General features: G+C 47.3%; 1 protein-coding gene across 1 annotated transcript; it reads right to left on the bottom strand.

The window, feature by feature from the left end:
• Window positions 1-36,681: 36,681 nt before the first annotated feature.
• LOC139242169 (probable G-protein coupled receptor 139) lies at window positions 36,682-93,571 on the bottom strand (the record flags this gene model as incomplete). Its single annotated transcript, XM_070870262.1, has 3 exons — window positions 36,682-36,756; window positions 87,865-88,736; window positions 93,562-93,571. Coding segments are annotated over 3 exons (957 nt in total), but the record flags the coding sequence as incomplete, so codon positions are not given.
• Window positions 93,572-144,179: the final 50,608 nt, after the last annotated feature.

The raw sequence follows: 144,179 nt of genomic DNA, 5'->3' as shown, positions 1-144,179 counted from the left end.
AGTGAGGTACCAGATACACTAACAGTGAGGTACCAGATACACTAACAGTGAGGTATCAGATACACTAACAGTGAGGTACCAGATACATTAACAGTGAGGTACCAGATACACTAACAGTGAGGTACCAGGGACACTAACAGTGAGGTACCAGATACACTAACAGCGAGGTACCAGATACACTAACAGTGAGGTACCAGATACACTAACAGTGAGGTACCAGATACACTAACAGTGAGGTACCAGATACACTAACAGTGAGGTACCAGATACAGTAACAGTGAGGTACCAGATACACTAACAGTGAGGTACCAGATACGCTAACAGCGAGGTACCAGATACACTAACAGTGAGGTACCAGATACACTAACAGTGAGGTACCAGATACACTAACAGTGAGGTACCAGATACACTAACAGCGAGATACCAGATACACTATCAGTGGGGTACAGATACACTAACAGTGAGGTACCAGATACACTAACAGCGAGGTACCAGATACACTAACAGTGAGGTACCAGATACACTAACAGTGAGGTACCAGATACACTAACAGGGAGGTACCAGATACACTAACAGCGAGGTAGCAGATACACTAACAGCGAGGTACCAGATACACTAACAGTGAGGTTCCAGATACACCAACAGTGAGGTACCAGATACACTAACAGCGAGGTACCAAATACACTAACAGTGAGGTACCAGATACACTAACAGTGAGGGACCAGATACACTAACAGCGTGATACCAGATACACTAACAGTGAGGTACCAGATACACTAACAGCGAGGTACCAGATACACTAACAGTGAGGTACCAGATACACTAACAGTGAGGTACCAGATACACTAACAGTGAGTTACCAGATACACTAACAGTGAGGTACCAGATACACTAACAGCGAGGTACCAGATACACTAACAGTGAGGGACCAGATACACTAACAGTGAGGTACCAGATACACTAACAGTGAGGTACCAGATACACTAACAGCGAGGTACCAGATACACTAACAGTGAGGTACCAGATACACTAACAGTGAGGTACCAGATACACTAACAGTGAGTTACCAGATACACTAACAGTGAGGTACCAGATACACTAACAGCGAGGTACCAGATACACTAACAGGGAGGTACCAGATACACTAACAGTGAGGTACCAGATACACTAACAGTGAGGTACCAGATACACTAACAGTGAGGTACCAGATACACTAACAGTGAGGTACCAGATACACTAACAATGAGGTACCAGATACACTAACAGTGAGGTACCAGATACACTAACAATGAGGTACCAGATACACTAACAGCGAGGTACCAGATACACTAACAGCGAGGTACCAGATACACTAACAGTGAGGTACCAGATGCACTAACAGTGAGGTACCAGATACACTAACAGCGAGGTACCAGATACACTAACAGTGAGGTACCAGATACACTAACAGGGAGGTACCAGATACACTAACAGCGTGATACCAGATACACTAACAGCGTGATACCAGATACACTAACAGTGAGGTACCAGATACACTAACTGTGAGGTACCAGATACACTAACAGTGAGGTACCAGATACACTAACAGTGAGGTACCAGATACACTAACAGAGAGGTACCAGATACACTAACAGTGAGGTACCAGATACACTAACAGTGAGGTACCAGATACACTAACTGAGAGGTACCAGATACACGAACAGTGAGGTACCAAATACACTAACAGTGAGGTACCAGATACACTAACTGTGAGGTACCAGATACACTAACAGTGAGGTACCAGATACTATAACAGCGAGGTACCAGATACAGTAACAGTGAGGTACCAGATACACTAACAGCGAGGTACCAGATACACTAACAGTGAGGTACCAGATACACTAACAGTGAGGTACCAGATACAGTAACAGTGAGGTACAGATACACTAACAGTGAGGTACCAGATACACTAACAGCGAGGTACCAGATACACTAACAGTGAGGTATCAGATACACTAACAGTGAGGTACCAGATACACTAACAGTGAGGTACCAGATACACTAACAGTGAGGTACCAGATACACTAACAGCGTGATACCAGATACACTAACAGTGAGGTACCAGATACACTAACAGCGAGGTACCAGATACACTAACAGCGTGATACCAGATACACTAACAGTGAGGTACCAGATACACTAACAGCGAGGTACCAGATACACTAACAGTGAGGGACCAGATACTCTAACAGCGTGATACCAGATACACTAACAGCGAGGTACCAGATACACTAACAGCGAGGTACCAGATACACTAACAGTGAGGTACCAGATACACTAACAGTGAGGTACCAGATACACTAACAGGGAGGTACCAGATACACTAACAGCGAGGTAGCAGATACACTAACAGCGAGGTACCAGATACACTAACAGTGAGGTTCCAGATACACCAACAGTGAGGTACCAGATACACTAACAGCGTGATACCAGATACACTAACAGTGAGGTACCAGATACACTAACAGCGAGGTACCAGATACACTAACAGTGAGGTACCAGATACACTAACAGTGAGGTACCAGATACACTAACAGTGAGGTACCAGATACACTAACAGTGAGGTATCAGATACACTAACAGTGAGGTACCAGATACATTAACAGTGAGGTACCAGATACACTAACAGTGAGGTACCAGATACAGTAACAGTGAGGTACCAGATACACTAACAGTGAGGTACCAGATACGCTAACAGCGAGGTACCAGATACACTAACAGCGAGGTACCAGATACACTAACAGTGAGGTACCAGATACACTAACAGTGAGATACCAGATACACTAACAGCGAGATACCAGATACACTATCAGTGAGGTACAGATACACTAACAGTGAGGTACCAGATACACTAACAGCGAGGTACCAGATACACTAACAGTGAGGTACCAGATACACTAACAGTGAGGTACCAGATACACTAACAGTGAGGTACCAGATGCACTAACAGTGAGGTACCAGATACACTAACAGCGTGATACCAGATACACTAACAGTGAGGTCCCAGATACACTAACAGCGAGGTACCAGATACACTAACAGCGTGATACCAGATACACTAACAGTGAGGTACCAGATACACTAACAGCGAGGTACCAGATACACTAACAGTGAGGGACCAGATACACTAACAGCGTGATACCAGATACACTAACAGTGAGGTACCAGATACACTAACAGCGAGGTACCAGATACACTAACAGTGAGGTACCAGATACACTAACAGTGAGGTACCAGATACACTAACAGCGAGGTACCAGATACACTAACAGGGAGGTACCAGATACACTAACAGTGAGGTACCAGATACACTAACAGTGAGGTACCAGATACACTAACAGTGAGGTACCAGATACACTAACAGTGAGGTACCAGATACACTAACAATGAGGTACCAGATACACTAACAGTGAGGTACCAGATACACTAACAATGAGGTACCAGATACACTAACAGCGAGGTACCAGATACACTAACAGCGAGGTACCAGATACACTAACAGTGAGGTACCAGATGCACTAACAGTGAGGTACCAGATACACTAACAGCGAGGTACCAGATACACTAACAGTGAGGTACCAGATACACTAACAGGGAGGTACCAGATACACTAACAGCGTGATACCAGATACACTAACAGTGAGGTACCAGATACACTAACTGTGAGGTACCAGATACACTAACAGCGAGGTACCAGATACACTAACAGCGAGGTACCAGATACACTAACAGTGAGGTACCAGATGCACTAACAGTGAGGTACCAGATACACTAACAGCGAGGTACCAGATACACTAACAGTGAGGTACCAGATACACTAACAGGGAGGTACCAGATACACTAACAGCGTGATACCAGATACACTAACAGTGAGGTACCAGATACACTAACTGTGAGGTACCAGATACACTAACAGTGAGGTACCAGATACACTAACAGTGAGGTACCAGATACACTAACAGAGAGGTACCAGATACACTAACAGTGAGGTACCAGATACACTAACAGTGAGGTACCAGATACACTAACAGAGAGGTACCAGATACACTAACAGTGAGGTACCAGATACACTAACAGAGAGGTACCAGATACACTAACAGTGAGGTACCAGATACACTAACAGTGAGGTACCAGATACACTAACTGTGAGGTACCAGATACACTAACAGTGAGGTACCAGATACACTAACAGTGAGGTACCAGATACACTAACAGTGAGGTACCAGATACACTAACAGTGAGGTACCAGATAAACTAACAGCGAGGTACCAGATACACTAACAGTGAGGCACCAGATACACTAACAGGGAGGTACCAGATGCACTAACAGCGTGATACCAGATACACTAACAGTGAGGTACCAGATACACTAACTGTGAGGTACCAGATACACTAACAGTGAGGTACCAGATACACTAACAGAGAGGTACCAGATACACTAACAGCGAGGTACCAGCTACACTAACAGCGAGGTACCAGATACACTAACAGCGAGGTACCAGATACAGTAACAGTGAGGTACCAGATACACTAACAGCGAGGTACCAGATACACTAACAGTGAGGTACCAGATACACTAACAGCGAGGTACCAGATACACTAACAGCGAGGTACCAGATACACTAACAGCAGTGAGGATGTACCAGTATTTTTAAACAACAACATGTACGTAAACAAAATGCAACACTTTGAAAGCCAGAATACCATTAATAACTGATTATCCCCGGTTATAGAGCAAGAATGTTATTACAGTGAAACATGGTTTATATATTTAATAACTGAAAATAGATACTTACTCGGAACACCAAAAGCAGTAATTAGAGGATAGTAAATACGTTGTATTTTCATCAATACTCCTGTTATCTTCTCATCTAGACGCCAACTAGCAACTATGGCTAGAAATTCATCAGTCATGGGAGGCGGTGGTGGGATGCGAGACACAACCATGACTTCCCTTCTGTGACTCTCTTTTGGTATCTGTGCTGGAGGAGACCTGCTGATTGTGTGAGGTGAAACATTGAAGGGCGCTCCTTACATCGAGCAGAGGGAAATCCCCGATGACATCATTAGGCATCCCTGTAACTGACATTAATCACAGACATTGAAAAAACAGACTCATTGAACCATTGTCACCACAATATTTCACTGCAACTTAATCCAGCTCACCGTATTGTACACAGTTTTAAATTAAAAGTGAGATAATGTGCGATTTTTTTTACCCACCCATAAAATACCGAGGACAAAGATAACATAGTTTATATTTCTGTATTGAATTAAAACTGAGAACCAAAGATGAGAAAGTGACAGAAACAAAGGAGGGATAAAAGATGAAAAGACAGATTGCAGCAATTTTGTTCTCTGATGCATTGGATCCCAGGCCAGCAGGGTCAAAACATTCCCAATCAATAAATGTTCCCAAACGGCAGTATCTGAGCGATGATCGCTGTAATGGATCAATGGGACTCACGTACGTGACACAACTCCAGCCTCAATCCAGGAATTCCATTCCAAGCCCTCTAGATTTCAGTCCTTCCACTTCAGTCCAGGAATTCCATTCCAAGCCCTCTAGATTACAGTCCTTCCACTTCAGTCCAGGAATTCCATTCCAAGCCCTCTAGATTACAGTCCTTCCACTTCAGTCCAGGAATTCCATTCCAAGCCCTCTAGATTACAGTCCTTCCACTTCAGTCCAGGAATTCCATTCCTAGCCCTCTAGATTACAGTCCTTCCACTTCAGTCCAGGAATTCCATTCCAAGCCCTCTAGATTACAGTCCTTCCACTTCAGTCCAGGAATTCCATTCCAAGCCCTCTAGATTACAGTCCTTCCACTTCAGTCCAGGAATTCCATTCCTAGCCCTCTAGATTACAGTCCTTCCACTTCAGTCCAGGAATTCCATTCCAAGCCCTCTAGATTACAGTCCTTCCACTTCAGTCCAGGAATTCCATTCCTAGCCCTCTAGATTACAGTCCTTCCACTTCAGTCCAAGAATTCCATTTCAAGCCCTCTAGATTACAGTCCTTCCACTTCAGTCCAGGAATTCCATTCCAAGCCCTCTAGATTACAGTCCTTCCACTTCAGTCCAGGAATTCCATTCCTAGCCCTCTAGATTACAGTCCTTCCACTTCAGTCCAGGAATTCCATTCCTCGGCCCTCTAGATTACAGTCCTTCCACTTCAGTCCAGGAATTCCATTCCAAGCCCTCTAGATTACAGTCCTTCCACTTCAGTCCAGGAATTCCATTCCAAGCCCTCTAGATTACAGTCCTTCCACTTCAGTCTAGGAATTCCATTCCCGGGACGGTCTATATTATCTGACACTCGAATAGGAACAACAGGTTATTTGTAAAGAATGACCTTACCCAGTCAAGCATCTCCTTTATCGAGGGGAGGAATAATAAAAGAAGCAAAGGTTTGATCCCAAGGAACCAAAGGAAATTGCTTAAATATTAACCATTGAGATAAGTACTCTGTAAATATCTCAATACACCATGAAATGCTCTCGAAACATTGAAGTCTTGTATAATCATAATCTTATTCAGAGATCCATCCCTAGCAGTCAACATTGTGGATTCTCCCAACACCATCCCAGTGTTGGTCCACTTCCTCCAGCAGCACAGCCCCAGTGGAGTTGGGGCACATTTGTGTAACAGTCGGAAAGGATTGGCTCTGAGATTCCTAACATTGACTCTCGATCATATGAGTTCTTGTGGAATTAGGTCAAATAGTTAGTACAGGGAAAGCACATGCTGTTTACCAGATATCGCCCGCCCTCAGTTGAGGAACCCTCCATGTTGAACAACACTTGGAAGGAGCATTGAGAGTAGCAACGTCAGTGAATGTACCCTGAGTTAGAGATTTCAATGTCCATCACCAAGAGTGGCTCGGTAGATCCAGCCAGCCGAGTCATGTAGGACAAAGCTGCCAGACTGGGCATGTGGCAAATGGTGAGAGAACCAACACCAGGGAAACAGACCTGAACTCGTCCTCCCCAATCTACCTCTCACAGACATTATTGGTAGCAGTGACCACAACACAGTCAATGTGGGGACAAAGTTCTGTCTTCACACTAACAACACCCTCCATCGTGCTGTGTGGCATTACCACTGTGATCAATGGGATAGAGACATAGAAACATAGAAAATAGTTGCTGGTGCAGGCATTCGGTCCTTCGAGCCTGCACCACCATTCAATAAGATCATGGCTCATCATTCACTCAGTACCCCTTTCCTGCTTTCTCTCCATACCCCTTCATCTCTTTAGCCATAAGGGCCATACCAAACTCCCTCTTGAATATATCTAACAAACTGGCATCAACAACTCTCTGTGGTAGGGAATTCCACAGGTTAACAACTCTCTGAGTGAAGCAGTTTCTCCTCATCTCAGTCCTAAATGGCTTACCCCTTATCCTGAGACTGTGTCCCCTGGTTCTGGACTTCCCCAACATCGGGAACATTCTTCCTGCATCTAACCTGTCTAAACCCGTCAGAATTTTAAACGTTTCCATGAGGTCCCATCTCATTCTTCTGAACTCCAGTGAATACAAGCCCAGTTGATCCAGTCTTTCTTGATAGGTCAGTCCCGCCATCCCGGGAATCAGTCTGGTGAATCTTCGCTGCACTCCCTCAATAGCAAGAATGTCCTTCCTCAAGTTAGGAGACCAAAACTGTACACAATACTCCAGGTGTGGCCTCACCAAGGCCCTGTACAACTGTAGCAATACCTCCCAGCCCCTGTACTCAAATCCCCTCGCTATGAAGGCCAACATGCCATTTGCTTTATTAACCGCCTACTGTACCTGCATGCCAACCTTCAATGACTGATGTACCATGACACCCAGGTCTCGTTGCACCTCCCCTTTTCCTAATCTGTCACCATTCAGATAATAGTCTGTCTCTCGGTTTTTACCACCAAAGTGGATAACCTCACATTTATCCACATTATACGTCATCTGCCATGCATTTGTCCACTCACCAAACCTATCCAAGTCACTCTGCAGCCTCATAGCATCCTCCTCGCAGCTCACACTGCCACCCAACTTAGTGGCATCCGCAAATTTGGAGATACTACATTTAATCACCTCGTCTAAATCATTAATGTACAGTGTAAACAGCTGAGGCCCCAGCACAGAACCTTGCAGTACCCCACTAGTCACTGCCTGCCATTCTGAAAAGTACCCATTTACTCCTACTCTTTGCTTCCTGTCTGACAACCAGTTCTCAATCCACGTCAGCACACTACCCCCAATCCCATGTGCTCTAACTTTGCACATTAATCTCTTGTGTGGGACCTTGTCGAAAGCCTTCTGAAAGTCCAAATACACCAAATCAACTGGTTCTCCCTTGTCCACTCTACTGGAAACATCCTCAAAAAATTCCAGAAGATTTGTCAAGCATGAGTTCCCTTTCACAAATCCATGCTGACTTGGATCCATAATGTCACCTCTTTCCAAACGCGCTGCTATGACATCCTTAATAATTGATTCCATCATTTTACCCACTACCGATGTCAGGCTGACCTGTCGATAATTCCCTGTTTTCTTTCTCCCTCCTTTTTTAAAAAGTGGGGTTACATTGGCTACCCTCCACTCGATAGGAACTGATCCAGAGTCTATGGAATGTTGGAAAATGACTGTCAATGCATCCGCTATTTCTAAGGCCATGTCCTTGAGTACTCTGGGATGCAGTCCATCAGGCCCTGGGGATTTATCGGCCTTCAATCCCATCAATTTCCCCAACCCAATTTCCCGACTAATAAGGATTTCCCTCAGTTCCTCCTTCTGACTAGACCCTCTGACCCCTTTTATATCCGGAAGGTTGTTTGTGTCCTCCTCAGTGAATACTGAACCAAAGTACTTGTTCAATTGGTCCGCCATTTCTTTGTTCCCCGTTATGACTTCCCCTGATTCTGACTGCAGGGGACCTACGGTTGTCTTTACTAACCTTTTTCTCTTTCCATATCTATAGAAACATTTTGCAGTCTGTCTTAATGTTCCCTGCAAGCTTCCTCTTGTACTCTATTTTCCCTGCCCTAATCAAACCCTTTGTCCTCCTCTGCTGAGTTCTACATTTCTCCCAGTCCCCAGGTTCACTGCTGTTTCTGGCCAATTTGTATGCCACTTCCTTGGCTATAATACTATCCCTGATTTCCCTTGATAGCCACGGTTGAGCCACCTTCCCTTTTTTATTTTTATGCCAGACAGGGATGTACAATTGTTGTAATTCATCCATGCAGTCTCTAAATGTCTGCCATTGCCCATCCACTGTCAACCTCTTAAGTATCCTTTGCAAATCTATCCTAGCCAATTCATGCCTCATACCTTCAAAGTTACCCTTCTAATTGTTCTGGACCATGGTCTCTGAATTAACTGTTTCATTCGCCATCCTAATGTAGAATTCCACCATATTATGGTCACTCTTCCCCAAGGGGCCTCGCACAACGAGATTACTAATTAATCCTCTCTCATTACACAACACCCAGTCTAAGATGGCCTCCCCCCTAGTTGGTTCCTCGACATATTGGTCTCGAAAATCATCCCTTCTGCACTCCAGGAAATCCTCCTCCACCGTATTGCTTCCAGTTTGGTTAGCCCAATCTATATGCATATTAAAGTCACTCATGATAACTGCTGCACCTTAATTGCATGCACCCCTAATTTCCTGTTTGATGCCCTCCAAAACATCACTACTACTGTTTGGAGGTCTGTACACAACTCCCACTAACGTTTTTTGCCCTTTGGTGTTCTGCAGCTCTACGCATGTAGATTCCACATCATCTAAGATAATGTCCTTCCTAACTACTGCATTAATCTCCTCTTTAACCAGCAATGCTACCCCACCTCCTTTTCCTTTTATTCTATCCTTCCTGAATGTTGAATACCCATGGATGTTGAGTTCCCAGCCCTGATCAATGGGATAGAGACATAGAAACATAGAAAATAGGTGCAGGTGTCGGCATTCGGCCCTTCGAGCCTGCACAACCATTCAATAAGGTCATGGCTGATCATTCACTCAGTACCCCTTTCCTGCTTTCTCTCCATACCCTTTGATCTCTTTGGCCATAAGGGCCATATCTAACTCCCTCTTGAATATAGCGAATGAACTGGCATCAACAACTCTCTGTGGTAGAGAATTCCACAGGTTAACAACTCTCTGAGTAAAGAAGTTTCTCCTCATCTCGGTCCTAAATGGCCTACCCCTTATCCTTAGACTGTAATTCCTGGTTCTGGACTTCCCCAACATCGGGAACATTCTTCCTGCATCTAACCTGTCCAGTTCCGTCAGAATTTTATATGTTTCTATGAGATCCCCTCTCATCCTTCTAAACTCCAGTGAATACAGGCCCAGTCGATCCAGACTCTCCTCATATGATAGTCCTGCCATCCCGGGAATCAGTCTGGTGAACCTTCGCTGCACTCCGTCAATAGCAAGAATGTCCTTCCTCAGGTTAGGATACCAAAACTGAACACAATATTCCAGGTGAGGCTTTACCAAGACCCTGTACAACTGCAGTAAGACCTCCCTGCACCTATACTCAAATCCCCTAGCTATGAAGGCCAACATGCCATTTGCCTTCTTCACCGCCTGCTGTACCTGCATGCCAACTTTCAATGACTCATGTATCATGACACTCAGGTCTCGTTGCACCTCCCCTTTTCCTAATTTGCTGCCATTCAGATAATATTCTGCCTTCATGTTTTTTGCCAGCAAAGTGGATAACCTCACATTTATCCACATTATACTGCATCTGCCATGCATTTGCCCACTCACCTAACCTGTCCAAGTCACCCTGCAGCCTCTTAGCATCCTCCTCACAGCTCACACCGCCACCCAGCTTAGTGTCATCTGCAAACTTGGAGATATTAAACACAATTCCTTCATCTAAATGATTGATGTAGATTCAGCACAGAAATAGCCGTTTAAAAGTGGGCATCCATGATGCACCATCAGCAGGAGAGGACAATCTGTAAACTCATGGCCCAGAATACCCCTCACACTCCCATTGCTATCAAGCCAGTGACCAACATTGGTGGAAATAGGAATGTAGAAGAGCATGCCAGAAGCAAAACCTGGCGTACCTGTGAAGGAGGTGCCAAACTGGTGAAGCAACAACACAGGACTACATGCATGCTAAAGTGTGGAAGCAACAAGTGTGTTCGTCAGACAAAGCTAAGTGAGACCACATGGAAGATCCAAAGATCAAAGCTCTGCAGTCCTGCCACATCCAGTCGTGAATGGCGGTGACTATTGAATAATTAACGGGAGGTGAAGGCATCATGAACATGTCCATCCTCGATGATAGCGGAGCCCACCATGTGAGGTTAAAGCGGGAGTCCACTGTAAAAAAACATGCTTTTCCTTCAGAATGTCTTGTGCCTGCGCAGTTCTTCTTTAATGATGAGAAATCAGATTCAGTGACTACAACCTGTTTGAAAGCGTGCATGTGGCCTGCATGTTGAAAGTTACATTTCTGGACTCTGACGCTGGGGGAGCGGACCTGCATCTTGCTTTGGAGGATTTTTATTCCAATTAAAATACTTATAGGAATGAGTCCGCTCGGTCCAGCCGCCCAGGCAGAGCAAGGAGTAGAAACACAGAAACATAGAAACATAGAAAATAGGTGCAGGAGAAGGCCATTCGGCCCTTCGAGCCTGCACCACCATTCAATATGATCATGACTGATCATGCAACTTCAGTACCCCATTCCTGCCTTCTCTCCACACCCCATGACCCCTTTAGCCGTAAGGGCCACATCTAACTCCCTTTTGAGTATATCCAATGAACTGGACTCAACAACTTTCTGTGATAGAGAATTCCAGAGGTTCACAATTCCCTGGGTGAAGAGGTTACTCCTCATCTCGGTCCGATATGCCTTATCCCCGATCCTTAGATTGTGAATCCTGGCTCAGGTCTTCCCCAACATCGGGAACATTCTTCCTGCATCTAACCTGTCCAAGTAGAAAGAAATCGAAAGGTGATGTCAGAGCCAAGGGGGTAAGTGATTGGCTGCTGATTGGTGAGTAGTTTTTTCTTTTTCTTTTCTTTATTAGTAAGTAACCTTTAGCATTATTGTTGGCAAATTAAGTTAATCTAGGGGTTAATTCATGGCAGGAGAGCTCGGACACGTGTTATGCTCCTCCTGTACTAGGTGGGAAGTCAGGGACGCTTCCAGTGTCCCTGACGACTACATAAGTGGGAAGTGTATCGGGATGCAGCTCCTGACAGACCACATTGCGGCACTGGAGCTGCGGGTGGATTCATTCTGGAGCATGCGCGATGCTGAGGATGTCGGGAATAGCATGTTTAGTGAGTTGGTCTTACCGCAGGTAAAGGTTACACAGCCAGATAGGGGATGGGTGACCAACAGGAAGAGCAATGGAAGGAAGGTAGTGCGCAACTGAGACTCCAGGATGGTATGTTACCATCAGGTGGAAGGGTCAAGGATGTCTCGGAGCGGGTGCAGGAAATTTTGAAGGGGGAGGGTAAACAGCCAGTTGTCGTGGTCCATACAGGTACCAACGATATAGGTAAAAAGTGGGATGAGGTCCGACAAGACGAATTTAGCGAGCTAAGTGCTAAATTAAAAAGTAGGACCTCAAAATATTAATCTCAGGATTGCTACCAGTGCCACGTGCTAGTCAGAGTAGGAATCGCAGGATAGCTCAGATGAATACGTGACTTGAGGAGTGGTGCAGGATTCAAATTCCTGGGACAATGGAACCGGTTCTGGGGGAGGTGGGACCAGTACAAACCGGATGGTCTGCACATGGGCAGGACTGGAACCAATGTCCTAGGGAGAGTGTTTGCTCGTGCTGTTGGGGAGGAGTTAAACTAATATGGCAGGGGGATGGGAACCTATACCGGGAGACAGAGGGTAGTAGAATGGGGGCAGAAGCAAATGAAAGAAAGAAGAAAAGTAAAAGTGGAGGACAGAGAAACCCAAGGCAAAAAGCAAAAAGAACATAAGAACATAACATAAGAATTAGGAACAGGAGTAGGCCATCTAGCCCCTCGAGCCTGCTCCGCCATTCAACAAGATCATGGCTGATCTGGCCGTGGACTCAGCTCCACTTACCCGCCCACTCCCCGTAACCCTTAATTCCCTTGTTGGTTAAAAATCTATCTATCTGTGATTTGAATACATTCAATGAGCTAGCCTCAACTGCTTCCTTGGGCAGAGAATTCCACAGATTCACAACCCTCTGGGAGAAGAAATTCCTTCTCAACTCAGCTTTAAATTGGCTCCCCCGTATTTTGAGGCTGTGCCCCCTAGTTCTAGTCTCCCCGACCAGTAGAAACAACCTCTCTGCCTCTATCTTGTTTATCCCTTTCATGATTTTAAATGTTTGTATAAGATCACCCCTCATCCTTCTGAACTCCAACGCGTAAAAACCCAGTCTACTCAATCTATCATCATAAGGTAACGCCCTCATCTCCGGAATCAGCCTCGTGAATTGTCTCTGTACCCCCTCCAAAGCAAGTATATCCTTCCTTAAGTAAGGTGAGCAAAACTGCACGCAGTACTCCAGGTGTGGCCTCACCAATACCCTGTACAGTTGCAGCAGGACCTCCCTGCTTTTGTACTCCATCCCTCTCGCAATGCAGGCCAACATTCCATTCGCCTTCCTGATTACCTGCTGCACCTGCAAACTAAATTTTTGGGATTCATGCACAAGGACCCCCAGGTCCCTCTGCACCGCAGCATGTTGTAATTTCTCCACATTCAAATAATATTCCCTTTTAATGTTTTTTTTCCAAGGTGGATGACCTCACACTTTCCGACATTGTATTCCATCTGCCAAACCTTAGCCCATTCGCTTAACCTATCTAAATCTCTTTGCAGCCTCTCTGTGTCCTCTACACAACCTGCTTTCCCACGAATCTTTGTGTCATCTGCAAATTTTGTTACACTACACTCTGTCCCCTCTTCCAGGTCATCTATGTATATTGTAAACAGTTGTGGTCCCAGCACCGATCCCTGTGGCACACCACTAACCACCGATTTCCAACCCGAAAAGGACCCATTTATCCAGAATCTCTGCTTTCTGTTCGCCAGCCAATTCTCGATCCATGCTAATACATTTCCTCTGACCCCACGTACCTTTATCTTCTGCAGTAACCTTTTGTGTGGCACCTTATCGAATGCCTTTTGGAAATCTAAATACACCACATCCATCGGTACACCTCTATCCACCATGCTCGTTATATCCTCAAAGAATTCCAGTAAATTAGTTAAACATGATTTCCCCTTCATGAATCCATGCTGCGTCTGCTTGATTGCACTATTCCTATCTAGATGTCACACTATTTCTTCCTTAATTATAGTTTCAAGCATTTTCCCCACTACAGATGTTAAACTAACCGGCCTATAGTTACCTGCCTTTTGTCTGCCCCCTTTTTTAAACAGAGGCGTTACATTAGCTGCTTTCCAATCCGCTGGTACCTCCCCAGAGTCCAGAGAATTTTGGTAGATTATAACGAATGCATCTGCTATAACTTCCGCCATCTCTTTTAATACCCTGGGATGCATTTCATCAGGACCAGGGGACTTGTCTACCTTGAGTCCCATTAGCCTGTCCAGCACTACCCCCCCTAGTGATAGTGATTGTCTCAAGGTCCTCCCTTCCCACATTCCTGTGACCAGCAATTTTTGGCATGGTTTTTGTGTCTTCCACTGGGAAGACCGAAGCAAAATAATTCTTTAAGGTCTCAGCCATTTCCACATTTCCCATTATTAAATCTCCCTTCTCATCTTCTAAGGGACCAACATTTACTTTAGTCACTCTTTTCCGTTTTATATATCTGTAAAAGATTTTACTGTACGTTTTTATGTTTTGCGCAAATTTACCTTCGTAATCTATCTTTCCTTTCTTTATTGCTTTCTTCGTCATTCTTTGCTGTCGTTTAAAATTTTCCCAATCTTCTATTTTCCCACTAACCTTGGGCACCTTATACGCGTTGGTTTTTAATTTGATACTCTCCTTTAATTCCTTGGTTATCCATGTCTGGTTATCCCTTCTCTTACCGCCATTCTTTTTCACTGGAATATATTTTTGTTGAGCACTATGAAAGAGCTCCTTAAAAGTCCTCCACTGTTCCTCAATTGTGCCACCATTTAGTCTGTGTTTCCAGTCAACTTTAGCCAACTCTGCCCTCATCCCACTGTAGTCCCCTTTGTTTAAGCATAGTACGCTCGTTTGAGACACTACTTCCTCACCCTCAATCTTTATTACAAATTCAACCATACTGTGATCACTCATTCCGAGAGGATCTTTTACTCGGAGATCATTTATTATTCCTGTTTCATTACACAGGACCAGATCTAAGATAGCTTGCTCCCTTGTAGGTTCTGTAACATACTGTTCTAAGAAACAATCCCGTATGCTTTCTATGAATTCCTCCTCCAGGCTACCCCGTGCGATTTGATTTGACCAATCGATATGTAGGTTAAAATCCCCCATGATTACTGCCATTCCTTTTTCACATGCCTCCATTATTCCCTTGATTATTGCCCGCCCCACCATGAAGTTATTAATTGGGGGCCCATAAACTACGCCCACCAGTGACTTTTTCCCCTTACTATCTCTAATCTCCACCCACAATGATTCAACATTTTGTTCATTAGAGCCAATATCGTCTCTCACAACTGCCCTGATATCATCCTTTATTAACAGAGCTACCCCACCTCCTTTCCCTTCTTGTCTATCTTTCCGAATCATCAGATACCCCTGTATGTTTAATTCCCAGTCTTGGCCACCCTGCAACCATGTTTCTGTAATGGCCACCAAATCATATCCATTTGTAATGATTTGTGCCGTCAACTCATTTACTTTATTTCGAATGCTGCGTGCGTTTGGGTCGAGTGTTTTAATACTAGTTTATTAATCCATGATTTTTAGTTTTGACCCCTCCTGCAGCCCCTTTACATTCAGTGGCCCTTTTTGTTTTTTGCCTTGGGTTTCTCTGCCCTCCACTTTTACTCATCTCCTTTCTGTCTTTTGCTTTTGTCTCCTTTTTGTTTCCCTCTGTCTCCCTGCATTGGTTCCCATCCCTCTGCCATATTAGTTTAACTCCTCCCCAACAGCACTAGCAAACACTCCCCCGAGGACATTGGTTCCGGTCCTGCCCAGGTGCAGACCGTCCGGTTTGTACTGGTCCCACCTCCCCCAGAACCGGTTCCAATGCCCCAGGAATTTGAATCCCTCCCTGCTGCACCACTCCTCAAGCCACATATTCATCTGAGCTATCCTGCGATTCCTACTCTGACTAGCACGTGGCACTGGTAGCAATCCTGAGATTACTACTTTTGAGGTCCTACTTTTTAATTTAGCTCCTAGCTCCTTAAATTCGTCTCGTAGGACGTCATCCCTTTTTTTATCTATATCTTTGGTACCAATGTGCACCACGACAACTGGCTGTTCACCCTCCCTTTTCAGAATGTCCTGCACCCGTTCCAAGACATCCTTGACCCTTGCACCAGGGAGGCAACATACCATCCTGGAGTCTCGGTTGCGGCCGCAGAAACGCTCATCTATTCCCCTTACAATTGAATCCCCTATCACTATCGCTCTCCCACTCTTTTTTCTGCCCTCCTGTGCAGCAGAGCCACCCACGGTGCCATGAACTTGGCTGCTGCTGCCCTCCCCTGATGAGTCATCCCCCTCAACAGTACTCAAAGCGGTGTATCTGTTTTGCAGGGGGATGACCGCAGGGGACCCCTACACTCCCTTCCTTGCACTGATCTTCCATTCCCTATCTGGCTGTGGACCCTTCTCCTGCGGTAAGACCAACTCGCTACACGTGCTACTCACGTCATTCTCAGCATCGTGGATGCTCCAGAGTGAATCCACCCTCAGCTTCAACTCCGCAGCTGGAGGCTGATACACTTCCCGCACACGTAGTCGTCAGGGACACCGGAAGTGTCCCTGAGTTCCCACATGGCACAGGAGGAGCATATCACATGTCCGAGCTCTCCTGCCATGACTTAACCCTTAGATACACTTAAATTGGCAACAACAATGCTAAAGTTTACTCACTGATATAGAAGAGAAAAAGAAAAACTACTCACCAATCACCAGCCAATCACTGACCCCCTTGGCTGTGACGTCACCTTTCTGTTTCTTTCGACTTCTTTTTTGCCTTCTCCCTGTAGCTGCACAAGTCTCGCCTTTTATAGTCCTCTCGCTGACCCCCGGACTCTCACTGCTCCGAGCTCCCACCTCCTCGAACTGCCTGACTCCCGCTGGCCTTTATAGTCCTCTCGCTGACCCCGGACTCTCACTGCTCCGAGCTCCCACCTCCTCGAACTGCCTGACTCCCGCTGGTCTTTATAGTCCTCTCGCTGACCCCGGACTCTCACTGCTCCGAGCTCCCACCTCCTCGAACTGCCTGACTCCCGCTGGCCTTTATAGTCCTCTCGCCGACCCCGGACTCGCGCTGCTCCGAGCTCCCGCCTCCTCGAACTGCTCGAACTGCCTGACTCCCGCTGGCCTTTATAGGCCTCTCGCCGAACCCGGACTCACACTGCTCCGAGCTCCCACCTCCTCGAACTGCCTGACTCCCGCTGGCCTTTATAGTCCTCTCGCTGACCCCGGACTCTCACTGCTCCGAGCTCCCGCCTCCTCGAACTGCCTGACTCCCGCTGGCCTTTATAGGCCTCTCGCCGAACCCGGACTCACACTGCTCCGAGCTCCCACCTCCTCGAACTGCCTGACTCCCGCTGGTCTTTATAGTCCTCTCGCCAACCCCCGGACTCTCACTGCTCCGAGCTCCCGCCTCCTCGAACTGCTCGAACTGCCTGACTCCCGCTGGTCTTTATAGTCCTCTCGCCAACCCCCGGACTCTCACTGCTCCGAGCTCCCGCCTCCTCGACTGACATTGGTTCCGGTCCTGCCCATGTGCAGACAGTCCGGTTTGTACTGGTCCCACCTCCCCCAGAACTGGTTCCATTGTCCCAGGAATTTGAATCCCTCCCTCCTGCATCACTCCTCAAGCCACATATTCATCTGAGCTATCCTGCGATTCCTACTCTGACTACATTACATCAAAATCCAAAGGGGTAAAGTGTGTTGAAAAAAACAAGCCTGAAGGCTCTGTGCCTCAATGCGAGGAGTATTCGGAATAAGGTGGACGAATTAACTGCGCAGATAGCAGTTAACGGATACGATGTGGTTGGCATCACAGAGACATGGCTCCAGGGTGACCAAGTCTGGGAACTCAAAATCCAGGGATTTTCAACATTTAGGAAGGATAGACAGAAAGGAAAAAGAGACGGGGTGGCGTTGCTGGTTAAAGAGGAAATTAATGCAATAGTAAGGAGGGACATTAGCCTGGATGATGTGGAATCGGTATGGGTGGAGCTGCAGAATACCAAAGGGCAGAAAATGCGAGTGGGAGTTGTGTACAGACCACCCAATAGTAGTAGTGAGGATGGGGACAAAATCAAACAAGAAATAAGGGATGTGTGCAATAAAGGTACAGCAGTTATCATGGGCGACTTTAATCTACATATTGATTGGGCTAACCTAACTGGTAGCAATGCGGTGCAGGAGGATTTCCTGGAGTGTATTAGGGATAGTTTTCTCGATCAATATGTCGAGGAACCAACTAGAGAGCTGGCCATCCTAGACTGGGTGATGTGTAATGAGAAAGGACTAATTAACAATCTTGTTGTGTGAGGCCCCTTTGGGAAGAGCGACCATAACATGGTAGAATTCTTTATTAAGATGGAAAGTGACACAGTTAATTCAGAGACTAGGGTCCTGAACTTGGGGAAAGGTAACTTCGATGGTATGAGACGTGAATTGGCTAGAATAGACGGGCAAATGATACTTAAAGGGTTGACGGTGGATAGGCAATGGCAAACTTTTAAAGATCACATGGATGAACTTCAACAATTGTACATCCCTGTCTGGAGTAAAAATAAAACGGGGAAGGTGGCTCAACCGTGATTAACAAGGGAAATTAAGGATAGTGTTAGATCCAAGGAAGAGGCATAGAAATTGGCCAGAAAAAGCAGCAAACCTGAGGACTGTAATACAGCAGAGGAGGACAAAGCGTTCAATTAGGAGGGGGAAAATAGAGTATGATTGGAAGCTTGATGGGAACATAAAAACTGACTGCAAAAGCTTCTATAGACATGTGAAGAGAAAAAGTGAAAACAAATGTCGGTCCCTTTCAGTCAGATTCAGGTGAATTTATAATGGGGAACAAAGAAATGGCAGACCAGTTGAAAAAGTACTTTGGTTCTGTCTTCACGAAGGAAGACTGAAATAACATTCCAGAAATACCAGGGGACCGAGGGTCTAGTGAGAAGGAGGAACTGAAGGATATCCTTATTAGTCAGGAAATTGTGTTGGGGAAATTGATGGGATTGAAGGCTGATAAATCCCTGGGGCCTGAGAGTCTGCATCCCAGAGTACTTAAGGAAGTGGCCCTAGAAATAGTAGATGCATTGGTGATCATTTTCCAGCAGTCTATTGACTCTGGATCAGTTCCTATGGACTGGAGGGCAGCTAATGTAACACCACTTTTTAAAAAGGAGAGAGAGAGAAAACGGGTAATTATAGACCGGTTAGGCTGACATCAGTAGTGGGGAAAATGTTGGAATCAATCAATAAGGATGAAATAGCAGCGCATTTGGAAAGCAGTGACAGGATTGGACCAGGTCAGCATGGATTTATGAAAGGGAAATCCTGCTTGACAAATCTTCTGGCATTTGTTGAGGATGTACCTCGTAGAGTGGACAAGGGAGAACCAGTGGGTGTGATGTATTTGCACTTTCAAAAGGCTTTTGACAAAGTCCCACACAAGAGATTGGTGTGCAAAATCAAAGCACATGGTATTGGGGGTAATGTACTGATGTGGATAGAGAACTGGTTGGCAGACAGGAAGCAGAGAGCCGGGATAACTGGGTCCTTTTCAAAATGGCAGGCAGTGACTAGTGGGGTGCCGCAGGGCTCAGAGCTGGGACCCCAGCTCTTTCCAATACATATTGATGATTTAGATGAAGGAATTGAATATAATATCTCCAAGTTTGCAGATGACACTAAGCTGGGTGGCGGTGTGAGCTGTGAGGAGGATGCTAAGAGGCTGCAGAGCGACTTGGATAGGTTAGGTGAGTGGGCAAATGCATGGCAGATGCAGTATAATGTGGATAAATGTGAGGTTATCCACTTTGGGGGAAAAACACGAAGGCAGAATATTATCTGAATGGTGACAGATTAGGAAAAGGGGAGGTGCAACGAGACCTGGGTGTCATGGTTCATCAGGCATTGAAAGTTGGCATGCAGGTACAGCAGGCGGTGAAGGCGGCAAATGGTGTGTTGGCCTTCATAGCGAGAGGATTTGAGTATAGGAGCAGGGAGGTCTTACTGCAGTTGTACAGGGCCTTGGTGAGGCCTCACCTGAAATATCGTGTACAGTTTTGGTCTCCTAATCTGAGGAAGGACATTCTTACTATTCAGGGAGTGCAGCGAAGGTTCACCAGACTGATTCCCGGGATGGCGGGATTGACATATGAGGAGAGACTGCATCAACTGAGCCTTTATACATTGGAGTTTAGAAGGATGAGAGGGGATCTCACAGAAACTTACAAGATTCTGACGGGACTGGACAGGTTAGATACAGGAAGAATGTTCCCGATGTTGGGGAAGTCCAGAACCAGGAGACATAGTCTTAGGATAAGGGATAGGCCATTTCGGACTGAGATGAGGAGAAACTTCTTCACTCAGAGAGTTGTTAACCTGTGGAATTCCCTGCCGCAAAGAGTTGTTGAGGCCGCTTCATTGGATATAGTCAAGAGGTAGTTAGATATGGCCCATATGGCTAAAGGAATCAAGGGGTATGGAGAGAAAGCAGGAATGTGATACTGAGGGAATGATCAGCCATGATCTTATTGAATGGTGGTGCAGGCTCGAAGGACCGAATAGCCTACTCCTGCACCTATTTTCTATGTTTCTATGTTTCTAATCCCGTCAGAATTTTACATGCTTCTATGAGATCCCCTATCCTTCATCTAAATTCCAATGAATATAAGCCTAGTCGATCCAATCTTTCTTCTCATTTCAGTCCTCCAATCCCTGGAATCAGTCTGATGAACCTTCGCTGCACTCCCTCAATAGCAAGAATGTCCTTCCTCAGATTAGGAGACCAAAACTGAACACAATATTCCAGGTGTGGTCGCACCAAGGCCCTGTACAACTGCAGCAAGACCTCCCTGCTCCTACACTCAAATACTCTCGCTATGAAGGCCAACATACCATTTGCTTTCTGAGCTGCCTGCTGTACCTGCATGCCCACTTTCAATGACTGATGTACCATGACACACAGGTCTCGTTGCAGCTTCCCTTTTACCGATCTGTCACCATTCAGATAATCTGCCTTCCTGTTTTTGCCAACAAAGTGGATAACCTCGCACTTATCCACATTATACTGCATCTGCCATGTATTTGCCCACTCACCTAACCTGTCCAAGTCACCCTGCAGCCTTTTAGCGTCCACCTCTCAGCTCACACCGCCACCCAGCTTAGTGTCATCTGCAAACCTGGAGATATTACATTCAATTCCTTTGTCTAAATCATTAATATATATTGTAAATATCTGGGGTCCCAGCACTGAACCTTGTAGTACCCCATTCGTCACTGCCTGCCATTTTGAAAAAGTCCCTGTTTATTCCCACACTTTGCTTCCTGTCTGTCAACCAGTTCTTTATCCACATCAATACATTACACCCAATCCCATGTGCCTTAATTTTGCACACTAATCTCTTCGGGTTCGATACAGAGTAAAGCTCCCTCTACACTGCCCCATCAAACACTCCCAGGGCAGGTACAGCATGCCTTAGATACAGAGTAAAGCTCCTTCTAACCTGTCCCATCAAACATTCCCAGGGCAGGTAAAGCTCGGGGTTAGATACAGAGTAAAGATCCCTCTACACTGTCCATCAAACAGTCCCAGGGCAAGCACAACATGGGTGAGATACAGAGTAAAGCTCCCTCTACAGTGTCCCATCAAACACTCCCAGGGCAGGTACACGGGGTTAGATACAGAGTAAAGCTCCCTCTACACTGTCCCATCAAACACTCCCAGGGCAGGTACAGCATGCCTTAGATACAGAGTAAAGCTCCCTCTAACCTGTCCCATCAAACATTCCCAGGACAGGTACAGCTCAGGGTTAGATACAGAGTAAAGATCCCTCTACACTGTCCCATCAAACAGTCCCAGGGCAAGCACAACATGGGTTAGATACAGAGTAAAGCTCCCTCTACACTGTCCCATCAAACACTCCCAGGGCAGGTACACGGGGTTAGATACAGAATAAAGCTCCCTCTACACTGCCCCATCAAACATTCCCAGGGCAGGTATAGCATGCCTTATATACAGAGTAAAGCTCCCTCTAACCTGTCCCATCAAACATTCCCAGGGCAATGTACAGTGGGTTAGATACAGAGTAAAGCTCCCTCTACACTGTCCCATCAAACCTCCCAGGGCAGATACAGCACGTTCTAGATACAGCATAAAGCTCGGTCTACACTGTCCCAATCACAACTCATAGTCCAGATACAGCACGCATTCGATTACAAAGTAAAGCTTCAAGTGCACTGCCCCATCAAACACTCCCATAGCAGCTACAGAACGTGTTAGATACAAAGTAAAGCTCCTTCTATATTATCCCCTCAAACACTCCCAGGGCAGGCACAGCATGGGTGAGGTACAGAGTAAAGGTCCATCTACACTGCCCCATCAAACACTCTCAGGGCAGGTACAGCACGGGGTTAGATACAGAGTAAAGCTCCCTCTACACTGTCCCATCAAACACTCCCAGGGCAGGTAATGCACGGGGTTAGATGCAGAGTAAAGTTCCCTCTCCACTGCCCCATCAAACACTCCCAGGGCAGGTAATGCACGGGGTTAGATACAGAGTAAAGCTCCCTCTGCACTGTCCCATCAAACACTCCCAGGGCAGGTACAGCACGGGGTCAGATACAGAGTAAAGCTCCTTCTGCACTGTCCCATCAAACACTCCCAGGGCAGGTACAGCACGGGGTTAGATACAGAGTAAAGCTCCCTCTGCACTGTCCCATCAAACATTCCCAGGGCAGGTACAGCTCGGGGTTAGATACAGAGTAAAGATCCCTCTACACTGTCCATCAAACAGTCCCAGGGCAAGCACAACATGGGTTAGATACAGAGTAAAGCTCCCTCTGCACTGTCCCATCAAACATTCCCAGGGCAGGGTACAGTGGGTTAGATACAGAGTAAAGCTCCCTCTACACTGTCCCATCAAACCTCCCAGGGAAAATACAGCACATGCTAGATACAGCATAAAGCTCGGTCTACACTGTCCCAATCACAACTCATAGTCCAGATACAGCACGCATTCGATTACAGAGTAAAGCTTCTAGTACACTGCCCCATCAAACACTCCCATAGCAGCTACACCACGTGTTAGATACAGAGTAAAGCTCCTTCTACATTATCCCATCAAACACTCCCAGGGCAGGCACAGCATGGGTGAGATACAGAGTAAAGCTCTATCTACACTGTCCCATCAAACACTCCCAGGGCAGGTACGGGGGGCTTAGATACAGAGTAAAGCTCCCTCTATACTGTCACATCAAACACTCCCAGGGCAGGTACAGGGGGTTAGATACAGATTAAAGCTCCCTCTACACTGTCCCATCAAACACTCTCATGGCAGGTACAGGGGGTTCGATACAGATTAAAGCTCCCTCTGCACTGTCCCATCAGACACTCCCAGGGCAGGTACAGCACGTGTTTAGATACAGAGTAAAGCTCCCTCTACACTGTCCCATCAAACACTCCCAGGGCAGGTAATGCATGGGGTTAAATGCAGAGTAAATCTCCCTCTACACTGTCCCATCAAACACTCCCAGGGCAGGTAATGCATGGGGTTAAATGCAGAATAAAGCTCCCTCTGCACTGTCCCATCAAACACTCTCAGGGCAGGTACAGCACGGGGTTAGATACAGAGTAAAGCTCCCTCTACACTGTCCCATCAAACACTCCCAGGGCAGGTACAGCACGGGGTTAGATACAGAGTAAAGCTCCCTCTGCACTGTCCCAACAAACACTCCCAGGGCAAGTAAAGCACGGGGTTAGGTGTACATTAACTCTCCATTTACATTGTCCCAATCAACACTTGATGTTCAGAAAAGGGAAGTGTTGTAAACAGAGGATAGTTCCGTGTAAATGGTGACATCCAGCACTCCAATGACAATCAGAGCACAGCTTCGGTACATTTTAAAGCTCCCTCTCCACTGTCCTGAAATACATACCTAGGTCAGGTAAAGTGCTCATTAGAAACAGATCGAAGTTCGCTCTACACTATCCCGTCAAACACTTCCAGGGCAGGTGCAGCATGCGTTAGATGCAAACTTCCTTCTCCACTGTCGCATTAAACAATCCCGAATGACTCTGCATCGAACCGATCCCGTACCTGCCCTGGGTGTTTTGCTTTATTCGTTCTGGGATCTTGGTGTCTATGACAAGTCCAGCATTAATTGCCCCCCATAATTGACATTACATCCCTGCAGTCGGTGTGTTGAAGGTTCACTCACAGTGCTGTAAAGGAGGGAGTTCCAGGATTTAGACCTCGTGACGATGAAAGAACGTCGATATATTTCCAAGTCCGGATGGTGTGTAACTTCGAGGGGAACTTGCAGGTGGTTGTGTTCCCATGCGCCTGCTGCCCTTGTCCATCTAGGTTTTAGAGTTTGGGAGTTTGGGAGGAGCTACTAAAGAAGCATTGGTGAGTTGCCACAGTGCATCTTATAGAGGGTCTACACTGAGCCACGGTGTGACAGTGGTGGAGGGAATGAATGATTCAGGGGTGGATGGGATACAAATCATGCAGGCTGCTTTGTCCTTGATGGTGTCGGGCTACTGGAGTCTTTTTGGAGCTGCATTCCTCCAGGCAATTGGAGCATATTCCATCACACTCCTGATGTGTGTCTTGTAGATGGAGGAAAGGCTTTGGGGATTCGAGAGTTGTGATACACGGCACAGAATAATCCACATCTGATGTGTTCCTGTTGCCACGGTGTTGATGTGGCTCATCCAGTTAAGTTTCTGGTTAATGGTAACCACCAGGATGTCGATGATGGGGATTCACCGATGGAAATGCCGTTGAATATCAATGGGAGCTGGTTAGACTCTCGCTTGTTGGAGCTGGTCATTGCCTGGCACTTGTGTGGCGTGAATATAACTTGCCACTTATCAGCACAAGCCTGAATGTCCTCCAGGTCTTGCTGCATGCGAGCATGGACTGCTTCATTATCTGAGGAGTTGTGAATGGAACTGAACATTGTGCAATTATACCCACTTGTGACATTCTGATGGAGGGAAGATCATTGATGGAGCAGGTGAAGATGGTTGAACCTGGGACATTGCCCTCAGGAACTCCTGCCACCATGTCCTGGGGCTGTGATGATTGACATGCAACCACCACAACCATCTTCCTTTGTTCTAGCTATGACTCCAGCCAATGGAGAGCTTCCCCCCTGATTCCCATTGCCTTCAATTTTACTAGGGCTGCTTGGTGCCACACTCGGTCAAATGCTGCCGTGATTTCAAGGGCAGTCACTCTCAGCTCACCTCTGGAATTCAGCTCTTTAGTTCATGTTGGTCCAAGGCTGTAATGTGGTCTGGAGCCGAGTGGTCCTGGCAGAATCCAAACTAGGCTGCTGTGAGCAAGGCTATTAGTGAGTAAGTGCCACTTGATCGTAGGATTGACGAGACCTTCTATCACTTTGCTGATGATTGAGAGTAGACCGATGGGGCAGTAATTGGCCGGATTGGATTTGCCCTGATTTTTGTGGACAGACTTACCTGGGCAGTTTTCCACATTGCCGGGTAGATGCCAGTGTTGTATCTGTACTGGAACAGCTCGGCTAGAGGCGAGGCTAATTCTGGAGCACATGTCTTCAGCACGATAGCCGGGATGTTGTCAGATCCCGTAGCCTTTGCTGTATCCAGTGCATGCTGCTGTTTCTTGATATCACCAGGAGTGAAGACTGACTTCTGTGATGATGGTTACCTCCGGAGGAGACAGATGTGGAAAACCCACTCTACATTTCTGGCTGAAGATGGTTCTACACCATTCAGCCTTGCCTTTTGCACGTGTGTGCTAGACTTCGCCATCATTGAGGATTGGGATATTCATGGAGCTTCCTCCTCCCGTTAGTTGTTTAATGATCCACGACCATTCACAACTGGATGTGGCAGGACTGTAGATCTTTGATCTGATCCATTAATTGTGGGATCACTTAGCTTTGTTAACAGCATGCTGCTTCTGCTGGTTAGGGTGCTTGTGGTCCTCAGGTGAAGCTTCCCCAGGTTGGCACCACATCTTTGTGTACGCCTGGTGTTACTCCCAGCATGCTCTTCTGCCCTGGTATTGAACCAGGGTTGGTCCGCTGGCCTGATGGTAATGATAGAGTTAGATATATGTTGGTCCATGAGGTTAGAGATTGTGCTGGAATTAAATTGTGCTGCTGGTGATGGCCCACAATGCCTGATGGACAGCCAGGTTTTAGCTGCAAGATCAGTTCCGAATCTATTCAATTTAGCACGGTGATAGATGCACACAACGCGATTGGGTGTCACCTCAGTGTGAAAAACGAATTTGTCTCCACAAAGACTGTGTGCTGATCACTGCTATCAATGCACTCATGGACAGATACATGGCGATAGGTAGATTGGGGAGGCCAGGGTCAAATGGGTATTTTTGTTGTGTTGTTTCTCTCACCACCTGACGCAGGCCCGGTCTGACACTTATACCCTTGAGCACTGGGCCAGCTCGGTCTGTAGTGGTACTGCACAGCCACTCTTGAGATGGACATTGAAGTCCCCCACCCACAGTACATTCTGTGCCCTCGATACTCTCCGTGCTGCTTGCAAGTGGTGTTCAACACGATTCATAGGCTGATGGAGTGTAGGAGAAGATTGTTAGCTGGTGGTGGGTCTGTAGTTACATAGACCTCCCAGTGGGATCACATAGTGTGTCTGTACTTACAGAGATTCAATGTCGGAGTCAAAAGTGATTCTGATCTCAAATATATTCCATAGTGAGAGTCATAGAATGGGTCTGTATTTATAGGGATTCAATATCAGAGTCACACTGTATGTCTGCTCAGGAGAACTACTTACAGCGACTACTCACGGGAGTGACTGAGTGTGTCTGTACTTACAGCGAGTAAACAGGGGGAGTCACAGAGTGGGTCTGTACTTACAGAGACTACACAGGCGGAGTCACAGAGTGGGTCAGTACTTAGAGACTACACAGGAATGACAGAGTGGGTCAGTACTTAAAGAGACTACTCAGCGGGAGTCACACAGTGGGTCAGTACTTACAGGGAGTAAACAGGGAGTTACAGAGTGTGTCTGTACTTACAGGGAGTAAACAGGGGAGACACAGAGCAGGTCTGTACTTACAGCGAGTACAAAGGGGTCACATAAGAACATAACATCAGAATTAGGAACAGGAGTAGGCCATCTAGCCCCTCGAGCCTGCTCCGCCATTCAACAAGATCATGGCTGATCTGGCCGTGGACTCAGCTCCACTTACCCGCCCTCTCTCGGTAACCCTTAATTCCCTTATTGGTTAAAAATCTATCTATCTGTGACTTGAATACATTCAATGAGCTAGCCTCAACTGTTTATTGGGCAGAGAATTCCTTCTCAACTCGGTTTTAAATTGGCTGACCCGTATTTTGAGGCTGTGCCCCCTAGTTCTAGTCTCCCCGGCCAGTGGAAACAACTTTTCTGCCTCTATCTTGTCTATCCCTTTCATTATTTTAAATGTTTCGAAAAGATCACCCCTCATCCTTCTGAACTCCAACGAGTAAAGACCCAGTCTCCTCAATCTATAATCATAAGGTAACCCCCTCATCTCCAGAATCAGCCTCGTGAATCGTCTCTGTACCCCATCCAAAGCCAGTATATCCTTCCTTAAGTAAGCTGACCAAAACTGCATGCAGTACTCCAGGTGCGGCCTCACCAATACCCTGTACAGTTGCAGCAGGACCTCCCTGCTTTTGTACTCCATCCCTCTCGCAATGAAGGCCAACATTCCATTCGCCTTCCTGATTACCTGCTGCACCTGCAAACTAACTTTTTGGGATTCATGCACAAGGACCCCCAGGTCCCTCCGCACCGCAGCATGTTGTAATTTCTCCCCATTCAAATAATATTCCCTTTTACTGTTTTTTTTCTCCAAGGTGGTTGACCTCACAATTTCCGACATTGTATTCCATCTGCCAAACCTTAGCCCATTCGCTTAACCTATCTAAATCTCTTTGCAGCCTCTCTGTGTCCTCTACACAACCCGCTTTCCCACTAATCTTTGTGTCATCTGAAAATGTTGTTACACTACACTCTGTCCCCTCTTCCAGGTCATCTATCTATATTGTAAACAGTTGTGGTCCCAGCACCGATCTCTGTGGCACACCACTAACCACCGATTTCCAACCCGAAAAGGATCCATTTATCCCGACTCTCTGCTTTCTGTTAACCAGCCAATTCTCTATCCATGCTAATACATTTCCTCTGACTCCGCGTACCTTTATCTTCTGCAGTAACCTTTTGTGTGGCACCTTATCGAATGCCTTTTGGAAATCTAAATACACCACATCCATCGGTACACCTCTATCCACCATGCTCGTTATATCCTCAAAGAATTCCAGTAAATTAGTTGAACATGATTTCCCCTTCATGAATCCATGCTGCGTCTGCTTGATTGCACTATTCCTGTCTAGATGTCCCGCTATTTCTTCCTTAATGATAATTTCAAGCATTTTCCCCACTACAGATGTTAAACTAACCGGCCTATAGTTACCTGCCTTTTGTCTGCCCCCTTTTTTAAACAGAAGCGTTACATTAGCTGCTTTCCAATCCGCTGGTACCTCCCCAGAGTCCAGAGAATTTTGGTAGATTATACTGAATGCATCTGCTATAACTTCCGCCATCTCTTTTAATATCCTGGGATGCATTTCATCAGGACCAGGGGACTTGTCTACCTTGAGTCCCATTAGCCTGTCCAGCACTACCCCCCTAGTGATAGTGATTGTCTCAAGGTCCTCCCTTCCCACATTCCTGTGACCAGCAATTTTTGGCATGGTTTTTGTGTCTTCCACTGTGAAGACCGAAGCAAAATAATTGTTTAAGGTCTCAGCCATTTCCACATTTCCCATTATTAAATCCCCCTTCTCATCTTCTAAGGGACCAACATTTACTTCAGTCACTCTTTTCCGTTTTATATATCTGTAAAAGCTTTTACTATCCGTTTTTATGTTTTGCGTAAGTTTACCTTCGTAATCTATCTTTCCTTTCTTTATTGCTTTCTTAGTCATTCTTTGCTGTCGTTTAAAATTTTCCCAATCTTCTATTTTCCCACTAACCTTGGGCACCTTATACGCATTGGTTTTTAATTTGATACTCTCCTTAATTTCCATGGTTATCCACGGCTGGTTATCCCTTCTCTTACCGCCCTTCTTTTTCACTGGAATATATTTTTGTACAGCACTATGAAAGAGCTCCTTAAAAGTCCTCCACTGTTCCTCAATTGTGCCACCGTTTAGTCTGTGTTTCCAGTCTACTTTAGCCAACTCTGCCCTCATCCCACTATAGTCCCCTTTGTTTAAGCATAGTACGCTCGTTTGAGACACTACTTCCTCACCCTCAATCTGTATTACAAATTCAACCATATTGTGATCACTCATTCCAAGAGGATCTTTTACAAGGAGATCGTTTATTATTCCGGTCTCATTATACAGGACCAGATCTAAGATAGCTTGCTCCCTTGTAGGTTCTGTAACATACTGTTCTCAGAAACAATCCCGTATGCATCTTCCCCAAGTGTGGGAGAAAGTAATGGTTACCGGGATGAACCGGATTCATGCCACGGTGGTTGGGACCATACGAGATATTGGTCAGAGGCGAGACGTTTGCATATGTGAATATGAATGGAATAGGATGGTGGTAACATTGGTCCCAGTTGAAAAGCTACATTGACATATAGTGGATGGCCCAGGGGCGTCCCTCCCTTTTACAGGATGGCCTGGCGGATGATGATACTGTTATGGATGATCCAGACAACGGAACATCATGACGAAGACCCAAGTATCCCGAATTCAGATGAATAATTGTGGTGAATGGAATCCCCACATATCGGGGATCTTTCGGTTCGAAGGAGGTCTGGTGGACTTTGGTCTGCCACTAAATGGCATCATCTGAAGATGCAAGGGGGCCCAACCGAAAATGTTAGGAATCTCTGATATCCCACCGAACGGCATGTATATCCTGTAACCTTGCTAGTGTCTCTATATGGACACCCATCAGCGATTGTAACTATTATCGCAACCATTATTATGACCATAAGGACTTTGAGGAATCTTATGCAAAAAGAAATGGAAGAATACTGTGACATAGATTCACACGTTAGAAATCATAAGCCTAATGTCATTACGGTATGCCTCAGGGCAGAATGAACATTTCGACCCAGGTATTACAATTGCATTTATAAAGACGGGTCATGTCCCTCGCCAATAATATGGGTGAGATGGGCAGGCGAGTGGCCACTAACGACAGCACCAAAACCGTTAGAATGTCCCCTACCTACCGCAGGACCCCCAAGCGGGTTGGTCCTGAGAAGGGAGGGAATTCAATTGTATGAAAATGTACACCATGAGATATTACCTGTAATAGTAAACCTGACGGACATAGGGCTACCAGAAAAATGTGACCTTAAGGTACGGGCACTGTACACTCGAATAGTGTTAAAAGAATCCCAGGATGCCTCGGGGGCATCGAGATACTGGAGCCCTCTGAAAGTGGGTCAGACCCACCGACAGAAACGGGGTCTACTCAATGACCTCGTAACAGCAGTCAACAGCCCTAGACATACAAGCTATAAAGACACAGCCAGGAAGTTGCTGCAGAGACAGATAGACGCAGCCAAAGAGGATGTGTGGGTAGACGATGAAGCAGCAGGGAGCTTAGTCAAAAGGATGGAGGGCCATGCTGTCACCATTAACCTCCTGATTGACCAAGAATTCGATGCGGAAAAAGCAGAGGTTCAGCGAGAGCCCTGTCATGCTTACAGTGGATGGATGATGGGCAGGTCAGGGAGAACCTGGAGCAAATACACAGGGGCCAAGTCCCAGACTGGATTAACAGCACCCACCTGGTCCGCCTGGCACAGCACCCAGGGTCACTGGACGCATGCACCATGAAAGGAATGACAAGAGTCTTTCCGGTGACATGCAGATGCACAGATTCACATTCTGCCCTGGTGGGGATGGTCCTAATGAATCCAGTAATGGCGAAGGGGGAGTCTGGACCACATCCCCAGTTTGAGGTAGAAAACTTGGGGCTAATCCGGGGTGAGAACTATATGCGGTACTGCCCAATGGATTAATATGCGATCAAACAGAATGGAACCATGCGAGGGGTCCCCCAGGGTAAGAAGCCTAACGATATGTCCACATCCAGTAGGCCAGGGAAGCGGGGATGGGTGCGGATTTAATCAAACCATTGGGTGTGTCTTAGAAATAAACCCATCAGAATCCGAATACACCCACACAGCCGACCGCGGAAAGGGGGAGCACTGTGTTAACCAAACAACCATCTTATGACAATGGTATTTATCAATGTAATATCACTAATCACAACTTCTGCTTCACCCCGAGACTACCGGTTACAATCAGACGAACACGAATGACGTATATCCATGCTCGAGAAACCATTACCCTGAACCTGACTGATGAAATTAAACAAGATTTGCACCAATATGAAAGTGAACTGGCTGCACCAATATCCCACCTGCCCGAGGACCTGGAAGACATAAATAATCCTCTGCTGGCAAGCACAAAACAATATCACGTGCTCAAACAGGAGCTGCACGAACTGTGCAAGGACATTGCAAAAGACCTTTAACATACCCCCCGGTACGAGAAGGCATGGAACTGGGGACTGAACGTTATTTTGCACATATTGGTGGAAGTACAACTGATTTTGGCACTGTGCTGGTTGATAATGACTTGTGCAGCTTGTAGGAAGTGTAGACATAGGCAGCAAGCTAAAGCAATCACTCGTATGCAGGAGAAAGAACGACTGTTGATGCATGGAGGAATTTAAAGCCCTGTTAAGCAATAACCAAACTTGGCGGCAGATCACTGTAAAATGGGGCGGGAAGTCGAAAGCATTATCTAAGATTAGCTCTGGTGGTCTCATGGGCTGGGGTTAGCCAGGGACCAAAGGGGGAATTGAAGTGGGATTTTTAGAAACCCACCATAGTGCACTAAGTGTTGCAGTCTGGGGAATGTGTTCAGAAAATTGGACAAGCCAGTAAGCAGGTGCAGTCTGGGTAAAGTGTTATTGCCTGGCAACAACTCGCAAGGCCAATCAGAAAGACGTTTATCTGCAAGAAAATGTGGTGGCAAATTTGACAAAGATAGACATTGAATAACAGAAAACATGGCCTGTGCTTCACAGCAAAAGTAACAGAATGTGACTTGTGGATAGGCAAGGTGTTGAACAACAGGAAAAATGGTCTGTGCTTCATCGCGAAAAAGTAAAAAGGCCCCAATGTAATGGTATTGATGACACGTTGCGGTTTTTGGCTTTAAATATTGTACGGTGGTAAGCAAGGGTTGAGACGGCATGGTACGAGTTATGTGAATTTTGCTATATTGCTGTTCTCCCTTGGCCAAGCTATAGGTATTCAAAAATAAACATATTTTTATTCTTTATCAGATTTGTGTGTTGAGCCTTATTTTGGTTCTCTTGTGTATCTGTAAAGCATCCACTCCCATGTTCCGCCACCAGGGGGCTCAACCCCTGAAGTCCCAAAGCATCCCTTGGGAGCACTGTATATAAGCCAGCCCCTAAGACCTGTTCCTCACTCTGGAGTGTCTTATTAAAGACTGAGGTCACTGTTACTTTAACCTCCCTGTGTGTAGCCTCATCTGTGTTAGGAACACAATAACTGGCGACGAGTATACGAATCCAACGCAAAGATGCAGCAAACTGTGGGAATCCTGGAGAAGTTCTCGGAGGGTGAGGACTGGGAGGCCTATGTCGAACGGCTAGACCAGTACTTTGTAGCTAACGAGCTGGACGGAGAAGGAAGCGCTGCAAAAATCAGACAGTCCTCCTCACAGTCTGCGGGGCACCGACCTACAGCCTCATGAAGAATCTTCTGGCTCCGGTGAAACCCACAGATAAGTCGTATGAGGAGCTGTGTACACTGGTTCAGGAGCATCTTAACCCGAGGGAGAGCGTGCTGATGGCGAGGTATCGGTTCTACACGTGCCAGCGATCTGAAGGTCAGGAAGTGGCGAGCTACGTCGCCGAGCTAAGGCGACTTGCAGGACAATGTGAGTTTGATGGTTACCTGGAGCAAATGCTCCGAGACGTTTTTGTACTGGGCATTGGCCACGAGACCATCCTATGAAAACTTTTGACTATAGAGACACCGACCCTCAGTAAGGCCATTGTGATAGCACAGGCGTTTATGTCCACCAGTGATAACACCAAACAAATCTCTCAGCACACAAGTGTTCGCAATGTTCATAAATTAACTGGAACTGTGTTTGCGAGCAGAAATGTACAGGGCAGAACCCACGAGTCTGCAACTGCCAGCAGGCCTCAGGTGACCCAGATGACGGAGAGTCCCCAACAAAGGATGAATGCAAGGCAATTCACACCTTTGACGTTGTGGAGGCTTCCATTCAGCCTATTCATGCCACTTCAAAGGGTATGTTTGCAAGAGCTGTGGAACACTGGGGCACCTCCAACGAGCTTGCAAACGAGCTGCAAGCTCTGCAAAATCTGCTAACCACCACGTGGCAGAGGAAGATCGGTCCATGGTGGATCAAAGCAATTTCAAGCCTCAGAGAGAGGAGGCAGATACTGAAGTACACGGGGTGCACACATTTTTGACAAAATGTCCACCTATAATGCTAAACGTAAAATTGAATGGCTTACCCGTAGCCATGGAACTGGGCACTGGCGCTAGCCAATCCATCATGAGTAAAAAGATGTTTGAGAGACTGTGATGCAACAAGACATTCAGAACAGCCCTGAGCCCCATCCACACAAAACTGAGAACGTACACCAAAGAGCTTATCACTGTCCTGGGCAGCGCCATGGTCAAGGTCACCTACGAGGGCATGGTGTATGAACTGCCACTCTGGATTGTCCCGGGCGATGGCCCCACACTGCTTGGAAGGAGCTGGCTGGGCAAAATCCGTTGGAACTTTGATGACATCTGAGCGCTATCACATGTCGATAAGGCCTCATGTACCCAGGTCTTAACAAATTTCCTTCCCTTTTTGAGCCAGGCATTGGAAACTTTTCTGGGGCGAAAGTGCGGATCTACTTGGTCCCAGAGGCACAACCCATTCACCACAAGGCGCGAGAGCGGTACCTCACATGATGAGGGAGAGAGTGGAAATCGAGCTGGACAGGCTGCAACGCGAGGGCATCATCTCCCCAGTGGAATTCAGCGAGTGGGCCAGCCCGATTGTTCCAGTACTCAAAAGTGATGGCACGGTCTGGATTTGCGGCGGTTATAAAGTAACTATTAATCGTTTCTCGCTACAGGACCAATACCCGCTACCTAAGGCAGATGACGCTGGCAGGAGGCTAGACGTTCACCAAGCTCGACCTGACTTCGGCCTACATGACGCAGGAGCTGGAGGAGTCTTCGAAGGGCCTCACCTGCATCAACACACACAAGGGACTGTCCATCTACAACAGATGCCCATTTGGAATTCGGTTGGCTGCAGGATCTTCCAGAGAAACATGGAGAGCCTACTCAAGTCGGTACCACACATGGTGGTCTTTCAGGACGACATATTGGTCACGGGTCGGGACACCATCGAGCACCTACAAAACCTGGAGGAGGTCCTCCAGCGACTGGATCACGTGGGGCTGCGGCTGAACAGGTCGAAATGCGTCTTCATGGCAACAGAAGACATTCCTTAAAAGTTACCACATTTTTGGTCACCTGCGCTAATTTCTACCCATGTGGCTAGGTACCAAATGTTTAACTCAAACCTCTTGTGCAGCAGGGGCCTTTCTGTATGTTAAATGAGCTATATAATTAAAAGCTATTGTGTTATGCTTATCTAAGGCTCCCTTTACATGTGTCTATACTATTCGCTTCAACCACTGTTTGAGCAACTGCTGCCACAATCTCACCACTCTCTCAGTAAATCATTTTCTGCTGAATTCCGTATTTGATTTCTTGGTGTCTATCTTACATTGATGGCCTCTAGTTTTGCTCTTCGCCACAAGAGGGAAGGCGCTCCCTGCTGCTAGTAAATGTAATGCCCTCTATTAGTTCACCGCTCAGCCTTGTGTGTCACTTGAGACACAGATGCAGCCTGTTCATCTTTTCCTGGTTGGTATAACTTTGCCTTTCTGGTATCATCCATTCTGGCATCTTTATGAAATAGTTTCGGCAGTGAGAAGTTAATCATGGAGACACATGTATAATGGGCGGACCAATGATAGCAGGACTGAGGAAGGAAGGGGGAAACGAGTGGAATCAGGCTAACTCATTCAAAACATTCCCATTAGGTCGACAGGTGTCGTTTAAGGAAAAGTAAAAAAGTTACCATACGTGCCTATTTTTAAATAGACAAAGAATAAGCGGCACATTATTAATCACACTGATCAAACTGAAGTCAAATGTGTCAGCAATTATGAATCATTGGTTCAAGTTGCATGTATTTAGAAAATATATTAGACGATCTAACACAGCAACATCCTTGGAGATCATATAGCTATGTATACTTTTGTACAGATTCAGAAATTCTCAGATGTGTACACCAGGGAGAAAAACAATTCAGGTTTCTCCCATTTAAATATCCGCCATACTTACCGCGAACGTGAACGCGGACACTTTATGATTTCTGATTGGCAACTGTGCAATGAAAAGGTCCGTTATGTTCGGAACTATTGATCTTAAATCGATGCAGATTTTCGCGGTTTGTTAGCTTCATTGAATGGATCCTAGTATTGTCTTGATAAAATCCAACGTGATAATGATACCACAATAGTAAAATCTAGACCGACTCTTGAGCATCAGAGCATCTCCTTCCAGAACCGAAGGCGGATCGACCTGTAAGGTCACATCGCCAACTAATTCAGAGCAAAGTGTCCTGGTTAGAATGCATCACCTGTTTAACTCACACAAAGATCTTTCTGTAAAGCCGTCCAAAAAAACCGGCAAGTTAAAGTTCAGGTTTCCAACTTTCCCGTGTCCTGCCTTTGTTGCACTGAATAAATGTAACACTAATATCGATTTCCATGAATCCTGTTTCACAGTCCCTGCTCCTGCACCCAGCCCTAATTCGAACTCCAATCCAGCCTCGGGCAAGTGAAGAACAGGAAGGCAGCTGAGTTTAATTGCTGCATGGTTTCAATTGCCGTTAATTCATATTTCTCTCCTCGAGCCGCAAGTTTCCACTATGCGACCCAAATCTTCTGAAGTTGCATCTCTGAAATTAAACTATGTTGGGAACAGCTGGTAAATGGGAACTATTCGTCGAGAGCTAACTGACGACATAATGTGGCGAGGAGTAGAGTTTCTAATGAAGTTCCACGCTAATGAGGTCAGATTGTTCCATGTTGAACCATGAGGACGTGCAGCTCATCCAAGCCACATATGTACATCTCCAGCTGTTCCACCTGGGTGGGAAGCAACTCCTAAGCAGAGCATAGAATAGGCAATCCAGTGCTAAAGTTAAATTAGTGCTTAAAGAATCCTGCTATATATGTACTCAAACTGATTATCTGCATAATATATTGTGCCCTTGTGTGCATGCGGGCGGTGGGACCAGGCTTTCCTGTGCAATTCACTGATCACCTTAGGCATATGCGAACTAGCAGCTGGTCCACGCATGTGCAGTAACCCACAATTGCCGCTGCAGTTCAGCGTGGGCCAAATTGTTCAGCTCCGGAGGAGAATAGCCTGCATGGGATCCGTGCTGGCCAGCGGTGGGGGAGGGGAGAAGAGAATACCGAAGGGAGAGAGATAATCCTAGCGAGAGGGGACGAGAGATAAGTCGGGAGAGGGAGCGATCAGCTCTGGGACCCCAAATATGTATAATATATATATTAATGACTTGGAAGAAGGGACTGAATGTAACGTAGCCAAGTTTGCTGATGATATAAAGATGGGAGGAAAAGCAATGTGTGAGGAGGACACAAAAAATCTGCAAAAGGACAGAGACAGGCTAAGTGAGTGGGCAAACATTTTGCAGATGGAGTACAATGTTGGAAAGTGTGAGGTCATGCACTTTGGCAGAAAAATTCAAAGAGCAAGTTATTATTTAAATGGAGAAAAATTGCAAAGTGCCGCAGTACAGCGGGACCTGGGGGTACTAGTACATGAAACACAAAAGGTCAGTATGCAGGTACAGCAAGTGATCAGGAAGGCCAATGGTATCTTGGCCTTTATTGCAAAGGGGATGGAGTATAAAAGCAGGGAAGTCTTGCTACAGTTATACAGGGTATGGGGGGGGCCACACCTGGAGTACTGCGTGCAGTTTTGGTTTCTATATTTATGTAAGGGTATACTTGCTTTGGAGGCACTTCAGAGAAGGTTCACAAGGTTGATTTCGGAGATGAGGGGGTTGTATTATGAGGAAAGGTTGAGTAGGTTGGGCCTCTACTCATTGGAATTCAGAAGAATGAGAGGTGATCTTATTGAAATGTATAAGATTATGAGGGGGCTTGACAAGGTGGATGCAGAGAGGATGTTTCCACTGATAGAGGAGACTAGAACTCGAGGGGTCATATGGCCTACTCCTGCTCCTATTTCATTATCTTAGAATAAGGGGCCGACCATATAAAACTGTGATGAGGAGAAACGTCTTCTCTCAGAGGATTGTGGATCTTTGGAACTCACTGCCTCAGAGAGCGGTGGAGGTTGGGACATTGAATACATTTAAGACAGAAATAGACTGTTTCTTACACGATAAGGGAGAAGGGGTTATGGGGAGCGGGTGGGAAGTGGAGCTGAGTCCATGATCGGATCAGCCATGATTGTCTTGAATGGCGGAGCAGGCTCGAGGGGCCATATGGCCTACTCCTGCTCCTATTTCTTATTATCTGTGACCATCGACATGATTAACCTAAGCTGCTAAACTCTAAAGCAGCTGAAGAGAAGAAACACTCAGTGGTGAAATTCGACTGCGGCAGAATGCAGAACAATCGGTTACACATTTTCCGCCAGTCTATAGGTGTCGTCACGTATTCAGTTCAATCGAAGTATATGTAAAATATGAATGCATCCAACTATTCAAATTACCTGCACAGGAACAAATATAATTTATTTGAAGATCCTAATGGTCTGAGGATAAATGGAAACATGATGTCAGATGAAAGGAAAATGTCTAACATTTAAATTATTCATTGTTGTGAGAGCCACTGAGTTCTCCTGTTCTGTCAAAAACAATCATTTTAAAAATTAGTGATAAGCCATTTAGGATGGAAATCAGGAAGTTTCTTTTCACATAATGGGATGTTGCCTTAAACCTTCACACCATCCAGCACCAGTGCACTGTGGCTGCAGTGCATATCATCGCGAAGAAGCACGACAGCATTTCGCCAAGACTCACAAACCCGCGACCTCTACCACCGAGATAGACAGTGGCAGCAGGCACATGGGAACATGAGCAGCTCCACGTTCCCCTCCAAAATACACACCACCCTGACTTGGAAATATATTGGCCGTTTCTTCATCGGCACTGAATCAAAACCTGGAGCTCCCTCCCTAACAGCACTGTGGAATTACCATCACCACACGGACTGCAGCGGTTCAAGAGGGTGGCACACTAAAGGGGCAATTAGAGATGGGCAATAAATGCTGACTGCGGCAGAATGTGGCAGAATTGGACACCATTCCACAACATCGAGGATACCCCAGGAGGGGCAGGAATTCGGCAGGATACAGAATACCCCAAGTGGAGGAAAGATAGAAGAAACAGAGGATACCCCAGGAGGGGCAGGAATTCAGCAGGATACAGAATACCCCAAGTGGAGGAAAGATAGAAGAAACAGAGGATACCCCAGGAGGGGCAGGAATTAAAAACTGAGAAAATGTTGGCTGGAAAGGACTTATACACGAACTATGCTGCACTAAATATACTGGTAATAGTGCAAGGGAACTCGTCTTGCTCGTATTATCCTGTAAAAATGTGTAACCGACGTAAGAGGCAGGCCCGAGCTCGTACTAGAGTTAAAACATTGAATAAAGGAAGAAATGACTTACTTAGTATAACTTGATGGGAAAGTCAATAGGTTGATCCTGCAGCTCGGGAAGAAGCACTACCCAAGCGAAAGCACAACCCTGGAAGGTCACCCAAGAGGGATTAATTGGGAAATACCTTATCTTGGGCATATAGCCAAGGGCCATTCGGGGGGAAATGTAAGGGATAAATTGTCAGGTTGCAAATAGGTGGTCAGAATTATGGTGAAGGTAGTGAACTTATCAGTAGTAGGAGGGTCTGTATGATTGCCGATGTGTGTAACACTTGCTGTTGGGGAGGAGTTAAATGAATATGGCAGGGGGATGGGAACCTATGCAGGGAGACAGAGGGAAATAAAATGGAGGCAGAAGCAAAAGATAGAAAGGAGAATAGTAAAAGTGGAGGGCAGAGAAACCCAAGGCAAAAAACAAAAAGGGCCACATTACAGCAAAATTCTAAAGGGGCAAAGTGTGTGAAAAAGACAAGCCTGAAGGCTCTGTGCCTCAATGCGAGGAGTATTCGGAATAAGGTGGACTAATTAACTGTGCAGACAGCAGTTAACGAATATGAAGTAATTGGCATCACGGAGACATGGCTCCAGGGTGACCAAGGCTGGGAACTCAACATTCAGGGGTGAGAAGGGGGATTTAATAATGGGAAATGTGGAAATGGCTGAGACCTTCAACAATTATTTTGCTTTGGTCTTCACAGTGGAAGACACAAAAACCATGCCAGAAATTGCTGGTCACAGGAATGTGGGAAGGGAGGACCTTGAGATAATCACTATCACTAGGGGGGTAGTAGTGCTGGACAGGCTAATGGGACTCAAGGTAGACAAGTCCCCTGGTCCTGATGAAATGCATCCCAAGGTATTAAAGGAGATGGCGGAAGTTATAGCAGATGCATTCAGTATAATCTACCAAAATTCTCTGGACTCTGGGGAGGTACCAGCGGATTGGAAAGCAGCTAATGTAACGCCTCTGTTTAAAAAAGTGGGCAGACAAAAGGCAGGTAACTATAGGCCGGTTAGTTTAACATCTGTAGTGGGGAAAATGCTTGAAATTATCATTAAGGAAGAAATAGCGGGACATCTAGATAGGAATAGTGCAATCAAGCAGACGCAACATGGATTCATGAAGGGGAAATCATATTTAACTAATTTACTGAAATTCTTTGAGGATATAATGAGCATGGTGGATAGAGGTATACCGATGGATGTGGTGTATTTAGATTTTCAAAAGGCATTCGATAAGGTGCCACACAAAAGGTTACTGCAGAAGATAAAGGTACACGGAGTCAGAGGAAATGTATTAGCATGGATAGAGAATTGGCTGGCGAACAGAAAGCAGAGAGTCGGGATAAATGGGTCCTTTTCGGGTTGGAAATCGGTGGTTAGTGGTGTGCCACAGGGATCGGTGCTGGGACCACAACTGTTTACAATATACATAGATGACCTGGAAGAGGGGACAGAGTGTAGTGTAACAAAATTTGCAGATGACTCAAAGATTAGTGGGAAAGCGGGTTGTGTAGAGGACACAGAGAGGCTGCAAAGAGATTTAGATAGGTTAAGCGAATGGGCTAAGGGTTGGCAGATGGAATACAATGTCGAAAAGTGTGAGGTCATCCACCTTGGAAAAAAAAACAGTAAAAGGGAATATTATTTGAATGGGGAGAAATTACAACATGCTGCGGTGCAGAGGTACCTGGGGGTCCTTGTGCATGAATCCCAAAAAGTTAGTTTGCAGGTGCAGCAGGTAATCAGGAAGGCGAATGGGATGTTGGCCTTCATTGCGAGAGGGATGGAGTACAAAAGCAGGGAGATCCTTCTGCAACTGTATAGGGTATTGGTGAGGCCGCACCTGGAGTACTGCGTGCAGTTTTGGTCACCTTACTGAAGGAAGGATATACTAGCTTTGGAGGGGGTACAGAGACGATTCACTAGGCTGATTCCGGAGATGAGGGGGTTACCTTATGATGATAGATTGAGTAGACTGGGTCTTTACTCGTTGGAGTTCAGAAGGATGAGGGGTGATCTTATAGAAACATTTAAAATCATGAAAGGGATAGACAAGATAGAGGCAGAGAGGTTGTTTCCACTGGTCGGGGTGACCAGAACTAGGGGGCACAGCCTCAAAATACGGGGGAGCCAATTTAAAACTGAGTTGAGAAGGAATTTCTTCTCCCAGAGGGTTGTGAATCTGTGGAATTCTCTGCCCAAGGAAGCAGTTGAGGCTAGCTCATTGAATGTATTCAAGTCACAGATAGATAGATTTTTAAGCAATAAGGGAATTAAGGGTTACGGGGAGCGGGCGGGTAAGTGGAGCTGAGTCCACGGCCAGATCAGCCATGATCTTGTTGAATGGTGGAGCAGGCTCCTGGGGCTAGATGGCCTACTCCTGTTCCTAATTCTTATGTTCTTATGACTGGATAAGTTATGTGTGGGAAGAAGCTTCCCGATGTTGGGGAAGTCCAGAACCAGGGGACATAGTCTTAGGATAAGGGGTAGGCCATTTAGGACTGAGATGAGGAGAAACTTCTGCACTCAGAGAATGGTGAACCTGTGGAATTCTCTACCACAGAAAGTTGTTGAGGCCAATTCACTAAATATATTCCAAAAGGAGTTAGATGTAGTCCTTACTACTCGGGGGATCAAGGGGTATGGTGAGAAAGCAGGAATGGGGTACTGAAGTTGCATGTTCAGCCATGAACTCATTGAATGGCGGTGCAGGCTCGAAGGGCCGAATGGCCTACTCCTGCACCTATTTTCTATGTTTCTATGTTCTATGATAAGAGTCCACAAATCAACATTACTTTGGTGATAACAATAAACCTATCGAAGATGTTGAGGAGGATAGCTCCTCTCCAAAACCTGTATAAAGTATGCTTGAAAACTCTTGTATTTCGGCGGTTCCACGATGGAACTTCCCGTGCATCGCTCGTAATAAAACTGGTTGGACCTGCGATTTCGTGTGTTCACTTCCGTGGTGGATGTAGAACAGGAGAAGGGCGAGGTGTCGATTAATGATATCAGTTAATTCACCCAAAGGAGAGAGGCATCATGTTACCCCAACAGACGGGTGAGGTATTGATTAACTATATCAGTTAGTGCACCTTGAGGGAGAGAGTTCTCCTGTTACCCCAACAGACGGGTGAGGTATTGATTAACTATATCAGTTAGTGCACCTTGAGGGAGAGAGTTCGCCTGTTACCCCAACAGACGGGTGAGGTATTGATTAACTATATCAGTTAGTGCACCTTGAGGGAGAGAGTTCTCCTGTTACCCCAACAGACGGGTGAGGTATTGATTAACTATATCAGTTAGTGCACCTTGAGGGAGAGAGTTCTCCTGTTACCCCAACAGACGGGTGAGGTATTGATTAACTATATCAGTTAGTGCACCTTGAGGGAGAGAGTTCGCCTGTTACCCCAACAGACGGGTGAGGTATTGATTAACTATATCAGTTAGTGCACCTTGAGGGAGAGAGTTCTCCTGTTACCCCAACAGACGGGTGAGGTATTGATTAACTATATCAGTTAGTGCACCTTGAGGGAGAGAGTTCTCCTGTTACCCCAACAGACGGGTGAGGTATTGATTAACTATATCAGTTAGTGCACCTTGAGGGAGAGAGTTCTCCTGTTACCCCAACAGACGGGTGAGGTATTGATTAACTATATCAGTTAGTGCACCTTGAGGGAGAGAGTTCTCCTGTTACCCCGACACAGGACATTTGGAAAAGCATAATTTGGTCAGGCAGAGTCAGCATCGATTCATGAAGGGGAAGTCATGTTTGACAAATTTACTGGAATTCCTTGAGGATGTAATGAACAGGGTGGATAAAGGGGAACCAGTGGATGTGGTGTATTTAGATTTTCAGAAGGCATTTGACAAGGTGCCTCATAAAAGATTACTGCACAAGATAAAAGTTGACAGGGTTGGGGGTAATATATTAGCATGGATAGAGGATTGGCGAACTAACAGAAACCAGAGAGTCGGGATAAATGGTTAATTCTCAGGTTGGCAACCAGTAACTAATGGGGTGCCGCAGGGATCAGTGTTGGGACCCCAACTATTTACAATCTATATTAACGACTTGGAAGAAGGGACCGAGTGTAATGTAGCCAAGTTTGCATCGAAACAAAGGTGGGAGGAAAAGCAATGTGTGAGGAGGACACAAAAAACATGCAAAAGCACATAGACATGCTAAGTAAGTGGGCAAAAACTTGGCAGATGGAGTATAACATTGAAAAGTGTGAGGTCATGAACTTTGCCAGAAAAAAATTAAAGAGCAAGTTATTACTTCAATGGAGATAAATTGCAAAGTGCTGCAGTACAGCTGGACCTAGGGATATTTAGAAACATAGAAACATAGAAAATAGGTGCAGGAGTAGGTAATTCGGCCCTTCGAGCCTGCACCGCCATTCAATAAGATCATAGCTGAACATTCCCTCAGTACCCCTTTCCTGCTTTCTCTCCATACCCCTTGATCCCTTTAGCTGTAAGGGCCATATCTAACTCCCTCTTGAATATATCCAATTAATTTGCATCAACAACTCTCTGCGGCACGGAATTCCACAGGTTAACAACTCTCTGGGTGAAGAAGTTTCTCCTCATCTCAGTCCTAAATGGTCTACCACTTATCCTTAGACTGTGACCCCTGGTTCTGGACTTCCCCAACATCGAGAACATTCTTCCCGCATTTAACCTGTCCAGTCCCATCAGAATCTTGCATGTTTCTATGAAATCTCCTCTCATCCTTTTAAACTCCAGTGTATAAAGGCCCAGTTGGTCCAGTCTCTCCTCATATGTCAGTCCTACCATCTCAGGAATCAGTCTGGTGAACCTTCGCTGCACTCCCTCAATAGCAAAAATGTCCTTCCTCAGATTAGGAGACCAAAACTGAACACAATATTTTAGGTGTGGCCTCACCAAGGCCCTGGACAACTGCAGTAAGACCTCCCTGCTCCTATACTCAAATCCCCTAGCTATGAAGGCCAACATACCATTTGCCTTCTTCACCGTCTGCTGTACCTGCATGCCAATCTTCAATGACTGATGAACCCTGACACCCAGATCTCGTTCCACCTCCCCTTTTCCTAGTCTGCCGCCATTCAGATAAAATTCTGCCTTCGTGTTTTTGCCCCAAAATGAATAACCTCATATTTATCCACATTATACTGCATCTGCCATGCATTTGCCCACTCACCTAACCTGTCCAAGTCACCCTGCAGCCTCTTAGCATCCTCCTGACAGCTCACACCGCCACCCAGTTTAGTGTCATCTACAAACTTGGAGATATTACACTCTATTTCTTCATCCAAATCGTTAATGTATATTGTAAATAGCTGGGGTCCCAGCACTGAGCCCTGCGGCACTCCACTAGTCACTGCCTGCCATTCTGAAAAGGACCCGTTTATCCCAACTCTCTGCTTCCTGTCTGCCAACCAGTTCCCTATCCACATCAGTATGTTATCCCCAATACCATGTGCTTTGATTTTGCACAGCAATCTCTTGTGTGGGACCTTGTCAAAGGCCTTTTGAAAGTCCAAATAGATGACATCCACTGGTTCCCCCTTGTCCACTCTACTCGTTACATCCTCAAAAAATTCCAGAAGATTTGTCAAGCATGATTTCCCTTTCATAAATCCATGCTGACTTGATCCGATCCTGTCACTGCTTTCCAAATGCGCTGCTATTTCGTCCTTCATGATTGATTCCAACATTTTCCCCACTACTGATGTCAGGCTAACCAGTCTACAATTACCCGTTTTCTCCCTCACTCCTTTTTTAAAAAGTGGTATTACATTAGCTACCCTGCACTCCATGGGAACTGATCCAGAGTCGATAGACTGTTGGAAAATGATCACCAATGCATTCACTATTTCTAGGGCCACTTCCTCGAGCACTCTGGGATGCAGACTATCAGGCCTTCAATCCCATCAATTTCCCGAACACAATTTCCCACCTAATAAGGATTTCCTTCAGTTTCTCCTTCTCACTCGAACCACTGTCCCCTCGTCCCTTCGGAAGGTTAGTTGTATCTTCCTTCGTGAAGACAGAACCAAAGTATTGGTTCAATTGGTCTGCCATTTCTTTCTTCCCCATTATAATTTCACCTGAATCCGACTGCAAGGGACCTACGTTTGTCTTTACTAATCTTTTTCGCTTCACATATTTATAGAAGGGTTTGCAGTCAGTTTTTATATTCCCTGCAAGCTTCCTCTCGTACTCTATATCCCCCTCTTAATTAAACTGTTTCTCCTCCTCTGTTGAATTCTAAATTTCTCCCAGTCCTCAGGCTTGTTGCTTTTTCTAGCCAATTTATATGCCTCTTCCTTGTCTTTAACACTATCCTTAATTTCCCTTGTTAGCCACGGTTGAGCCACCTTCCCAGTTTTATTTTTACTCCAGACAGGGATGTACATTTGCTGAAGTACGTCCATGTGATCTATAAATGTTTGCCATTGCTTATCCACCGTCAACCCTTTAAGTATCCTTTGCCAGTCTATTCTAGCCAATTCACGCCTCATACCATCAAAGTTACCTTTCCTTAAGTTCAGGACCCTAGTTTCCGAATTAACTGTGTCACTCTCCATCTTAATAAGGAAATCTACCATATTATGGTCACTCTTCCCCAAGGGGCCTCCCACAACAAGATTGCTAATTAGTCCTTTCTCATTACACAATAGCCAGTCGAGGATGGGCAGCTTCCTGGTTGGTTCCTCAACATATTGGTTTAGAAAACCATCCCGAGTACACTCCAGGAAATCCTCCTGCACCGGATTGCTGCCAGTTAGGTTAGCCCAATCAATGTGTAGATTAAAGTCACCCATTGTTACTGCTGTACCTTTATTGCACACATCCATTATTTCTTCTTTGATGCTGTCCCCAACCTCACTACTACTATTTGGTGCTCTATACACAACACCCACTCGCGTTTTCTGCACTTTGGAATTCCGCATCTCCACCCATACCGATTCCACATTATCCAGGCTAATGTCCCTCCTTACAATTGCATTAATTTCCTCTTTAACCAGCAACGCCACCCCGCCTCTTTTTCCTGATTTTCCACATAGTACAGGAGGAGCATAACACGTGTCCGAGCTGTCCTGCCATGACTTATCCCTTAGATACACTTAAATTGGCAGCAACAATGCTAAATGTTACTTACTGATATAGAAAAGCAAAAGGAAAAACTACTCACCAATCACCAGCCAATCACTTACCCCCTTGGCTGTGATGTCACCTTTCTGTTTCTTTCTTCTTCTTTTTGCCTTCTCCCTGTAGCTGCACAAGTCACGCCTTTTATAGTCCTCTCGCTGACCCCGGACTCAGGCCTCAGCGACCACGAACTCCCGCTACCTCTCACGGCCTTTATAGGCCTCTCGCCGACCCTGGACTCAGGCCTCAGCGACCACGAACTCCCGCTACCTCTCACGGCCTTTATAGGCCTCTCGCCGACCCTGGACTCAGGCCTCAGCGACCACGAACTCCCGCTACCTCTCACGGCCTTTATAGGCCTCTCGCCGACCCTGGACTCAGGCCTCAGCGACCACGAACTCCCGCTGCCTCTCACGGCCTTTATAGGCCTCTCGCTGACCCCGGACTCAGGCCTCAGCGACCACGAACTCCCGCTGCCTCTCGCGGCCTTTATAGGCCTCTCGCTGACCCCGGACTCAGGCCTCAGCGACCACGAACTCCCGCTGCCTCTCACGGCCTTTATAGGCCTCTCGCTGACCCCGGACACAGGCCTCAGTGACCACGAACTCCCGCTGCCTCTTTCGGTCTTTATAGGCCTCTCACTGACCCCGGACTCACACCTCAGCGACCACGAACTCCCGCTGCCTCTCACGGCCTTTATAGGCCTCTCGCTGACCCCGGACACAGGCCTCAGTGACCACGAACTCCCGCTGCCTCTTTCGGTCTTTATAGGCCTCTCACTGACCCCGGACTCACACCTCAGCGACCACGAACTCCCGCTGCCTCTCACAGCCTTTATAGGCCTCTCGCTGACCCCGGACTCAGTGACCAAGAACTCCCGCTGCCTCTCGCGGCCTTTATAGGCCTCTCGCTGACCCCGGACTCAGGCCTCAGTGACCACGAACTCCCGCTGCCTCTCGCGGCCTTTATAGGCCTCTCGCCGACCCCGGACTCACACCTCAGTGACCACGAACTCCCGCTGCCTCTCGCGGCCTTTATAGGCCTCTCCGATAGAATGGCAGAGCAGGCTCGAGGGGCGGTATAGCCTACCCCTGTTCCTATTCCATATGTTTTTATGTTCTTATTAGCAATAATGGCTGAGAAAATATGAAATTAAATTCATAACCCAGAAATTAGTGCCTACGGTATTACGCTTTGGAGCATTAAGCTGTCCGAATAACTTCTGTCATATTGCCAATTAAACAGTGTGATCAGCTTCTTGAAACCATCAAGTAATGTTTGCGGTTTATATTCAATACTTGATATTCAGATGACATTCCTTGTTCTGTTTTGGCATTCGTCTTTTAAAATAAATAGTGCAGTGGCTTCCATCAAACAGATGAATGTGAAAGAAGAAGTTTCAACATCCAGGCAGCAATGGCCTGTCTTTGAGTCACTTGTTTCGTTTTGCCACAGAGGTACTTATAGTAACTCACTAAAACAGCAACAGATTCGCTGTGTATCGGAGTTTCTGCCGCCGTTGTTGACTTTACTGGTTTGGTAAGTAATCCCGGTTATACTGGACTCCTCTTGGTGGACTTCTTTATCCGGGTCTTTGCAGAACGAGGAAGGTCCTCGGGTCGAACTGCTGGTCACTGAGCAGGTTAACAACGCTTCGCCTCCTTTTATTAACTCATTACATGGCCTGATTGAGAAATCTGGAATTGACACTGGGACTCCTGGCAATATATCCACTTGTTAATTACTTTGCTTTGGTCGAAGTTGTCACGTCAGTTTTAAAGTCAAATCGGACTCTCATCGTAATTAAGAGCCTGGTCACTGAGATCACCACACCATTATTGGGCGCCCGTCTCCCCCTTCTACTTTAGCAGTAGTTAGAGGTAATTGAGGAAAGCGCGATTGTGGAACGTTACTGAGTCCTCATGCAGCCAACCTACTATCTCTGGTCCGGTTCTGATTCGTACTGACTCTGCTCGTCAAAGGCAGGAGCTCTGCACTATCCCCGTGCCATGGCCACTAATCTAACTAAAAGCAATGGTGTCCAACTCCTCCACTCTACGTGGCAAATCTTAACCTCCAGCACTCGTCATCAGAAAGAAGTTCCAAGCTCTGCACTTCCCGTCTTTAGTGATCATTATGCATTGATCATCCATCCTTATATATTTCACATTTCGACAAAAAACCTTCCCCTATTTACTTTAACCTCACCCTTAACTTTAAAAATAACCAGTGCTAAATGACAAAGCTGCTTTGGTTACTCTTGCAATATTTTTCCCAGTAGTTCAAGTTTCACCTGAAGAATAAATGTATCCATCCCAGTGACATCCTGTCCGTTTTCTATTATTTTAAAGTTCTCTTTAGAATTGACGCCATAAATTGCACGCAGTGATTGAGGCCAAATGAGTGTGCCGTACAAACATACATGTCTTTATTACTCTGGTTTTCTATGTATCGATGTATTTACTATGTTACAAAGTATGTGTTAAACATATAGGTAAGGCCCACTTCGAGACTGGGAAATTCTCGTGTGAGAATTTGTTAGGAATAATGTGGAAGAAAGATGATAATTGCAGTAAATGTTACTGACGTCTGACTGAAACTGAAACCGGATTTCTCGGTTTTTTCACCTCACTGTTCAAAGTAAATCCCCCAACCGTCCGGCCGAGATGTCTGCTTGATATAATAGTTGTGGTCTTTCGCTGAAGTGAGAGCTTGTCCATCTTTATAAAATTCATATCTCACAGAAGAAGGGGAGTAAAATATTTCAACCAAACAGGCGAGTTTAAAATGTTGGCCCTCAAATGGTCAGACTCAGCCCTCAATGTAGGTTTGGAGAAGACCTCTACAACATTGAACACCATTTGGATTTTCCATCTAAAACATCTAACACAAACTTAAGAATTTGTGTTTGGGTAACAAATGTTAATGATCAGAACATGGAAATCCCGAGAACACCTCAGAGAAGGAGTCTTTCAATAATCATTGATTTCGCTCTGCTTACAGGAACATGCACTCTGGGATACTGACAAAGATATCACCTGAGATCTGAGCAGCTGCTCTTATGCAGTCTAATTTACATTTTACCCACTAGTTTTCAACTATAAAATATTTGGGGGACAATATGTGGTTGGATATTTTATGATTAAACACACTGCTAACTTTCCCCAGGTTCTGCTCAGCGATGATTCAGTCAGACTGAAACACATCCAAATATGTTTTTAAATGTGGGAGGGTTTCTGCCTCTACCAACCTTTAAGGCAGTGAGATTTAGACCCCCACCAGAATCTGGGTAAAGACATTCCCACTCATATCTCCTCTAAACCTCCAACCAATTACTTTAAGTCTATTTAATGTGCAGCAAATTCGATACGGAGCATTCCACAGTATTGCAGGAAGCTAATATAGAAACATAGAAAATAGGTGCAGGAGTAGGCCATTCGGCCCTTCTAGCCTGCACCGCCATTCAATGAGTTCATGGCTGAACATTCAACTTCAGTACCTCATTCCTGCTTTCTCGCCATACCCCTTGATCCCCCTAGCAGTAAGGACCTCATCTAACTCCTTTTTGAATATATTTAGTGAATTGGCCTCAACAACTTTCTGTGGTAGAGAATTCCACAGGTTCACCACTCTCTGGGTGAAGAAGTTCCTCCGCATCTCGGTCCTAAATGGCTTACCCCTTATCCTTGGACTGTGACCCCTGGTTCTGGACTTCCCCAACATTGGGAACATTCTTCCTGCATCTAACCTGTCTAACCCCGTCAGAATTTTATATGTTTCTATGAGGTCCCCTCTCATTCTTCTGAACTCCAGTGAATACAAGCCCAGTTGATCCAGTCTTTCTTGATAGGTCAGTCCCGCCATCCCGGGAATCAGTCTGGTGAACCTTCGCTGCACTCCCTCAATAGCAAGAATGTCCTTCCTCAGGTTAGGAGACCAAAACTGTACACAATACTCCAGGTGTGGCCTCACCAATGCCCTGTACAACTGTAGCAACACCTCCCTGCCCCTGTACTCAAATGCCCTTGCTATGAAGGCCAACATGCCATTTGCTTTCTTAACCGCCTGCTGCACCTGCATGCCAACCCTCAATGACTGATGTACCATGACACCCAGGTCTCTTTGCACCTCCCCTTTTCCTAATCTGTCACCATTCAGATAATAGTCTGTCTCTCTGTTTTTACCACCAAAGTGGATAACCTCACATTTATCCACATTATACTTCATCTGCCATGCATTTGCCCACTCACCTAACCTATCCAAGTCGCTCTGCAGCCTCACAGCATCCTCCTCGCAGCTCACACTGCCACCCAACTTAGTGTCATCCGCAAATTTGGAGATACTACATTTAATCCCCTCATCTAAATCATTAATGTACAGTGTAAACAGCTGGGGCCCCAGCACAGAACCTTGCGGTACCCCACTAGTCACTGCCTGCCATTCTGAAAAGTACCCATTTACTCCTACTCTTTGCTTCCTGTCTGACAACCAGTTCTCAATCCATGTCAGTACACTACCCCCAATCCCATGTGCTCTAACTTTGCACATCAATCTCTTGTGTGGGACCTTGTCGAACGCCTTCTGAAAGTCCAAATATACCACATCAACTGGTTCTCCCTTATCCACTCTACAGGAAACATCCTCAAAAAATTCCAGAAGATTTGTCAAGCATGATTTCCCTTTCACAAATCCATGCTGACTTGGACCTATCATGTCACCTCTTTCCAAATGCACTGCTATGACATCCTTAATAATTGATTCCATCATTTTACCCACTACCGATGTCAGGCTGACCGGTCTATAATTCCCTGTTTTCTCTCTCCCTCCTTTTTTAAAAAGTGGGGTTACATTGGCTACCCTCCACTCCATAGGAACTGATCCAGAGTCAATGGAATGTTGGAAAATGACTGTCAACGCATCCACTATTTCCAAGGCCACCTCCTTAAGTACTCTGGGATGCAGTCCATCAGGCCCTGGGGATTTATCGGCCTTCAATCCCATCAATTTCCCCAACACAATTTCCCGGCTAATAAGGATTTCCCTCAGTTCCTCCTCCTTACTAGACCCCCCGACCCCTTTTATAACCGGAAGGTTGTTCGTGTCCTCCTTCGTGAATACCGAACCAAAGTACTTGTTCAATTGGTCCGCCATTTCTTTGTTCCCCGTTATGACTTCCCCTGATTCTGACTGCAGGGGACCTACATTTGTCTTTACTAACCTTTTTCTCTTTACATATCTATAGAAACTTTTGCAATCCGTCTTAATGTTCCCTGCAAGCTTCTTCTCATACTCCATTTTCCCTGCCCTAATCAAACCCTTTGTCCTCCTCTGCTGAGTTCTAAATTTCTCCCAGTCCCCGGGTTCGCTGCTATTTCTGGCCAATTTGTATGCCACTTCCTTGGCTTTAATACTATCCCTGATTTCCCTTGATAGCCACGGTTGAGCCACCTTCCCTTTTTTATTTCTATGCCAGACAGGAATGTACAATTGTTGTAGTTCATCCATGCGGTCTCTAAATGTCTGCCATTGCCCATCCACAGTCAACCCCTTAAGTATCATTCGCCAATCCATCTCAGCCAATTCACGCCTCATACCTTCAAAGTTAGCCTTCTTTAAGTTCTGGACCATGGTCTCTGAATTAACTGTTTCATTCTCCATCCTAATGCAGAATTCCACCATATTATGGTCACTCTTCCCCAAGGGGCCTCGCACAACGAGATTGCTAATTAATCCTTTCTCATTACATAACACCCAGTCTAAGATGGCCTCCCCCCTAGTTGGTTCCTCGACATATTGGTCTAAAAAAACCATCCCTTATGCACTCCAGAAAATCCTCCTCCACCGTATTGCTTCCAGTTTGGTTAGCCCAATCTATGTGCATATTAAAGTCACCCATTATAACTGCTGCACCTTTATTGCACGCACCCCTAATTTCCTGTTTGATGCCCTCCCCAACATCACTACTACTGTTTGGAGGTCTGTACACAACTCCCACTAACGTTTTTTGCCCTTTGGTGTTCTGCAGCTCTACCCATATAGATTCCACATCATCCAAGCTAATGTCCTTCCTAACTATTGCCTTAATCTCCTCCTTAACCAGCAATGCTACCCCACCTCCTTTTCCTTTTATTCTATCCTTCCTGAATGTTAAATACCCCTGGATGTTGAGTTCCCAGCCCTGCTCATCCTGGAGCCACGTCTCCGTAATCCCAATCACATCATATTTGTTAACATCTATTTGCACAGTTAATTCATCCACCTTATTGCGGATACTCCTTGCATTAAGACACAAAGCCTTTAGGCTTGTTTTTTTAACACCCTCTGTCCTTTTAGAATTTTGCTGTACAATGGCCCTTTTTGTTCTTTGCCTTGGGTTTCTCTGCCCTCCACTTTTCCTCATCTCCTTTCTGTCTTTTGTTTTTGCCTCCTTTTTGTTTCCCTCTATCTCCCTGCATTGGTTCCCATCCCCCTGCCATATTAGTTTAACTCCTCCCCAACAGCACTAGCAAACACTCCCCCGAGGACATTGGTTCCGATTCTGCCCAGGTGCAGACCGTCTGGATTGTACTGGTCCCACCTCCCCCAGAACCGGTTCCAATGCCCCAGGAATTTGAATCCCTCCCTGCTGCACCATTGCTCAAGCCACGTATTCATCTGAGCTATCCTGCGATTCCTACTCTGACTAGCACGTGGCACTGGTAGCAATCCCGAGATTACTACTTTTGAGGTCCTACTTTTTAATTTAGCTCCTAGCTCCTTAAATTCATTTCGTAGGAACTCATCCCTTTTTTTACCTATGTCATTGGTACCAACGTGCACCACGACAACTGGCTGTTCTCCCTCCCTTTTTAGAATGTCCTCCACCCGCTCCGAGACATCCTTGACCCTTGCACCAGGGAGGCAACATACCATCCTGGAGTCTCGGTTGCGGCCGCAGAAACGCCTATCTATTCCCCTTACAATTGAATCCCCTATCATTATCACTCTCCCACTCTTTTTCCTGCCCTCCTGTGCAACAGAGCCAGCCACGGTGCCATGAACTTGGCTGCTGCTGCCCACTCCTGATGAGTCATCCCCCTCAACAGCACTCAAAGCAGTGTATCTGTTTTGCAGTGGGATGACCACAGGGGACCCCTGCACTACCTTCCTTGCACTACTCTTCCTGCTGGTCTTCCATTCCCTTGCTGGCTGTGGACCCTTCTCCTGCGGTAAGACCAACTCGCTACACGTGATACTCACGTCATTCTCAGCATCGTGGATGCTCCAGAGTGAATCCACCTTCAGCTCCAACTCCGCAACGCGGACCGTCAGTAGCCGGAGGTGGACACACTTCCCGCACATGTAGTCGTCAGGGACACTGGTGTTGTCCCCGTGTTCCCACATGGTACAGGAGGAGCATATCACGTGACCGAGCTGTCCTGCCATGACTTAACCCTTAGATACGCTTAAATTGCCGACAACAATGTTAAAAGTTACTGACTAATAAAGAAAAAGAAAAACTACTCACCAATCAGCAGCCAATCACTTACCACGTTGGCTGTGACGTCACCTTTTGATTTCTTTCTACTTCTTTTTTGCCTTCTCTCCCACTTGCAATGCATAGTGTTCTTCATAGTTTGCCCCTTTTACAAGTGTGGCGTATGTCAAATGTATGGATTAGAAACATAGAAACATAGAAAATAGGTGCAGGAGTAGGCCATTCGGCCCTTCGAGGCTGCACCATTATTAAATATGATCATGGCTGATCATGCAACTTCAGCACCCAACTCCTGCCTTCTCTCCATACACCCTGATCCCATGAGCTGTAAGGGCCCCATCTAACTCCCTTTGAATATACCCAATGAACTGGACTCAACAACTTTATGTGTTTGAGCATTCCATAAGTTCACAATTCTATAGTGCAAAAGTTTTTCCTCATCACAGTGCTAGATGGCTGCGGGTGTAAGGGGTTTTCACAGGGTTGTTGTGCCTTGGGTGTCTCTCTCTGGCCTTCTGCCCTCACAGCTTATGCCTGGCCTGTGAGGTACCCTGAGTGCTGCAAGAGCACCCCTGGAGAGACTGTGTCCACAGCTTATGAAGGGGGTTTTGAGACTCGTACGTCCCCACAGCTTATGCCTAGCCTGTGAGGCACCTGTGAGTGTCAAACACTCCTAACCCCTTCTTCCCGAGCCTGTGACACACAATTGAGCATTTTCGAGGCGTTCCTAGCTTCCCTTACACGGTTCTGACATACGACTCACGATCAGGAGATGTAATACAATAGAACTGAGACAAGGTGATTCCAAGAGGAACTTTAGGCTTCCAATTTATTTGACAAGGTGTAACTCAACAAACAGCAATACACCAACAAAACAATCCCCCTAAATCCCACTAAACGGACACAGCGAAAATCTTTACACCAGTTTAGCAGTAAAATGCCCAACCTCCCACCTTTCCTGGCCTAACTGAGTTGGGAATTCTGGGGACCAGAGGTTATACTCACTATTGTGCCTTCTGCAGTCTGGTGGTTTGTTTCTTCTATCTTCGGTGTCTTCAGACACTGGTTTTCCTTCAGTGTCGAGGGTGTGCTGGTTGTGGTTGTTGCATGACGAGGGCAGGGAAAATCATCACTCCTTTTTCACTACGTCAGAAACCCCTTTTTATAGTCAGATTATCCAGTCCGCCTCTCCTGCTGAAGTCGATTCTTCTCATTGGTGGGCTTTTTGATTTTGAAAAATGCAGCAGTTTTAGATTGACGGTTTTTTTTCCACTGATGTTAACCTACTCAAGGTTTGAGTGGGTGTTGATTGCATTGGCCTCCTGTAGCCATTGTGCTAGTCTGGCCTGAGCCAGATATTTCTATGCCTGATGAAAAAGGTGTTGGAATATGTATGTGGCATTGTTTAAATGCTAATGTTTTCAAGGGGCAAGTTTCGAGGGTATACAGTTCCCAGACAATTTGATTAGTTCCAATGTCCAAACTGGCCCTTTTGATATTCACAGCACAGACTGATCCCACAGCCCTTTTCCTTCTGGGTAAAATGAGGGGTTTTTGTCCTCCCCTACATAATCCCCCATCTGACACAGTCAGACACCACTCGAGTGTGTCAAAGTTCAGGGTGGTGAGAAAACCCTCGGTCTCCCAAATTGCCCAACTTTCCCCAGTTTAACTCTAAACTGATCCCGTCGATATATATCGTAATTCCTTTTAACGCGGTACTAAACACAGAAATCCAACAGGTTACAATACACGACAGCAACATACATATATGTACTTAAGGTTACAGCAGTAATTGTACATTGAGTCTCATTTCAGTCTCAACCGTAAAACAAAGAAACCTGCCCTGCTAACTCCCCAGGGGCCATGTATGAAAAACGCAGTCATCCCTGGGAATAACAAAACCGCCTAAGTGTCGCGGTCAAGCTTTGTTTACACACCTTGAGTGTTTAGCAACGGCTCTCCTGGCTGTGTAGTAGCCTGAGGAACTGCGTTCTTTTTCTTTTTCTCCTGAGCTTACAGCTTGTAACGAGCAGATAAGCTACAATCAGGAGTTGGCCGATTACTAAGGCATGCGATCCCACCCGGATCCATGCAGGTATGTCTGCCCGTATTCCCAAATCCCACCATGCTGGGGGTTTAATCTGGGCAATCTCCCCTGCTAGAATTTCAGTTTTCTGCTCCATGGTGTAAAAATGTTTTTGAGACAAATGCACTGCCTGGAGGAGGGCTGTAAGTTTCTCAGGTAGTGGGGCAATGGGATAGCCAAACTGGGCGACATATTGTTGTAGATGGCTGAGGTTGTTTTGTACCGTGAGGTGAATCGTGGAAGGTTCAGGGATGGGTATGATTCTGGTGTGTGCCACTTGAACCTCTGCCCTGGGTTTAAAGCAAAAGCTGCTGTACGGAATTGGACACCACCTTCCCGGTCCGTGTTCATACCGTTGGGCACTTGTGGTGACACAATATGTCCCACCGCCTACATATGCTACCTGTGGAGGCATGTGGTTAGGGGCCATTACCTCCATTGTACAATTGATAGGCTCTGCCCCAGCAGTGCTGAACCCACATTGTGGCCTTGCAAAAGCGTTCAAGTGCTGGGGGCACAGGATTACCTGTGCTCCCCTGCTCCGACAACCCGAGAGGTCTGTACCTGTCACAGTGTGCTCCCACATTGTGACATAAGGTGGGACCTCTTGGAATCGAACATGCACCCCTCCACGAATGACTCCCACATTCTCCACTCGGTACAGGGGTGCTGGTCGTGAGGACGCCCCCATCACGGGCATCCTGACCACCACACCCATGGTGGTATGGTTTGACTTTCCACAGTCCACCGGTACCGGGTAGGCTTCCGACGCTACACGAAGTTGGCAAGGACTCAAAACATTATCATAAGGGTGCAGTGCTGCTAAGTGCTGGTTGCTGATCCAGGAGGGAACCTGTCCCTGTCTCAGATCCTCGAGGTTACTCCGTCCCTCTCCCAGCAACCAGGCCCCATAGAGCACGCACACCTCATTTTGGGCGGCTTGATCGGAGGCGTTTCTATCCTCCCGAATCAAAGCGTTTACAGCCCTGGCCTGTGCCTCCAATTGAGAGATAATCTCCTTTAAGTGAACTGTCATTGCCACCTCTTGGTGGAGCGCGGATCCCACTACGGTATTCTTGTCCCCCAGGACTTTGCGCACCTGATTCTTTAACCCATTTATCTGGAGGACCAGCTGCACGTTATCCAAACTGTTTATGGCGGACGCCCCGGTGTTAAACCCCGTAAGAATGTCATTTAAAGTGCCGCGCCTCTGCCTGCCCGGTTCAGCCCTATCCCACTGTTTATACAAGTCTGTCACACTGACATCCCCGAAGTCCAGTTCATAGAACTTCCAGAACATCTCCCGCAGCAGAGCCTGGTCTAACAGCTCGGTTTCCCGGGGACACCACGTGGGTAGGTGGACTTCTGTCAGATTTAGCACCACTGATGTCACCGTGCAGTGTACCCCCTGATAAAGTAGTTTCTCGGTAGGGACCAACACTAAACCATTCCCCGGCCCCCTGGTTGTTGTCGGGCCCTCGTGTGGGGCGGTGGGCTTGGCCGTGGGTGGGGGCTTCCTTTCCCGAACTACAAGTTCGGTGGCATTTACTGGTACCCGGGGATTGGGGATCACACACGCCTCCCCGCTGCGATTCCATCCCACCCAATCCCCGACATCCTGCCCCCACCTATAGAAAGCAATGGAGACCCCCTCTGAACACACGCGAGTGGATCCCCACATACACAAATAAATTCCTTGGTCGTACGCCCACCATTTCTCCCAGCACACCGTGACCCTGCCACATGACCCCATGATGGTTCGGTAGGTATCATTATCCAGACGTTCCCAGTCCGAGTGTCGGTCTCCCATGTCCCTCTTGAGCTTTCTGAGCCACCACCACCGTCCCAGAGGTATGTCCCCTTGGCAAGTTAGGCATACCTTCCTGCCTTCTGTCACTCTCACTCTGGAAGTGACCACAGTGATCTCCGGGCAGGGGATGGAGGCCTCTCCGTAGGTAAAGTCCTTATGGTTGGAGTACTTGCTGGAGTTCGATCCCAACCACCCACGCCATCTCCCCTCGTGGGAGTAGGTGACCCGGCCATCCACCACCGGAGTCCCTTCTCCTGTGGTCACTGTCGGCGCTCTGCCCCCGGAGCATCCGAAAACCAGGGAGTCCTCGGTGTCCCCTCGGTGCCCGGTGCAGATCCTTAGCGATACCAGCATCACTAACGTCCAGTAGGGAGGTGTTGACATCTGAAAGGCAAGAAGAACATGGCCTTGCCTTGAGAGACCTCTCCAGGCTCGGCCCACTTAACATGTTCCAAACATAAAATGCTGCACCCAACCGTCACTGCCTTACCTAAACACATATACACACAACACAAAGTAACAAAACAGGAAGGGAAAATATACACACCGCCACCCGTCCCCGGGTGGCCAGGCTACATCCTGTCACTGTACAGGCGTCGTCGACCACTCGGCTGACCGTACCCTGGGGACCAGGATGCCCTCCGCTGAGGGGCTCGTATAGTCCCCCTTAATGAGTCTTGTGCTGCCCTCCAAGGCCCTCCCGAGCCCCGGATAATCGGTGGGAGACCCTTGCTAGTGCAACAGAGCACCCTCCCTGTTGTCTTTCGCCTTCTCGGTCTGGGGCGGGGAGCTCAGTAAACAGGGGACCACGGTGCCCTGGGCTGTGGCACTCTGTTACTCCTCCTTACTGTCGGTGCAGAGTCCCACGTTATGGGCTGCAATGCCATCTCCTCCACCTCTTGGGCTAGCCCCAGCTGATCCACCATGGGAGGTTCAGCTTCCCCTTGGACCTTGCTAATGGTAGAGCCTTTCTCCCTACTTCTGTTAGTGGGCTGGGAACCTCTACCCAGTGGTGGGATAGCCTTACAGGAGCAGTGAACCAGCCCCGGCTGTAGAGTTTCGGGGCCCGCTGCCTCCTCCGGAGCCTCCAAATCCACCGGGGCCTGTTCCTCCCCCAGTGCCTGATTCCCTTCCCTTGCTCGTCCCCTCTGTTTTTTACCTCTTTTGGGGTCAAACAATTTACACTGATTAATGTGATACCACTTCACCCGGCGAGGTAATCGAACCACATAGACCACAGGGCTGGCCTTGTCGACGATGCTGTATGGTCCCATATACAGTGGTTCAAATACCCCGACCCGAGCATAGTTCCTCACCATGGCCTGGTCCCCTATCTCCCATTCGTGGTGTTTGCTGGGTTCTAGCAGCAATCGGTTACTCTGATGCTGTCTGCCCATGTTACTAGCAGCCTGCCAGTGAATCTGTTTCAGGTGTTCAAACAGGTTCCTGACAAACCGGTCCCGGTTCACCTCTCGGAGCTGCCCTTCTGTGAGAACCGGCACCAACACATGCACTGGGGTCCTCATGATCCGGCCCGTCATCAGCTCATGGGGTGAGTACCCGGTGCTCTTTGACTGACTGGCCCGGATTCCCATGAGGACCAACGGTAAGACCTCCACCCACTTGTTCGGTGAGTCTCCCGTCTCCTTGCACAGCCTTTCCTTTAGGGTCCGGTTCAGGCGTTCTACGGGGCCTGAGGACTGAGGGTTGTAGGCCACATGCCATTTGGCTCTTATCCCCAGCACATTTAGGGTGGCCTGCATCACCTGGCCGGTGAAGTGGCTTCCTCGGTCAGACGCCACGATTTGAGGTAGACCCTACCGAGAGAACACCTCCCTCACCAGGATTTTTGCAGCCCCCACCGTGGTAGCTGTTCGGCAAGGGAAGGCTTCCACCCACTTGGAAAACACATCCACCAGGACGAGGCAGTATTTATAACCTCCCTGGGCGGCCGGTAGGGGTCCGATGTAGTCGATCTGGATCGACTGCCATGGTCCCTCTACCCACCTGACGTGTCCCATAGACACCTTCCTTTTCTGAGGGTCTGGGTTGTTTGCAGCACAAACCAGACAGCCCGCACAGAAGTCGCGGACGTCTTCCCGGAGGTCTGGCCACCACCCTGCCTTTTCTACCCGTTGCCAGGTAGATTCCGGCCCAGTGTGTCCCGCACCTGGACCCTCATGGGCCAGCTGAAGGAATTCCCTCCGGTGTTGTGGGGGCACTACCCATTTGTCCCCTTTAAACAACATGCCTTCCCGCACAGCAATATCTACAGCACTGTATGGGCCCTCCGCCTTTTCCCCTTTTAATAGCAGCCAAGGCAGCCTTCAGGATCGGATCCTGCATCTCGACTACTTTAAGGTCCGGGGCCACAGCTGCCCCTACGCTCCCTTGTGTCCCTGGCTTGCTTCTTGCTGCTGCTCTCCTGCCTGCCTCGTATGGGTCCCATGGGCGACCTGTGCGAGCACCTTCCCTTGCCAGCAGGCCTGCCTGCTGGTTACCTTCCCCCCGAGGCTCAGTTTTGGAGTGGGCCTTTACCTTATGGATATATACATCCCCGGTTTCTCCCACTGCAGCCACGATCTTTTCTAGCAGGGGTTTGGTCACAAGGGGCTTCCCATCCACAGAGGTGTACCCCCGGCGTGACCAAATCGCCAGATACTCTGTACACCAATTGCAAGTGAACATGCTGTCTGAGCAAACCGTGTATGGGGTAGGGAATTCCTCGGGGTGTGTGACCACATACATCACCGCCGAGAGTTCCGCCTGCTGGGCGCTCAGGGAGCATGGGAGTTTAAGAGCCAAGGCAATTCCTGCCTTGGGATCCCAAACTCCGCAGCCCGTGAGTCTTGTACCCGCGGACACTGAACTGGAGCCATCAATGTAGATCTCGCGGCCTGTGGGGTGTATCCCTGCCCGAAATCCAAAGTTAATGTCCCATACTCCCTCCACAGAGCATCGATGCGGCTGCCCTGGATAGATTAAATTTGCTGAGAGCCTGGGCTCGCAGAGGCCCTTGACCTTTAAAGTCATTTGGGAGAGGAGGAGGGTCCAGCGAGTGATTCTAGCACTGCTCACTGTCCCGTCCTTAATCCTCCCGTCCAACAGCATCTGTGTCGGGGTATGATGGGTGAGGAGTGTAATGGGGGATATTCCGGTAAAGATCTGAGCTCTCTATACTGCCCAGTGGGTGGCAAGCAAGTGCCTCTCACAATTGGAGTATCCCTTTTCTACCTCCGTGAGGACCCTGGAGGAGTACACCACTGGTCTCAGCTGACCGTTTCACTCCTGGAGCAACACTGCACTTAAGCTGTCACCACTGGCTGCCACCTCCAGGAAGAATTCCTCCCCCCCATCAATTGCCCCGAGGGCTGGTGCTACCTGCAGGTCTCTCTTAAGACGGACAAATGCTGCCTCACAGCCCTTGTCCCATTCCCACTCGACCCCCTTATGTAGGAGTCTGAGCAGAGGGGCGGCAGTGGCTGCATAGTCCTCGATGAAGTCCCGACAGTAGCCAGTGATTCCCAGGAAAGACCTTACCCCCGACACATCCCTGGGGACAGGGAGTTCCTGCACTGCCTTTCTTCCAGCCTCATCAATGGCCCTTTCTCCTGCCCTTATCGTCAGGCCCAGGAATTTTACCTCTCCTAGACCTATCTGGGCTTTCTTGGGGTTAACTTTAAAACCCCCTTCCTTCAGTAAGACCAGCAGTTCGGCCAGCAGTGGACCGTGTTCCTCACTGCTGTCTGTGAACAACAACAGGTCGTCCACATACTGGACCAGCTGGTGTGGCTGGCTGAACCTGTTAAGCAGTTCGCCATGCATTGGTGAAAGATGCTGGGACTATTATGAAAGCCCTGTGGGAGGCAGCTCCATGTATACTGCTGTTCCCGGAAGGTGAAGGCAAACTTGTACTGGTCTTCCCTCCGTACAGGAATAGACCAGAACCCGTTGGATATGTCCAACACTGAACGTGGTTGTGGATGCAGGGATTTCCCCGATCAGATCCACAACCGCCGCTACTGTGGGGGCACAAGCTGGGATGTTTTTATTGAGCACCCTATAATCCACCGTAGCCCTCCAAGAATTGTCCGGTTTCCTAACCGGCCAAAGCGGGGAGTTGACATGGGTGGCTATGGGTCTCAAAACACCCTGCTCGACAAGCGAGCTTAAAGCTGTCTCCAAGTCTGCTTCTGCCTCTCGGGGAAAGCCATACTGCTTTTGCGGGCAGGACATGGGATCCCCATCTATTCTAACCTCCACTCCTGTGACTCTCCCACAGTCGTGTTTATGGGTGGCAAATGCTGCAAGATTTGCTTGTACATGGCCCGGTACTCAGCCGGGGTGTTACCGACCAGAACCTCCAGGTCGTAACCCCCTTTTGGCTTCATTGTTCACAGAGTCCCTTTTCCCTGTTTCTTATCAATAACCATGACTTCTCCCTCTGCTCCCGTGCCCACTGTGCCCCATAGACAGTGATTCCTCAAGTCTACTAGGATCTGGCGAGCGATGATAAAATCAGCCCCCAAAATCCCTTTTCCCACCTGATCCCAGTTCATCAGGACGCACTTCCATTGTGTTTGGAGTGCTCCTAAACGAACTGTGAGCGGGACTGAGAAAAACCCAGCCTTTTCATTACCTGTGAACCCAACTAGTTGATACGGCACCCCGTTTGATAGAGGTGAGGTTGTGGGGTCCTCCGAATGGACTATCGTGCTGGAAGCACCAGTACCCAAAAGGTAAGTACCCAATACACCCTCAACCTCCATCTTGACCCAGGGTCGTCCCCAGGGGTCGTATTCTAGTGGACGCAGGTATACAGGCTGGGTCTGGGCTAGTCACGGCCTCTGTACTGGCAGGGTTTCTGGTGCTTCCCTGCCTGTTGCCGTGGCTACCTTCCCAGTCCCCTCCAGCACTGTCCTCACTGCAGCTACTATCTGGTCAAGGGATGGTGAGGAGCTCGCTCCACTTCCCCCACTCTGGGCAGCTCCTGAAGGACTTCTCCCCCCATATCTCTTTACTGGGCTCCTGCAATCCCTTTTAAAATGCCCAGCTTTCCCGCACCCGTAGCACACTCCCTCCTCATCAGACAAGCGGCCACCCTCCTGGTGCCATTCCCTTTTGGGAATCGAGTTGGGTTTTACCTCATTTACCCGACCTTTGGAGGTTTTCTCCTCCTCCCCTCCTCCATTCCGTTGGACCAGTGCCAGTTGCCTGACCACTGCTTCCTCGGTGAGGTTGGGGTCCCGGGAATCGAACCACAGTTCTGCCCTGGCCTTGAGCCGGGGCAAGCAGTTTGCCACCAGCATCCTCAGCCAGCGGCCAGTCTGTACCGCAGAAAGATTCGCCCGGTCGAGGAGCTCCCCACAGGCTGCGTGGTATACCACCCACAGCCTGTCCACAAACGCCTGCGGGGTTTCCCCTGCGAGCTGCCTTGTCCTTTCGACCCATGGGGAATAATAAAGTCTCTCTCCAGCGCTCCCTGACCTTGGCCACCTCCCTGTGGAGGACCGTACTTGTGCTGCCTGACCGGGCACATCCGCCCTGGTTCAGGATCTTTCTGCGCTGGTCCCTCTACCTCCGGCTGTCCCACCATACCCGGTGCAGCAGACAGTGCCTGGTCTCCTGATCCAGCCCTTAACTGACCCTCGGCTGGAGCCTCACAGCCCTGCTGCCGAGCGGGACACATTGGTCCTGCCCCCAGCCCTGGGTATGCTACTACCTGCGTGCCCCACTCCTCCTGGCACCCCACCGGACAAACCACCGGTGCCTCAGGAGGTGGTCGGGCGCCTCTTGCCTTTGGGTTCTCCTCTACCCCCCAATACTCTCCTTTGTCCCCTGTGGACCCTCCGGGTCCTATCAGGGCGACCATCCCCTTTGCCTGGGATAGAGCGTGGCTGAGAGTTTTAATCCTCTCCTGGCAGGGACCGTGATCTGCAAACTCACTGCTACTGGCCACTTTATAGGCTGCCTGTACGTCTTTTAATTTATTCTCCAGTTCCCACATTTTCTGGGTGTACCGAGAGTTCTGTTCCCGGAGGGACCCCTCACTACCCTTGGCCTGTGACCTGACACTGAAGATAGTCCCGGCTATTTCGGAAGGTCTCCTCCAACTGCCGGTTCCTTAGCTGCTCCCCAGCTAATTCGGTCAGCAGGTTGTCCCCAACCACAGCCCGGATAGCAGAGAGCTCCTCTGATTTCTGAAGACTCTGTTCCAAGTCCTTCACCCGCTGGTCGAGCTTTCGGACTTGGCGGGTGAGGCAGATAAGCCAGATGGCCTTTTCCACCCTGTGGTTGTGGTCCTTCCCTGCTGTCCACTGGGCAGCAGCATCCACTGGGCGCTCTGCCCGAGTGAGGGCTTGCACCCAAGGTTTGGTGAGGTTCACCTTGCCAAATATGCATGAGGATATTCTCTCCTCCATTTTAGTTTCCTCTCTTATCACCTCATCTGTTATATTAACATCTCCTGTTTGCTTCTGTCCTGCCGTGGTCGCCATGTTCTGTAAGGGGTTTTCACAGGGTTATTGTGCCTTGGGTGTCTCTCTCTGGGCTTCTGCCCTCACAGCTTATGCCTGGCCTGTGAGGTACCCTGAGTGCTGCAAGAGCACCCCTGGAGAGACTGTGTCCACAGCTTATGCCTGGCCTGTGAGGTACCCTGAGTGCTGCAAGAGCACCCCTGGAGAGACTGTGTCCACAGCTTATGCCTGGCCTGTGAGGTACCCTGAGTGCTGCAAGAGCACCCCTGGAGAGACTGTGTCCACAGCTTATGCCTGGCCTGTGAGGTACCCTGAGTGCTGCAAGAGCACCCCTGGAGAGACTGTGTCCACAGCTTATGAAGGGGGTTTTGAGACTCGTGCGTCCCCACAGCTTATGCCTAGCCTGTGAGGCACCTGTGAGTGTCAAACACTCCTAACCCCTTCTTCCCGAGCCTGTGACACACAGTTGAGCGTTTTTGAGGCGCTCCTAGCTTCCCTTACACGGTTCTGACATACGACTCACGATCAGGAGATGTAATACAATAGAACTGAGACAAGGTGATTCCAAGAGGAACTTTAGGCTTCCAATTTATTTGACAAGGTGTAACTCAACAAACAGCAATACACCAACAAAACAATGCCCCGAAATCCCACTAAACGGACACAGCGAAAATCTTTACACCAGTTTAGCAGTACAATGCCCAACCTCCCACCTTTCCTGAACTAACTGAGTTGGGAGTTCCGGGGACCAGAGGTTATACTCACTACTGTGCCTTCTGCCGTCTGGTGGTTTGTTTCTTCTATCTTCGGTGTCTTCAGACACTGGTTTTCCTTCAGTGTCGAGAGGCTTGCTGCTTGTTGGATCACGAGGGCAGGGAACCACACAATCTATGTCAGATACCCCTTTTTATAGCCAGATTATCCAGTCCGCCTCTCCTGCTGAAATCGATTCTTCCCACTGGTGGGCTTTGTGATTTTGAAAAATGCAGCAGTTTTAGATAACTGTGGGTTTTTTCCACTGATGTTAACCAACTCAAGGTTTGAGTGGGTGTTGATTGCGATGGCCTCCTGTAGCCATTGTGCAGGCCCTTGGGTTGTTTTGGGTTCCCTAGTTTTCTGAAGGTCTGCATAATTTCCCTCCATAGTGTAAACATGGGGAAGACAATAGTCCGATAATGGCTGTGGGTCAGTCCCACAGTTTGAGCAAGTGCTCTCCCATTGGCTTGAAAGCCCCAGGCTTCGGGCTGACTCTGTCTCACCATTGGCCCTCCGGTGTCCTCCCCCGTCCAATCACTGCTCTGCCAAGGTCAAACTGTATCGGTTTCAATTCACAGCACAGACTGATCCCACAGCCCTTTTCCTTCTGGGTAAAATGAGGGGGTTTTGTCCTCCCCTACAACTGACTGGTGTCTCTCAGTCCCCTCTCCCTCAGGGAAATATCTGTACACTGACTGGTGTCTCTCAGTCCCTCCCCCTCAGGGAGATATCTGTACACTGACTGGTGTCTCTCAGTCCCTCTCCCTCAGGGAGATATCTGTACACTGACTGCTGTCTCTCAATCCCCTCTCCCTCAGGGAGATATCTGTACACTGACTGATATCTCTCTGTCCCCTCTCCCTCAGGGAGATATCTGTACACTGACTGGTATCTGTCAGTCCCTCTCCCTCAGGGAGATATCTGTTCACTGACTGGTTTCTCTCAGTCCCTCTCCCTCAGGGAGATATCTGTACACTGACTGGTGTCTCTCAGTCCCTCTACCTCAGGGAGATATCTGTACACTGACTGGTATCTCTCAGTCCCTCTCCCTCAGGGAGATATCTGGACACTGACTGGTGTCTCTCAGTCGCTCTCCCTCAGGGAGATATCTGTACATTGACTGGTGTGTCTTAGTCCCCTCTCCCTCAGGGAGATATCTGTGCAGTGACACTGTCTCTCAGTCCCTCTCCCTCAGGGAAATCTGTGCACTGACTGGTGTCTCTCAGTCCCCTCTCCCTCAGGGAGATATCTGGAAACTGACACTGTCTCTCAGTCCCTCTCCCTAAGGGAGATATCTGTACACTGTCTGGTGTCTCTCAGTCCCTCCCCCTCAGGGAGATATCTGTACACTGACTGGTGTTACTGAGTCCCTTGTCACTCAGGGAGATATCTGTACACTGACTGGTGTTTCTGAGTCCCCTGTCACTCAGGGAGATATCTGTACACTGACTGGTGTCTCTCAGTCCCCTCTCCCGCAGGGAGATATCTGTACACTGACTGGTGTCTCTCAGTCCCCACTCCCTCAGGGAGATATCTGTACACTGACTGCTGTCTCTCAGTCCCTCTCCCTCGGGAACATTTCCGTGCACTGACTGGTATCTCTCAGTCCCCTCTCACTCAGGGAGATATCTGTACATTGACTGGTGTCTCTCAGTCCCTCTCCCTCAGGGAGATATCTGTACACTGACTGGTGTCTCTCAGTCCCTCTCCTTCGGGGAGATATCTTTACATTGACTGCTGTCTCTCAGTCCCTCTCCCTCAGGGAGATATCTGTGCACTGACTGCTGTCTCTCAGTCCCCTCTCTTCCTCAGGGATATCTGTACACTGACTGGTGTCTCTCAGTCCCTCTCCCTCAGGGAGATATCTGTACACTGACTGGTATCTCTCAGTCCCTCTGCCTCGGGAACATGTCCGTAAACTGACTGGTGTCTCTCAGTTCACTCTCCCTCAGGGAGATATCTGTACAGTGACACTGTCTCTCAGTACCTCTCCCTCAGGGATATCTGTACACTGACTGGTGTCACTCAGTCCCACTCACTCAGGGAGATATCTGTGCACTATCTGGTGTCTCTCAGTCCCCTCTCCCTCAGGGAGATATCTGTACACTGACTGGTGTCACTCAGTCCCACTCACTCAGGGAGATATCTGTGCACTATCTGGTGTCTCTCAGTCCCCTCTCCCTCAGGGAGATATCTGTAAACTGACACTGTCTCTCAGTCCCTCTCCCTCAAGGAGATATTTGTACACTGACTGCTGTCTCTCAGTCCTTCTCTCCCTCAGGGAGATATCTGTACACTGACTGCTGTCTCTCAGTCCCTCTCCCTCAGGGAGATATCTGTACACTGACTGGTATCTCTCAGTCCCCTCTCCCTCAGGGAGATAACTGCACACTGACTGTTGTCTCTCAGTCCCTCTCTCTCGGGGACATAGAAACATAGAAACATAGAAAATAGGTGCAGGTTACGGACATTCAGCCCTTCGATCCTGCACCACCATTCAATATGATCATGGCTGATCTTTCATCTTCAGTACCCCATTCCTGCTTTCTCAGCATCCCCCTCGATCCCTTTAGCCATTGGGGCCACATCCACCTCCCTTTTGAATATATCTAATGAACTGGCCTCACCAACATTCTGTGGTAGAGAACTGAGTGAAGAAGTTTCTCCTCATCTCGGTCCGACATGGCTTACCCCTTATCTCGAGACTGACCCCTGGTTCACCAAAATCAGGAACATTTTTTCTGCATCTAACCTGTCCAATCCCATCAGAATTTTATGTTTGTATGAGATCCCCTCTCATCCTTCTAATCTCCAGTGAATACAGGCCCAGTCGATCCAGTCTCTCCTCATATGTCAGTCCTGCCATCCCAGGAATCTGTCTGGTGAACCTTCGCTGCACTCCCTCATTGACAGTCATTTTCCAACATTCCATTGACTCTGGATCAGTTCCTATGGAGTGGAGGGTAGCCAATGTAACCCCACTTTTTAAAAAAGGAGGGAGAGAGAAAGCAGGGAATTATAGACCGGTCAGCCTGACATCACTAGTGGATAAAATAATAAAATCAATTATTAAGGATGTCATAGCAGTGCATGTGGAAAGAGGTGACATGATAGGTCCAAGTCAGCATGGATTTGTGAAAGGGAAATCAAGCTTAACAAATCTTCTGGAATTTTTTGAGGATGTTTCCAGTAGAGTGGACAAGGGAGAACTAGTTGATGTGTGTATTTGGACTTTCAGAAGGCTTTCGACAAGGTCCCACACAAGAGATTGATGTGCAAAGTTAGATCACATGGGATTGGGGGTAGTGTGCTGACATGGATTGAGAACTGGTTGTCAGACAGGAAGCAACGAGTAGGAATAAATGGGTACTTTTCAGAATGGCAGGCAGTGACTAGTGGGGTACCGCAAGGTTCTGTGCTGGGGCCCCAGCTGTTTACACTGTACATTAATGATTTACGAGAGGATTAAATGCAGTATCTCCAAGTTTGCGGATGACACTAAGTTGGGTGGCAATGTGAGCTGCGAGGAGGATGCTATGAGGCTGCAGAGTGACTTGGATAGGTTAGATGAGTAGGCAAATGCATGGCAGATGAAGTATAATGTGGATAAATGTGAGGTTATCCACTTTGGTGGTAAAAACAGAGAGGCAGACTATTATCTGAATGGTGACAGATTAGGAAAAGGGGAGGTGCAACGAGACCTGGGTGTCATGGTACATCAGTCATTGAAGGTTGGCATGCAGGTACAGCAGGCGGTTAAGAAAGCAAATGGCATGTTGGCCTTCATAGCGAGGGGATTTGAGTACAGGGGCAGGGAGGTGTTGCTACAGTTGTACAGGGCCTTGGTGAGGCCACACCTGGAGTATTGTGTACAGTTTTGGTCTCCTATCTTGAGGAAGGACATTCTTGCTATTGAGGGAGTGCAGCGAAGGTTCACCAGACTGATTCCCGGGATGGCGGGACTGACCTATCAAGAAAGACTGGATCAACTGGGCTTGTATTCACTGGAGTTAAGAAGAATGAGAGGGGATCTCATAGAAATATTTAAAATTCTGACAGGTTAGATGCAGGAAGAATGTTCCCAATGTTGGGGAAGTCCAGAACCAGGGGTCACAGTCTAAGGATAAGGGGTAAGCCATTTAGGACTGAGATGAGGAGAAACTTCTTCACCCAGAGAGTGGTGAACCTGTGGAATTCTCTACCACAGAAAGTTGTTGAGGCCAATTCACTAAATGTATTCAAAAAGGAGTTAAATGCAGTCCTTACTACTCGGGGGATCAAGGGGTATGGCGAGAAAGCAGGAATAGGATACTGAAGTTGCATGTTCAGCCATGAACTCATTGAATGGTGGTGCAGGCTCGAAGGGCCGAATGGCCTACTCCTGCACCTATTTTCCATGTTTCGATGTTTCTAACAGCAAGAATGTCCTTCCTCAGATTAGGAGAGCAAAGCTGTACACAGTATTCAAGGTGAGTCCTCACCAAGGTTCTGTACAACTGCAGTATGACCGCCCTGATCCTATACTCAAATCCTCTCGCTATGAAGGCCAATATGCCAATAAGCCTTCTTCACAGCCTGCTGTACCTGCATGCCAACTTTCAATGACTGATGTACCATGACACCCAGGTCTCGTTGCACCTCCACTTTTCCTAATCTGTCAACTTGAGATAATATTCTGCCTTCCTGTTTTTGCAACCAAAGTGGATAACCTCACATTTATCTACAATATACTGCATCTGTACACTGACTGGTGTCTCGAAGACCCATCTCACTCTGAGAGTATCTGTGAAACGACAGAGAGCTACGGGGAGAGAGCAGGGCAGTGGGATTAGTTTGGGATTGATACAGGGCTATGGGGAGAGAGTGGTGCAGTGGGATTAGTTTGGGATTCATACAGGGCTATGGGCAGCGAGTGGGGCAGTGAGATTAGTTTGGGATTGATACAGGGCTATGGGCAGAGAGTGGGGCAGTGGGATTAGTTTGGGATTGATACAGGGCTATGGGCAGAGAGTGGGGCAGTGGGAATAGTTTTGGATTGATACAGGGCTATGGGGAGAGAGTGGGGCAGTGGGATTAGTTTGGGGATTGATACAGGGCTATGGGGAGAGAGTGGGGCAGTGGGATTAGTTTGGGGATTGATACAGGGCTATGGGGAGAGAGCAGGGCAGTGGGATTAATTTGGGATTGATACAGGGCTATGGGCTGAGAGTGGGGCAATGGGATTAGTTTGGGATTGATACAGGGCTATGGGGAGAGGGTGGGGCAGTGGGATTAGTTTGGTATTGATACAGGGCTATGGGGAGAGGGTGGGGCAGTGGGATTAGTTTGGGATTGATACAGGGCTATGGGGAGAGAGCAGGGCAGTGGGATTATTTTGGGATTGATACAGGGCTATGGGGAGAGAGTATGGCAGTGGGATTAGTTTGGGATTGATACAGGGCTATGGGGAGAGAGCAGGGCAGTGGGATTAGTTTGGGATTGATACAGGGCTATGGGCAGAGAGTGGGGCAGTGGGATTAGTTTGGGATGGTTACAGGGCTATGGGCAGAGAGTGGGGCAGTGGGATTAGTTTGGGATTGATACAGGGCTTTGGGGAGAGAGTGGGGCTGTGGGAATAGTTTGGGATTGATACAGGGCTATGGGGAGAGAGTGGGGCAGTGGGATTAGTTTGGGGATTGATACAGGGCTATGGGGAGAGTGCGGGGCAGTGGAATTAGTTTGGGATTGATACAGGGCTATGTGGAGAGAGTGGGGCAGTGGGATTAGTTTGGGATTGATACAGGGCTATGGGGAGAGTGTGGGGCAGTGGGTTTAGTTTGGGATTGATACAAGGCTATGGGGAGAGAGCGGGGCAGTGGGATTAGTTTTGGGATTGATACAGGGCTTTGGGGAGAGAGTGGGGCAGTGGAATTAGTTTGGGATTGATACAGGGCTATGGGGAAAGAGCAGGGCAGTGGGATTAGTTTGGGATTGATACAGGGCTATGTGGAGAGAGTGGGGCAGTGGAATTAGTTTGGGATTGATACAGGGCTATGGGGAGAGTGTGGGGCAGTGGGATTAGTTTGGGGATTGATACAGGGCTATGGGGAGAGAGTATGGCAGTGGGATTAGTGTGGGATTGATACAGGGCTATGGGGAGAGAGCAGGGCAGTGGGATTAGTTTGGGATTGATACAGGGCTATGGGCAGAGAGTGGGGCAGTGGGATTAGTTTGGGATTGTTACAGGGCTATGGGCAGAGAGTGGGGCAGTGGGATTAGTTTGGGAGTGATACAGGGCTATGGGCAGAGAGTGGGGCAGTGGGATTAGTTTGGGATTGATACAGGGCTATGGGGAGAGAGCAGGGCAGTGGGATTAGTTTGGGATTGATACAGGGCTTTGGGGAGAGAGTGGGGCAGTGGGAATAGTTTGGGATTGATACAGGGCTATGGGGAGAGTTTGGGGCAGTGGGATTAGTTTGGGGATTGATACAGGGCTATGGGGAGAGTGCGGGGCAGTGGAATTAGTTTGGGATTGATACAGGGCTATGTGGAGAGAGTGGGGCAGTGGGATTAGTTTGGGATTGATACAGGGCTAGGGGGGAGAGTGTGGGGCAGTGGGTTTAGTTTGGGATTGATACAAGGCTATGGGGAGAGAGCGGGGCAGTGGGATTAGTTTTGGGATTGATACAGGGCTTTGGGGAGAGAGTGGGGCAGTGGAATTAGTTTGGGATTGATACAGGGCTATGGGGAAAGAGCAGGGCAGTGGAATTAGTTTGGGATTGATACAGGGCTATGGGGAGAGTGTGGGGCAGTGGGATTAGTTTGGGGATTGATACAGGGCTATGGGGAGAGAGTGGGGCAGTGGGATTAGTTTGGGGATTGATACAGGGCTATGGGGAGAGAGCGGGGCAGTGGGATTAGTTTGGGATTGATACAGGGCTATGGGGAGAGAGCAGGGCAGTGGGATTAGTTTGGGATTGATACAGGGCTATGGGGAGAGAGCGGGGCAGTGGGATTAGTTTGGGATTGATACAGGGCTATGGGGAGAGAGCAGGGCAGTGGGATTAGTTTGGGATTGATACCGGGCTATGGGGAGAGTGTGGGGCAGTGGGATTAGTTTGGGGATTGATACAGGGCGATGTGGAGAGAGCGGGGCAGTGGGATGAGCGTTGTAACAGGGGTAAGAGCAAGCATTGGAGAGCGTATTATTTTTAATAGGGACTAGGGAATGAAAGGTGGTGGTGAGGGTCTGATTGAGCAGATCGGTGACTGGAGAAATGCCATTGTTAAAAGAGGGCGAAAGGTTGGACCGTTTTGAGTTGATAAGTGCAGTTGTAAGAGAGTTTGGGGAGAGTTTTATTCCAGGGGCAGATACAGAAAGGAGTAGGTTTGTCTTGGGGAAAGAGGCATGTGGGTCTAGAGCGATACAAGGAAATGGTCAGAGATGGTCCCATCTGTAATTGACACTGTTGGAGTAACAAGGCAACGAGAGATTGCAAGGCCAAGGAGGTGTCTGTGAATATGGGTTGAGGAATTTACATGGAGGGAGTGATTGAGGGAGGACAGGAGGGTCATGAACTCAGAGTGAGTGTGAGCTCATATGGTGAGTGTGGGCTCACTACAGACCTTTAAAAGGGGAAGTTGAAACGTTTCTGAGAGGACATTGCCAGTTACAGGGAGTGAGTGGACACTTTAGTTTGTGATGTTACCGGAGCAACAGTGCTCTCCCTGGAGCCTGAGGCAGTTGGAGAGCAATTGCCCGGAGGCTTTTCCTGAATTGGCCACGTTTCTTTGTATGTTCCGAGAGATAGTGTTACTGGGAGGTGGGACAGGAACACGCCAGGTTATTCTGCCTGACAGACTTTATCTACTGACAGTCTTTGTGTACACTTGTATGTGCAGATTGGGGATTGTCTCTGGGACCTGCCTGGTGTGTGGCTCAGAGACTTCACCCAGTCAATAGCTGAGCCCAACGACAATCCCCAGTCAGAAGCTGGCAAGATGGTTCGCTTCATTGACTGGATCTGGCGCTGGCTCCCATGGGTAACACTCACTTTGATCAATTTGTCCTGGGAGCCAGAGAGTCTGTTCCCTTGCAGGGTCCACCCTTCTCACCCTAAATTCCATAGCAACATAGAAACATAGAAATTTACAGCACAGAAGGAGGCCATTCCATCCCATCGTGTCCTCACCGGCCGACAAAGAGCCACACGGCCCTCGGTCAGCAGCCCTGAAGGTTACATATAAACCTATGAACAATGACGGAAAGGCAAAGAGCACCCAGCCCAACCAGTCCGCCCCACACAACCGTGACACCCCTTATACTGAAACATTCTACACTCCACCCCAACCGGAGCCATGTGATCTCCTGGGAGAGGCAAAAACCAGATAAAAACCCAGGCCAATTTAGGGAGAAAAAATCTGGGAAAATTCCTCTCCAACACATCCAGGCGATCGACACTAGTCCAGGAGATCACCCTGGCCGTATTCTATTCCCTGCAGTACTTACCATTATATCTGCTCCGTCCAACAAAAGGTCATCCAGTCTAATCCCAATTACCAGCTCTAGGTCTGTAACCCTGCAGGTTACTGCACTTTAAGTGACCATCCAACCATCTCTTAAAAGTGGTGAGGGTTTCTGCATCCACCACTCTTCCAGGCAGCGAGTTCCAGATCCCCACAACCCTCTGTGTAAAGAAGCCACCCTCAAATCCCCTCTAAACCTTCCAGCAACCACCTTAAAACTATGCCCCCTCATAATAGACCCCTCCACCAATGGAAATAGACCCTTACTATCCACTATGTCCAGGCCCCTCAATATTTTGTTGACATCGATGAGGTCTCCTCTCAACTTCCTCCGTTCCAATGAGAACAAACCCAGCCTATCTAATCGGTCCTCATAACTAAGATTCTCCATTCCAGGCAGCATCCTAGTAAATCTCCTCTGCACCCTCTCAGGTACAATCAAATCCTTCCTGCAATATGGCAACCAGAACTGCATGCAGTACTCCAGCTGTGACCTAACCAAAGTATTATACAATTTAAGCATAACCTCCCTGCTCTTATATTCTGTCTCTCGGCCAATAAAGGCAAGCATTCCGTATGCCTTCTTAACCACCTTATCCACCTGGCCTGCTACGTTCAGGGATCTGTGGACAAGCACTCCAAGGTCCCTTTGTTCATCTACATGATTAAGTGGCCAACCGCTTAATGTGTATACATACCCTTTCCTTATTAGCATTCACAAAATGCATCAAAGGGGGATAGAAAGGTGTTTCTGCGGTCGCAACCGAGACTCGAGGATGGTATGTTGCCTCCCTGGTGCAAGGGTCAAGGATGTCTCGGAGCAGCTGTCGGCATACTGGAGGGGGAGTGTGAACAGCCAGTTGTCGTGGTACATACAGGTACCAACGATAAAGGTAAAAAACGGGATGAGGTACTACAAGCTGAATTTAGGGAGCCAGGAGTTAAATTAAAAAGTAGGACCTCAAAGGTGGTAATCTCAGGATTGCTACCAGTGCCACGTGCTAGTCAGAGTAGGAATCGCAGGATTGCTCAGATGAATACGTGGCTTGAGGAGTGGTGCAGCAGGGAGGGGTTCAAATTCCTGGGGCATTGGAACCGGTTCTGGGGGAGGTGGGACCAGTACAAACCGGACGGTCTGCACCTGGGCAGGACCGGAACCAATGTCCGAGGGGGAGTGTTGGCTGGTGCTGTTGGGGAGGAGTTAAACTAATATGGCAGGGGGATGGGGACCAATGCAGGGAGACAGAGGCAAATAAAATGGGGGCAGAAGCAAAAGATGGAAAGGAGAATGGTAAAAGTGGAGGGCAGAGAAACCCAAGGCAAAAATCTAAAGCGGTGACATTGCAGAAAAAGTCTAAAGGGACAAAGGGTGTTAAAAAGACCAGCCTGAAGGCTCTGTGCCTCAATGCGAGGAGTAGTCGTAATAAGGTGGATGAATTAACTGCGCACGCAGCTATTAACGATTATGATATAATTGGGATTACGGAGACATGGCTCCAGGGTGACCAAGCTGGGAACTCAACATCCAGGGGTATTCAGCATTCAGGAAGGTTGGACAGAAAGGAAAAGGAGGCGGGGTAGCGTTGCTGGTTAAAGAGGAAATTAACACAATAGTAAGAAGGGACATTAGCCTGGATGATGTGGAATCTGTATGGGTGGAGCTGCGGAATACCAAAGGTCAGAAAATGCTCGTGGCAGTTATGTACAGACCACCAAACAGTAGTAGTGAGTTTGGGGATGGCATCAACCAGGAAATTAGGGATGCATGCAATAAAGGTACAGCAGTTATCATGCGACTTTAATCTACATATAGATTGAGCTAACTAAGCTGGTAGCAATGCGATGGAGGAAGATTTCCTGGAGTGTATTAGGGATGGTTTTCGAGACCAATATGTCGAGGAACCAACGAGAGAGCTGGCCATCCAAGACTGGGTGATGTGTAATGCGAAAGGACTAATTAGCAATCTTGTTGTGCGAGGCCCCTTGGGGAAGAGTGACCATAATATGGTAGAATTCTTTATTAAGATGGAGAGTGACACAGTTAATTCAGAGACTAGGGTCCTGAACTTAAGGAAAGGTAACTTCAATGATTGGCTTGGATAGACTGGCAAATTATACTTAAAGGGTTGACAGTGGATAGGCAATGCCAGACATTTATAGATTACATGGATGAACTTCAACAATTGCACATCCCTGTCTGGAGTAAAAATAAAACAGTGAAGGTAGCTCAACCGTGGCTAACAAGGGAAATTAGGGATAGTGTTAATCTCCAAGGAAGAGGTTTATAAATTGGCCAGAAAAAGCAGCAAATCTGAGGACTGGGAGAAATTTAGAATTCAGCAGAGGAGGACAAATTGTCTAATTAGGAGGGGAAAATAGAGTATGAGAGGAAGCTTGCAGGGAGCATAAAAACTGACTGCAAAAGCTTCTATCGATATGTGAAGAGATAAAGATTAGTGAAAACCAACATAGGTTCTTTGCAGTCAGAATCAGGTGAATTTATAATGGGGAACAAAGAAATGGCAGACCAATTGAACAAATACTTTGGATCTGTCTTCACTAAGGAAGACATATAACCTTCCGGAAATACTAGGGGTTCGAGGGTCTAGCGAAAAGGAGGAACTGAAGGAAATCCTTATTAGCCAGGAAATTGTGTTGGGGAAATTGATGGGATTGAAGGCCGATAATTCCCCAGGTCCTGACAGGCTGCATCCCAGAGTATTTAAGGAAGTGGCCCTAGAATTAGTAGGTGCATTGGTGATCATTTCCCAACATTCTATTAACTCTGGATTAGTTCCTATGGACTGGAGGGAGAGAGAAAACTGGTAATTATAAACCGGTTAGCCTGACATCAGTGGTGGGGTAAAAGTTGGAATCAATTATTAAAAATGAAATAGCAGCGCATTTGGAAAGCAGTGATAGGATCGGTCCAAGTCAGCATGGATTTATGAAAGGGAAATCATGCTCGACAAATCTTCTAGAATTTTTTGAGAATGTAACTAGTCGAGTGGACAAGGGAGAACCAGTGGCTGTGGTGTATTTGGTCTTTCAAAAGGCTTTTGACAAGTCCCACACAAGAGATTAGTGTGCAAAATTAAAGCACATGGTATTGGGGACAATGTACTGACGTGGATCGAGAACTGGTTGGCAGACAGGAAGCAGAGAGTCAGGATAAACAGATCCTTTTCAGAATGGCAGGCAGTGACTAGTGGGGTGCCGCAGGGCTCAGTGCTGGGACCCCAGCTCTTTACAATATACATTAATGATTTAGATGGAGGAATTGAGTGTAATATCTCCAAGATTGCAGATAACACCAAGCTGGGTGGCAGTGTGAGCTGTGAGGAGGATGCTAAGAGGCTGCAGGGTGACTTGGACAGGTTAGGTGAGTGGGCAAATGCATGGCAGGTGCAGTATAATGTGGATAAATGTGAGGTTATCCACTTTGGGGGCAAAAACTGGAAGACAGAATATTATCTGAATTGTGACAGATTAGGAAAAGGGGAAGTGCAATGAGACCTGGGCGTCATGGTACATCAGTCACTGAAGGTTGGCATGCAGGTACAGCAGGCGATGAAGAAGGCAAATAGCATGTTGGCCTTCATAGTTCGAGGATTTGTGTATCGGAGCAGGGAGGTCTGACTGCAGTTGTACAGAACCTTGGTGAGGCCACACCTGGAATATTGTGTTCAGTTTTGGTCTCCTAATCTGAGGAAGGATGTTCTTGCTATTGAGGGAGTGCAGCAAAGGTTCACCAGACTGATTCCCGGGATGGCAGGACTGACATATGTGGAGAGACTGAATCAATTGGGTTTGTATCCACTGGAGTTTTGAAGAATGAGAGTGGATCTCATAGAAACATATACAATTCTGACGAGATTAGACAGGTTAGATGCAGGAAGAATGTTCCCATTGCTGGGGAGATCCAGAACCAGGGGTCACAGTCTAAGAATAAGGGGTAAGCCATTTAGGACCGAGATGAGGAGAAACATCTTCACTCAGAGAGTGGTGAATCTGTGGAATTCTCTACCGCAGAAAGTTGTTGAAGTCAGTTCATTAGATATATTTAAAAAGGGAGTTGGATGGGGCCCTTACGGCCAAAGGGAGCAAGGGGTATGGAGAGAAAGCAGGGATGGTGTACTGAGGGAATGATCAGCCATGATCTTATTGAATGGCGGTGTAGGCTCGAAGGGCCGAATGGCCTACACCTGCAAATAATTTCGATGTTTCCACCTTTCTCACACTTCTCTGAATTAAATTCCATTTGCCACTGCTCTGCCCAGCTGACCATTCGATTGATATCCGCCTGCAGCCCATGACTTTCCTCTTCATTATCAACCACACAGCCAATTTTAGCATTGTCTGCAAACTTCTTAATCCTACTCTCTATATTCAAATCTAAGTCATTGATATATGCCACAAAAAGCAAGGGACCCAGTACTGAGCCTTGCGGAACCCCACTGGAAACATCCTTACAGTCACAAAAACATCCATCAACCATTACCCTTTGCTTCCTACCTCCAAGCCAATTTTGGATCCAACTTGCCACTTTGCCCTGTATCCCATGGGCTTTAACCTTCATGACCAGTCTACCATGTGGGATCTTATCTAAAGCCTTGCTAAAGTCCAAATATATTACATCGTACACACTGCCCTCATCGACCCTCTTGGTTACTGCCTCAAAAAAGTCAATCAGGTTAGTCAAACAGGATCTTCCCTGAACAAATCCGTGCTGACTGTCCCGAATCAATCCTTGCCTATCCAAATGCAGATTTATCCTGTCTTTTAGGATTTTTTCCAATAGTTTTCCCACCTCTGACGTTAGGCTGACAGGCCTGTAATTACTCGGCCTATAACTTTTGTCCCTTATTAAACAAGGGTACTACATTAGCAGTTCTCCAATCCTCCGGCACCTTGCCCAGATCCAAAGAGGACTGGAAAATGATGGTCAAGACCTCGGCTATTTCCTCTTTTAATTTGCTGGGATGCATTTCATCCGGGCCTGGGGACTTATCTACTTTCAAACCTGCTAACCCCTTTAATACTTCCTCTCTCAGTATATTTATTTCCTCCAGAATATTACACTCCTCCTCTATAGCAGTATCCGGATTACCTCTTTCCTTTGGATTGCTACCAGTGCCACGTGATAGTCAGAGTAGAAATCGCAGGATAGCTCAGATGAATACGTGGCTTGAGGAGTGGTGTAGAACGGATTCAAATTCCTGGGACATTTGAACCGGTTCTGGGGGAGGTGGGACCAGTACAAACCGGATAGTCTGCACCTGGGCAGGACCGGATCCAATGTCCTAGGGGGAGTGTTTGCTCGTGCTGTTGGGGAGGAGTTAAACTAATATGGCAGGGGGATGGGAACCTGTGCAGGGAGACAGAGGAGAGTAGAATGGGGGCAGAAGCAAAAGATAGAAAGAAGGAAAGTAAAAGTGGAGGATAGAGAAACCCAAGGCAAAAAGCAAAAAGGGCCACATTGCTGCAAAACTCCAAAGGGGCAAAGTGTGTTACAAAGACAATCCTGAAGGTTCTGTGCCTGAAAGTGAGGAGTATTTGGAATAAGGTGGACGAATTAACTGCGCAGATAGCAGTTAATGAGTATGATGTAATTAGCATCACAGAGACGTGGCTCCAGGGTGACCAAGGCTGGGAACTCAACATCCAGGGGTATTCAACATTTTGGGAAGGATAGACAGAAAGGAAAAGGAGGTGGGGTGGCGTTGCTGGTTAAAGAGGAAATTAATGCAATAGTAAGGAAGGACATTAGCTTGGATGATGTGGAATCGGTATGGGTGGAGCTGCGGAATACCAAGGGGCAGAAAACGCTAGTGGGAGTTGTGTACAGACCACCAAACAGTAGTAGTAAGGTTGGGGACAGCATCAAACAAGAAATTAGGGATGCGTGCAATAAAGGTACAGCAGTTATCATGGGCGACTTTAATCTACATATTGATTGGGTTAACCAAACTGGTAGCAATGCGGTGGAGAAGGATTTCCTGGAGTGTATTAGGGATGGTTTTCTAGACCAATATGTGGAGGAACCAACCAGGGAGCTGGCCATTCTAGACTGGGTGGTGTGTAATGAAAAGGACTAATTAGCAGTCTTGTTGTGCGAGACCCCTTGGGGAATAGTGACCATAATATGGTCGAATTCTTTATTAGGATGGAGAGTGACACAGTTAATTCAGAAACTAGGGTGCTGAACTTAAGGAAAGGTAACTTCGATGGTTTGAGGAGTGAATTGGCGAGAATAGACTGGCAAATGATGCTTAAAGGGTTGACAGTGGATAGACAATAGCAAACATTTAAAGGTCACATGGATGAACTTCTGCAATTGTACAACACTGTCTGGAGTAAAAATAAAACGGGGAAGGTGGCTCAACCGTGACTAACAAGGGAAATTAAGGATAGTGTTAAATCTAAGGAAGAGGCATAGAAATTGGCCAGAAAAAGCAGCAAACCTGAGGACTGGGAGAAATTTAGGATTCAGCAGAGGAGGACAAAGGGTTTAATTAAGAGGGATGAAAATAGAGTATGAGAAGAGGCTTGCCGGGAACATAAAATCTGACTGCAAAAGCTTCTATAGATATGTGAAGAGAAAAAGATTAGTGAAGACAAACGTAGGTCCCTTGCGGTCGGAGTCAGGTGAATGTATAATTGCAAGTTGGCTCCAAAATTGGCTTGGAGGTAGGAAGCAAAGGGTAATGATTGATGGATGTTTTTGTGACTGGAAGGATGTTTCCAGGGGGGTTCTGCAGGGCTCAGTACTGGATCCCTTGCTTTTTGCGGTATATATCAACAATTTAGATTTGAATATAGAGAGTATGATTAATGCTTTTGTTCTGCATCCTTTTTTAAATAGGGGCGTTACATTTGCGGTTTTGCAATCCACTGCGACCGCCTCAGAATCCAGGGAATTTTGGTCGATTACAACCAAAGCATCCACTATTGCTGCCGCTACTTCTCCGAAGATGTAGGCGTCAGGTCCAGGGTGTAGTATCCCTGCACCTTACTACAAACTCACACGAGGCATGGATATATCAGACATGGTCACTCTGTGACCTTCACCTTTATTCCCAGGACCAAGGAGTACTGACCCTGGGTGGGACCTCCCCTTTTATACCTGGAAACCCAGGTGAGGAGTGTCTCCCGCAAGTTCACCCCCTGTGGTCAGGGTGTGCATTTCTAGGGTACAGGTACAGGGTGCATGAGTTACAGTTACATGACTATGTCATTGCAAGATGGTGAAATACATGACATCACCTTCCCCCTTTAGTCTTTTAGTTTCAGAGGTTAAGTCTATCGGGTGGTCTGCGCTCTCTCGTGGAGCGCTGCAGTTGTGACTCTGGTGGCTGAGCCTCAGCACGTGTCTCTGTCACTTGAGGTGATTCCGGCCTGTCCGGGCTGGCCGCCGGGACTGTGCATGCTGAGGGCTGTCTTTGTTGTTCATACGCTGGCAGTGGTGTGGGTGCTATCCCATCATGCCCTTCTTCAGGTTCCTCCGTGTCTGCACTGAACCTTGTCTTTCTTGGTCCAAGTGTTTGCGGCATATCTGCCCATTGTTTAGTCTGACCACCATGACCCTGTTTCTTTCTTTGCCAATTACGCTGCCCTCAAGCCACTTGGGTCCCAAAGCATGGTTAAGAACAAATACTGGGTCATCTATTTCTATACACCTCCCCCTTGAGCCTCGATCATGGAGCTCGGTTTGGGACTGGCGCTTGCCCTCAACAATGTCTGCCAGGTCTGGGTGAATGAGGGACAGCTGCGTCTTGAGCGTGCGTTTCATGAGGAGTTCCGCTGGCGGGACTCCCGTGAGCGAGTGCGGCCGGGACTTGTAGGCCAGCAGGAGGCGCGATAGGCGGTACTGAAGGGTGGGACCCTGGATACGTAGCATGTCCTGCTTTATGACTTGGACCATCCGTTCCGCCTGACCATTGGAGGCCGGCTTGAAAGGCGCTGTCCGGACGTGCTTGATACCATTGCCCGACATAAACTCCTGGAACTCATGGCTGGTGAAACACGGGCCATTATCGCTGACCAGGATATCCGGCAAGCCCTGGGTCGCGAAAACCGTACGCAGACTCTCCACGGTGGTGGATGTCGTGCACGAGTTTAATATGATGCACTCGATCCACTTCGAGTACGCATCGACAACGATCAGGAACATTTTCACCATGAACGGGCCCGCGTAGTCTACGTGAATACGTGACCATGGGCTGGTGGGCCAGGACCACGGGCTGAGTGGGGCCTCCCTGGGGGCATTGCCCAGCTGGGCACACGTCGTGCACCTGCGAACCCAGTGTTCCAGGTCTGAGTCAATCTCCGGCCACCATACATGTGACCGGGCAATGGCCTTCATTAACACGATGCCAGGGTGCTCGCTGTGGAGTTCCCTGATGAACGCTTCCTTTCCTTTCTGGGGCATGACTACCCGGCTGCCCCATAACAAGCAGTCGGCTTGGATGGAGAGTTCATCCATCCGTCTCTGAAACAGTCTGACCTCCTCGGGACACGCCCTGTGTGCGGGCGCCCAATCCCCAGTCAGGACACATTTCTTTATCATGGATAGGAGGGGGTCCCTGTTGGTCCAGAGTTTGATCTGGTGGGCTGTGATGGGGGAGCCCGCAGTGTCAAAAGCCTCAACGGCCATGACCATCTCAGCGCTCTGCTCCGACGTCCCCTCGGTAGTGGCCAGTGGGAGCCTGCTGAGTGCGTCAGCGCAGTTTTCGGTGCCTGGCCGGTGCCGTATGGTGTAGTCATACGCAGCCAGTGTGAGGGCCCAGCGCTGTATGTGAGCTGATGCATTAGCATTGACAGCCTTGCTGTCGGACAACAGGGATGTTAACGGCTTGTGGTCCGTCTCTAGCTCGAACCGTCTACCGAAGAGGTACTGGTGCATCTTTTTCACACCGTACACACACGCGAGTGCCTCCTTCTCGACCGCGCCCTATCCACGCTCTGCCTGGGAGAGCGACCTGGAGGTGTAAGCCAGTGGTTGGAGTCAGTCATCGTTACCCTGCAACACACACCCAAACCAGTAGGATGACGCATCGCATGTTAAAACCAGTTTTTTACAGGCGTCATACAAAGTCAACAGTTTGTTGGAACACAGCAGGTTCCTCGCCTTATTGAAAGCCCGTTCTTGACAATCCCCACAAAACCATTCACAACCTTTACACAGGAACATGTGTAACGGCTCCAACAATGTGCTTCAGTTCGGCAGAAAGTTCCCGAAATAGTTCAAAAGTCCCAGGAATGATCACAGCTCCGACGTGTTTCCAGGCCTGGGTGCCCGGTGAATCACCTCAGTTTTTGATTCAGTGGGCCGGATCCCGTGTACAGCAACCCTCCTGCCCAAAAACTCGACCTCTGGGGTCAAAAACACACACTTGGCCTTTTTCAGCCGCAAGCCTACCCGATCCAATCGGCGTAGCATCTCCTCCAGGTTGTGGAGGTGTTCCTCGGTGTCTCGACCCGTTATGGGAATGTCGTCTTGGAACACAATCGTTCCAGGGATGGACTTGAGCAAACTTTCCATGTTTCTCTGAAAGATAGCTGCTGCCGAACAAATGACAAACGGACACCTGTTGTAGATAAATAATCTCTTGTGTGTCGTGATGATGGTCAGAAGCTTGGATTCTTCAGTCAGTTCCTGAGTCATGTCGGCCAAAGTGAGGTCCAACTTCGTGAACAGCTTACCACCTGCCAGCGTGGCAAAAAGGTCCTCTGCTCTCGGGAGCGGGTATTGGTCTTGCAGCAACACTAGGTTGATGGTTGCTTTGTAGTCGCCACAAATCCTGACCGAGCCGTCTGCTTTAAACACAGGAACGATGGGACTGGCCCAGTCGCTGAATTCAACGGCCGAAATTATGCCCTCTCTGAGCCTGTCCAATTCACAATCAATATTTTTACGCATCACATACGGCACTGCTCTGGCCTTGTGGTGCACTGGTCTGGCGTCCGGAGTGATGTGTATCACTACTTTAGTGCCCTTGAACGTTCCGACACCGGGTTGAAACAGTGACCTGAATTTTTGCAGGACCTGTGAGCATGAACTTCGCTCCACGGATGAAATGACGTGCACTTCCCCCCATTTCCATTTCATCCCAGCTAGCCAACTCCTCCCCAAAAGCACGGAGCCATTTCCCAGAACGACCCAGAGTGGCAGCCGGTTCTGTGATCCATTATATGTTACCACCAAGTTTGCACTGCCCAGCACTGGGATGATCCCTTTGGTGTAAGTCCGTAGCTGCATCTCAATGTGTTCCAGTTTGGGCCTGCTAGCTCTGTGTGGCCATAGTCTCTCAAATTGTTGGCCGCTCATGAGTGACTGGCTCACTCCCGTATCCAGCTCCATGTGCACCGGGATGCCATTCAGTAAGACTTGCATCATCATGGGTGGCGATTTAGTGTATGAGCTGTGGACGTCAGCCACGTGAACCCGCTGAACTTCAGCATCCATGGCTTTACCCCAGGCATCATCCTGCATTGCAGATCCCTCGTCTGGTTCCTCTGTCTCGCAGATTAGCCTCGCTACTGCCTTTTTGCACATCCTGGCCAAGTGTCCACTGATATTACAAATCCTACAGGTATATTGCTGGAATCTGCAGCTTCTTGCATTGTGTCTACCCCCCACATCTCCAGCATGAGCTGAGATTGAGATTGTTGTTAACAAAGGGACTATTACCCGGCATTCCCCTTTGATTGCCCATTTGGCTGTTTCTAAGCACTCTGATGGTGGGTGTTAATGGTCCCATCGCGGGACGCATTGTTCCTCGATATGGCGTGAATTGCCAATCCCCTCTCCATTGTCCCTGTTGCAGGCCCACCCTAGAGCCTGTTGCTGCCTGGGCGGTTTCGAAATGCCCTTGCCTGCCTGCGGGGTCCTGAGCAGTTTTTACCATGTTAACTCCCTGGTCCATCGCCACGTTGGGACCAGGGTTGCGGGCGTAAATTAGCTTGGTCTCCTCTTCCCCTGCCATAAAGGTCTGAGCTTTCAATGCCGCCCCTTCTAAAGTCAAGTCCTTGGTCTCTATGAGCTTCCTGAAAATGCTGGCATGATTAATGCTCTCGATGGCAAAAGTCCCTTAATATCTCCCCCTGCAGGCATCAGAGAACTTACAGAAACTGACCAAGCACTGCAGGTCCGCCACGAAGTCCGAGACGTTTTGTCCCTCCCGGTGCCGGTGAGAGTAGAACCGGTGCCGGGCCATGTGTACACTACTTGCCGGCTTGAGATGCTCACTGATCAGCTGGCTGAGCTCTTCAAAAGACTTGTCCGCCGGTTTTTGGGGTGCGAGCAGGTCTTTCATCAGCGCATACGTCTGTGGACCACAGCTGGTCAGTAGATGCATACGTCTGTGGACCACAGCTGGTCAGTAGATGCATACGTCTGTGGACCACAGCTGGTCAGTAGATGCATACGTCTGTGGACCACAGCTGGTCAGTAGATGCATACGTCTGTGGACCACAGCTGGTCAGTAGATGCACCCTCCGCTTGTCAGCCGCTGTCTCTTCCAGCCAGTCCTTTGTGACAAAGCTCTGCTGGAGTCTTTCCACAAAGTCATCCCAGTCCTCACCCACACAGTAACGTTCCTCTGTGCCACCGGTGGCCATCCTCGTGGTTCGGTGATTCCCGTTTCTCGTCGCCAAATGTAGTGTCCCTGCACCTTACTACAAACTCACACGAGGCATGGATATATCAGACACGGTCACTCTGTGACCTTCACCTTTATTGGCAGGACCAAGGAGTACTGACCCTGGGTGGGACTTGCCCTTTTATACCTGGAAACCCAGGTGAGGAGTGTCTCCCGCAAGTGGACCCCCTGTGGTCAGGGTGTGCATTTCTAGGGTACAGGTACAGTGTGCATGAGTTACAGTTACATGACCAAATCATTACAAGATGGTTAAATACATGACACAGGGGACTTGTACGCCTTTAGTCCCATTATTTTACTGAGTACTACTTCATTAGCGATAGTGATTGTATGAAGTTCCAACCTCCCTACAGCCCCTTGCTTATCCACTATTGGGGTGTTTCAGTGGCTTCTACAGTGAAGACGGATACAATATATTTGTTGAATGTCTCTACCATTCCCCAGTCTCATCCTCCAGGGGAGGAACATTTACTTTAGCCACTGTTTTCCTTGTTATGTACCTGTAGAAACTCTTACTGTGTTTTTATATTTCGTGCTTGTTTCCTTTCATACTCTATCTTCCCTCTCTTTGTCAATTTTGTATTTGTTCTTTGCTGGCTTTTAAACGTTTCCCAATCCTCTGGTCTCCCACTGATCTTGGCCCATTGCAGGCCCTTGTTTTCAATGTGATGCCATCCCTTATTTCCTCAGTTAGGCACGGATGGTTGTCCCTTCTCTTACAGTCTTTCCATCTCATTGGGATATATTTTAGTTGCGAGTTAAGAAATATCTCCTTAAATGTCTACCACTGATCATCAACCGTCCCGTACTTTAATCTATTTTCCCAGTCCACTTTAGCCAACTCTGCCCTCATACCTTTGTTTTCTCAATAATTTAAGCTTAGGACACTGGTTTGAGAACTAACTTACTCACCTCCCAACAGAATTTCAAATTGAACCATGTTATGGTCATTCATTTCACTGCACCAGATCTAAGATAGCCTGCTCGCTGGTTGGATCCGCAATATGCTGTTCAAGGAAACCATCCAGGATACACTCTATGAACTCTTCCTCGGGGCTACGCTGGCCAATTTGCTTTGTCCAATCAATATGTAGGTTAAAATCGCCCAGGATTCTTTCGGTGCATTTATTACAAGCCTCCATCTGCCATGATCTTGCATGGCAGAGCAGGCTCAAGGGGCTCAATGGACTAATCGTGCTCCTATTTACTGCAAAAGCTTCCACAGATATGTGAAGAGAAAACGATTAGTGAAGACAGACATAGGTCTCTTGCAGTCAGATTCAGGCACTGATGTAAAGCCTGGCCGACAGGAGCTGCCATCGTACCTGGTGTTGGACCTCCTCCTTACCATGCTGGGTTGTGGGGATTGGTGCAGGGCCGGGCCGAGTGGCTCCCCCTAGCCACTCACTCACTGCTTTGGTGAACAAACCTCTATCTGCTGCTGACCTCGACTCTCGCTGTAAATCACCTGGCCTCACTTCTGGGAAGGGGAAGGTCAGTGACATCAACCAGCCAATGGGAATAGATCCTGCCGCCAGCTTTGTGCTGGGTACCAGAGCTGTATATGCTGTGCCGAGCGCGAGTGAGGACATCCACATGTGAGGCAGGGAGGGGTCCTGAGGAACACTACTCCATTGTCTAGGCAACGGATGTCGCCACCTTAGTGCAGGCGGGAGACCAGCTACTTTAGGTGGTACTTTAGGGGGTGCCATCCTTTTGCAGGTCACTGCTGACCTTGCAGAGGATCCTGACAGATTGTCACTCCCCGCCCAGGGAGCCCTGTGTAGACAGTGTGTGAGTGAGTGTGATAATATTCACCATGAGTGAGAGTGACTCGGACACAATGGGCCTTAAATTCCGGCCTCACCAGGTCAGGCCCAAGTGTACATGCCCCGGAAACCGGCTTTTCCGATCTGTCAAAGATTTCTCCATATGGATTCTCCATATCCCGGGGAGAAGACCATTTGTGTGGGTGAGATTGGGTCATTTGCCCAAATCATGCCCAGAGAATGTCCTTCAAACTCTTAAACCAGGTAAAAGCAGGTCGATACATTACTTTTACCAGTGTAAGAGTTCTAAAACATATCAAAAATGAACTGAAATACATATTTTTACAGTAAAAACCCTTTCCACCAAGGATCATTTATTTTAAACCTTATTGAAACATGTTAAAAAAATTCCAAAAAATATTTTTTTTTCCAAAACATTTAATTGACTTTAATTTCAATTAATTTTAAATATGTGAGGTGTTTTTTAATTTATTCTGTTGCTTTTCAATATTGAGGTGTTTATTCACATTGATAATAATGGGAACTCTGAAAAAGCGAGTTGCCATTATTATCACTGAGAATACTGCAGCGTGATTGGTGCTTCAGGCCCATGTGACTCCAGCTTTACTGTACGTATGGGGAAGGCCATTTCCCTAACGCTACACATGGAATGAAGGTCTCGGATGGGAATCGAAGGTTTACGTAAAATATCCTCCGGTCGGAGGCATTTGTCCGAAGGAAGCCCCCAACCGGGATTTCCCCCCCATTATCTGGTGGCATTGAGTTCTGAGGCTGTAAAGTCTCTGCTGCTTCTTATCGTTTAATGCATTTTACAATTACAACAAAGGGATATTTCAGCACATTCTTCCACTGCTCCCGGAACTTAGTCTGTGTCACGGCGTAAATCCCAGTGTTTGTACAGCAACTCAGCTGCTGCAGCATGTATCCCAGTTCAGTTGCAAACATAGGGAAATCTATATGTTGTGTAATCCAACCAATCCGGTTTGTCACAAGAGCCACCATATATATTGCCCATAGCAGGATGAAATTCCCCGAGATAACAAACAATAAAATCATGGATTTCCTGCGACTCTCCATCTCGGGGTCTCTGGGACTCTCCCCACTGCTGTGACCCCGGAGTCTCCTGCGAGCTCTGCTGGCCAGTAAAATGTGTCTGACAGTGAGAGCATTGAGCAGCAGGATCAGAATAAATGGGACACACGGGGTTAGAATATAATGAAGTAGTTCGAATACTGCCCAGCCCAGTGATGTATAATTAGTGTAATACACATCACAAAACCAGGGGTTGTTACCAAGCACATACCTACTCATGAACATAAAATACCAGGGTATGTTCTTTAAACAGCTCAGCACAGTCACTGTTCCCAGAACCACAGCCGCCGTTCTCTCGGTGCTATATTTAGTTTTCAGCTTCTGGCAACAAATGGCCACAAATCGATCGAAGGTGAAAGTGATGGTGAACCAGACAGAACAGTCTGTGGCTGCATAGAGCAGGACGGCGTGGATATTACACAGGGGGATGGAATACACGAAAATAAACTGTTCCTTATAACGAATCGGAATGTGCCTCAGTATCAGATCCAGGATCACCACCAGTAGATCCGCTGTTGCCATGGCCACCAGGTAACGAGTGACACATTTGGAGAGTCCACACTTTCCCCGGGACAGGATCATTATCGTCACTAAGTTCACTGTGAGGAAAGGAAATAACCAGTTAAATTAAACATCAGGCTGGGAGCAAGAGCAGAAGATTGATGGGATTCGGTCTGCAATCTGCAAATCATTAGTGACATGAAATGATATAATCTAATTCTCGTACCTGAGGAAATGAATGCAGGGTTTATTGCAAAAATAATAAGGAATCAATAAATGAAATGGGGATAAAGACAACATGAAATGAACAGATGTTTGATCAATGAGACATTAAATGATAGATCTACCTTTAGCTCAGCAGGCAACAACACTGCCCGAGGTAACAGGGACACACGGGTCAAGAACCTCTCAGGAAGCCTTCGTGTCCCGGGATCAGTCAGCACCGAGAGCGGTGGGATTCGCTTCTGTGCCGCTGTGTTGGTGGGAGGGGGCGGTGATTGGGGGAGAGGGAGGGAGACCCTCATTGTATTCTTGCTCCTGCTGAGGATATGGATTCGAATTCGAACTGAAAGTGAGTGTAACAGAAATAAACATCGACTGCAATTTTGGCGTGCAATAATTACAGGTGGTTCTACTTAAAATGTATGAAGCTAATATGACGATGTTAGGTTATTAAATACAAATGTACAGCAGTTGGAAAGATAACTGGGCTGCAGGAAGTGTATTGAACAATGAGCTTTACACCTTTTTGTTGAAATTGTCGCTCATTGAAAGTAAGAATTTCCGAATAACATGGCAAAGAATGGACTCTGAATAAAATAAATGGTTATCATTGACCAGGGAATGTCCAACTAAATGCTTTGTTTTCGCATCGAAATCGGACGACTTATTCCACAGGTAAAGTGCTGCCCAATGTTTCTGTAAAGTATCTGAACACAAATGGATAAGAGTTATTCTTGTTTTCTTTCACATGTTGGTTTCCAACTTGTGCATCGTATATTAGATGGAAAAATATCAAAGGATTGTTTGATCATTAATACTTCAGTTACAATCAGCTGACATTCTTTATGCTGAATGAAAGCAGGGTACAATAGAGAATTACTCCGATTCTCACTGAGAGACCCACTGAGCTGTGGCAGACATACATGAGAGTCAATTGTAAACTCAAAACAAAGATTGCAAATAAATGTCTGGAAATCTGACTGAATGAGCATTTAGTGAGGATCAAAATGACCCTGATAAAACTGTTCCAACCATCAGAAGCAGTGGCAGTAATGCAGAACTGGAGAATGTGGAAAATGAGGCACTGGCTGGAACTGAATGATTCGAAACATGGAAACATAGAAAATAGGACCAGGAGTGGGCCATTCGGCCCTTCGAGTCTGCACCACCATTCAATATGATCAAGGCTGATCCTCTATCTCAACACCATACCCCGCTTTTCCCTCATACCCCTGGATGCCCTTTATAGAAATATAGAAAATAGGAGAAACATAGAAAAAAGGAGATATTTCAGTGATTTAAGAAGATGTGTGTGATCTGTCAGGATTTGTTCTTCGCACTGTGTGTAAGTAAACATGGCGAGCATTCGGTGAACACAACAGTAAAATACTGTGGATGATGAACGTCTGAAATAAAAATAGAAAATCCGAGAGATAATCACCAGGTCAGCCAGCATCAGAGGAGATAGAAACACAGTGACTGTTTCAGGTCAATCACCTGTCGTCATTTGGTGACAAGTTCCCGAAACTTCGAAAACCTGCTTCTGATCTGATCCAAATGTGCAGTGTAGTGAGGATTCTGAAATTCAGGAAATAAAGTGTCTCATCCAATATCTTTGCTTGAGTTCAATACAGAACATTTGAATCTTGATGGGCCAATATCATTTACATAATCAATAGCCGACAGCACGGTGATGGACAGTAGTGAGGTAACAGATACAATATCGGTGAGGTCCAGATACACTAACAGTGAGGTACCAGATACACTAACAGTGAGGTACCAGATACACTAACAGTGAGGTACCAGATACACTAACAGTGAGGTACCAGATACACTAACAGCGAGGTACCAGATACACTAACAGTGAGGTACCAGATACACTAACAGTGAGGTACCAGATGCACTAACAGTGAGGTACCAGATACACTAACAATGAGGTACCAGATACACTAACAGTGACTTACAAGATACACTAACAGTGAGGTACCAGATACACTAACAGTGAGGTAACAGGGACACTAACAGCGAGGTACCAGATACACGAACAGTGAGGTACCAGATACACTAACAGCGAGGTACCAGATACACTAACATCGAGGTACCAGATACACTAACAGTGAGGTACCAGATACACTAACAGCGAGGTACCAGATACACTAACAGCTAGGTACCAGATACACTAACAGCGAGGTACCAGATACATTAACAGTGAGGTACCAGATATACTAACAGTGAGGTACCAGATACACTAACAGCGAGGTAGCAGGGACACTAACAGTGAGGTACCAGATACACTAACAGTGAGGTACCCGATACACTAACAGCTAGGTACCAGATACACTCCCAGTGCGGTACCAGATACACTAACAGCGAGGTACCAGATACACCAACAGTGAGGTACCAGATACACTAACAGTGAGGTACCAGATACACTAACAGCTAGGTACCAGATACACCAACAGTGAGGAACCAGATACACTAACAGTGAGGTACCAGGGACACTAACAGTGAGGTACCAGATACACTAACAGTGAGGTACCAGATACACTAACAGCGAGGTACCAGATACACCAACAGTGAGGTACCAGATACACTAACAGTGAGGTACCAGGGACACTAACAGTGAGGTACCAGGGACACTAACAGTGAGGTACCAGATACACTAACAGTTAGGTACCAGATACACTAACAGTGAGGTACCAGGGACACTAACAGTGAGGTACCAGATACACTAACAGTGAGGTACCAGGGACACTAACAGTGAGGTACCAGATACACTAACAGTGAGGTACCAGGGACACTAACAGTGAGGTACCAGGTATACTAACAGTGAGGTACCAGGGACACTAACAGTGAGGTACCAGATACACTAACAGTGAGGTACCAGATATACTAACAGTGAGGTACCAGATACACTAACAGCGAGGTAGCAGGGACACTAACAGTGAGGTACCAGATACACTAACAGTGAGGTACCCGATACACTAACAGCTAGGTACCAGATACACTCCCAGTGCGGTACCAGATACACTAACAGCGAGGTACCAGATACACCAACAGTGAGGTACCAGATACACTAACAGTGAGGTACCAGGGACACGAACAGTGAGGTACCAGATACACTAACAGTGAGGTACCAGATACACTAACAGTGAGATACCAGATACACTAACAGTGAGGTATCCGATACACTAACAGCTAGGTACCAGATACACTCCCAGTGCGGTACCAGATACACTAACAGCGAGGTACCAGATACACCAACAGTGAGGTACCAGATACACTAACAGTGAGGTACCAGATACACGAACAGTGAGGTACCAGGGACACTAACAGTGAGGTACCAGATACACTAACAGTGAGGTACCAGATACACTAACAGTGAGGTACCAGATACACTAACAGCGAGGTACCAGATACACTAACAGCGAGTTACCAGATACACTAACAGCGAGGTACCAGGGACACTAACAGTGAGGTACCAGATACACTAACAGCCATGTACCAGATACACTAACAGTGAGGTACCAGATACACTAACAGTGAGGTACCAGATACACTAACAGTAATGTACCAGATACACTAACAGCGAGGTACTCGGGACACTAACAGTGAGGTACCAGATACACTAACAGCGAGGTACCAGATACACTAACAGCGAGGTACCAGATACACTAACAGTGAGGTACCAGATACACTAACAGCGAGGTACCAGATACACTAACAGTGAGGTACCAGATACACTAACAGTGAGGCACCAGATATACTAACAGCGAGGTACCAGATACACTAACAGTGAGGTACCAGATACACTAACAGCGAGGTACCAGATATACTAACAGTGAGGTACCAGATACACTAACAGTGAGGTACCAGATACACTAACATTGAGGTACCAGATATACTAACAGTGAGGTACCAGATACACTCACAGTGCGGTACCAGATACACTAACAGTGAGGTACCAGATACACTAACGGTGAGGTACCAGATACACTAACAGTGAGGTACCAGATACACGAACAGTGAGGTACCAGATACACTCACAGTGCGGTACCAGATACACTAACAGTGAGGTACCAGATACACTAACAGTGAGGTACCAGATACACTAACAGTGAGGTACCAGATACACTAACAGCGAGGTACCAGATACACTAACAGTGAGGTACCAGATACACTAACAGCGAGGTACCAGGGACACTAAAAGTGAGGTACCAGATACACCAACAGCGAGGTACCAGATACACTAACAGCGAGGTACCAGATACACTAACAGTGAGGTACCAGATACACTAACAGTGAGGTACCAGCGACACTAACAGAGAGGTACCAGATACACTAACAGGGAGGTACCAGATACACTAACAGTGAGGTACCAGATACACTAACAGTGAGGTACCAGATAGACTAACAGTGAGGTACCAGATACACGAACAGCGAGGTACCAGATACACTAACAGCGAGGTACCAGATACACTAACAGTGAGGTACCAGATACACTAACAGCGAGGTACCAGATACACTAACAGCGAGATACCAGATACACTAACAGCGAGATACCAGATACACTAACTGTGACGTACCAGATACACTAACAGTGAGGTACCAGATACACTAACAGTGAGGTACCAGATACACTAACAGTGAGGTACCAGGGACACTAACAGTGAGGTACCAGATACACTAACAGTGAGGTACCAGGGACACTAACAGCGAGATACCAGATACACTAACAGCGAGGTACCAGATACACTAACAGTGAGGTACCAGATACACTAACAGTGAGGTACCAGATACACTAACAGTGAGGTACCACATACACTAACAGTGAGGTACCAGATACACTAACAGCGAGGTACCAGATACACTAACAGTGAGGTACCAGTTACACTAACAGCGAGGTACCAGATACACTAACAGCGAGGTACCAGATACACTAACAGTGAGGTACCAGATACACTAACAGCGAGGTACCAGATACACTAACAGTGAGGTACCAGATACACTAACAGCGAGGTACCAGATACACTAATAGTGAGGTACCAGATACACTAACAGTGAGGTACCAGATACACTAACTCTGACGTACCAGATACACTAACAGTGAGGTACCAGATACACTAACAGTGAGGTACCAGATACACTAACAGTGAGGTACCAGGGACACTAACAGTGAGGTACCAGATACACTAACAGTGAGGTACCAGGGACACTAACAGCGAGATACCAGATACACTAACAGCGAGGTACCAGATACACTAACAGTGAGGTACCAGATACACTAACAGTGAGGTACCAGATACACTAACAGTGAGGTACCACATACACTAACAGTGAGGTACCAGATACACTAACAGCGAGGTACCAGATACACTAACAGTGAGGTACCAGTTACACTAACAGCGAGGTACCAGATACACTAACAGCGAGGTACCAGATACACTAACAGTGAGGTACCAGATACACTAACAGCGAGGTACCAGATACACTAACAGTGAGGTACCAGATACACTAACAGTGAGGTACCAGATACACTAACAGTAATGTACCAGATACACTAACAGCGAGGTACTCGGGACACTAACAGTGAGGTACCAGATACACTAACAGCGAGGTACCAGATACACTAACAGCGAGGTACCAGATACACTAACAGTGAGATACCAGATACACTAACAGCGAGATACCAGATACACTAACTGTGACGTACCAGATACACTAACAGTGAGGTACCAGATACACTAACAGTGAGGTACCAGATACACTAACAGTGAGGTACCAGGGACACTAACAGTGAGGTACCAGATACACTAACAGTGAGGTACCAGGGACACTAACAGCGAGATACCAGATACACTAACAGCGAGGTACCAGATACACTAACAGTGAGGTACCAGATACACTAACAGTGAGGTACCAGATACACTAACAGTGAGGTACCACATACACTAACAGTGAGGTACCAGATACACTAACAGCGAGGTACCAGATACACTAACAGTGAGGTACCAGTTACACTAACAGCGAGGTACCAGATACACTAACAGCGAGGTACCAGATACACTAACAGTGAGGTACCAGATACACTAACAGCGAGGTACCAGATACACTAACAGTGAGGTACCAGATACACTAACAGCGAGGTACCAGATACACTAATAGTGAGGTACCAGATACACTAACAGTGAGGTACCAGATACACTAACTGTGACGTACCAGATACACTAACAGTGAGGTACCAGATACACTAACAGTGAGGTACCAGATACACTAACAGTGAGGTACCAGGGACACTAACAGTGAGGTACCAGATACACTAACAGTGAGGTACCAGGGACACTAACAGCGAGATACCAGATACACTAACAGCGAGGTACCAGATACACTAACAGTGAGGTACCAGATACACTAACAGTGAGGTACCAGATACACTAACAGTGAGGTACCACATACACTAACAGTGAGGTACCAGATACACTAACAGCGAGGTACCAGATACACTAACAGTGAGGTACCAGTTACACTAACAGCGAGGTACCAGATACACTAACAGCGAGGTACCAGATACACTAACAGTGAGGTACCAGATACACTAACAGCGAGGTACCAGATACACTAACAGTGAGGTACCAGATACACTAACAGTGAGGTACCAGATACACTAACAGTAATGTACCAGATACACTAACAGCGAGGTACTCGGGACACTAACAGTGAGGTACCAGATACACTAACAGCGAGGTACCAGATACACTAACAGCGAGGTACCAGATACACTAACAGTGAGGTACCAGATACACTAACAGCGAGGTACCAGATACACTAACAGTGAGGTACCAGATACACTAACAGTGAGGTACCAGATACACGAACAGCGAGGTACCAGATACACTAACAGCGAGGTACCAGATACACTAACAGTGAGGTACCAGATACACTAACAGCGAGGTACCAGATACACTAACAGCGAGATACCAGATACACTAACAGCGAGATACCAGATACACTAACTGTGACGTACCAGATACACTAACAGTGAGGTACCAGATACACTAACAGTGAGGTACCAGATACACTAACAGTGAGGTACCAGGGACACTAACAGTGAGGTACCAGATACACTAACAGTGAGGTACCAGGGACACTAACAGCGAGATACCAGATACACTAACAGCGAGGTACCAGATACACTAACAGTGAGGTACCAGATACACTAACAGTGAGGTACCAGATACACTAACAGTGAGGTACCACATACACTAACAGTGAGGTACCAGATACACTAACAGCGAGGTACCAGATACACTAACAGTGAGGTACCAGTTACACTAACAGCGAGGTACCAGATACACTAACAGCGAGGTACCAGATACACTAACAGTGAGGTACCAGATACACTAACAGCGAGGTACCAGATACACTAACAGTGAGGTACCAGATACACTAACAGCGAGGTACCAGATACACTAATAGTGAGGTACCAGATACACTAACAGTGAGGTACCAGATACACTAACTCTGACGTACCAGATACACTAACAGTGAGGTACCAGATACACTAACAGTGAGGTACCAGATACACTAACAGTGAGGTACCAGGGACACTAACAGTGAGGTACCAGATACACTAACAGTGAGGTACCAGGGACACTAACAGCGAGATACCAGATACACTAACAGCGAGGTACCAGATACACTAACAGTGAGGTACCAGATACACTAACAGTGAGGTACCAGATACACTAACAGTGAGGTACCACATACACTAACAGTGAGGTACCAGATACACTAACAGCGAGGTACCAGATACACTAACAGTGAGGTACCAGTTACACTAACAGCGAGGTACCAGATACACTAACAGCGAGGTACCAGATACACTAACAGTGAGGTACCAGATACACTAACAGCGAGGTACCAGATACACTAACAGTGAGGTACCAGATACACTAACAGTGAGGTACCAGATACACTAACAGTAATGTACCAGATACACTAACAGCGAGGTACTCGGGACACTAACAGTGAGGTACCAGATACACTAACAGCGAGGTACCAGATACACTAACAGCGAGGTACCAGATACACTAACAGTGAGATACCAGATACACTAACAGCGAGATACCAGATACACTAACTGTGACGTACCAGATACACTAACAGTGAGGTACCAGATACACTAACAGTGAGGTACCAGATACACTAACAGTGAGGTACCAGGGACACTAACAGTGAGGTACCAGATACACTAACAGTGAGGTACCAGGGACACTAACAGCGAGATACCAGATACACTAACAGCGAGGTACCAGATACACTAACAGTGAGGTACCAGATACACTAACAGTGAGGTACCAGATACACTAACAGTGAGGTACCACATACACTAACAGTGAGGTACCAGATACACTAACAGCGAGGTACCAGATACACTAACAGTGAGGTACCAGTTACACTAACAGCGAGGTACCAGATACACTAACAGCGAGGTACCAGATACACTAACAGTGAGGTACCAGATACACTAACAGCGAGGTACCAGATACACTAACAGTGAGGTACCAGATACACTAACAGCGAGGTACCAGATACACTAATAGTGAGGTACCAGATACACTAACAGTGAGGTACCAGATACACTAACTGTGACGTACCAGATACACTAACAGTGAGGTACCAGATACACTAACAGTGAGGTACCAGATACACTAACAGTGAGGTACCAGGGACACTAACAGTGAGGTACCAGATACACTAACAGTGAGGTACCAGGGACACTAACAGCGAGATACCAGATACACTAACAGCGAGGTACCAGATACACTAACAGTGAGGTACCAGATACACTAACAGTGAGGTACCAGATACACTAACAGTGAGGTACCACATACACTAACAGTGAGGTACCAGATACACTAACAGCGAGGTACCAGATACACTAACAGTGAGGTACCAGTTACACTAACAGCGAGGTACCAGATACACTAACAGCGAGGTACCAGATACACTAACAGTGAGGTACCAGATACACTAACAGCGAGGTACCAGATACACTAACAGTGAGGTACCAGATACACTAACAGTGAGGTACCAGATACACTAACAGTAATGTACCAGATACACTAACAGCGAGGTACTCGGGACACTAACAGTGAGGTACCAGATACACTAACAGCGAGGTACCAGATACACTAACAGCGAGGTACCAGATACACTAACAGTGAGGTACCAGATACACTAACAGCGAGGTACCAGATACACTAACAGTGAGGTACCAGATACACTAACAGTGAGGCACCAGATATACTAACAGCGAGGTACCAGATACACTAACAGTGAGGTACCAGATACACTAACAGCGAGGTACCAGATATACTAACAGTGAGGTACCAGATACACTAACAGTGAGGTACCAGATACACTAACATTGAGGTACCAGATATACTAACAGTGAGGTACCAGATACACTCACAGTGCGGTACCAGATACACTAACAGTGAGGTACCAGATACACTAACGGTGAGGTACCAGATACACTAACAGTGAGGTACCAGATACACGAACAGTGAGGTACCAGATACACTCACAGTGCGGTACCAGATACACTAACAGTGAGGTACCAGATACACTAACAGTGAGGTACCAGATACACTAACAGTGAGGTACCAGATACACTAACAGCGAGGTACCAGATACACTAACAGTGAGGTACCAGATACACTAACAGCGAGGTACCAGGGACACTAAAAGTGAGGTACCAGATACACCAACAGCGAGGTACCAGATACACTAACAGCGAGGTACCAGATACACTAACAGTGAGGTACCAGATACACTAACAGTGAGGTACCAGCGACACTAACAGAGAGGTACCAGATACACTAACAGGGAGGTACCAGATACACTAACAGTGAGGTACCAGATACACTAACAGTGAGGTACCAGATAGACTAACAGTGAGGTACCAGATACACGAACAGCGAGGTACCAGATACACTAACAGCGAGGTACCAGATACACTAACAGTGAGGTACCAGATACACTAACAGCGAGGTACCAGATACACTAACAGCGAGATACCAGATACACTAACAGCGAGATACCAGATACACTAACTGTGACGTACCAGATACACTAACAGTGAGGTACCAGATACACTAACAGTGAGGTACCAGATACACTAACAGTGAGTTACCAGGGACACTAACAGTGAGGTACCAGATACACTAACAGTGAGGTACCAGAGACACTAACAGCGAGATACCAGATACACTAACAGCGAGGTACCAGATACACTAACAGTGAGGTACCAGATACACTAACAGTGAGGTACCAGATACACTAACAGTGAGGTACCACATACACTAACAGTGAGGTACCAGATACACTAACAGCGAGGTACCAGATACACTAACAGTGAGGTACCAGTTACACTAACAGCGAGGTACCAGATACACTAACAGCGAGGTACCAGATACACTAACAGTGAGGTACCAGATACACTAACAGCGAGGTACCAGATACACTAACAGTGAGGTACCAGATACACTAACAGCGAGGTACCAGATACACTAATAGTGAGGTACCAGATACACTAACAGTGAGGTACCAGATACACTAACTGTGACGTACCAGATACACTAACAGTGAGGTACCAGATACACTAACAGTGAGGTACCAGATACACTAACAGTGAGGTACCAGGGACACTAACAGTGAGGTACCAGATACACTAACAGTGAGGTACCAGGGACACTAACAGCGAGATACCAGATACACTAACAGCGAGGTACCAGATACACTAACAGTGAGGTACCAGATACACTAACAGTGAGGTACCAGATACACTAACAGTGAGGTACCACATACACTAACAGTGAGGTACCAGATACACTAACAGCGAGGTACCAGATACACTAACAGTGAGGTACCAGTTACACTAACAGCGAGGTACCAGATACACTAACAGCGAGGGACCAGATACACTAACAGTGAGGTACCAGATACACTAACAGCGAGGTACCAGATACACTAACAGTGAGGTACCAGATACACTAACAGCGAGGTACCAGATACACTAATAGTGAGGTACCAGATACACTAACAGTGAGGTACCAGATACACTAACAGTGAGGTACCAGATACACTAACAGTGAGGTACCTCATACACTAACAGTGAGGTACCAGATACACTAACAGCGAGGTACCAGATACATTAACAGTGAGGAACCAGATACACTAACAGTGAGGTTCCAGATACACTAACAGCGAGGTACCAGGTACACTAACAGTGAGGTACCAGATACACTAACAGCGAGGTACCAGATACACTAACAGTGAGGTACCAGATACACTAACAGTGAGGTAACAGGGACACTAACAGTGAGGTACGAGATACACTAACAGCGAGGTACCAGATACACTAACAGCGAGGTACCAGATACACTAACAGTGAGGTACCAGATACACTAACAGCGAGGTACCAGATACACTAACAGTGAGGTACCAGATACACTAACAGTGAGGTACCCGATACACTAACAGCTAGGTACCAGATACACTCCCAGTGCGGTACCAGATACACTAACAGCGAGGTACCAGATACACCAACAGTGAGGTACCAGATACACTAACAGTGAGGTACCAGGGACACGAACAGTGAGGTACCAGATACACTAACAGTGAGGTACCAGATACACTAACAGTGAGATACCAGATACACTAACAGTGAGGTATCCGATACACTAACAGCTAGGTACCAGATACACTCCCAGTGCGGTACCAGATACACTAACAGCGAGGTACCAGATACACCAACAGTGAGGTACCAGATACACTAACAGTGAGGTACCAGATACACTAACAGTGAGGTACCAGGGACACTAACAGTGAGGTACCAGATACACTAACAGTGAGGTACCAGATACACTAACAGTGAGGTACCAGATACACTAACAGCGAGGTACCAGATACACTAACAGCGAGTTACCAGATACACTAACAGCGAGGTACCAGGGACACTAACAGTGAGGTACCAGATACACTAACAGCCATGTACCAGATACACTAACAGTGAGGTACCAGATACACTAACAGTGAGGTACCAGATACACTAACAGTAATGTACCAGATACACTAACAGCGAGGTACTCGGGACACTAACAGTGAGGTACCAGATACACTAACAGCGAGGTACCAGATACTCTAACAGCGAGGTACCAGATACACTAACAGTGAGGTACCAGATACACTAACAGCGAGGTACCAGATACACTAACAGTGAGGTACCAGATACACTAACAGTGAGGCACCAGATATACTAACAGCGAGGTACCAGATACACTAACAGTGAGGTACCAGATACACTAACAGCGAGGTACCAGATATACTAACAGTGAGGTACCAGATACACTAACAGTGAGGTACCAGATACACTAACATTGAGGTACCAGATATACTAACAGTGAGGTACCAGATACACTCACAGTGCGGTACCAGATACACTAACAGTGAGGTACCAGATACAATAACGGTGAGGTACCAGATACACTAACAGTGAGGTACCAGATACACGAACAGTGAGGTACCAGATACACTAACAGTGAGGTACCAGGGACACTAACAGTGAGGTACCAGATACACTAACAGTGAGGTACCAGAGACACTAACAGCGAGATACCAGATACACTAACAGCGAGGTACCAGATACACTAACAGTGAGGTACCAGATACACTAACAGTGAGGTACCAGATACACTAACAGTGAGGTACCACATACACTAACAGTGAGGTACCAGATACACTAACAGCGAGGTACCAGATACACTAACAGTGAGGTACCAGTTACACTAACAGCGAGGTACCAGATACACTAACAGCGAGGTACCAGATACACTAACAGTGAGGTACCAGATACACTAACAGCGAGGTACCAGATACACTAACAGTGAGGTACCAGATACACTAACAGCGAGGTACCAGATACACTAATAGTGAGGTACCAGATACACTAACAGTGAGGTACCAGATACACTAACTGTGACGTACCAGATACACTAACAGTGAGGTACCAGATACACTAACAGTGAGGTACCAGATACACTAACAGTGAGGTACCAGGGACACTAACAGTGAGGTACCAGATACACTAACAGTGAGGTACCAGGGACACTAACAGCGAGATACCAGATACACTAACAGCGAGGTACCAGATACACTAACAGTGAGGTACCAGATACACTAACAGTGAGGTACCAGATACACTAACAGTGAGGTACCACATACACTAACAGTGAGGTACCAGATACACTAACAGCGAGGTACCAGATACACTAACAGTGAGGTACCAGTTACACTAACAGCGAGGTACCAGATACACTAACAGCGAGGGACCAGATACACTAACAGTGAGGTACCAGATACACTAACAGCGAGGTACCAGATACACTAACAGTGAGGTACCAGATACACTAACAGCGAGGTACCAGATACACTAATAGTGAGGTACCAGATACACTAACAGTGAGGTACCAGATACACTAACAGTGAGGTACCAGATACACTAACAGTGAGGTACCTCATACACTAACAGTGAGGTACCAGATACACTAACAGCGAGGTACCAGATACATTAACAGTGAGGAACCAGATACACTAACAGTGAGGTTCCAGATACACTAACAGCGAGGTACCAGGTACACTAACAGTGAGGTACCAGATACACTAACAGCGAGGTACCAGATACACTAACAGTGAGGTACCAGATACACTAACAGTGAGGTACCAGGGACACTAACAGTGAGGTACGAGATACACTAACAGCGAGGTACCAGATACACTAACAGCGAGGTACCAGATACACTAACAGTGAGGTACCAGATACACTAACAGCGAGGTACCAGATACACTAACAGTGAGGTACCAGATACACTAACAGTGAGGTACCCGATACACTAACAGCTAGGTACCAGATACACTCCCAGTGCGGTACCAGATACACTAACAGCGAGGTACCAGATACACCAACAGTGAGGTACCAGATACACTAACAGTGAGGTACCAGGGACACGAACAGTGAGGTACCAGATACACTAACAGTGAGGTACCAGATACACTAACAGTGAGATACCAGATACACTAACAGTGAGGTATCCGATACACTAACAGCTAGGTACCAGATACACTCCCAGTGCGGTACCAGATACACTAACAGCGAGGTACCAGATACACCAACAGTGAGGTACCAGATACACTAACAGTGAGGTACCAGATACACTAACAGTGAGGTACCAGGGACACTAACAGTGAGGTACCAGATACACTAACAGTGAGGTACCAGATACACTAACAGTGAGGTACCAGATACACTAACAGCGAGGTACCAGATACACTAACAGCGAGTTACCAGATACACTAACAGCGAGGTACCAGGGACACTAACAGTGAGGTACCAGATACACTAACAGCCATGTACCAGATACACTAACAGTGAGGTACCAGATACACTAACAGTGAGGTACCAGATACACTAACAGTAATGTACCAGATACACTAACAGCGAGGTACTCGGGACACTAACAGTGAGGTACCAGATACACTAACAGCGAGGTACCAGATACTCTAACAGCGAGGTACCAGATACACTAACAGTGAGGTACCAGATACACTAACAGCGAGGTACCAGATACACTAACAGTGAGGTACCAGATACACTAACAGTGAGGCACCAGATATACTAACAGCGAGGTACCAGATACACTAACAGTGAGGTACCAGATACACTAACAGCGAGGTACCAGATATACTAACAGTGAGGTACCAGATACACTAACAGTGAGGTACCAGATACACTAACATTGAGGTACCAGATATACTAACAGTGAGGTACCAGATACACTCACAGTGCGGTACCAGATACACTAACAGTGAGGTACCAGATACAATAACGGTGAGGTACCAGATACACTAACAGTGAGGTACCAGATACACGAACAGTGAGGTACCAGATACACTCACAGTGCGGTACCAGATACACTAACAGTGAGGTACCAGATACACTAACAGTGAGGTACCAGATACACTAACAGTGAGGTACCAGATACATTAACAGCGAGGTACCAGATACACTAACAGTGAGGTACCAGATACACTACCAGCGAGGTACCAGGGACACTAAAAGTGAGGTACCAGATACACCAACAGCGAGGTACCAGATACACTAACAGCGAGGTACCAGATACACTAACAGTGAGGTACCAGATACACTAACAGTGAGGTACCAGCGACACTAACAGAGAGGTACCAGATACACTAACAGGGAGGTACCAGATACTCTAACAGTGAGGTACCAGATACACTAACAGTGAGGTACCAGATAGACTAACAGTGAGGTACCAGATACACGAACAGCGAGGTACCAGATACACTAACAGCGAGGTACCAGATACACTAACAGTGAGGTACCAGATACACTAACAGCGAGGTACCAGATACACTAACAGCGAGATACCAGATACACTAACAGCGAGATACCAGATACACTAACTGTGACGTACCAGATACACTAACAGTGAGGTACCAGATACACTAACAGTGAGGTACCAGATACACTAACAGTGAGGTACCAGGGACACTAACAGTGAGGTACCAGATACACTAACAGTGAGGTACCAGGGACACTAACAGCGAGATACCAGATACACTAACAGCGAGGTACCAGATACACTAACAGTGAGGTACCAGATACACTAACAGTGAGGTACCAGATACACTAACAGTGAGGTACCACATACACTAACAGTGAGGTACCAGATACACTAACAGCGAGGTACCAGATACACTAACAGTGAGGTACCAGTTACACTAACAGCGAGGTACCAGATACACTAACAGCGAGGTACCAGATACACTAACAGTGAGGTACCAGATACACTAACAGCGAGGTACCAGATACACTAACAGTGAGGTACCAGATACACTAACAGCGAGGTACCAGATACACTAATAGTGAGGTACCAGATACACTAACAGTGAGCTACCAGATACACTAACAGTGAGGTACCAGATACACTAACAGTGAGGTACCACATACACTAACAGTGAGGTACCAGATACACTAACAGCGAGGTACCAGATACACTAACAGTGAGGTACCAGTTACACTAACAGCGAGGTACCAGATACACTAACAGCGAGGTACCAGATACACTAACAGTGAGGTACCAGATACACTAACAGCGAGGTACCAGATACACTAACAGTGAGGTACCAGATACACTAACAGCGAGGTACCAGATACACTAACAGTGAGGTACCAGATACACTAACAGTGAGGTACCTCATACACTAACAGTGAGGTACCAGATACACTAACAGTGAGGTACCACATACACTAACAGTGAGGTACCAGATACACTAACAGCGAGGTACCAGATACACTAACAGTGAGGTACCAGTTACACTAACAGCGAGGTACCAGATACACTAACAGCGAGGTACCAGATACACTAACAGTGAGGTACCAGATACACTAACAGCGAGGTACCAGATACACTAACAGTGAGGTACCAGATACACTAACAGCGAGGTACCAGATACACTAATAGTGAGGTACCAGATACACTAACAGTGAGGTACCAGATACACTAACTGTGACGTACCAGATACACTAACAGTGAGGTACCAGATACACTAACAGTGAGGTACCAGATACACTAACAGTGAGGTACCAGGGACACTAACAGTGAGGTACCAGATACACTAACAGTGAGGTACCAGGGACACTAACAGCGAGATACCAGATACACTAACAGCGAGGTACCAGATACACTAACAGTGAGGTACCAGATACACTAACAGTGAGGTACCAGATACACTAACAGTGAGGTACCACATACACTAACAGTGAGGTACCAGATACACTAACAGCGAGGTACCAGATACACTAACAGTGAGGTACCAGTTACACTAACAGCGAGGTACCAGATACACTAACAGCGAGGGACCAGATACACTAACAGTGAGGTACCAGATACACTAACAGCGAGGTACCAGATACACTAACAGTGAGGTACCAGATACACTAACAGCGAGGTACCAGATACACTAATAGTGAGGTACCAGATACACTAACAGTGAGGTACCAGATACACTAACAGTGAGGTACCAGATACACTAACAGTGAGGTACCTCATACACTAACAGTGAGGTACCAGATACACTAACAGCGAGGTACCAGATACATTAACAGTGAGGAACCAGATACACTAACAGTGAGGTTCCAGATACACTAACAGCGAGGTACCAGGTACACTAACAGTGAGGTACCAGATACACTAACAGCGAGGTACCAGATACACTAACAGTGAGGTACCAGATACACTAACAGTGAGGTACCAGGGACACTAACAGTGAGGTACGAGATACACTAACAGCGAGGTACCAGATACACTAACAGCGAGGTACCAGATACACTAACAGTGAGGTACCAGATACACTAACAGCGAGGTACCAGATACACTAACAGTGAGGTACCAGATACACTAACAGTGAGGTACCCGATACACTAACAGCTAGGTACCAGATACACTCCCAGTGCGGTACCAGATACACTAACAGCGAGGTACCAGATACACCAACAGTGAGGTACCAGATACACTAACAGTGAGGTACCAGGGACACGAACAGTGAGGTACCAGATACACTAACAGTGAGGTACCAGATACACTAACAGTGAGATACCAGATACACTAACAGTGAGGTATCCGATACACTAACAGCTAGGTACCAGATACACTCCCAGTGCGGTACCAGATACACTAACAGCGAGGTACCAGATACACCAACAGTGAGGTACCAGATACACTAACAGTGAGGTACCAGATACACTAACAGTGAGGTACCAGGGACACTAACAGTGAGGTACCAGATACACTAACAGTGAGGTACCAGATACACTAACAGTGAGGTACCAGATACACTAACAGCGAGGTACCAGATACACTAACAGCGAGTTACCAGATACACTAACAGCGAGGTACCAGGGACACTAACAGTGAGGTACCAGATACACTAACAGCCATGTACCAGATACACTAACAGTGAGGTACCAGATACACTAACAGTGAGGTACCAGATACACTAACAGTAATGTACCAGATACACTAACAGCGAGGTACTCGGGACACTAACAGTGAGGTACCAGATACACTAACAGCGAGGTACCAGATACTCTAACAGCGAGGTACCAGATACACTAACAGTGAGGTACCAGATACACTAACAGCGAGGTACCAGATACACTAACAGTGAGGTACCAGATACACTAACAGTGAGGCACCAGATATACTAACAGCGAGGTACCAGATACACTAACAGTGAGGTACCAGATACACTAACAGCGAGGTACCAGATATACTAACAGTGAGGTACCAGATACACTAACAGTGAGGTACCAGATACACTAACATTGAGGTACCAGATATACTAACAGTGAGGTACCAGATACACTCACAGTGCGGTACCAGATACACTAACAGTGAGGTACCAGATACAATAACGGTGAGGTACCAGATACACTAACAGTGAGGTACCAGATACACGAACAGTGAGGTACCAGATACACTCACAGTGCGGTACCAGATACACTAACAGTGAGGTACCAGATACACTAACAGTGAGGAACCAGATACACTAACAGTGAGGTTCCAGATACACTAACAGCGAGGTACCAGGTACACTAACAGTGAGGTACCAGATACACTAACAGCGAGGTACCAGATACACTAACAGTGAGGTACCAGATACACTAACAGTGAGGTACCAGGGACACTAACAGTGAGGTACGAGATACACTAACAGCGAGGTACCAGATACACTAACAGCGAGGTACCAGATACACTAACAGTGAGGTACCAGATACACTAACAGCGAGGTACCAGATACACTAACAGTGAGGTACCAGATACACTAACAGTGAGGTACCCGATACACTAACAGCTAGGTACCAGATACACTCCCAGTGCGGTACCAGATACACTAACAGCGAGGTACCAGATACACCAACAGTGAGGTACCAGATACACTAACAGTGAGGTACCAGGGACACGAACAGTGAGGTACCAGATACACTAACAGTGAGGTACCAGATACACTAACAGTGAGATACCAGATACACTAACAGTGAGGTATCCGATACACTAACAGCTAGGTACCAGATACACTCCCAGTGCGGTACCAGATACACTAACAGCGAGGTACCAGATACACCAACAGTGAGGTACCAGATACACTAACAGTGAGGTACCAGATACACTAACAGTGAGGTACCAGGGACACTAACAGTGAGGTACCAGATACACTAACAGTGAGGTACCAGATACACTAACAGTGAGGTACCAGATACACTAACAGCGAGGTACCAGATACACTAACAGCGAGTTACCAGATACACTAACAGCGAGGTACCAGGGACACTAACAGTGAGGTACCAGATACACTAACAGCCATGTACCAGATACACTAACAGTGAGGTACCAGATACACTAACAGTGAGGTACCAGATACACTAACAGTAATGTACCAGATACACTAACAGCGAGGTACTCGGGACACTAACAGTGAGGTACCAGATACACTAACAGCGAGGTACCAGATACTCTAACAGCGAGGTACCAGATACACTAACAGTGAGGTACCAGATACACTAACAGCGAGGTACCAGATACACTAACAGTGAGGTACCAGATACACTAACAGTGAGGCACCAGATATACTAACAGCGAGGTACCAGATACACTAACAGTGAGGTACCAGATACACTAACAGCGAGGTACCAGATATACTAACAGTGAGGTACCAGATACACTAACAGTGAGGTACCAGATACACTAACATTGAGGTACCAGATATACTAACAGTGAGGTACCAGATACACTCACAGTGCGGTACCAGATACACTAACAGTGAGGTACCAGATACAATAACGGTGAGGTACCAGATACACTAACAGTGAGGTACCAGATACACGAACAGTGAGGTACCAGATACACTCACAGTGCGGTACCAGATACACTAACAGCGAGGTACCAGGGACACTAACAGTGAGGTACCAGATACACTAACAGCCATGTACCAGATACACTAACAGTGAGGTACCAGATACACTAACAGTGAGGTACCAGATACACTAACAGTAATGTACCAGATACACTAACAGCGAGGTACTCGGGACACTAACAGTGAGGTACCAGATACACTAACAGCGAGGTACCAGATACTCTAACAGCGAGGTACCAGATACACTAACAGTGAGGTACCAGATACACTAACAGCGAGGTACCAGATACACTAACAGTGAGGTACCAGATACACTAACAGTGAGGCACCAGATATACTAACAGCGAGGTACCAGATACACTAACAGTGAGGTACCAGATACACTAACAGCGAGGTACCAGATATACTAACAGTGAGGTACCAGATACACTAACAGTGAGGTACCAGATACACTAACATTGAGGTACCAGATATACTAACAGTGAGGTACCAGATACACTCACAGTGCGGTACCAGATACACTAACAGTGAGGTACCAGATACAATAACGGTGAGGTACCAGATACACTAACAGTGAGGTACCAGATACACGAACAGTGAGGTACCAGATACACTCACAGTGCGGTACCAGATACACTAACAGTGAGGTACCAGATACACTAACAGTGAGGAACCAGATACACTAACAGTGAGGTTCCAGATACACTAACAGCGAGGTACCAGGTACACTAACAGTGAGGTACCAGATACACTAACAGCGAGGTACCAGATACACTAACAGTGAGGTACCAGATACACTAACAGTGAGGTACCAGGGACACTAACAGTGAGGTACGAGATACACTAACAGCGAGGTACCAGATACACTAACAGCGAGGTACCAGATACACTAACAGTGAGGTACCAGATACACTAACAGCGAGGTACCAGATACACTAACAGTGAGGTACCAGATACACTAACAGTGAGGTACCCGATACACTAACAGCTAGGTACCAGATACACTCCCAGTGCGGTACCAGATACACTAACAGCGAGGTACCAGATACACCAACAGTGAGGTACCAGATACACTAACAGTGAGGTACCAGGGACACGAACAGTGAGGTACCAGATACACTAACAGTGAGGTACCAGATACACTAACAGTGAGATACCAGATACACTAACAGTGAGGTATCCGATACACTAACAGCTAGGTACCAGATACACTCCCAGTGCGGTACCAGATACACTAACAGCGAGGTACCAGATACACCAACAGTGAGGTACCAGATACACTAACAGTGAGGTACCAGATACACTAACAGTGAGGTACCAGGGACACTAACAGTGAGGTACCAGATACACTAACAGTGAGGTACCAGATACACTAACAGTGAGGTACCAGATACACTAACAGCGAGGTACCAGATACACTAACAGCGAGTTACCAGATACACTAACAGCGAGGTACCAGGGACACTAACAGTGAGGTACCAGATACACTAACAGCCATGTACCAGATACACTAACAGTGAGGTACCAGATACACTAACAGTGAGGTACCAGATACACTAACAGTAATGTACCAGATACACTAACAGCGAGGTACTCGGGACACTAACAGTGAGGTACCAGATACACTAACAGCGAGGTACCAGATACTCTAACAGCGAGGTACCAGATACACTAACAGTGAGGTACCAGATACACTAACAGCGAGGTACCAGATACACTAACAGTGAGGTACCAGATACACTAACAGTGAGGCACCAGATATACTAACAGCGAGGTACCAGATACACTAACAGTGAGGTACCAGATACACTAACAGCGAGGTACCAGATATACTAACAGTGAGGTACCAGATACACTAACAGTGAGGTACCAGATACACTAACATTGAGGTACCAGATATACTAACAGTGAGGTACCAGATACACTCACAGTGCGGTACCAGATACACTAACAGTGAGGTACCAGATACAATAACGGTGAGGTACCAGATACACTAACAGTGAGGTACCAGATACACGAACAGTGAGGTACCAGATACACTCACAGTGCGGTACCAGATACACTAACAGTGAGGTACCAGATACACTAACAGTGAGGTACCAGATACACTAACAGTGAGGTACCAGATACATTAACAGCGAGGTACCAGATACACTAACAGTGAGGTACCAGATACACTACCAGCGAGGTACCAGGGACACTAAAAGTGAGGTACCAGATACACCAACAGCGAGGTACCAGATACACTAACAGCGAGGTACCAGATACACTAACAGTGAGGTACCAGATACACTAACAGTGAGGTACCAGCGACACTAACAGAGAGGTACCAGATACACTAACAGGGAGGTACCAGATACTCTAACAGTGAGGTACCAGATACACTAACAGTGAGGTACCAGATACACTAACAGTGAGGTACCAGATACACGAACAGCGAGGTACCAGATACACTAACAGCGAGGTACCAGATACACTAACAGTGAGGTACCAGATACACTAACAGCGAGGTACCAGATACACTAACAGCGAGATACCAGATACACTAACAGCGAGATACCAGATACACTAACTGTGACGTACCAGATACACTAACAGTGAGGTACCAGATACACTAACAGTGAGGTACCAGATACACTAACAGTGAGGTACCAGGGACACTAACAGTGAGGTACCAGATACACTAACAGTGAGGTACCAGGGACACTAACAGCGAGATACCAGATACACTAACAGCGAGGTACCAGATACACTAACAGTGAGGTACCAGATACACTAACAGTGAGGTACCAGATACACTAACAGTGAGGTACCACATACACTAACAGTGAGGTACCAGATACACTAACAGCGAGGTACCAGATACACTAACAGTGAGGTACCAGTTACACTAACAGCGAGGTACCAGATACACTAACAGCGAGGTACCAGATACACTAACAGTGAGGTACCAGATACACTAACAGCGAGGTACCAGATACACTAACAGTGAGGTACCAGATACACTAACAGCGAGGTACCAGATACACTAATAGTGAGGTACCAGATACACTAACAGTGAGCTACCAGATACACTAACAGTGAGGTACCAGATACACTAACAGTGAGGTACCTCATACACTAACAGTGAGGTACCAGATACACTAACAGCGAGGTACCAGATACATTAACAGTGAGGAACCAGATACACTAACAGTGAGGTTCCAGATACACTAACAGCGAGGTACCAGGTACACTAACAGTGAGGTACAAGATACACTAACAGCGAGTTACCAGATACACTAACAGTGAGGTACCAGATACACTAACAGTGAGGTACCAGGGACACTAACAGTGAGGTACGAGATACACTAACAGCGAGGTACCAGATACACTAACAGCGAGGTACCAGATACACTAACAGTGAGGTACCAGATACACTAACAGCGAGGTACCAGATACACTAACAGTGAGGTACCAGATACACTAACAGTGAGGTACCAGATACACTAACAGTGAGGTACCACATACGCTAACAGTGAGGTACCAGATACACTAACATCGAGGTACCAGATACACTAACAGTGAGGTACCAGTTACACTAACAGCGAGGTACCAGATACACTAACAGTGAGGTACCACATACACTAACAGTGAGGTACCAGATGCACTAACAGCGAGGTACCAGATACACTAGCAGTGAGGTACCAGATACACTAACAGTGAGGTACCAGATACACTAACTGTGAGGTACCAGATACACTAACAGCGAGGTACCAGATACACTAACAGTGAGGTACCAGATACACAACAGTGAGGTACCAGATACACTAACAGCGACGTACCAGATACACTAACAGTGAGGTCCCAGATACACTAACAGCGAGGTACCAGATACACTAACAGTTAGGTACCAGATACACTAACAGTGAGGGACCAGATACACTAACAGCGAGGTACCAGATACACTAACAGAGAGGTACCAGATACACTAACAGCGAGGTACCAGATACACTAACAGTGAGGTACCAGATACACTAACAGTGAGGTACCAGATACACTAACAGTGAGGTACCAGATACACTAACAGTGAGGTACCAGATACACTAACAGCGAGGTACCAGATACACTAATAGTGAGGTACCAGATACACTAACAGCGAGGTACCAGGGACACTAACAGTGAGGTACCAGATACACCAACAGCGAGGTACCAGATACACTAACAGTGAGGTACCAGATACACTAACAGTGAGGTACCAGATACACTAACAGCGAGGTACCAGATACACTAACAGCGAGGTACCAGATACACTAACAGTTAGGTACCAGATACACTAACAGTGAGGTACCAGATACACTAACAGCGAGGTACCAGATACACTAACAGAGAGGTACCAGATACACTAACAGCGAGGTACCAGATACACTAACAGTGAGGTACCAGATACACTAACAGTGAGGTACCAGATACACTAACAGTGAGGTACCAGATACACTAACAGCGAGGTACCAGATACACTAATAGTGAGGTACCAGATACACTAACAGTGAGGTACCAGGGACACTAAAAGTGAGGTACCAGATACACCAACAGCGAGGTACCAGATACACTAACAGTGAGGTACCAGATACACTAACAGTGAGGTACCAGATACACTAACAGTGAGGTACCAGGGACACTAACAGAGAGGTACCAGATACACTAACAGCGAGGTACCAGATACACTAACAGCGAGGTACCAGATACACTAACAGCGAGGTACCAGATACACTAACAGTGAGGTACCAGATACACTAACAGTGAGGTACCAGATAGACTAACAGTGAGGTACCAGATACACTAACAGTGAGGTACCTCATACACTAACATTGAGGTACCAGATACACTAACAGCGAGGTACCAGATACATTAACAGTGAGGAACCAGATACACTAACAGTGAGGTACCAGATACACTAACAGCGAGGTACCAGGTACACTAACAGTGAGGTACCAGATACACTAACAGCGAGGTACCAGATACACTAACAGTGAGGTACCAGATACACTAACAGTGAGGTACCAGGGACACTAACAGTGAGGTACCAGATACACTAACAGCGAGGTACCAGATACACTAACAGCGAGGTACCAGATACACTAACAGTGAGGTACCAGATACACTAACAGTGAGGTACCACATACGCTAACAGTGAGGTACCAGATACACTAACATCGAGGTACCAGATACACTAACAGTGAGGTACCAGTTACACTAACAGCGAGGTACCAGATACACTAACAGTGAGGTACCACATACACTAACAGTGAGGTACCAGATGCACTAACAGCGAGGTACCAGATACACTAGCAGTGAGGTACCAGATACACTAACAGTGAGGTACCAGATACACAAACTGTGAGGTACCAGATACACTAACAGCGAGGTACCAGATACACTAACAGTGAGGTACCAGATACACTAACAGGGAGGTACCAGATACACTAACAGTGAGGTCCCAGATACACTAACAGCGAGGTACCAGATACACTAACAGTTAGGTACCAGATACACTAACAGTGAGGTACCAGATACACTAACAGCGAGGTACCAGATACACTAACAGAGAGGTACCAGATACACTAACAGCGAGGTACCAGATACACTAACAGTGAGGTACCAGATACACTAACAGTGAGGTACCAGATACACTAACAGTGAGGTACCAGATACACTAACAGCGAGGTACCAGATACACTAATAGTGAGGAACCAGATACACTAACAGCGAGGTACCAGGGACACTAACAGTGAGGTACCAGATACACCAACAGCGAGGTACCAGATACACTAACAGTGAGGTACCAGATACACTAACAGTGAGGTACCAGATACACTAACAGTGAGGTACCAGATACACTAACAGCGAGGTACCAGATACACTAACAGTGAGGTACCAGATACACTAACAGTGAGGTACCAGATACACTAACAGTGAGGTACCAGATACACTAACAGCGAGGTACCAGATACACTAATAGTGAGGTACCAGATACACTAACAGTGAGGTACCAGGGACACTAACAGTGAGGTACCAGATACACCAACAGCGAGGTACCAGATACACTAACAGTGAGGTACCAGATACACTAACAGTGAGGTACCAGATACACTAACAGTGAGGTACCAGGGACACTAACAGAGAGGTACCAGATACACTAACAGCGAGGTACCAGATACACTAACAGCGAGGTACCAGATACACTAACAGCGAGGTACCAGATACACTAACAGTGAGGTACCTCATACACTAACAGTGAGGTACCAGATACACTAACAGCGAGGTACCAGATACATTAACAGTGAGGAACCAGATACACTAACAGTGAGGTACCAGATACACTAACAGCGAGGTACCAGGTACACTAACAGTGAGGTACCAGATACACTAACAGTGAGGTACCAGATTAACTAACAGTGAGGTACCAGATACACTAACAGTGAGGTACCAGGGACACTAACAGTGAGGTAGCAGATACACTAACAGTGAGGTACCAGATACACTAACAATGAGGTACCAGATACACTAACAGTGAGGTACCAGATACACTAACAGTGAGGTACCAGATACACTAACAATGAGGTACCAGATACACTAACAGCGAGGTACCAGATACACTAACAGTGAGGTACCAGATACACTAACAGTGAGGTACCAGATACACTAACAGTGAGGTACCACATACACTAACAGTGAGGTACCAGATACACTAACAGCGAGGTACCAGATACACTAACAGTGAGGTACCAGATACACTAACAGTGAGGTACCAGATACACTAACAGTGAGGTACCAGATACACTAACAGCGAGGTACCCGATACACTAACAGTGAGGTACCAGATACACTAACAGTGAGGTACCAGATGCACTAACAGTGAGGTACCAGATACACTAACAGTGAGGTACCAGGGACACTAACAGAGAGGTACCAGATACACTAACAGCGAGGTACCAGATACACTAACAGTGAGGTACCAGATACACTAACAGCGAGGTACCAGATACACTAACAGCGAGGTACCAGATACACTAACAGTGAGGTACCAGATACACTAACAGCGAGGTACCAGATACACTAACAGTGAGGTACCAGATACACTAACAGTGAGGTACCAGATACACTAACAGCGAGGTACCAGATATACTAACAGTGAGGTACCAGATACACTAACAGCGAGGTACCAGATACAGTAACAGTGAGGTACCAGATACACTAACAGTGAGGTACCAGATACACTAACAGTGAGGTACCAGATACACTAACAGTGAGGTACCAGATACACTAACAGTGAGGTACCAGATACACTAACAGTGAGGTACCAGATACACTAACAGTGAGGTACCAGATACACTAACAGTGAGGTACCAGATACACTAACAGTGAGGTACCAGATACACTAACAGTGAGGTACCAGATACACTAACAGCGAGTTACCAGATACACTAACAGCGAGGTACCAGATACACTAACAGTGAGGTACCAGATACACCAACACTGAGGTAACAGGACACTAACAGCAGTGAGGATGTGCCAGTATTATTAAACTACAGCACGTGCGTAAACAAAATGCAATAATTTGAAAGCCAGAACACCATTAATAGTGGATTATCCCCTGGTACAGAGCAAGAATGATATTACAGTGAAACAGGGTTTATATACTTAATAACTGAACATAGATACTTACTCGGAACACCAAAAGCAGCCAGTAGAGGATAGTAAATAAATTGTATGTCGAACAATACTTTTTTTATCTTCTCTTCTAGAGCCCATCTATCAATGATGGCTAGAAATTCATCAGTCATGGGAGGCGCTGGTGGGATGAGAGACACAACCATGACTTCCCTTCTGTGACTCACTTCTGGTGTCTGTGATGGAGGAGACCTGCTGATTGTGTGAGGTGAAACATTGAAGGGAGCTCCTTACATCGAGCAGAGGGAAATCCCCGATGACATCATTAGGCATCACTGTAACTGACATTAATCACAGACATTGAACAAACAGACTCATTGAACCATTGTCACCACAATATTTCACTGCAACTTAATCCAGCTCACCGTATTGTACACAGTTTTAAATTAAAAGTGAGATAATGTGTGATTTTTTACCCACCCATAAAAAACCGAGGACAAAGATAACATAGTTTATATTCCTGTATTGAATTAAAACTGAGAACAAAAGATGAGAAAGTGACAGAAACAAAGGAGGGATAAAAGATGAAAAGACAGATTGCAGCAATCTTGTTCTCTGATGCATTGGATCCCAGGCCAGCAGGGTCAAAACATTCCCAATCAATAAATGTTCCCAAACGGCAGTATCTGAGCGATGGTCGCTGTAATGGATCAATGAGAGTCACGTACGTGACACAACTCCAGCCTCAATCCAGGAATTCCATTCCAAGCCCTCTAGATTACAGTCCTTCCACTTCAGTCCAGGAATTCCATTCCAAGCCCTCTAGATTACAGTCCTTCCACTTCAGTCCAGGAATTCCATTCCAAGCCCTCTAGATTACAGTCCTTCCACTTCAGTCCAGGAATTCCATTCCAAGCCCTCTAGATTACAGCCTTCCACTTCAGTCCAGGAATTCCATTCCTAGCCCTCTAGATTACAGTCCTTCCACTTCAGTCCAGGAATTCCATTCCTAGCCCTCTAGATTACAGTCCTTCCACTTCAGTCCAGGAATTCCATTCCTCGCCCTCTAGATTACAGTCCTTCCACTTCAGTCCAGGAATTCCATTCCAAGCCCTCTAGATTACAGTCCTTCCACTTCAGTCCAGGAATTCCATTCCTAGCCCTCTAGATTACAGTCCTTCCACTTCAGTCCAGGAATTCCATTCCAAGCCCTCTAGATTACAGTCCTTCCACTTCAGTCCAGGAATTTCATTCCCGGGACGGTCTATATTATCTGACACTCGAACAGGAACAACAGGTTATTTGTAAAGAATGCCCTTACCCAGTCAAGCATCTCCTTTATCGAGGGGAGGAATAATAAAAGAAGCAAAGGTTTGATCCCAAGGAACCAAAGGAAATTGCTTAAATATTAACCATTGAGATAAGTACTCTGTAAATATCTCAATACACCATGAAATGCTCTCGAAACATTGAAGTCTTGTATAATCATAATCTTATTCAGAGATCCATACCTCGCAGTCAACATTGTGGATTCTCCCAACACCATCCCAGTGTTGGTCCACTTCCTCCAGTAGCACAGCCCCAGTGGAGTTGGGCACATTTGTGTAACAGTCGGAAAGGATTGGCTCTGAGATTCCTAACTAATACGTCCTTACTACACAGTATAAATGCACACGAGGCCCATGCTTGAGAGAAGGTCAGTCTGTGACCTGTCCTTTATTCCTTAGCACTCAAGTGATGAAGGTGGGTGGAGCTTCCCCTTTTATACCTGAAGGTCCAGGTTAGGAGTGTCTCCCACCTAGTGGTCAGTGTTCTCACGGTGTACAACTTAGGTCAGTTTATACATGAGTTACAATGCTGGTTGAATACATGACATCACCTCCCCCCCAAAGTCTTATTGGGATCACAGGTTGAGTCTCTCTGGTGGTTTACGCTCCCTTGTAGAGCGCCTGAGTTGGGGCTCTGGTTGTTGGGCGCTGGCCTGAGTGTCTGCTGTTTGCAGTGCCTCAGGCCTGTCCGAACCGCCCACAGTGACTGGGCTCTCCTCCCTTTGGTTCCGGTGTTCGGTCACCTGTGGTGGAGTGAACTCTATATCGTGTTCTTCCTCTGCTTCTTCTATGGGGTTGCTGAACCTCCTTTTTGTTTGATCCACATGTTTGCGGCAGATTTGTCCATTGGTAAGTTTAACTACCAGAATCCTATTTCCCTCTTTGGCAAACACAGTGCCTGCAAGCCATTTGGGCCCTGCAGCGTAGTTGAGGAGAAAAACAGGATCATTTACATCAATTCATCGCACCCTCGCATTCCTGTCATGATAGTCATATTGTGACTGGCGCCTGCTCTCGACAATTTCTTTCATGGTGGGGTGTATAAGGGATAATCGGGTTTTGAGCATCCTTTTCATTAGTAGCTCTGCGGGTGGAACCCCTGTGAGCGAGTGTGGTCGGGATCTATAGGCCAACAGGAGGCGTGATAAGCGGGTTTGTAGGGAACCCCCTTGAAATCTGAGCATCCCCTGTTTGATTATCTGCACTGCTCGTTCTGCCTGGCCGTTTGAGGCCGGCTTGAACGGTGCCATTCTAACATGGTTAATTCCATTGCCTGCCATGAAGTCCTGGAATTCAGTGCTTGTGAAGCACGGGCCATTGTCGCTGACCAAGATGTCCGGTTGACCGTGAGCGGCGAACATTGCCCGTAGACTTTCTACCGTGGCAGAGGATGTGCTTGAATTTAAAATGTCACAATCGATCGATTTGGAGTAGGTGTCTACTCCAACCAAAAACATTTTCCCCATGAAAGGACCTGCGTAGTCCACATGGATGCGTGACCAAGGCTTGGCGGGCCATGGCCAGGGGCTAAGGGGAGCTTCCCTGTGCGCATTGCCCGGCTGGGCACACGTGTTGCACCTGCGAACACAAAGTTCCAGATCTGCGTCTATCCCTGGCCACCAAATGTGTGACCTGGCAATTGCCTTCATCATGACAATGCCCGGGTGCTCATCGTGGAGTTCTCTGATGAACACCTCTCTGCCCATCTGGGGCATGACTACGCGGTTTCCCCACAGTAGGCAATCGGCCTGAATCGAGAGTTCATCCTTGCGCCTGTGAAATGGTTTAAATTTCTCAGGGCATGCCCTGTACGTGGCTGCCCAGTCCCCATTCAGGACACATTTCTTGACTAGAGACAATAGCGGGTCTCTATTTGTCCAGACTTTAATCTGACGGGCTGTCACGGGTGAGCCTTCGCTTCCGAAAGCTTCAACAGCCATGACCATCTCAGCACCATGCTCGGTAGCCCCCTCAGTGGTGGCTCGTGGGAGCCTGCTGAGTGCATCGGCGCAGTTTTCGGTGCCCGATCTGTGCCGAATTGTGTAGTCATAGGCAGCTAACGTGAGTGCCCACCTCTGTATGCGGGCCGATGCGTTTGCATTTATGGCCTTGTTGTCGGCCAAAAGGGACGTTACGGGTTTGTGATCTGTCTCCAGCTCTAATATCCTGCCAAACAGATACTGGTGCATTTTCTTTACCGCATATACACATGCGAGCGCCTCCTTTTCTACCATCCCGTAGCCCCTTTCTGCCTGGGACAGACTCCTGGAGGCATAAGCTACCGGCTGTAACTGACCCTTGGCATTGACATGCTGCAACACACACCCGACACCATAGGACGACGCATCGCACGTTAACACAAGTTTCTTACATGGGTCATATAGCGTTAACAGATTGTTGGAACATAACAAATTGCGTGCTCTATTAAAAGCCCTTTCCTGGTTGTCCTCCCAGACCCATTCGTGACCTTTACGTAGGAGCACGTGTAGCGGCTCTAGCAGCGTGCTCAATTTGGGAAGAAAGTTACCAAAATAGTTCAGGAGCCTCAGGAACGAACGCAGCTCCGTCGTGTTACGGGGTCTGGGTGTTCTCTGGATCACTTCTGTCTTGGATGCAGTAGGTCTGATCCCGTCTGCTGCTACCCTCATCCCCAGGAATTCTACCTCTGGAGCTAGGAAGACGCACTTCGCCTTTTTCAGTCGCAGACCTACCCGGTCCAGTCTGCGTAGCACCTCCTCCAGGTTGTGGAGGTGTTCTTCAGTATCGTAACCCGTGATGAGGATGTCGTCCTGAAAAACCACCGTCCCTGGAATCGACTTGAGGAGGCTTTCCATATTTCGTTGAAAGATCGCGGCGGCCGAGCGAATCCCGAACGGACATCTGTTGTACTCAAACAACCCCTTGTGTGTCGTGATGGTGGTCAGCTTCTTATACTCACTCGCCAGCTCCTGGGTCATGTAAGCTGAGGTCAGGTCCAATTTTGAAAATAGTTTGCCACCGGATAGCGTCGCAAAGAGGTCCTCCGCTCTCGGTAGCGGGTACTGGTCTTGGAGTGACACCCGACTGATGGTGGCCTTGTAATCGCCACATATCCTGACCGACCCATCCGCCTTGAGCACCGGCACAATCGGGCTCACCCAGTCACTGAATTCGACTGGCGAGATGATGCCTTCCCTCAGCAGGCGGTCCAATTCACCTTCTATCTTTTCCCGCATCACGTACGGCACCGCTCTGGCCTTGTGGTGTACTGGCCTGGCGTCCGGGTTTATGTGAATCACTACCTTGGTCCCCATGAAAGTGCCGATGCCGGGTTGAAATAATGAGTCAAATCTGTCCAGGACCTGTGAGCATGATACTCGCTCCACAGAGGAAATTGCATTGACATCGCCCCATTTCCAGTTCATGACAGCAAGCCAACTCCTCCCCAGTAGTGCGGGACCGTCCCCCGGGACAATCCAGAGTGGCAACCTGTTCTCCGAATCTTTGTGGGTCACGACTACCGTGGTGCTGCCTAGCACCGGAATGATCTGCTTTGTGTAAGTCTGTAGCTGTGCGTCAATCGGCGATAATTTTGGCCTCCTGGCCTTGGATGCCTACAACTTTTCGAACTGTTTGATACCCATCAGGGACTGGCTGGCCCCCGTGTCTAGCTCCATTGACACTGGGATGCCATTGAGGAGCACTTTCATCATTATCGGTGGCGTCCTGGTGTATGAACTGTATACGTGCTCCACATGAACTCGCTGAACTTCAGCTTCCAGCGATTTCCCCCAGTGTCCATTTCTGCAATTTCTGCAGGTATTTTGCTCATCTCTGCAAACTCCGGCTGAATGTATGCCTCCACGCCTCCAGCATGAGCTGCTGTTGGAAACAAAAGGTCCCTTGCCAGTCGATCGTCCCTGACTGCCCCTGTTATTGTCCTTGAGTGCACCATTAACAGCTGTTGATGGCCCCATTACTGGCCACATTGTCCCTTGCAATGGCGTGAATCGCTGTTCAGCTTGCCATTGTCTCTGTCGAACTCCCCCTCTGGGTTCGACTACATGTTGGGGCATGCCTGACTGCCCTTGTCTGCCTGGAGAACTGTGTGCTGCTTTAACAATGTTGAATCTCTGTCCCAACCATTCCTTAACACAGTACCTCTCGTCTGTTCTGCTAGTGGCCATGCTCGCGTGGTTTAAATCCCAGATTCTTGTTGCCATTGATACATCCTTACTATACAGTATAAATGCACACGAGGTCCATGCTTGAGAGAAGGTCAGTCTGTGACCTGTCCTTTATTCCTTAGCACTTAAGTGATGAAGGTGGGTGGAGCTTCCCCTTTTATACCTGAAGGTCCAGGTTAGGAGTGTCTCCCACCTAGTGGTCAGTGTTCTCACGGTGTACCACTTAGGTTAGTTTATACATGGGTTACAATGCTGGTTGAATACATGACATATTGTAAATAGCTGGGGTCCCAGCACTGAGCCCTGCGGCACCACTAGTCACTGCCTGCCATTCTGAAAAGGACCCGTTTATCCCGACTCTCTGCTTCCTGTCTGCTTATTGGTGCCGGGTCCACCCTCAGACAGGGGCTTGCTTTGCCTCCGAATGCGGGGACGTCGACCACTAGAGGGATGAAATCTTCCTCTTCTCCATCCACCTTCTTCCGAGTAGCGTTGGTCCATCACCTGCAACAATCTACAGGGGTAACTTGTGTACCGCGCCATCATGGATTACCTTTACATCCGCACTACCAATGACTGGGATACGTTCATTGGTGTAGGTGTGCAGCTTTGCCTGAACCGGGACCAACTTGGGTCGTTCAGCCTGATTGAGAGGCTATGGGACAAAGGCATCTTGATTCATCACTGACTGGCTCGTCCCCGTGTCCACTTCCATGAAGACTGGAACGCTATTTATAGCGACTTCCATCCTCAATGGGGAACACTCGGTGGTGCAGATAAACATGCTGTGTACCTCATCGTGGGACTGAGCTGCCTCTCTGACTATCGCTTCATAATCCACGCTGGATTCATGGCCATTTGCAGACTCTTCATCACCACAGTGAGTCATATTTCTCTGACACATTTGCTGGAGATGGCCCTTTGTGCTGCAGCCTTTACACACATAGTCTTTAAAACGGCACTGGTGAGCCCTGTAATTCCCTCCGCAATGCCAGCATGGAGCTACTCAGTTAGCCCCCCTCGGCGGACTCGCAGTTATGGGACTCGGGGGCCTGTTCTCTCTCCCCCGAGAAGGTTCACGTTCTACAGTCCAGCCTCTAAAAGGTGCCACTCTGTGCACAGGACTTACCGGGTTTGAGTCCTGAGGATGAGTCATCTGCCTAGAGCCGCAGCTCGAGGTCATGAATGCCTGGCTCACGGAGATGGCCTCCTGCTGTGTGACTGTGGTATCCGCAGACAGTAGCTTATGAAGAAGGCCCTCATGGCCGATTCCGATAACAAAGATATCCCACAGTGTTTCGATGAGGAGGTTGTTGAAATCAGCCTCCTGAGGTCTGCGCTGTATTTCGCCATTTCCTGGCCTTCAGGCCGTCGGTGTGTATAAAACCGCTGGTCTGGCTGTGAGAATGCTCTCTTTGGGCTTGAGTTGTTGTTGGATCAGCGTTACCAGCTCCTCGTACATCTTGGTCGTTCTCTTCGCTGGTGCCAGCAAGTCCCTGACGAGGCCATAGACGGTGGGCCCACAACTGGTTAGGAGGATAGCTCTGTGTGTATCAGCCAATGTGGAGGATGGTCACCGGCTAGGTCGTTTGCTGTGAAGAAATGGTCGAGCCAGTCCACAAAGGCATCACAATCATCACCATCGGCGAATGCTGCAAAGTAGCAAGGGTAGCCATTTTCACGTGAAGGTCCATAATCTCGTCGCCAATTGTTATTTCTTCAGATGCTCTGATAATGAGACCACAAGACAGTGTGTTGTGCTTGAACTGTAGTGACCTTAGTCCTTTATTGATAACTCCAGGGTGAGGATCACACCTGGTGGCCTGCCTTTTATACTAGGCCTGGCACACCTGGACAGGTAAGCTACAAGTCTCCCACTGCTGTGCCCTCTGGTGGCACACCTTGTGATAGTACGAGCAGTAACCATGTAGGACACATGACGGTTACGATCTGGAATGCACTGCCTGAAAGGACGGTGGAGGTGGATACAATTATGACTTTCAAAAGGGAATTGAAGAAGCACTGGATGGGAAATGAAACTGAAAGACTATGGAGAAAGGGAGCGGGAGTGGGGCTACTGAAGTGATTTACAGAGAGCTGGTATGGGCTCGACTGGTCCAATGTCCTTCCTCTGTGCTGTAGCCATTCTATGACTCAATGAAACTGTCCTCGCAACTCAACTCCTTCAGCCCAGGATCAATTTAGTAAACTGCCCCTGGCCCTCTCCAAGGTCTTAACCTCCTTCCTCAGGAGTGGAGCCATGAATTGGTTGTAATACTGCACCGAAGCTGTGATTTATAAAGGTATGATGGTAAAGCACAACTTCCTTGCTTTTGTACTCTGCAAAATATCCATATTTGTAAAGCCAGCGAACCCATGAGTATATTTATCAGGGATATCAACATCTCCTGCCAACTGACAGACTTCAGTCTGTGAACACAAAGACATTTCTGTTCCTGCACCCCCTCGTAAAGATGTACTCTTATTTTGCAATAAATCTCCTCATTCTTCACCTATAATGCGTCAATTCTCCGTTTTAAGAACATGAAAAATAGCAGTTGTCGGCCATTCGGACCCTCGTGTGTCTTCCACCATTCAGGAAGATAATGGCTGATCATGGACCTCCCAGCACAATGCCCAGATCTCTCGATTCGGCAAGAGTCCAAAGATCAACCATCTCAGCCATGAAAACATTCAAAGACTCGGCATTTTCAGCACTCTGGGCAGAGAATTCAAGATCCACAACCCTCCTCATCCGGGCTTATCGCTCAACCCCACCAACCGACCTTCTCCCCATATCCCTCAAACCCCACCTACCCACCTTCTCCCCATATCCCCCAACCCCACCTACCCACCTTCTCCCCATATCCCCCAATCCCACCTTCTCCCCATATCCCCCAACCCACCTTCTCCCCATATTCCCCAACCCCACCTACCCACCTTCTCCCTATATCCCCCAACCCCACCTACCCACCTTCTCCCCATATCCCCCAACCCCACCTACCCACCTTCTCCCCATATCCCTCAACCCCACCTACCCACCTTCTCCCCATATCCCCCAATCACACCTTCTCCCCATATCCCCCAATCCCACCTTCTCCCCATATCCCCCAACCCACCTTCTCCCCATATCCCCAACCCCACCTACCCACCTTCTCCCCATATCCCCCAACCCCACCTACCCACCTTCTCCTTATATCCCCCAACCCCACCTACTCCCCATATCCCCCAACCCCACCTACTCCCCATATCCCCCAACACCACCTACCCACCTTCTCCCCATATCCCCCAACCCCACCTACCCACCTTCTCCCCATATCCCCCAACCCCACCTACTCCCCATATCCCCCAACCCCACCTACCCACCTTCTCCCCATAGCCCTCAACCCCACCTACCCACCTTCTCCCCATATCCCCCAACCCCACCTACCCACCTTCTCCCCATATCCCCCAACCCCACCTACCCACCTTCTCCCCATATCCCCCAACCCCACCTACCCACCTTCTCCCCATAGCCCTCAACCCCACATACCCACCTTCTCCCCATATCCCCCAACCCCACCTACCCACCTTCTCCCCATATCCCCCAACCCCACCTACCCACCTTCTCCCCATATCCCCCAACCCCACCTACCCACCTTCTCCCCATATCCCCCAACCCCACCGACCCGCCTTCTCCCCATATCCCCCAACCCCACCTACCCACCTTCTCCCCATATCCCCCAACCCCACCTACCCACCTTCTCCCCATATCCCCCAACCCCACCGACCCGCCTTCTCCCCATATCCCCCAACCCCACCTACCCACCTTCTCCCCATATCCCCCAACCCCACCTACCCACCTTCTCCCATTATCCCTGAAACCCCACCTACCCACCTTCTCCCATTATCCCTGAAACCCTACCCCTTTCCAGGTTCCAACAATACCACCAACATCTCTAAACAATGAATAGAAAACCAATAAATCTCACGCACTTGTTGCACGTATTTGCAGAGTGTCACTGGATGTGAACGGATGTGACAATCCATACAGCTGAGTCTCGTACCGACAAGTGTACCTTCCTTCGGTGCTGGATGTTATGTCGCTCAACTGATAAGTGGTTGAACGTTGGTTTGTCGAGAGCGCTTTGGCTTGGATGGAGGTGGACCCTTTTACTAGTTGAAATCGACCGCCTGTGTAACCGTTCGGTGCAGTGCAGGTGATGCTGAATGTATTTCCTGTCATGTGTACAGGATAATCTGGATTCTGATCAATCGTGGGTCGAAACAAAGGGTCTGAAATAAGGCGACATAGTAATTAGAATAACATAAGAAATAGGAGCAGGAGTAGAGAATTTGGCCCCTCGAGCCTGCTCTTCCATTCAGTGAGATCATGGCTGATCTGATCTTGGCTCAACACCATTTCCCCACCCGCTTCCCATAACCCTTGACTCACTTATCATTCAAAAATCTATCTATCTCCGCCTTGAATATATTCAATGCCTCAGCCACCACAGCTCTCTGGGGTCCAGAATTACAAAGATTCATCTCCCCACTTCCCTGATCTCCTCAATATCTAAAAATGTTACAATATCTGTTTCAATATACGTAGCGACTGATCTCCACAACCCCGGGGAATGGGAATTCAAAAATCACCAGCAGTGAAGACATTTCTCCTCATCTTAGTCTGAAATGGTCTTATTCTGAGACTGTCACCACTGGTTCTAGTCTTGCCAGCCAGGGGCAAACATCCTCCTTGCTTCTAACCTATCAAGTCGTGTTTCAAGGAGATCACCTCTCATTCTTCTAAACTCGAGAGAATGTAAGTCTAGTCTACTCAATCCCTCCTCATAGGACAATCCCCCCAGTCCACGAATCAATGTCGCACTCTCTCAATAGCAAATATATCCTTCCTTCAGTGAGGAGACCAAAACTGAATGCAATGCTCCAGGTGCTGTCTCACTAGGGCCCAATATAACTGCAGTAAACGTCTTTACTCTGATACTCAAATCCTCGTGTGATAAAGACCAACATACCATTTGCTCTCATTAGTGATTGGTGTAGCTGCATGTTACCTTACCTGGGTTGCAGATTACACCTGCATCTTCCAGGTGACCACAGTCGGTCATCCCCCATCCTCTGAACGAACAGGACCTCAGTGAAGACTCTGTTCCCACACACCTCACATCATCCATCCAAATTTTGCCGATCCCTGCACCAAAATGAGCGCTGCTTCTCACTGTGAGGGCAGACCCACAGCGCAGCTCATTGCAGACAACTCTGGCATCCAACATGTCCCAATGGTCATCGCACACGGTGCCCCATTGTCGATTGTAATTAATCTCCACTCTTCCAGAGCAACGGTCGACTGAATTCACCAGTCTCACTTGGAGGAAACGTTACAGAAGGTTACATAGGATATGTGGCACAGAAACAGGCCATGCTGGCAATCCTCAGTTGCTCAGTCGGCCAAGTGCCCTAAAAGAGGTGTGAAATGCCTCCATTAGTGCTCTGCCCCACACTCAGGGCACAGTAGGTGAATTTTGCAACTGCTATCGCAAACTATTTTCTGGCACAAAATTTCACGTCCCGTCCAGCACTTCCCGCCCCAACTGGGACACCACCGAATTTCCCGCCCCCTGTCTTTCCATCCTACCCCTGCCACAGTACAACACTTGAAAACCTCTTGGCATTGAACTTGCTTCTGTCCCTTTCACACCATTCTGGCTGGTCTAACAGGAGGTGATCCAAAACTCGGCTGCACCGTGTCCCAACTCGCACCAAGTCCTATTCACCCAGCGCCCCTGTGCTCCCTGACCTACTTTGACTCACGGGTAAGCAATGCCTCGATTTTAAATTCTCATCCTGGTTTACAAATTCCTCCATGGCCGCTCATCCCTCGATCTCTCCATTCTCCTCCAGGCCCATAACCCCACCCCCCTCCCTCCCTCCCACACTCCCCCACCTCTCGCGATCGGAGGAGCCAACAGGAGCGGGAGAATCGAGGCCTATAAAATGCCAGCAGCAGATTGGGAGGAGCAGCAGTCGGAGGAGTTAGCTGGTGCAGGGACTAAAAATTAAAATCAAAATCGAAGTGTGACGTCACAGCCAAGTGGGTAAGTGATTGGTGAGCAGTATTTATTTTTCTTTTTCTTATCAGTTGGAAACTTTTGGCATTGTTGACAAATTAAGTTAATCTAAGGGTTAAGTCATGGCAGGAGAGCCCAGAGCCATGTCATGCTCCTCCTATGCTATATGGGAACTCATGGAGACTTCAGTGTCCCTGATTATTATGTGTGCGGGAAGTGTGCCCAGCTGCAGCTCCTGTCAGACCACATTGCTGCACTGGATCTGCGCATGGACTCACTCTGGAGCAGCCGCGATGCTGAGGATATCATGAATAACACGTTTAGTGAGTTGGTCACACCACAGGTAAAATTTACACAGGCAGATAGGGAATAGGTGACCATCAGGAAGAGCAGGGGAAGGAAGGAAGTGCAGTGGTCGCCTGCGATCATCTCCCTCCAAAACAGGTACACCAGGGGAAGGCAGCAGCAGCCAAGATCATGGCACCGTGGCTGGCTCTGCTGCACAGGAGGGCAGGAGAAAGAGTGGGAGAGCGATAGTGATAGGGGATTCTATTGTAAGGGGAACAGATAGGCGTTTCTACGGTCACAACCGAGACTCCAGGATGGTATGTTGCCTCGCTGGAGCAAGGGTCAAGGATGTTTCGGAGTGGCTGGAGGGCATTCTGGAGGGGGAGGATGAACAGCCAGTTGTCTTGGTGCATATAGGTACCAACGATATAGGTAAAAAATGGGATGAGGTCCTACAAGCTGAATTTAGGGAGCTAGGAGTTAAATTAAAACGTAGGACCTCAAAAGTAGTAATCCCAGGATTGCTACCAGTGCCACGTGCTAGCCAGAGTAGGAATCGCAGGATAGCGCAGATGAATACGTGGCTTGAGCAGTGGTGCAGCAGGGAGGGATTCAAATTCCTGGGGCATTGGAACCGGTTCTGGGGGAGGTGGGACCAGTACAAACCGGACGGTCTGCACCTGGGCAGGACCAGAATCAATGTCCTAGGGGGAGTGTTTGCCAGTGCTGTTGGGGAGGAGTTAAACTAATACGGCAGGGGGATGGGAACCTATGTCGGGAGAAAGAGGGAAATAGAATGGGGGCAGAAGCAAAAGATAGAAAGGTGATAAGTAAAAGTGGAGGGCAGAGGAATCAAAAGGCAAAAATCAAAAAGGGCCAGAGTACAACGTCATTCTAAAAGGGTGAAGAGTGTGAAAAAAAAACTGAAGGCTCTGAGTCTCAATGCAAGGAGCAGTCATAATAAGGTGGATGAATTAACTGCGCAGATAGCTGTTAATGGATATGATGTTATTGGGATTAAGGAGACATGGATCGAGGATGACCAAGGAGATTAACACAATAGTAAGGAAGGACATTAGCTTGGATGAGGTGGATTCTGTATGGGTGGAGCTGTGGAATACCAAAGGGCAGAAAACATTAGTGGGAGTTGTGTACAGACCACCAAACAGCAGTAGTGAGGATGGGGACAGCATCAAACAGGAAATTAGGGATGTGTGCAATAAAGGTACAGCAGTTATCATGGGTGACGTTAATCAACAATAAGATTGGGCGAAATAAACTGGTAGCAATACAGTGGAGGAGGATTTCCTGGTGTGTATAAGGGATGGTTTGGTAGACCAATAAGTCGAGGAACCAACTAGAGAGCTGGCCATCCTAGACTGGGTGTTGTGTAATGAGAAGGGACTAATTAGCAATCTTGTTGTGCGAGGCCCCTTGGGGAAGAGTGACCATAATATGGTAGAATTCTTCTTTAAGATGGTGAGTGACACAGTTAATTCAGAAACTAGAGTCCTGAACTTAAAGAAAAGTAACTTCGACGGTATGAGACATGAATTGGCTAGGATACACTGGCGAATGATATTTAAAGGGCACACTGTGGATAGACAATGGTAAACATTTAAATATCACATGGGATGAACTTCAACAATTGTACATCCATGCCTGGCACAAAAATAAAACAGGGAAGGTGGCTCAACTGTGGTTTACAAGGGAAATTAAGAATAGTGTTAAATCCAAGGAAAAGGCATATAAAGTGGCCAAAAAAAGCAACAAACCTGAGGACTGGGAGAAATTTAGAATTCAGCTGAGGAGGAAAAAGGGTTTAATTAGGAGGGGGAAAATAGAATATGAGAGTAAGCTTGCATGAACGTAGAAACTGACTGCAAAAGCTTCTTCATATATGTGAAGAGAAAAAGATGAGTGAAGACAAACATAGGTCCCTTTCAGTCAGAATCAGGCAAATTTATAATGAGAAACAAGGAAATGGCAGAACAAATACTTTGGTTCTGTCTTCAAGAAGGAAGACACAAATAACCTTCCGGAAATATTAGGGGACCGAGGGTCTAGTAAGAAGGAGAAACTGAGGGAACTGAGGGAAATCCTTATTTGCCAGGAAATAGTCCCAGGGGAATTGATGGGATTGAATGTCAATAAATCCCCAGAGCCTGATAGTTTGTATCCCAGAGTACTTACGGAAGTGGCACTAGAAATAGTAGATGTATTGGTGATCATTTTCCAAGATTCCATGGACTCTGGATCAGTTCCTATGGACTGGAGGGTAGCTAATGTAACACCACTTTGTAAAAAGGAGGGAGAGAGAAAACAGGTAATTATAGACCGGTTAGCCTGACATCAGTTGTGGGGAAAATGTTGGAATCAATTATTAAAGTTGAAAAGCAGCACAATTGGAAAGCAGTGACAGGATCGGTCCAAGTCAGCATGGATTTATGAAAGGAAAATTATGCTTCACCAATCTTCTAGATTTTGAGAGGATGTAACTAGTAGAGTGGACAAGGGAGAACCAGTGGATGTGGTGTATTTGGACTTTCCAAAGGCTTTTGTCAAGGTCCCACACAAGAGATTGGTGTGCAAAATGAAGGCACATGCTATTGGGGGTAATGTATTGATGTGGATAGAGAACTGGTTGGCAGACAGGAAGCAGAGAGTCGGGATAAATGGGTCCTTTTCAAAACGGCAGGCAGTGACTAGTGGGGTACCGCAATATTCAGTGCTGGGCCTCCAGCTATTTACAATATATATTCATGATTTAGATGAAGGAATGGAGTGTAATATCCCCAGGTTTGCAGGTGACACTAAACTGGGTGGCAGTGTGAGCTGTGAGGAGGATGCTAAAAGGCTGCAGGGTGACTTGGACAGGTGAGGTGAGTGGGCAAATGCATGGCAGCAGTATAATGTAGATAAATATGAGATTATCCACTTTGGTGGCAAAAACAGGAGGGCAGATTATTAACTGAATGGTGACAGATTAGGAAAAGGGGAGGAGCAGCGAGATCTGGGTGTCATGGTACATCAGTCATTGAAGGTTGGCATGCAGGTACAGCAGGCGGTGAAGGCGGCAAATGGCATGTTGGCCTTCATAGCGAGAGGATTTGAGTATAGGAGCAGGGAGGTCTTACTGCAGTTATACAGGGTCTTGGTGAGGCCACACCTGGAATATTGTGTTCAGTTTTGGTCTCCTAATCTGAGGAAGGATGTTCTTGCTATTGAGGGAGGGCAGCGAAGGTTCACCAGACTGATTCCCGGGATGGCAGGACTGACATATGAAGAAAGACTGGATCGACTAGGCTTATACTCACTGGAATTTAGATGAATGAGAGGGGATCTCATAGAAACGTATAAAATTCTGACGGGACTGGACAGGTTAGATGCAGCAAGAATGTTCCCGATGTTGGGGAAGTCCAGAACCAGGGCTCACAGTCTTAGGATAAAGGTAAGTCATCTAGGACCGAGATAAGGAGAAACTTCTTCACCCAGAGAATGGTTAACCTGTGGAATTCTCTACCACAGAAAGATGTTGAGGCCAGTTCACTAAATATATTCAAGAGGGAGTTAGATGTGGCCCTTACGGCTAAAGGGATCAAGGGGTATGGAGAGAAAGCAGGAAAGGGGTACTGAGGGAATGATCAGCCATGATCTTATTGAATGGTGGTGCATGCTCGAAGGGCCGAATAGCCTACTCCTGCACCTATTTTCTATGTTTCTATGTCTGCGCTCCTCTAATTTTTCCCTACTGAGCATCCCTGATTATATGCTCAACCGTTGGAGGCCATTCCTTCAATTGCCTGGGCCCCAAACTCTGGAGCACCTTGCCTAAACCTCTCCTCCTCTCTGCCATCTTTTCTGCTTGAAGACGCTCGTTAAAACATATATCTTAGATCAAGCTTTTGTTAGTCTGCCCCAATTTCTTTTTATGACGATACATAGAATCAGAGAAATTTACAGCACGGAAGGCGGCCATTTTGGCCCATTGTGTCCGTGCCGGCCGACCAAGAGCTACCCAACGTAATCCCACTTTCCAGCTCTGGATCCATAGCCCTGTAAGTCACAACATTTTAAGTGCACATGGAAGTATTTTTATATGTCGTGTGGGTTAGTGCATCTACCACCCTTTCAGGCAGCGAGTTCCAAACCGTCACCACTCTCTTGCTTAAGAAATTTGCCTCATATTTCCTATAAACCTCCCCCGAATTACTTTAAATATATACCCCCTGGTTCTTGACCCCTCTGCAAGGATAACCTGTCCTTCCTATCCACTCTATCCAGGTCCCTCATCATTTTATGCAGCTCAATCAGGTCTTTCCTAAGCCTCCTCTGTTCCAACTAAAACAGATGCAGCATCTCCAAACTTCCCTCATAGCCAAAATGTTCCCATCCAGGCAACATTCTTGTAAATCTCCTCTGCATTCTTTCCAGTGCAACCACAGATTTCCTGTAATGTGGTGACTAGACGTGCACGCAGTACTCCAGCTGTGGCCCAACCAGTGTTTTATACAGGTGAAGCATAACGTCCTTGCTCTTGTATTCTGTACCTCGACTAACAAAGGCAAATTTTACATATGCCTTCTTAACCACCTTATATACCTGGCCTGCTACCTTCAGGGATCTGTGGACCTGCACTCCCAGGTCCCTCTGTTCCTCTACACTTCTCAGTGTCCTACCATTTAATGTGTATTCCATTTCCTTGTTGGCCCTCCACAGATGCATTACCTCACACTTCTCCAGATTGAATTCCATTTGCCACTGTTCTGCCCACCTGACCAGTTCATCGATATCTTCCTGCAGTCCACAGCTTTCTTCTTCATTATCAACCACACAGCCTATCTTAGTTTCATCTGCAAACTTCTTATTCATACCCTCAACTTTTAAGTCCAAGTTATTGATGTAAACCATGAAAAGCAAGGAACCCAGTACTGAGCCCTGCGGAAACCCACTGGATACATCCTTCCAGTCATAAAAACACCCATCAACCATTACCCTTTGCTTCCTGCCTTCGAGCCAATTTTGGATCCAACTTGCCACTTTGCCCTGGATCCCATGGGCTATCACTTTAATGACCAGTCTGCCATGTGGGACCTTATCAAAAGCTTTGCTAAAATCCATATACACTGCATCATACACTCTGCCCTCATTGACCCTCCTGGTTACCTCCTCGATAAACTCAATCAAGTTAGTCAGACACGACCTTCCCTTGACAAATCCATGCTCACTGTCCTTGATTAATCCTTGTCTTTCTGAATGAAGATTTATCCTGTCTCTCAGATGTTTTACAATAATTTTCCCACAGCCGAGGTTAGGCTGCTGAGCCTGTAATTCAGTCTATCCCTTTCTCCCTTTTTAAACAACGTACAATGTTAGCAGTCCTCCAGTTCCACACCTGTAGCAAGAGAGGATTGGAAATATTAAGGAACAGTCGGTACCTGACCATTGGGGAACAGCACTGCAAACTACCCCTGGTCTGCAAACATTCCCTCCACCCCTACCCTCTGCTCCCTGTCACAGAGTGAATTCCCTCTCCACATAACCACCTTCCATCTCCTTCCAGGGGCAAACATTCAAGACATTTCACAACAGTTTTCGGAAGTGTAAGTTTAGAATCATGGAAAATTATAGGAGTTCATTCCATGCCGGCCGACAACGAGTCATGCAACCTAATCCCATATAATAGCTCTTGGTCCATAGCCCTGTACGTTACGGCATTTCAAGTGGACATCCGAGTAACCTTTAAATGTGGGAGCTTGTCTGCATCCCTCACCTTTTCAGGTAGTGAGTGCCTTCTGGGTGAAAAAATGTTTCCTCAAATTCCCCTCAGCCTTCTACCAATTAGTTTAAATCTATGCCCCCGGTTATTGACCCCTCTGCTAAGTGAAATAGGCCCATCCTATCCATTCTATGTGGGCCACTCATAATTTTCCACACCTCAATAAGGTCTCCCCTCAGTCTCCTCTGTTCCAAAGAAAACAAACTCAGCCTATCCAATAGTTCCTCATAACTAAAATTCTGCAATCCATGCAACATTGTGGTAAATCTCCTCTGTACAAGAGTGGGTGCAATCATATCTTTCCTGCAATAGGTCACCAGAACAGCATGCAGTATCCAGCTGTACCCTAACTAGTGTTTTGTACAGTTCCAGCATAATCTCCCTGTTCTTGTATACAATGCCAGGGCTAATGAAGGAAATAATTCCGTGTGCCTATTGTGCATTCTGTATCACAGGACTGCAGTGTGTCTCACTCACCTGAGAGAATTATTTCAGTGGGACGACTTGTGGAGGAATTGATCCAACGACCGGACACCTGTGTCTGGTAGAAACATGTGTAGCTCCCCTGACTGCTGGTGGTGACATTGCTAATGGGATAGGTGAGGGATGGTTGGTTTCTGGTGCTGTCTATGACGGGGCTCGAGTCTTTGAGCAACTGAAACCGACCGACTGAGACACGGTGTGGAACTGTGCACTGAATGGTGACTGATTCCCCTGACACATACACTGGGTAGTGTGGGCTCCTGGAGATCGTGGGCTGAGGCGGGGGATCTGAAACGATTAAATCCAAAATGTCAGCTCCAAATGTCCAAGAAGTCTACACAATGTGAAAATGGGACAATTCCTGGTAACCTAAACCATCTATTTCCATCTCCAGAATATCGCCCGTCTCTGCCCCTTGCCTCATCCCATCCGTTGCTGAAACCCTCATCCGTGCATGTTTTATTTCCAGGCTCAACCATATCCACGCACTCCTGGCTGGCCTCCGACATTCTACTCGATGTAAAATTGAGGTCATCCAAAACTCGGCTGCCCAGTGTCCTAACTCACATCATGTCCCGATTACCCATCGCCCCCTGTGCGCGCTGACCTACATTGGCTCCTGGTTAAGCAACGCCTTGATTTCAATACCATTATCCTTGTTTTCAGATCCCTCCATGGCCTCGCCCTGATCTCTGTACTCTCCTCCATCCCCACGGCCCCCGAGATAATCCGGTCGTTGTGAGCATCCCTGATTATAATCACTCAACCATTGGTGACCGCTCCATCGGCTGCCTGGGTCCCATGCTCTCAAACTCCCTTTGTAAACATCTCCACCTCTTTATCTTTCTTTCTTCCTTCAAGACGCTCCTTAGAACCTACTTCTCTGACCCAGCTTTTTTTCCACTTGTCCTAATTTTTTTTTTTGCGTGGATCGGTATCAAATGTATTTGATTTTGTCTTATAGCACTCCGGTGAAGGGCCTTGTGATGTTGCAACGTAACTGTGCATTCCTGAGATCCCAGTCTACTCCACTGTGCAACTGTGTGCATGCACTGTTTCCAACAGCAACCCCAGAATGATGTGCTGAGAAAGACTCGAAATCCTGTTGTACTGGATTCTGTACCTCATTTAAAATGTTTTAGAAACAGAAGTAGGAGGAGTCCCCTCGAGCCTGGTCCGTCATTTATCTGGGAGAAGAACCAAAGACGACACAAGGGCAAACGTGTTTACGCAGTGAGTGATTAGGATCTGAAATGCACTGCCTGAAAGGGCGGTGGCAGGAGACTCAATCATGGCTTTCATCAGGGAATTGGATAATTACCTGAAGGGGAATAAAATTGAAGGACTATAGTTAAAGTGCAGGGGTATGCGACAAGCTGAGGTGATCTTGCAGAGAGCCAGCGCCGGCTCGATGGTCCCAATGGCCTCCTTCTCTCCTGCAACCATTCTATGATTCTATGAAGCTGTCCTTGTAACTGAATTACTTTAGCCCCTCCTTATTATCCTACCTAAGGAGCAGAGCCATGAATTGGTCGTGAAGTTTCAGCTGGGTCGAACCAGTGATGTCGAAAGATTCAGTATGAATTCCTTGCTTTTGTACTCTGCAAAATATCTCGTTTTCTAAAGCCAGCGAATCTCGGTTTATTTATCATTAATATTACCGTCCCTTGACAGACTTCAGTATTTGAACCCCAAGATCTTTCAGTTCCTGCACCCCCGTGTAAATATGTGCCATTAGTTTCTATTAAATCTCCTCGTTCTCCTTCCCAAAATGCATCAATTCACCCTTTTAAGATCCTATTTCTTATGGGTAGGTATAGGCCATGCGGCCCCTCGAGCCCACTCCACCATTCAAGAAGATCATGGCTGACCATGGACCTTATCTCCATCTCCCAGCACAATGTCCAGATCTCTCGATTCGGTTAGAGTCCAAAGATCAACCATCTCAGCCATGAAAACATTCAAAGACTCAGCATTTTCAGCACTCTGGGCAGAGAATTCAAGATCCACAACACTCTGAATAAATTCCTCCTCATCTCAGTCTTATCATTCAACCCCACCTACCCACCTTCTCCCCATATCCCCCAACCCCACCTACCCACCTTCTCCCCATATCCCCAACCCCACCTACCCACCTTCTCCCCATATCCCCAACCCAACCTACCCACCTTCTCCCCATATCCCCCAACCCCACCTACCCACCTTCTCTCCATATCCCCCAACCCCACCGACCCACCTTCTCCCCATATCCCCCAACCCTACCCACCTTCTCCCCATATCCCCCAACCCCACCTACCCACCTTCTCCCCATATCCTCAACCCCACCTACCCACTTTCTCCCCATATCCCCCAACCCCACCTACCCACTTTCTCCCCATATCTCCCAACCCCACCTACCCACCTTCTCCCCATATCCCTCAACCCCACCTACCCACCTTCTCCCCATATCCCCCACCCCACCTACCCACCTTCTCCCCATATCCCCAAACCCACCTGCCCACCTTCTCCCCGTATCCCCCAACCCCACCTACCCACCTTCTCCCCATATGCCCCAACCCCACCTACCCACCTTCTCCCCATATCCCCCAACCCCACATACCCACCTTCTCCCCATACCCCCACCTACCCACCTTCTCCCCTTATCCCCCAACCCCACCTACCCACCTTCTCCCCATATCTCCAACCCCACCTACCTACCTTCTCCCCATATCCCCAACCCCTCCCCATATCCCCCAACCCCACCTACCCACCTTCTCCCCATATCCCCCAACCCCACCTACCCACCTTCTCCCCATATCCCCAACCCACCTACCCACCTTCTCCCCATATCCCCAACCCCACCTACCCACCTTCTCCCCATATCCCCAACCCCACCTACCCACCTTCTCCCCATATCCCCAACCCCACCTACCCACCTTCTCCCCATATCCCCCAACCCCACCTACCCACCTTCTCCCCATATCCCCCAATCCCACCTTCTCCCCATATCCCTGTACAGCACCTACCCACCTTCTCCCCATATCCCCCAACCCCACCTACCCACCTTCTCCCCATATCCCCCAACCCCACCTACCCACCTTCTCCCCATATCCCCCAACCCCACCTACCCACCTTCTCCCCATATCCCCCAACCCCACCTACCCACCTTCTCCCCATATCCCCAAACCCACCTGCCCACCTTCTCCCCATATCTCCCAACCCCACCTACCCACCTTCTCCCCATATCCCCCAACCCCACCTACCCACCTTCTCCCCATATCCCTGTACACCACCTCCCCACCTTCTCCCCATGTCCCTCAACACCTCGCACCCATCTCCTCCCTATATCCCTAAACCCTGGCCTTTTTCCAAGATCCAGCAATACTAGCAACAATACAGCAATGAATAGAAACCCAGTAACTCTCACGCACTTGTTACACGTATCGGCAGCATGTCACTGGATGTGAACAGACATGACAATCCAGACAGTTGAATCTTGTACCGACAAGTGTACCTTCCTTCGGTGCTGGATGTTATGTCTCTCATCAGATAAGTGACTGAATGCTGGTTTGTTGAGAGCGTATTGGCTTTTATGGAGGTGGAACCTTTTGCTAGTTCAATTTGACCCCCTGTGTAACCGTTCGGTGCTGTGCAGGTGATGCGGAATGTATTTCCCGTCACGTGTACAGGATAATCTGGATTCTGAGCAATTGTGGGTCGAAACAAAGGGTCTGAAATGAGACGACATAGTAATGATACTCTAGTCTAGAAGAACACAAGAAATAGGAGCAGGAGTCGGCCATTTGACCCCTCGAGCCTGCTCCGCCATTCAATAGGATTGTGGCTGATCTGATCTCGGCCTCAATCCACTTCCCCGCCCACTCCCCATATCCCTCAATTCCCCTAGAGTTCAATAATCTCGCTCTCTCAGCCTTGAATATATAACATTTTCCCAGCCTCCACAGCTGTTTCAATAAGATCACCTCTTTCTTCGAAATTCCAATGAATACAGGCCCAACCTTCTCAACCTTTTCTCATAAGATAACCCATTCATCTCAAAACCTAGTGAACCTTCTCTGAACCTCCTCCAATGCAAGTATATCCCCCTTAAATAGTAGACCAATATGGTACGCAGTACTCTAGGTGTGGGTGCCACCAATGCCCTGTACAGTTGTAGCAGGACTGCCCTACTTTTATACTCTATCCCCCTTACAATAAAGGAAACAGACCACTTACAGTGTTTCATGTATAGGGAACCCCAGATCCCTCTGTGCTCAGCATTCTGTAGTCACTCTCCATTTTAATAATATTTTGATTTTCTATTTTTTCTATAGACATAGAAACATAGACACATCGAAAATAGGTGCAGGAGTAGGTCATTCGGCCCTTCGAGCCTGCACCACCATTCAATAAGATCATGGCTGATCATGTAACTTTAGTACCCCATTCCTGCTTTCTTTCCATACCCCTGGATCTCTTTAATCGTAAGGGCCTCATCTAACTCCCTTTTGAATATATCTAATGAACTGGCCTCAATAAATTTCTGTGGTAGAGAATTCCACAGGTTCACAATTCTCTGAGTGAAGAAGTTTCTCCTCATCTCGGTCCTAAATGGCTTACCCCTTATCCTTAGACTGTGACCCCTGGTTCTGGACTTCCTCAACATTGGGAACATTTTTCCTGCATCTAACCTGTCTAAACCCGTCAGAATTTTATATGTTTCGATGAGATCCCCTCTCATTCTTCTAAATTCCAGTGTATAAAGGCCCAGTTGATCCAATCTTTCTTCATATGTCAGTCCCGCCATCCCGGGAATCAGTCTGGTGAACCTTCGCTGCACTCCCTCAATAGCAAGAATGTCCTTCCTCAGATTAGGAGACCAAAACTGTACACAATACTCCAGGTGTGGCCTCACCAAGGCCCTGTACAACTGCAGTAAGACCTCCCTGCTCCTATACTCAAATCCTCTCGCTATGAAGGCCAACATACTATTTGCCTTCTTCACCTCATCTATAAAAGTGGATATCCTCATATTTTCCCACATTTTACTCCAACTGCGATTTGTTTTCCCACCCACTTACACCATCTCTATTCCTTTGCAGTCTCTGAGCCTTTGACTATCGAAGTCCGCATCGAAGCCTTTGTTACCTCGAGACTCGACTATTCCAATGTAATCCTGGCTGACCTTTTTTCTACACTACGCAAACTAGAGGTGATCCAAAACTCAGCTGCCCATGAACTAATTCACACCAACTCCCACTCACCCATCAATTTTCTGCTCGCTGACATACTTGGGCTCCCAGTGAAGTAATGCCTCGATTTCAAAATTCCAATCCTTCTTTTCAAATCCCTCCATGGCTCTCGCCCATCCTATCACTGTAATCTCCTCCAACCCCACAACCTCTTCCCCCACGCCCCCCCTGCCCCAATAGTAAGAAATGATATTGGCTAAAATGATGAGGGTGTTGAAACAGTTCGGGTGGAGATAAGGAACAATAAGGGGAAAAGTCACTGGTGGGCGTAGTCTATAGTAAGCCCACCAGTCTCCTAACAATAACAACTCTGTTGGTCAGAGTATAACCCAGGAAATGGTGTGTGCTTATTAAAGGGAACGGCAATAATTATGGTTGAATTTAACCTCCATATTGATTGAGGAGAAGTTCATAGAGTGCATACGGGACGGGTTTCTTGAGCAGTATGTAACGGAATCAACCAAGGGGAAGGCTATCTTAGATCTGGTCCTGTGTAATGAGACAGGATTAATAAACAATCTCCTAGTGAAGGATCCCTAGGAGTGAGTCATCATAGCATGACTGAACTTCAAATTCAGATGGAGGGTGAGAAAGATGGATCTCTAACCAGCGTACTAAGCTTAAATAAAGGAGACTATGAAGGTATGAGGGCAGAGTTAGGTAACATAGACTGGGAAAACAGATTAAAGTGTAGGACAGTTGATGAACAGTGGTGTACTATTAAGGAGATAGTTCACAATTCTCAAGAAAAATATATTCCAGTGAGGAGGAAAGGGTGCAGAGAATAAAATAGCCATCCGTGGCCAACTAAAGAAATAAAGGACGGAATCCAATTAAAAACAAGGGCATACAAAGTGGCCAAAACTAGTGGGACAGAAACATAGAAACATAGAAAATAGGTGCAGGAGTAGGCCATTCGGCCCTTCTAGCCTGCACCGCCCTTCAATGAGTTCATGGCTGAACATGCAACTTTAGTACCCCATTCCTGCTTTCTCACCATACCCCTTGATCCCCCGAGTAGTAAGGACTTCATCTAACTCCTTTTTGAATATATTTAGTGAATTGGCCTCAACAACTTTCTGTGGTAGAGAATTCCACAGGTTCACCACTCTCTGGGTGAAGAAGTTTCTCCTCATCTCGGTCCTAAATGGTTTAACCCTTATCCTTAGGCTGTGACCCCTGGTTCTGGACTTCCCCAACATCGGGAACATTCTTCCTGCATCGAACCTGTCTAAACCCGTCAGAATTTTAAACGTTTCTGTGAGATCCCCTCTCATTCTTCTGAACTCCAGTCAATACAAGCCCAGTTTATCCAGTCTTTCTTGATATGTCAGTCCCGCCATCCCGGGAATCAGTCTGGTGAACCTTCGCTGCACTCCCTCAATAGCCCTTCGAAGGGCGATCCTCCCTCACCGTTTGTGGGGCACCAATGTATGGCCTCATGGAAAACCTGCTCACTCCAGCAAAACCCACAGACAAGTCGTACGATGAGTTGTGCACTGGTCTGGGAGCATCTGAACCCGAAGGAAAGCGTTCAGGTGACGAGGTATGGGTTCTACACGTACAGGAGGCCTGAAGGCCAGGACGTGGCAAGCTACGTTGCTGAGCTAAGGCGCCTTGCAGGACATTGCGAATTTGAAGGACACTTGGAGCACATGCTCAGGGACTTCTTTGTACTTGGCATTGGCCACGAAGTAACACTTCGCAAACTTTTGACTGTAGAGATCCCAACTTTGATTAAAGCCATTAGGATAGCCCAGGCGTTTATCACCACCAGTGACAATACCAAACAAATTTCTCAGCACACTAGTGATGCTGCAAGTACTGTGAACAAAGTAACGTTGTTTTTGAATTGAAATGTACATGGCAGGACTTACATGCCTGCAGCTGCACATCCACAGATGTCTCAGAGTCCACCACCAAGGGGGGTGAGTACAAGGCCTTTAACACCTTGTTGGCGCTGTGGGGGTGATCGTCATTTCCATTCATGCTGCTTCAAAGGATACACTTACAAGAGCTGTGGAACAATGGGACATCTCCAACGCATGTGCAGGTGAGCTGCAAATCCTGCTAATCCTGCAAACCACCATGTTGCAGAGGAGGACAGATCCACGGTGGGTCACGACGAACCAGAGCCTCAGACCGAGGAGGCAGATGTATATGGGGTGCACACATTTACCACAAAGTGTCCCCGATAATGCTGAAGGTTGGAGCTGGACACAGGCGCAAGCCAGTCCATAATGAGCAAAAAGACTTTCGATAAATTGTGGTCAGCAAGTCTTCAAGGCCAGTCCTGACTCCCATTCGCACTAAACTAAGAATGTACACAAAGGAACTGATTCCCATAATTGACAGTGCTAGTGTAAAGGTCTCCTACGATGGAACGGTGCATGAGTTACCACTCTGGGTGGTACCGGGCGATGGCCCCACGCTGTTCAGCAGGAGCTGGCTGGGAAAGATACGCTGGAACTGGGACGACGTCCGAGCGCTTTCATCCTTCGACGGCACCTCATGTGCCCAGGTCTCAAACAAGTTCCCCTCGCTGTTTGAACCAGGAAGTTCCAAGGAGCAAAAGTGCAGATCCATTTGATTCCGGCTTTACGACCCATCCATCACAAGGCGAGAGCAGTACGGTACATGATAAGAGAGAGGGTGGAGATGGAGCTGGACAGGCTGCAATGAGAGGGCATCATTTCACCGATCGAATTCAATGAGTGGGCCAGTCTGATCGTTCCAGTCTCAACGGAGACGGCACCATCAGAATCTGTGGTGATTACAAAGTAACTATCAATCGTTTCTCACTGTAGAATCAATAAATGCTACCAAAGGCAGACGACCTATTTGCGACACTGGTGGGAGGGAAAACGTTCACGAAGCTGGACTTGACCTCGGCCTACATGATGCAGGAGCTGGAGGAACCATCGGAAGGCCTCACCTGCATCAACACGCACAAAGGTCTCTTCAGTTACAACAGATGCCGGTTTGGGATTCGATCAGCCACGGTGATATTCCAGAGGAAGATGGAAAGCTTGCTGAAGTCGGTCCCACGCACCGTGGTCTTCCAGGACGATATCTTGGTTACAGGTCGGGACACTGTCGAGCATCTGCAGAAACTGGAGGAGGTTCTTAGTCGACTCAATCGTGTGGGGTTCAGGCTAAGACGCTCGAAATGCATTTTCCGGGCGCCTGAAGTGGAGTTCCTGGTGAGAAGAATCGCGGTGGACGGCATTAGGCCCACCGATTCGAAGACGGAGGCAATCAAGAACACACCTAGACCACAGAACGTGATGGAGCTGCCGTCATTTCTAGGACTCCGGAACTATTTCAGTAACTTCTTACTGGGTCTTAGCACACTGTTACAACCCCTGCACTCTTTTCTGCGTAAAGGAGGTGAATGGGTATGGGGTAAAAGCCAAGAAAATGCCTTTGAGAAAGCTAGGAACTTGTTATGTTCAAACAAATTGCTTGTTTTGTACGATCCATGTAAGCGTTTGGTACCAGCATGTGATGCATCGTTATACGAGATTGGGTGTGTATTGCAACAAGCTAATGAACCTGGGAAACTGCAACCGGTTGCTTATGCATCCAGAAATTTGTCTAAGGCTGAGAGAGCCAACAGTATGATCGAAAAAAGAAGCGTTAGCATGTGTTTACGGGGTAAAGAAAAGGCATCAATATCTGTTCTGGCTCAAATTTAAATTAGAAATCGACCCCAAGGGGCTTATATCCCTCTTTTCTGAAAGTAAGTGGATAAATACGAATGCATCGGCCTGCATCCAGAGATGAGCGCTCACATTGTCCACATACAACTACGCCATCCGCCACAGGCCAGGCACAGAAAACTGTGCTGATGCTCTCAGCAGGCTGCCATTGCCCACCGCAGTGGTGGAGATAGCACAGCCCGCAGATTTAGTCATGGTTATGGAAGCATTTGAGAGTGAGCAATCACCTGTTACCGCCCGACAGATTAGACCCTGGACAAGCCAGGACCCCTTACTGTCCTTAGTGAAAAACTGTGTGCTCCACGAGTTGGTCTCGTGTCCCGTTAGAGATGCAGGAGGAAATAAAGCCGTACCAACGGCGCAAAGATGAAATGTCTATACAGGTAGACTGCCTCCTATGGGATAATTGGGTAGTGATGCCAAAAAAGGGCAGGGACACCTTCATTAAGGATCTCCACAGCACCCACCCAGGCATCATAATGATGAAAGTGATAGCCAGATCCCACATGTGGTGGCCCGGTATCGATGCGGACTTAGAGTCCT

Source organism: Pristiophorus japonicus, unplaced genomic scaffold (genome assembly GCF_044704955.1).
Source record: "Pristiophorus japonicus isolate sPriJap1 unplaced genomic scaffold, sPriJap1.hap1 HAP1_SCAFFOLD_124, whole genome shotgun sequence".
In the NCBI taxonomy this organism is placed as follows: domain Eukaryota; kingdom Metazoa; phylum Chordata; class Chondrichthyes; family Pristiophoridae; genus Pristiophorus; species Pristiophorus japonicus.
The sequence above is the reverse complement of the archived record's forward strand: the minus strand, read 5'-3'. Positions and strand labels throughout refer to the sequence as shown.